Here is a 139,150-nt window from a genome sequence, read left to right as displayed (position 1 = left end):
ATAACTGACAGAAAGCAGAATAGAACTGTGCTCTGCACTGCATGTGATGACAATGACCGAGCTGTGCATGTGTGTGTGTGTGTGTGTGTGTGTGTGTGTGTGTGTGTGTGTGTGTGTGTGTGTGTGTGTGTGTGTGCACAGACTGCGCTGTGTGAGGGTGAAGACACAGATGGCTTTGTGTAGTGTTCTTTCTGTGACCAGACATGCACATTTATGTGTGTGTGTTTGGGCGGGTGTGGGGGCAGGGGGGGGCTTTTTCCCAGCCTAAGAGCATCTACCGAGTATAATGTGATTTCAGCATTCCGTCATGAAATATCATTTTAATTTGAGAGTGACTGCCTCTAATGTACATTCTTTTAGTGTTCAAGTATTTTTATTATTGTTGTTATTTGTTGTTGTTATTGACTGTTGCTGTACGGTGTCCTTGATAAAATAAAATGTATTATTATTATTATTATTATTATTATTATTGTTATTATTATTATTATTAATGTAACCACATTCGTGTGTGTCCAGGCACGGGTGACACAGTGGCCGTTATGATCGGACACCTCCGTGGGATGGAGATGGTGCGTCTGCTGAGTGAGGGCGTCCCGCTCACCTTGTCCATCGAGGTGGGCAAGCAGCACGGGCCCTGGATGAGCCACTACTCCGTCTTCTTCGTGTCCATCTCCTTCTTCGTGGTCACCGCGGCGACCGTGGGCTACTTCATCTTCTACTCGGCCCGGCGACTCAACACTGTCCGGCTGCAGAACCGCAAACAGGTATCCACCTCCAACTCGCCCCGAGTTACATCAGCCAAACCTAACACCCTTGTGCTTAACCACAATGGAGGGACAAGTGTTACCTTGGATATCGCAAAAAAAACCTCCCGACAGCTCTCTCTCTCCCTCTCAGGTGACCTAAAAGAACAGGTTGGACTGGTCTGACTGGCCGCATAGTTTCTGTGTTTGTTGATATTCGTGCGGGGCCCTGTATATGACAGAAACAATAGGAGCCATTAATCTGCCCGCAATTTTTTTTCCATGCTGTTGAGCACACCCACTTCTTGACATGGAAAAGTACACTCATACACACACACACACACACACACACACACTACACACATGCTCACAGCTATGCATAGAAAACGCCAACAGCAATTCAGTAGATGAGCCTGCCTCGCACTGCCAAGAGTCAGGGAAGAATGCTGGCATGCCTGGGCTGCTCTTTGAGCTAGTAATGTTTGCCGTAGGCTCAGGCTCACCAGGCTGCTGCAATGCTGACAGGGACCTTTGAACTGCCAGCAGATAGGTCTGTTCACCTCGCAAGGGTTGAAATAGTAAGGCTGAGGTGGCTATTCCATATGCTTGATAAACGTTTTTGGTTTTATGACGCCTTAGTGATGTGGGAGGGAACACACACACACACACACAAACACTCACTCGCAAACACACACACACACGCGTTCAGCTGTTTGAGTGTGTCACAGACAAACACTATTGTCAAACAGTCACCCACAGAGTGTGAAGTTCTGGGCAAAAGGGAGAGCATTGTCCTGCCCATGTGAGTGTATGCAAAACACCACGGATACTCTCAAAATGTCAGCTAGCCCTGAATACACATACAAACCTGCATGCTCAACAAACCCACACATGCTCGCTCATACACAAACATTCTCTCTCACTCTCTCTCACTCTCTCTCACTCTCTCTCTCTCTCTCTCTCTCTCTCTCTCTCTCTCACTCTTTCACTCTGACTGAGACACACACTAACAAGCATAGAGGCTTTGTAAAAAAACATCCTGCTAATTCTCTCCAGAGATGTTCCCAAGTGATTTGAGTAATCCCTGATGTGATTGGATGTCTATTACTCTTAGGTTCATAACAATTTGATGAGTGTCCTTATTGACCGTATCAATCATTTCATAATACATTGTCAAGTAAACATTATATATAGACAATATGTGTCCTCATATGAAGCGCATATGTGAGTGTTTTGGTGCGTCTGGCATTTACGTCGCTAAAATCTCCAATGACGTTTCCTCCGGGGAGTGCTTTAATGACTCGACTGAAAAACATCCTAGGGTGAGGGTGTCTTGATTCTTCCTGAATGACATCATCTCCTTCCTCTGGATCCTACTGTAGATGAGGATGGAGATTACCTTGTCTTTGATGCTAGCTTGCGTAACAGGTTTCTGTTCAAACAGAGTGTTCGAAAAGCACTGTAAATATCAACACGTGAATCAGCAAAGAGTTCACTGACTTGCATAACAACCCGTATATGGTCACATTCATATTTTGAAACCTGGCACATGTATAATGAGTTCAGTGACTTGCATGACAACAGAGCACAGTTACATGTATACATTGTTATATATGTACATACAACTATACACTTAATAGGGTATAGAAATAAATCATGGATTAACCACTAGGGGAAATCTGATTCCATACATCATAAGACCTGGCCCCGGACAGTATTACTCTTAGGTTCATAACAGTGTCATAAGTTTATTAATTTGACTGTATCTGTCATTTCATCTTGCATGTGTTGTTAAATACACATTAGGTATAGACAATACATGCAAATATATAAGTTGGAAATAAATGTACATGTAACATGTAAATACAGACAGTAACTAAGCAACAAACATCACCGTTGTAAGACCGAGAGAGAGGGGGTGGGGGGCAGGACAAGAGAACAAGTGAATGAGAGATAAACAAGTGGGAGAAGGCGAGATTGTAAGTGGCTGAATAATGCAAAACCATGCAATGTGAAACGTGGGAAAGCCAGAGCAAACGTATGATAAGCAGAGCATTCTCATGGCCTCTTGTATACGGGCGCCCCGCTGTAATCCACACTCCTGGTCCATCTCACACACACACACACACACACACACACACACACACACACACACACACTGATGAATTCCCTCATCCGCGTCCTCTTGACACACTTTCCTCCTCTCCCCTTTGCAGAAGCAGCTGAAGGCCGAAGCAAAGAAGGCGATTGGTCAGCTGCAAGTCCGCACACTCAAACAGGGAGATGAGGTACTGACCATCTGCCCTCGCTCCTTTTTTTTTATAACTTTCTTCCCCTCCTCCCATCTCGGTCTCAGCCCTTCCTGTTTGCTTTTCCTCCCTTCCTGCTCCACTTTCCTCCCTTCCTCCCTCCCTCCATCCCTCCCTCCCTCTCTCCTTCCTTCTGCATGGAAATGAAGCATTTTGCATTTTGTAAGTCACTTTGGATGAAAATGTCTGCTCTCTGAATACATGTAAATGGGAAACGTGTGCTGTGTTCTTTGCAGGAGACGGGGCCAGACGCAGACACCTGTGCAGTTTGCATCGATGCGTACAAGGCCGGAGATGTGCTCTCCATTCTCACGTGCAAGTGGGTAAAGCATTAACTCGATCACAGAGAATTTGCTTACTACAGTGCTGAGATCAAGTTAAACTTAACTTAAATGTATTTGTAATGATACTTTATTTATTTTTTCAGATTACTGTGATACTTCAATCATTTAAAAATAATTGAAAATGTGTCTGAATAATAAAGTGTGTGTGTGTGTGTGTGTGTGTGTGTGTAGTCATTTGTTCCATAAGCAGTGCATTGAGCCTTGGTTACTGGAACACAGAACGTGTCCGATGTGCAAGTGCGACATCCTCAAGGCCCTGGGAGTGGAGGTAAGAATGTTCACATTGTGCACCTGCTTGACTACCGTCTCCACAGCCCAAAATAAACCCTATTCATTTTCCTTGAAAGCACAATGTTCCACAAAATCCAAATTCAGACCTTAATTTGGATGTGCCCTGAATGTGCCGAGACATATTAGCTAATTTAGCAAAAATTATTCTCTCTCTCTCCCTCTCACTCTTCCTCTCCTCCTCTCCCTCTCTCCCTCTCCGTCTCTCTCCTTATCTCCTTGTTTCTCTCTCTCTCTCTCTCTCTTTCTCTCTCTCAGCCTGACATAGAGGAGCCGCCCCAGGAGATCACCGTGCCTCCAGAGATGTTCTCATTTCCCAACGTGACCGAAGACACTCGCAGTGAGACGGCCTCGTCCGGCTACGCCTCCATCCAGGGCTTGGAGCACCACAGCCCAGTGGAGGACACTCCACACTCCAGCCCTGGTAATGCACCAGTCTCTCTCTCTCTCTCTCTCTCTCTCTCTCTCTCTCTCTCTCTCTCTCTCTCTCTCTCTCTCTCTCTCTCTCTCTCTCTGCACTCGTGCTGTTATGTCTCTTAAATTCTGCCCTGCATACCTCTCACCCTCCTGTTAAAGGGTGCCCGGGCCTTTCACGCCTCTGTGCTGATCATATGGCATGGGCTGGCCTGCAACCAAGACTTCTTTTCAACCTTTAGTATTCTGCCTATCATAAGACCTCAACAGCTGCCTTCAAAGCAGTAGTAGTTGATTTGAACATGACCCTTTTTGTATATGTTAGCCTTTATATGTTTTAAATATATAACTCCAAGTGCATCTTTCTGTAACTGTATGCACTTTTCCACATAGCAGGATCACTAACCTCCCAGATATATATACTGTACTGTATATATGCAGTCTGTGGTAAAACGGATAGTTCCGTTCCTTGATTATGATTGGCTGAATCGTGTTCGATGCATTTCGTTCTATAGTAATGCGCTACCACAACTAGCACAAAAGTTAGAGCAAAGATCCATAAGAAGGCTTTGCATCGTGCCTAACAACGCCCCTTAGCTGTTCTGAATAACAGTATAAACCACGGCCTCTCTGGGCATATTGCTTAAATATAGAACACTTTACACTATCAGCTGTAAATCTTTTTTATTATATTTTACACATTGACTTATAAGTGCAGATGTGTACAATGTATGGCCTGAGAGGGAGGTGTGATATTTCAGCTACGCATAACACAACGTCTTCCAACGTCAATGTCATGACAATGTCAAGCATGTTGTGTCTGAGGTGAGGCTGCGCTCGAGAAGCACTTTTTGGAATTGCGCTGGATGAAAAAAAAAAAAAAGAAACAGCGCAGAGGTGGTGAGACTTGAGAGGCTGCTCTCACATTTCCCTCATCATCCTCTTTTACCGTGGAGTAGGACATGTGTTTGGAGAACGGACGTCATTCTTGAACACTGAGCCGCTGGTCACGTCAGGAGCTCCACTCGATGTGACGGAAAAGTAATAGGCTAGGGCTGTTTCGTGAAGTTTGTTTTCCTCCTGGTTTGAGTTTTAAAAGGCTGCACTGCAGTGTTGCTTCCACGTTCAAGGCAGCCGATCAGCATAAAGCTCACTTCATTATTTATGTGGGTGCCAGCTAGGCGTGAGATATCTAGAAGCTACAAGGCCCATTTTCTTCCCCAGCCTAATTATTGGGTTGGACATGGGCTTGTAAAATAGCATCTGAGCCAGATTTTGACAGACCAAAGTTGCATACCTCCTTCTATGTTAACATCAGCGAACAAGTTCAAAACCACTATACTACGCATCCATTCTATGTCATCTTTAATCTTAGTTTAATTCTAGTTAATGAAATATATACAGTGGGTATAGTAAGTATTCACACCCATGCTAAAGTTGACTAAAAAGAGGAATATAAAATCATCTTTTGAGAATTGATTGTAATGCCTTAATTCAAAAAATGAGTAAAAATCAAACCGCTAAGGACACTAATTTTCTTTGTGATTGAAGAATGTATCGTAAATAGATAAATGTTCTTCCTTAAATACAGGTTGCATAAGTATTCAACCCCTATGTTAAATTCCCATAGGAGCAGGAGGATTTTTTATATGTTTTTATTTTTAAAGGCCAGCTATTTCATGGATCCAGGATATTATGCATCCTGATAAAGTTCCCTTGGCCTTTGGAATTAAAATAGCCCCACATCATCACATACCCTTCACCATAGCTAGAGATTGGCATGGTGCTTTTTACAGTTAGCCAATTAGCCTGTTTGATGCTCATTGAGCTCAATGCAAATCAAACAGGCTAATAGGCTAACTGGAAAAAGCACCATGCCAATCTCTATCTATGGTGAAGGGTATGTGATGATGTGGGGCTATTTTAATTCCAAAGGCCAAGGGAACTTTATCAGGATGCATATTATCCTGGATCCATGAAATAGCTGGCCTTTAAAAATAAAAACATATAAAAACTCCTCCTGCTCCTATGGGAATTTAACATAGGGGTTGAATACTTATGCAACCTGTATTTAAGGAAGAACATTTATCTATTTACGATACATTCTTCAATCACAAAGAAAATTAGTGTCCTTAGCGGTTTGATTTTTACTCATTTTTTGAATTAAGGCATTACAATCAATTCTCAAAAGATGATTTTATATTCCTATTTTTAGTCAACTTTAGCATGGGGTTGAATACTTACTATACCCACTGTAAGTGTTCCTTTCACATTCAACAATAACATTTCTCTATTGCCATGGTTTCTCATATGAAGAGAAGTTATAACCCAGCCACTTGCCCATGGTTCCTCATCCTGAAATTGGAGAATATTCTGTGGTTGCAGAACATTTGCATTTTTCCAACAGAGGGTGATTGTAATATGAGCAACATCAGTGAGACTGGGAGAGTAGTATCCTGCTAGCTTTTCTTTTAAGTATACCTTTGTGGGAGGTGTACTGTATGTGTTAAATTATTTCATTTTCTCCCCATCTTTTACATAGCTTAATGTTCTGGGTCAGAAACATATTCATCATAAGAAACATTTCACACATATTCAGCGTAAGAAGCGTGGGTGTCATTGACATCTAATCCTTTTGTAAACAGGGTTCATGACATGAGGTTAGGAAGGACGATTAAATGTTGCTACTGCAATTCTTTAGTGCAGGTCCAAATTCACTGATAATTGTGGATGGTTGGAATGGACTACTTGAATAAGAACATGGTTTAGTGACAACCCAGGGTAAGTAAGTGGTAAGCCACCTCAAAGAAGCACCTGGGGACTTTGTTGTGCTTGCACAATGAAGCCATAGGCATCTTCTATTAAACCCTCTAGGAGGTTTACCACAGAGTTAACTTGTGTAGGGTGATGTCACTAATGTCACTTAGCTTATGTCACTAAACCACACTGTTGTAACACGCAACAGGTCCTTGTATCTTGTTGTAATGTGAAGGTTTGTGTTGTTCTTGTGTTTCAGAGTCCATCCCTGACCTTGCATCAGTTCAAGTGGACGTCCAGCCACATTACGACAACCTTGCCTTTGAGAGCGATAGCCAGAGAGACCCCAGAACATGAGTGCCGAATATGCAACCACACACACACACACACACACACACACACACACACACACACACACACACAAATTCACACACAGTCACATCCAAGTCTCCTTTGATCTTTTGGACTTAGTTAAACTCAGGTTGGCCTAACTCTATCTATGCATATCATTGCAATCCCCACCCCACCCCTCTTCTCCACACATACACACACACACACACACAAACACACAAACAAAGGCTAATTTAGCAGGAGTGGTATCTATGCATATTAGTTTTCATTATTTTGATATCAAATCTCTGCAGAGTATCTCTGCTTCAGGCCAGGACAGGCTGGCCATCAGAACACTGTAATTGTATGTAATGTAAGTAATTTGAATCTGTAGGTTAGTTATTTGATTGTCTGTCATCAATCATTGTGTCTTAAGCTATGTGTTTTAATAGCTGAAATTCCTCTATGCCGATAGGACAGTTTTCTGTGTGTTTTAACAGTACCAGTGATGGATCATGAGATCTCAGACCACAAGCCAGACATTTTCTTTGTTGCTTTGCTATCTTCTCTTTTAAATGTACATTTTGTGTGAGTGTGTGTGTATATATTGAGTGTATGGGATTGTCCATGTATGTGTGTTTGTGTTTGAGAGAGAGAGAGAGAGAGGAGAGAGAGAGCAGAAGAGAGAGAGAGTGGATGCAGTAGTATGAATGAAGCTTTATTTTTTTAGCAGAAGGATGGCATTCAGAGAGGCTTTTGGACACAGTTTAGTACTTTTTTCTACGTTTGTACAGAGTGCATTCCAGAGCAGCGTGTGTGTAAACAAGGCCTTATCACTTTCTGCCTGAAAATACGGACATCAGTTCACATGTCCCTGTTTAAAAAATACCTGTAGTGCTCCATCTGCTGTCTGTGTGTAAAACTGTCAGCTGTACCTTCGCCAGTGGCAAACGCAAGTGCATGTGTGAGACCACAGTATGTTCCTTTTTTTTTTAAATGAAAATGGGTGTTATGTAACATCTCAAAGAAAATTGTTGTGCTTTTTTCATTTTATTGGTTATCATGTTCTTGAATAGTTTGTTGATTCCTCTTTCATGTAGGTGAACCTGTGTGAAAAAAAATAATCATGTCATTGAGTGATTACCATTGTAAATGTTGTGAAACCCCTACTTTTATACAGGGATAGATGCTAGTCCTCCAAATGACATTTTGTATGTAATGCTATCTTTTTTTCCAGAGATATCCCTGAAAAAAAAAAGAAATTGTTTTGTTTTTCAGTACTCACCTGGTCTTACACCGTGAAGTCATGTGCTCTGGTATAAACTGGCTGTGCAGATAGTGTGCCTTAAAATGTGATCATCTACAGTAGAAATGAATTATTTCCTAATATTTCATACAAAAGATGTGTTCTCACTTCATGAAATTAATAGTTTCTGCATGCACTTTACAAGAATGATTTGATCTCAGTTGCAGTTTTTTCTTTGCTTGAAGGTTCCAGTTCTTCGTAATGAAGAGCTTTTAAGTGTTTTTGATTAATGTTAAGGGACAAAAGGAATTCTTACCTTTTCATTGTTAACTTGGGTTGTGTTGGGTCTTTGATAACAGCTATATATTGCAAAAAGAAATTAATAAATTCTTGTTTTATGAAAACTGTGTGCTTTTGTCTAATGTCTATGTGTCTAACTGTGTGCTTTTGTCTAATGTCTGTATGGTTTCGTAGATAACTTTGTGTAGGCCTACTAATGTGACCGATAGGACACAATGTAAATGATGGCCAGAGGAGTGGATTGGAAAGGTAGGCCTACAGGAAAATTAGCATCTTTACTCTAGAAAATCTCTTTTTAGGCTATGTGTTTCTGTGTTCTGTGTCTTTCCCCACATTGTTGTCAAGAAAAGTTCAGTGTACCCTGAAACCTTTAGAATGCACCCATGTAATTGTTAAATGAATGATTCTCTTTGATTGGTGTTTGGTCTTTTAAAACTTGAGGAAAACAGGAGTGTTGGTAGGTAGGCTATCCTATAAGTGTAGGCCTTGCAGTGTAGTGTGCACAATCACTACCGCTCCCTATGGACTTCACTCCTGTATCGTTTAATGTATTATGAGCTACTGGGCTCACAGATACACACACACACCTAACCTGCACACCACACTCGCACAGGAATCGGCAGCAGTACACAAGTTGGGCTGAAAGCACAATAACTACTTTATTATTTCATTATATAGGCAGGATTTACAGGGGCCCTGTGCTATTTGACTAAATGGCTCATTTCAGATATCAGGAGTGAATGACATGAATAACAGCCCATGTTACATGGTTAATGACACTGTAAGTGTTGCAAAAAAATTCTACTTTGTTTTTGTAGATGAAATAAGGTAATAGGAGAATGTGCTCACAGTTGTTGTTAACAAAATACTACGCCTCAATTTTTAAAAAATATATATTATATTGTTTTCCATTGCTTGCAAGTCTTCTTCCTTGCGCGCTCCCTAGCCATGAACTGCCGAATTACCTGATCCTGGAACAGTTTAGGAGTGTCCTCTGTCGTGAGCATAGAACACATTATGGAAGCGTGGTGGATTATGGGTAATGCTGTTTGAAATAACATAGAGGCCGTGTTTCGCAGCCATTGGTTACCTCTCAAAACTACAATCCCAGAAGCTCTTGGAACGTTGACATTGGCAAAATATCTGTCGACGTGGGGAATGGTTCCACGCGCAAACAAATGTCTACGGATACAGCTGCAGGAATGCACATAGTGATATTCATGTTGCTGACAGGGTATACATTTAGATTTCAGCATGTGGCTTAAACCTGAAGAAGTGCTTTTGAAGAATGCGCTGAAGTTATGGGCGACCGTGAAATCCAATGATTATTTCATACTGCAGAGACGACGGGGATACGGTGAAGGAAGTGGCGGTTTGGCAGGTATATGCTAACATCAGCGGCAAGCTAGTCAACAGCTGGATAGACCATAGACACCCATGGAAGTTGAGCAATTTGAACATAATGAAGCCGCACCACTTTGTGGATGATACAAAGTTAAATGTGACTGTTAACGTTATCACTTTTAGGTTTTATTCATGGTGTGTAACCTCCTGGTTTTGGATCTATCATAGCTTGATGGAAAAAACAGGGACGTTCACGTTAAGTACCACATCTGCACAGACTGCATTTGACCAGTAGCTTCTAAACACGGGCGTTTACTCTGACAGGTTAAGAGCTGCGTTACAGATGATCTAGATCTGCTGTTGGTCAAATGGAGCAATGTGTTGGCTAACCTTAGTAACGTTACGTCCAGAAAATCGTTTCATGTTAGTTGTCATCGAGGCCAATCTTGGCAGTGTTAACAAGTGACACGATCTGTCAACAAGTAAATTACATGTTATGCCACCTTTGACCTCACTTGATTTCTGAGAACGTATGTCCTCTCTCTTCTTGAAAAAAAAATGAAGGGGTTGATGAAGTCACAACATTGTAGGCTACTTCATCATGGGTTACAAATAGGTATTGATTATTGCTCATCATTATCAAGTGTCATTTAAGCTTAGTGTTTTGTCAGTGGCCGTTTTCATTTCATCAGCGCAATGAACTTTGACAGGCCAGCAAGAATGCTCCCATGTTCAGATACATTATTGGATTGGTAGCATGCCTCCAGAGACATTTATTTTTCATTTGGGTTAATATTTCTGTGTCTATTATCTGTCAACGTGTGTGTTCAGGTTTTTGCCATGGCGTGGTGATTATTTTGGACACTGGCTGTACTCTGTTTGATACAAAGCTCGACTGAATTCCTCTAGCTCCAACTGTGAGGCAGGGGTGCGTTTCCCGAAAGCATCGTAAGCCTACGATGATCGTAAATCCCTCTTACGACCGTCTTAAGATTTGCCGACTGTTTCCCGAAACCATCGTAGCTTAAGAGCATCGTGAAAACACTCGTAGATCTACGAGTGATCCAGAGTGCTCGTTACTGACTAAGAGCGTCGTAACGCTATGCCTCAGTGGAGTCACCAGCAGGATATGCAGGGGGATTACAACTAAGATTATAATGATCCAATTTACGTTACCATTCTTTATTGTATTTACTTGTGATGATTCAGATTTTAGCATGCAAAATAGCATTCATTCAATGGACATAATGTTATCAAAACCGGACAAAAATAGCCTACAAACAAGTTAGGAAACGAGACGTCGCCAGAAAAGTTTGCCATTATCTTTTTTGTGTAGCCTTTTATTTTTTATGTTTTATTAGGCTTATGAGGTAAAAACAGAGAAAGGAATATGTGGCTATAGTCTGTGCTGCGTCAAAATCTAAGCCTAGGCTATGTTATTTAAGCCTATACATTTCCTCATTTTCTTATCAACCTCTTTATTCAAACGTGACACCTCGAAACATTATTGCACAGGCAGCACACCGTGCTCTCACAAGTAGGTTAGCAAAGAACTGGCATGAACGATGTAGGAATAGGCTAGCCAAAGCCTAATATGTTACATATCCTATCTAACAAACATAAAAACGGGGCAACAATCTAATGTTAAATAATAAAAAGTATGTATGCCTGTGTGTGGTATATGGCCTAGGCTACTTGGAATGCTTACATGCAGATGTCAAAGGTTTTCTATTCTCGTATTGATGTGAATTAATGTATAGATCCGAAGTTCAGACGGTAGGCTTAGCTGTGACGTGCAGTCACCTGACATCACCATCACTCAAATTAGGGGATATTTCAGAACTTTTCTCGTGGACAGCTCCCTTAATAGCGTCGTAAGATCAATGCACGCGCGTTCACGCTACGAGCATGTTCGGGAAACAGTCGGCAAATCCTAACGATCGATCTTAAGATGAATCGTAGAAAACCCTCGTAAGAGTGTCTATCCATCGTTATCGGGAAACGCACCCCAGAGCTATAATTGTTGTTAATGAGGGTCTTTGAAGGGAATGTGGCCCTTAATTGCTCTTCAAGCTGACAAAGTCAATGGCATCACCCGCTTGCCCTTTCTGCTTGGTGTAGGCTATCCACTTATTGTGTAGCAGCCTACATTTGGCTCTCTATCTCAAGCCTTAGATTTCTTGGAATACTGTCGTTTTTAATTCTTGTAAATCTGAAATGTTTCCATGTGGATTATTGCGTGTCATATGATCTGACATTTTGATATCAATCAGTGAGCTGCATGGAATGGTCTTGGTCAAAACACGGAGAAAATGAGCTTCCGTTTGAAATTTAATTCTGACAGTTTGACTCCTGTCAGTGAAGTCAGGAATGTGGCTCTGTATTTGATCAGTTTATGCATTACATAGAATCTGAGTAAAGAGTCACCGGGGCTTTTATAAAGTGAAAGGATGTTATGGCTGATCTCCTCTGGTTCGTACCGTAATTTAATTGACTTGGCTGATCATCTCTGTGGGCCTTCTGTTGAGTTTGTGACGAGCTGATTCAATCACTTTTCACTATCATTTAGATCAGCACTTATTAGCCACGACCTCATCCCCATTAGAATCCAATAGAATGTTTTCAGACCAGTCACGGCAGTTAGCTGTGTACTCCCTGTGCCGCCAGACAGAGCCATGTGGGGAAACTAATGCATGACATAAACAGCCTACAACCCCTTGTGCCCCACTGACCTCTGCCTTGTACATTCTTGTCTGTGCTGGTTCGGAGATATGACATTACAGTGTTTTTGAAGCGTGGAATAATTCATGAAGGGCACCTCTGGGCCTCGGTAATGTGACACACTTGGCTATGGCATCGCTGAGGCTGGAGGCTCAAATTGTTCGCATAAGCAGAATGGGCCTGGTATGCTTCCCCATCCCTTGTGTATGCAGCCCACCCTCTCATAACACTCACAAAGGCAACACATTCAGCACCATAGACTGTTCTATATATACAGTCTATGTTCAGCACAGTATATATGACCAGTGTGCCATTGCTGAATAAACAAAAGCGTTTGTGCGTTATGCTAAATGCTATAACCATAACCATAAAGCTTCACTTCTGATAAAAGTGACCATTTGAAAGACACATTTGTGTATTTTATTCAACATGTAAAACTTGCGGGATGGGACTTTGTTACCTTCTATTGATGTTCATTTGATTGATGGGACATAAGCTAGCACAAAATTGCAACCTTCACAATGATGAATTACTGATTAAAAATAGTGCTCGCTTTGTGCCTGAGTGTGTTTCCACTGTCATGTGTATAGCCTAGCCCTCTCATTTTCTCACACTCTCTCCTGGACTTCCTCTCATTCTCATTTCCGACACTTCCCCTCAGCCTCTCTCTCTCCAGGACCAACCCCAGACAGATGGGCTCTGTGGTTTCAGCTGGATTAGTCAGAGGGTTTTTTTTTTCCTTTTTTGAAGAAGGGAGTGGTTCCTTGCCAGCTCTATTAAGAGAGGAGGTTAACACAGATGTTGGTAGTCAGTGACGACAAGATTCAGTCAGGAAATAACAGGAGAAAGTAACTCCCGCTCAGAGTAGATCCCCCTTGCCACCCTCAGCCGTGTGCTTGAGTATCTGGACGTTGAGGTCTGTGGAGTACCTCGGGTTTTCTTTAAGCCATTCTGGATAATGTGACGTTTCTTGATATTTGAACAAAGTACCAAACAAACCCCCGGCCCCCTTTCGGTGACTGGCTGGAAGAATTTGGTCATGGTTTTGAGGACAGGCTTGCTCCACTTGAAATTCATGGATCACAGAACCAAGGCTGTCTATGAAAACTGCTCAAAATGGACAGCTGAATTTGTTACAGTACCTCTAATTACAGATAAACCTTTAATTACTGAAATAACGACTATAATGGGTGAACAGACAGAACAGGGTTTGGGGCTTTGTAACTCTCTTGTGAAATGTTGAGCTTGATGAAATCTGGTTGTGGTTGTGTTGCCATGCAGGGCTCCTCGTCGGAACTCTGGATGCTGTGCTCGACTCCACGTCCAAGGTCGCGCCCTTCCGCATCCTGCACCAGACCCCCGACTCGCAGGTCTACTGGATCATAGCATGTGGTGAGCAGGAGCCAGGGCCTGTATTAACTCTGCTCTGCTGCCGTCGTGGTGTCTCACAGATGGCCTCACAGTTTAGCAAACAAGCAAGCCATAAAGCATGGGCCAGGGTTACAGTGATGCCATCATTCTCTCTTCAATGGCAATGTGTTCTGCACTTTATAGGCAATATTTACTTTACAGTATGAAAAGGAGACTTGCAAAACCTGCATATCCAGAAATATGCTACCTGAAGAGAAGCTTTATTTGCAACCTACTTTCCATTATTCAGTGTACTGCTCAAGGTGTCATCCATTTAAAATGTGGTTGTTGCTTGACGCTGTCTCCTTAATGCTTGCTCTAGAGCAGTCTTTCTCAAACTGGGGGAGTGAACACATTGGGGTTCGAGGTCATGGACATCTCACTCGCAAAATGCAACATTTGATTTATGACCGTAATAATAGTTCCTATTACATATCTGTCAAACAACCCAGCTATGGTGGGGGCGGTGTTGTCACGAGGGGGTATTCATGAGTTTCATCAGGTCCCTTTCCACAGGTGTATGAAATCAAGCACCTTGATTATCAATGCAGACTGCATGGTGCTTGATTAATACACCTGTGGAAAGGGACCTGATGAAACCCATGAATACTGTAGAAAGGTTTAAGGGGGCCCAGCTTAGAAAAGTTTTAGAACCATTGCTCTAGTATGTGGCCTGTGGGCTCTGAAGCACCTTGAGAGCATTTCAATAGTTATTGGCACTATAAATAGATGTGGTGTGGCTGTCCACAGGCGCTTCTGAGGAGGAGATCACTCAGCACTGGGAGTGGCTGCAGCAGAACATCATGAGAACGCTCTCTGTGTTTGACTCCAGCGACGACATCACCAGCTTCGTGCAGGGCAAGATCAGAGTAAGCCTTCTCACTCCATCAAAATAATGGCATTTGTATCTGCACTGAGAGAAAACATAGATGCACATAATTTCACAGTGGATTAAGGTGAATGTTTGGAAAGTCGATGTAAAGGTTGTTCTGTGTGAAGTATGGATAAGCCATCATGTCTGGGCAGCACTGTATTGTTGTGGGTGCCGGTCAGTCGGTAATTGCTTTTATGTTTTGTGTGCGTAGGGTCTGATCGCCGAAGAGGGAAAGGTAAGCCTGGTCCAGGAGGAGGACCCGGAGAAGTTCCGCGAGGCGCTGCTCCGCTTTGAGTCCTGGTTTTCGCTGCCCGCCAAGGAGAAGCTGGTGACCTACTACTCGTGCAGCTACTGGAGGGGCCGCGTCCCATGCCAGGGCTGGCTCTACCTCAGCACCAACTTCCTCTGCTTCTACTCCTACCTGCTGGGCAATGAAGGTGAGAAGCAGGAGGAGACAGAGGACATAGCTGGGGCATCATGGGAGTCTGGGTTCTGCAGAGCAGGAAGGAAACAAGGAAAAATTCAGATTTATTTTTTATTTTTATTTTTTTTTATTTTAAACTTGTACGTAGTGCAAATGTGAGTTCAAAACGCACAGAAGTGCAAAAAGTGCAGTTCAAACATTTCAGCTCGCATTGGACCTTCCTCAAAAAGCATGGTTGTAGGCATACTGTAACTCAAGCCCTGTGTTACTAATCTGTGTTGGTGCCAAGAGAATGGAGGTTCTGACCGTGTCTGTCTGTGTGGTCGGCTTCTTCCCCCTTCAGTGAAGCTGGTGATCTCGTGGGTGGAGATCAGCCGGTTGGAGAAGACGACCAGCGTGCTGCTGACGGAGAGCATCCGCGTGTGCTCGGGTGGAGAGGACCACTGCTTCTCCATGTTCCTCCACCTGCAGCAGACCTTCCTCCTGATGGAGCAGCTGGCCGACTTCGCTGTCAGGCGGCTCATCGACAAGGAGATCTTTCCGAGCGACCACATTCTTACTGACCCGCTGCAAATTACCAAAAGGTGCAAAGCCAACGTGCACATACAGGACATAGTGTGCATGTTGATCGTGAGGGTGTCGTCGGGTGCTTTATTAACACAGCTCATAGTAGCTTCATATTTTGTTTTTTATTGAGTTTTTGCAACAAAAAAAAATCCATAACTACCTGTCCCATATACTGTATATTTGTGGGTCTACCCTAGTCATTGAGCATCTGGAGAAAAAAAAAACTAACCATATTGATTGAACTTGATTGAACCATATTGATAACTTCCAATCCTATTTCCATCATTAGAACATTGAATTTAATTTGACTCCTTAGTTTAACCTCGACTCCTCCTTTAGTTTAGCAAGACAACCTCAGACAGCAGTCTCAGTTCCTCTGAAGAACCCTGGTTCCATCTTTCTTCATTTGCTTCCAGGGGACTGGAGACTCACGCCAGGAACGAGGCCTTCCGGGCGTTCTTCCGCCTCCCGCGCGAGGAGAACCTCCTGGAGGTGTACGAGAGCTTCTTGTGGGTCCCCTTCAGTCACTTCAACACGCTGGGCAAGATCTGCGTGTCGGAGAACTACCTCTGCTTTGCCAGCCAGGACGGCAGCAAGTGCCACCTCATCATTCCAATGAGAGAGGTGAGCCACACATTACCACAGCGGTGGGGATTTTTCAGCCTAGGTGTTTGTGCCAGACAGTGTCCCATCTGGAGGAATATGAAACGTTTTCTGTGTGGGTGGATGTTTTCAGGTTCAGTCATGAGTGTGTGAGGGAGTAAATGTCACAGCCGTAGCATGCTGTCAGTTGAGTGCAAAATGTCTGTGTGTATTTCTGTGTGTTTGTGACAATTGTAGGCTTTTGCTATATTTTGTCTGTAATTAGTGTCACATGGATCGTGTGTGCATGTGTGTGTGTGTGTGTGTGTGTGTGCGTGTGTGTGTGTGTGTTTCAGATTCTGAGTGTGGAGAAGCCTGACCGCAATAGCCGGGCCCTGACGGTGTGTATGCGGGGGAAGCGAGCGCTGCGGTTTTCCGAGGTCCGTGACTTTGAGCGTCTGGCCGGCACCATCCGCCGGCAGTGTGGGAACACGGCTAGTCCCCAGCACTCCGCCTCCAGCCAGGTCACTGCTCTCTCCACACACACACACACACACACACACACACGCATGCTCCTGTGACTCAGCTCTGTGTCATACAGTCCTGCCATATTACAGTCTCTAGGAAATGGTGGTCATGGAGTAAAACTTAGCATAAAATGAAGGCTATGCTAAATGTTTGTTATTTACATTTGAAAGACAGAGAAAACTTAAATGATCTGATTGTGATAGAAACATGTTTTATTTTTGTAAAGGCTTACGGGAAGTACGGGAAAAAGTGCAACATACAGTATATATATAACACTGCTGCTTTAGAATCACCACTTTTATTTGACTAATGTGCTGACGTTTCGGCACTAGGCCTTCATCAGAATAGCCATTTTTTTTGTAAAGAAACTTATAGTGCAAACAGCATGTACCAGTTGCAAAAAAGCAAACTACAGTAATGGTTTGGAAATCCAATATGTATGAGCTCTAATTGAGTTTTCCTGTTGCTGAAAACTCAGAAATTTGGGCTCACATGTTTAAAACTTACAGTAAGTGAGTCTTAAGGATATTTTGTGTGTGTCTGTGTGTGTGTGTGTGTGTGTGTGTGTGTGTGCAGATGCTGCTGGAGTGTGGTGAGGATGAAGAAGGGCTGATGGTTGGCCAGAAGGACAGCAGTAAGACGGTCAGCACAGAGGCCCTAATGAATGTCTTCCATCCCCAGGATGCTGAAAACCTCGACCCAAAAATGGTATTTTGATTTTTGCATATCTATATATAATTTATGTGTGTGTAAATCTATGTATTGTATGTGTGTGTGTGTGTGTAAATGTGCTTGAGTGTTTTTCTTTATCCTCCTTGGAGTGTGTCAGAAGGTCACATCGTCTCTGACGCTTATTTGGAACGAACTTGAATGTGTCTTGCTGCATTTAGTTTCCCATCTGTCTGTACGTATTCATTGCGTCTGTCAGCTGTGAGATGTCTCTGTTTGAAGGGCATGAGATAATTTGGGCTCTAATGGCTGTGATTGACAGCTGAAAGAGAAGATGAAGGAGCAGTCTTGGCAGATCCACTTTGCGGAGTACGGACGTGGGACCAGCATGTTTTGCACAAAGAAAACCAGAGACCTTATTGTGCGGGGAGTACCAGAGTCGCTACGGGGAGAGCTGTGGATGCTGTTCTCAGGTACATGTGTGCACAGCATGTGTATGGAGAGAGATTGTGTCTCTACTCGCTATATGATATCATTAGGTTTTCAATGTGGGATTACATGTGTGTTTCTCTGTGTGTGTGTGTGTGTGTGTGTGTGTGTGTGTGTATGTGTGGGGTTGTGTGTTTGTGTGTGTGTTTTTGTGTGTGTGTGTGTGTTTTTGTGTGTGTGTGTGTGTGTGTGTGTGTGTGTGTGTGTGTGTGTGTGTGTGTGTGTGTGTGTGTGTGTGTGTGTGTGTGTGTGTGTGTGTGTGTGTGTGTGTGTGTGTGTGTGTGTGTGTGTGTGTGTGTGTGTGTGTGTGTGTGTGTGTGTGTGTGTGTGTGTGTGTGTGTGTGTGTGTGTGTGTGTGTGTGTGTCACAGGAGCAGTAAATGACATGGCGACGCACGCTGGCCACTACTCTGAGCTGGTGGAGGCGTCGCTGGGCACCAGCTCTCTGGCCACGGATGAGATTGAGCGCGACCTTCACCGCTCTCTGCCTGACCACCCGGCGTTCCAGAGCGACACCGGCATATCGGCCCTGCGGAGGGTCCTCACCGCGTACGCCTACCGGAACCCCAAGATAGGCTACTGCCAGGTACTGTGCACACATATGTGCAGATGGACAGTCATTAACTAAAGTTTATCTTGAACTCATGTGTCTGGAAGGAGACTCACAACTCCCCAACAACTCTCTCTCTCCTCTCTCTCTCTTTCTCTCTCTCTCTCTCTCTCTCTCCTTCTCTCTTTCTCTCTGCTCCTATGTGTAGGCTATGAATATCCTAGCATCTGTGTTACTGTTGTATGCCAAGGAGGAAGAAGCCTTCTGGTTGCTGGTTGCAGTATGTGAACGGATGCTTCCAGACTATTTCAACCGCAGGATCATTGGTAAGACATACAAAATCTTTAACATACACACATTCCCTACATGCAGTTATTCAAGTTCATTTGATTATTTTGGTTAGCAAGGCTGACAGATTAATCAATTTTTAAACAAAATCGTAATTTGAACTAATGCAGTTAGCAAATTGCAAAGGCCACAATTGATCGTGCTGCTCGCGACTGGGAGTGTTTCACCACTTCCTGTGGCAGCATGATGAACATGTACCACCACGTTCAAAAAGCCCATAGGCAGCAGTAGGATTAATGCACAGCAGAAAAGGCAAGCAGAAATAGTGCTGACTTTGCCCAAAAAGTCATATATCAGAGTGATTTTTACATGGTGTTGAATATGGTGAATACTGAACAGAAGCGCGACTTTCCGAAATTACATCACAAATTAAATCACAACGAAATGAGATATTCTCCCCAGATTGATCAGCCTTATTTTGAAGAGTTGTTGTCATTGTTTTTCCTTCTTGCAGGCGCACTGGTCGACCAGGCCGTCTTTGAGGACCTGATCCGAGAGCACCTGTCCCAGCTGACGGAGCATATGACGGACCTGACGTTCCTGTCGTCGGTTTCGCTGTCCTGGTTCCTGACGCTCTTCATCAGTGTGCTGCCCATCGAGAGTGCGGTCAACGTGGTCGACTGCTTCTTCTTCGACGGCATCAAGGCCATCCTGCAGCTGGGACTGGCCACCCTCGACTACAACATGGACGCTCTGCTCTGCTGCAGCGACGACACAGAGGCCGTCACCATCCTCAGCAGGTAAGCTTCAGTAGACTGCACGAACCCCCCCCCCCCCCCCCCCTCCCACACACACACACACCAATGTTCTGAGAGGAGCTGTTGACTTTCTTTTATCCTTGGTTGATGTCATCTTGTTATCTTATCCTCGGCTGATGTATTCTGATAACTATTTTATGTCTTAAAGTTACGGGGGGGGTTTTGTGTGTCCTTGGCGGAGGCAGGTTTTTTGACAGTGTGGCTAATAAAGACAGTCCCCTGCCTGCCACTGTCCAGCAGGCCCCAGTGGGCAGCAACAACAGAGCGACTCGGAGAGTGGACATCAGTGACCTCATCAGGGAAGCATATGAGGTAAACGCCCAACTGCTCTCTCAGTCTACCACAGAAAATAGAAAAGGCGCTCATTAAAGTCAAACCTATACGCACACACACGTCACACCGTACATTTTGCCGACTAATATTTTTCAGAAATATGGAGATATCAAATCTGAGGATGTCGAGAGTATGAGGAGGAGGAACAAGCTGTACGTTATCCAAACTCTGGAGGACACAACCAGACAGAATGTGGTATGTTCAGCTTACGCACCATTTTTTTTTAGGCCACAGTTAAATGCTATAACTTAAAATCAAATGTGTTAGGTGGACTTGTGGTGAAATGCAAAGCCTTGCTATGTATTCAAAGTACCGTTGTAGGTTTTAATGGCCATTGAAGTGCGTAAGATCACATTGAATTAGACTCTTCTACTGTTGAAGTATGCTATGTATGTTAAATGTCATATTATCAAATGTGTCTATTTGACTGCTTTGGCTTTCCTTTCAAGCATAATTGTTTGTTTTGATATTCTCTGTGTACTTTTTGTTGGTTCATACATTTGTTTACCAATACTCCTTATTGATTCCATCCTGGATTTATTGACCTGAAAAGTGCATGCTTATCATTTTCTTTTTGTCAGTTTGTGTTTGAAAAAGATATGGTAAACGACCGATCTGCTCTTTGTTTGTTTGTTTGTTTGTTTGTTTGTTTGTTTGTTTGTTTGCTTGCAGGTCAGGGTGGTGGCCCAGGACGTCAAGTTCAGCGCCTCACACATGGACGAGCTCTATGTGCTGTTCAAGGTCGGTCAGTGGCCACAGTGTCCGCTTTCAGCTCCCTCCGTCCCTCTCCAGGGAACACGCTTCCCCATTAGCTGAAACCGCTCTGCCTTATCTGGGGCACGGACACAACGGAAGAGGAGGCAGCTCCTCTCACAGACCATTAGGGTTATTCAGTGAAATTAATTTTCAAAAAGGGTGCAGTGCAGTGACTTCAGGGTGACTCTCAGCCCAATACACTCCATAAACAAAGAGCTCTGAAACAATGATGTATAAAAAAAAATATATGAAAGTCTAAAGGCCGTTGGAGCTGTGCAATGACCCAGTGATTTGAGTTAGCTCTCCACTCAAAATGGAGGTTGTTCTTTTTAGAGTGGGTGCTTCAAGCAGGGCGAGTCGAGATGGACCAGACAGAAGCAGCACAAGCACACAAAGAAAGGCTGTTTTCACGTAGCACACTTCAAATAATTGATCAATGGAACGAGGATACGGTTTTACAGTGAAACTACCTCAGCCCTAACTCTGACTTAGAATAATGGCTGAAATGCAATAGCGTTATACACATCACAAGCAGTTTCTCCTTAACTTGTTGTCTGGCACAGTGTGCAAGGGTGATGTACTGTTCTAAAATGCTGCACACAATTTTGAGCAGAAAGGGCTTGTGTTTTCTCTGATAATGCTGACCCCTCACAGTTCTTTCTGTTTGCGTTTGTATTTATTTATTCGTTTTGATTTATTTATTTATTTATTGTTCGTCTATTCATTTCCACAGAGGCAGCACTTCCTGAGCTGCTACTGGACGGTGAGCAGCCCGGCGCTGCAGCACCACGACCCGAGCCTGCCCTACCTGGAGCAGTACCAGCTGGGCCGCGCCCAGTTCACCAGCCTGCTCCTGCTGCTGCAGCCCTGGAGCCCCGGCGCCTACTCGCACACGCTCGCCCGCTGGACCTTCCGCCTGCTCGACGACAACCACGACGGCCTCGTCAACTTCCGCGAGTTCTGCCGAGCCCTGGGTAAGGTCGGGCGAACGCGCCCCTTATCTTTCATTCTTTTTTTCCCCTTCTTTACACACTGATGGGAAAGGAAAGACAAATCAGGCCTAGCTATGAGCCTACCATACTCTCGTACATTCATAATGTACAGAGAGTCTGGCCACTTTCCATTGCCAAGCCTGAACTTCCTTGAATGTGGATAACTCTGTTTGTTGATGTTTAAAACTATTGGATCTGCCCAGAGCCACTCAGATCTGCCATAACCAATCGCTAACGTTTGGTTGTGACTAGCGCACAACCTCAACTTCATCGTTCTCAGCTACTCCCTCTGTTCGCTGATTGGACCTGCACATTTTTGTCTTGAGAAAACCTGCGACTATACCGCAGACCCAGACTACGTATGAAGTGAAATGAAAACTGAACAGAAGTACGTAGGAAGGCGGAGTCACAACTGTCATGTTCAATTAGGATTCAACCCACAAATGAGTGTGTTTCTTTCCCTGTGCAGATATACTCTACAGTGGTTCCTTCACAGAGAAGCTGAAATTCCTCTTCAAGCTGCATCTGCCACCAGGTATGTCTGAGCTTGCGAGGGCTGCCGGGGGATGCTGTGTAAATGTCACAGTCGTGTTATCTCTCTGAACTGGCGCTCTCTGATGCACGTCTCACTAATTAAGCTTGTAGAGAGTTTCTTCTGACATGCTCTACCAGCAACTCTACTCCTACTCCTCTGGGCCTCTCTGTCTCTCTCTTTCTTTCTCTTTTAATCTCTCTTTCTCTCTCTCCCTCTTTCTCTCTCGCTCTCTCTCTCTTTCTTTCTTTCTCTTTCTCTCTTTCTCTCTCACTGCCTAACTTGTCTGTGGGGTTTATTGACACCTTTCCTTGTCTCTCACGTGCGGTGGGTGGCTCTGTGTGTCTCAGTAGCTGCTCTTCTCTTAGCCTTCACAGACAGCGCTGTCTCTAAAGCCTGCCAGCCTTCTCAGTCTGTCCCACTGGACGAAGAGCTCCCTAACTTCAGCCGCCTGACTGGTCAGCTCGCCCTCTTTTCTTCTCTTCTCTTCTCATCTCTGTTCTGTTCTTATCGCTTGTGTTCTTTTCTGTTCTCTTCACCCCACTTAGTTTAAGTCAGCCTTGTAACCCTTTCAAGCTTTTTCTAGATGCATCTATTATTAGCATGAGATGGACGCTTTTGTGTGTGTGTGTGTGTGTGTGTGTGTGTGTGTGAATGCAGTGGAGTGTACTCTCACATTCATGTATGCTTCTGTGGTTTTCATACATGTGTGCATTTGTGTTTTTCACACATGGTGTGTGTGTGGGGGGGTTGGTTTGTGGGTGTTTGTGGGTGTGTGGGGTGGGGGTGTTTTGCTGTGTGTGTGTGTGTGTGTGCGTTGTGTAAACGAGGGCGACGGAGTGTGCATGCTGCCTGTTTATAACTGGATCATTGCACAACACAGTGCTGTGTCCCTTGGTTACATCAGAATGAGTGTACACACAGCTCCATCAGAATGAGGCCGCTCAGGTCCTTATCGCTGTCCTCTCCTGATCATTACAGTGTGCTCCCCGGACAGCCCCGACGATGGAGTGATAAGGAAGAGCCCAGAGAAGGGTAAACCATCTCACCCTGCCTCACTTCAGACCCTGTTGCATAATGTGTTTTCCTCTCAAACTGTAATTTACGCCTGGTGTGTGTATCGATAGTTGTAAACTTGGTGTGACCCGCTGAAAAATCTCCTCTATGATGTGGAATTGAGTCAGCATTTGAATTGAGCTACGTTACGCATCTGTTTATGTGCTTTGTTGAAACGTTTGCTTGTATCCACCTGTTTATGTGCTTACGTTTGCTTGTATGTTACTTTGCAGGTTGCTTCATGTTTGCACCAGCAAACCTTTTGTACGACTAGGCCTTAGTGTCTTAACGCTGTCTTGTCCTGTTCAGGCCGTGGGAAGGTGGACCTGCAGGCGTATCTGAAGCAGTGGCAAGATGAGATCCAGAGGAAGGAGGAGAGCATTAAAGACCTGCCCAGAATTGATCAGGTACAGACTGGTATCAGTGGCCAAAGGCCTTATGTCGGGGTGTGTTCAAACTTGCAGATCAAGACAAATGTTTGAACACACTTGCAAACAGTATGCAACCCCCCCGTTAGGATTAGCCATATTTCCCCCTCTGCTGGAGAAAGTGTGCGTGCTATTTCTTATTAACTGTTTAAAATAGTAACAATAAAGCACATGGGTTTGTTTACAAGCTAGTCAAACGGTTAGCTTAAGTTCAGCAGAACAATGTGGATGTTAAAAGGTAAGAAACATGATTAAAATGAGTTTCATGTTGCAAGGTTGGTTTTTGGCCTGGGTACGCTAAGGGGAGTGGGGGAAAGTCACCATTTTCATTGGAACAGATCATTTAATCATCCAAATGATTTCTAAACAGGTTTATTAAGTTGAAATAGTTGCCAAGTTCCCCTTTAACTGTGTCTGGCTGGAGCGTTGGCCTCTGTTCAAATGATGAGAATGCCCCTGTGGTGTCTCCGTGTTTGCCGTGCTCGCTCAGGCCCAGTTCATCCAGCTGTCTAAGACGCTGTACAGCCTGTTCCACGGAGACCCGGAGGAGGAGGCGCTGTTCCGCGCCGTGGCCCGAGTCACCAGTCTGCTGCTCCGCATGGAGGAGGTGGGCCGCCGGCTGCAGGAGGACTCGGCTCCCTCTCAGACCTCCTCCACCAGCCCACAATCCCCCAGCCCCAGCAAGACCCCCATCAGTCCGCCGCCGCAAACCGCCAGCCCTGTAGAGGGCGCTGTGGAGCAGCTACAGACCCTCCACGTGGACCAGGATCCGTCCAGCCCCGGGCAAGCCACCTCGGACGGGGGTGCCCCCTCCTCCTCTCCCGACGGAACCTCGGACCCCCCGTCGTCCAGCACCATGGAAACGGAGCCGGCCAACACGCCTTCTGAGCAGCACACAGCGCCGCCCAGCCCGCAGGCCGCGGAGTGGTCCTTCTCCTTCGAGCAGGTCCTAGCGTCGCTCCTCAACGAGCCGGTCCTGGTGCGCTTCTTCGAGAAGCCCGTGGACGTCCAGGGCCATCTGGACCGGGCCAAGAGAGACCAGCTGAAAGCACAGATCAAGAAGTAAGGATCCGGCACAGACGAAGCTTCTAACTGCCCCACCTTAAAGCCATACACATGACACTCCAGCCTCAGCATTTTTTGGTTCCTTTTGTTCCCATCAGCCTGGGAACGGCTTTATTCTCTGGTATGGAGGCATTGACATGATATGTTTTTTTCCCCCCAGTGGCTGTAAAAAAAAAAAAAAAAAAAGGGAGAAAGAATTGAACAGTCATTGGTTTTTCATTACGACCGCGTCTTGTCGAGTACTCGTAGAATGACACCAGCCAGACTCATAACTCTGCCTCTGTATCAATTAGCCTTAATACACACTGCAAAGCACATGGACACTAAAATACACACATTCACACACATATGCACAAACATTAAAACATTATCATGCTTTACATACTTTGTAAATACATACATACTTTGCCTCAACATCAACCTTGAACTGACCTAAGTCTACTGTAAGCCTGTGTAAAGAGGGCTTGTTGTAGATGTGTCGTATTTAGGTGATCACATTGACTCTTTAGGATCTATGGAAAGTTCCTAGTCACAGGATCCCTCGGTTTCAGTCATTCTTTGGTCACTAGTGACATTTCTTCAGGATTAAATCTAGTATCGCCTATCAGGTATGTATTGTTTAGTACAATAAGGGATTATTATGTGCTGTGTGTGTGTGTGTGTAATCTACAGTAAGTTTAGATGTAAATACCTGTTAAGGTGCTGAGTTTCTGGTTTGTTTGTTTGTTTTGTTTTGTTTTGTTTTTATGCTGTTTTGTTTACTTGTTGGCTCTGTGGCATGGGATGGTGCATGAGCATGCAAAAGGGAAGGGTCTGATTGGCCTGCTGTCATTGGACCAATCCTCTGAGTTGCCATCAGGGGCAGCGTAAACACCTTAACGGAACTCTATTATGAAAACCTGAATGACGCCATGTAGTGCATTTACGTACATTCTTGTTAATATATTTTACTGTGTTTCGTTGCGTATCGACATCGCATTCAGACGAGTGTACCTTATTTCTGTTACGTTTTCATTAGTCAGGCCATAGCTTTATCGTTGATGAAAAGCATTTATTTAGTTGCTAAGTATGACCGTGCTCGTATGGGGCTGCTAAAGAGTCTGCATTCGTTTCAAAGGGAGTTTTGGTTCTGAGTCATTATCAAAAATTATATTTCACAGTGCTTCCAATGGAGCTTAGCTCCCCAGAGGACCAACTGCAAAATGCACTCGATGCATTAAGCCATAGATAGAGTCCAGATAAAAAGAGACTCTCAATCAATTATTAAAGTTATTCGATGTTATAGATATGTCTATAATATGAAGATAGATCTAATGTGGATAAATATGTAGAATGTGTAAGTGTAATTTATTTATATGAAAATATATAGCCACTGAAGTTGGATCAAAGAATGCTGTTATGCACAATTGCGATTGTTTTTTTCTCTTCTTTTTTTTAAATTAGGAAATAGACTACATGTTTTTCTAATTGAAAGGAGAACTTGAAATATGCATTATTGCAAACACATACAGTTTGTATGGGGAGACCACTTACACATGTTTAGTTTTATGAACAAGTCGATTCCTAGTGGACTTAAAGGGACATTTGATCAGATGTTCCTTTAAAATCACAACAACAAAGTATTGTGGTAAAAACCTGATGAACCTGTCACTTGAAAATGAAGCATTTAATTTTTGAAAGACTGCAAGACGTCTGTGGTCTACATGATGGCTATACGGACAGCACCCCACAGACTTTTGACTTAATTCAGACATACAGCACATATGTATGAATATGTATGTCTTGACAAAATAATCTGAAACATTCTTGTGTTTTTTTTCACATCAATCTGCTGTCAACATGTTTTGATTTACAGGTGCCATTTCGCAATTTCAGTCAACGTATCTGTGCAATGATTGTAAAATATCTACAGACTTTGTTAAATATGTCTTAAAGTTGTTGAAATGTATCTGTTTGTGCCTATCACAAAAGTCACTTTATGTAGATGTCCCTTGTCTCTTATAAGGAAATAAATAAATACCGTCCTAAAATCATTTATTACATTATTTCTCTTGACACATACTTACATAGAGGACACATGAATAGAACATGGGCATTTGCTCATTTCTAAGTGTGTTATCTCCACATACCACACTGGGGGTGCCTCTCAACATCCCTCCTCGATCCTCGATGCTCGGTCCTTCAGGCTCGTTCCCACTGATCTATAACTAACACTGATAGACTATCCCATTGTTGCCGCCCCATCATTCTTTATGTAGATCAGTGAGGACGAGGATCGAGGAGTAGCTGGAGCCACAGAGTAGCGTTAGGATGGGAGGTCACCAGTAGAGGGCGGTGTCCTCCCATATCCCCCATAGATGTCACTCTAGACCGGCTCTGCATCCTTTTAACATAAACTGTCTGACCGTCTGATGTACTCAGATGCTCTCAAGTCATGATGGGTGGAGCCAGTGACAAACTATAAACACTGTCCACTGCAGTGTCTTAGCAGTAGCCAGTGATGGACGCTGAAATCCCCGGTGAAAAGAAGGCATGTGGGTATCGGAATGCGGTGAATAAAATGAATGTTTACCCTGAGCCTGCTGGCACTGGCATCGTCCACTACTTTAGTTCTGAGCTTCATACATCTGTTAGTCATTTGTAAATCAGTCCAATAAAATGTATTAGAAATAAGTAAGCACTTTTTAATAGCAGTCAGCACCGCAGAACACACTGCTGTAATTATGCTATACATTCTTCAACTTTGCCTTCAGGGTCCAAGTATATAGACACACACACTCACACACACACACACACAGATACTTACAACCAAGCGGGTTTATGTGTGATGTTCTGCAAACAAAAATTTGTTTACTGCTTTTGGAAGTTTCAGTTTGTTGCCTTACTCGGAGATCACTTTGTTTTCTACTTAGTGAAGTCTGAGTGATTTTGGTAGACATCTATGCGTAGAACATGTCAGAATTTACTATTTGCTGAATCATGTATTGGAAATTCTTGTAGTTGTGTACTGACACTCATGTAGAAAATCAAGTTAAGTTATGTGATTTAGTCCTTTTGATATTTATCGGCATCTTGAAATAAGTAACCCAAATATCTGTGCTCTAAAATGTTTACCCATGTTTGTTGTTTTTCAAAAGGTTTTTTTTTGTCAGTGTGTGTGCGTGAGGATTGTTTTAAGTGATAAAACAAGCCATTAATATTTGTAACATGCTGTTTGGGCTCCTGTTGGCAGAATAACTGCAGAACCTTAGTAGGGCCTCCAGTTCATTTTCCCCTTCCCTCCCCTCCCCTCCCCTCCACCTCCTGAAAAACACACTCTCTTCCATCCTCTGCTAGTGTTTGATCTTACAGTTATGTCTGTTGAGCACATGATAACACAAGCAATAAATTCCTCTAACTGTCCAAAAATTCAGAGAACTGTATTTCACAGTATCAGCAAGACCGATGAACATAACAGCATGGACTATGCCTCTTTAAAACTGACATTTCTCGTAGAAATAGTCAGGACAGCCCCTTGTCATTTACTAGCAACTATACGTTTTGAAATGAGATGTAAATGATTCCATGTTAAAAGTACTTCCTCATGGGTATTCTCCTTCTTTGTCCATGGTTTCCTCTTGAGGCTGTTAAGATCTCCACATGTTGCCACAACCTCTCAACCTTCATCAGACTCAGATGCTTTAAGAGCTATGAAATCAAGGCTGACATGCAGACTGCAAACAGTAGTCCGTATCACGTTCAGAAAGCATGACCTTGAATACTGTTTTGAATCTGGTAAGATACATATCATGGCGTGTCAAGGTCAGATTATTTTATCCGTTTATGAAATATTCCTCTCTCATATATGTCAAATTCATAAAATTTCATACTGTACATATACTGCATACAATACAGTGTATGTGATTCATTGATATTGTTGGTTACCTTTTTACCATTGTTTACAATCATTATGATAATTTCTATAAATCAAACCTTCCTCAGACGAGCCACATTCTCCAGATGAATACTACAGTTCATGGCTCTTGATTCTGGTCTCTGAGCTTTGAGCTGCATGGTGTCTTTAAGGCTCTCTGACTTGTCAAACTGTTCTGCCTTTCTTTTTTATTTGGAAGGCTAATTCAGCCCAGAATTTGGCCATATAGAGCCAGTATCCTCTATATATGAACTAAGCTTCTGAATAAATACACTCTCTCTCTCTTTCTCTCTCTCACTCTCTCTTACACACACATACACACACACACATAAGCATAAGCATGAACATATGCTTGGTTCAGGCTGTATAATAGGCTGTTAAAATTCTATATGTTTACAGCTTTGTCGGGTCAGTTCCCCCCCGCTGATTCCAGTGAAAATAGCGACCAGGTAAGCTTTTCTCTTGTTGTACACCACGGATAGAAACACACTGACATACCGGGCCTTTGATTAGGCTCCATTTACTGTAAGGCAAAAGCTATGAAATGCTTTCAGAACCGGGGGAAGCTGGAAGTCAACCAGGAAGCAATTCCAAGGACTGACTTGCGCTGGCTCTATGCATGTGTTTATTATGTGTGTCACCGAATTCCCGCATGTAATGAGTACGTAGCTGTAAAGAGTTTGTGAGATAAGATAAGTATATACTGTCTGTATGTCATAGGGCAAGTACACAATGATCAATGCGATGGGATGTGATGAAATGTGCATTTGGTATGTAGAATGGATGTATTTGGATGTGGATGTGAGGAAAGGTGCACCTAAAGTGCATATGTATACTGCATGTAATTAACATGTAGCATATGCATATTGGTATATACTTACAGTATGTATAAGCACACATGGTATAGTGCACTATAAGAGATAGTTCTCGCCGTGTCCAGAGAGACAGGTGCGGGTGGAGACAGCTTGCTTGACCCTTTTGGCTGCACAGTTGGGGGAGGGGTGAAAGGTCGAACACCACCTCACTAGTCTGCTGCCACAATCAGATTTAGGTGACCTGATACATGCGTCTCTGTAGTGAGACCAAAATACAGTATAACTCACTCCAAATGACTGACCACACAAGACAGGGGGTTAGTGATTACACGTTTAGTGATACTGGACACTATTTTTTCCGTTCAATTACTGTATCAAAAGTCCTCCTTCTGTAATCTTTCGAAAACAGCCTCGTCTTTGCCGTACTGACTGAGTTCAGGAAGTAGTTGAGGCAGTCGTCACATAATAATTGCCTCCACTGGTCCTCCGGTCCATCCTGAAATAGGTTGACCCCAAAAAAAACATTGCCGGGGTCATGACCTCAATGGGGTGGGATAAGGTTCACCTGTTTGGAGACATACAGCCTTTCAACAGGGAGGGAGGGGAGAGGGAGGCCTTTCCACCCAAATTAACTCTACACAACTCAACCTGCGATGACAGAGAGGAAAAACTGTCTCAGCTCAAGACTGTCTCCACTCAACTCTTTACCGCACGGCGCACGGAGACGTGGGAGAGTGAAAAACAGCCGTGTAAATCTTCAATTGGCCGGCCACATTGTGATATCACACAGTTACGCAAATAAAAGGCGCACTTTGATTGATTTGAACACGGTTGAATGGGGTCATGATAGTTAAACATAGATACAAGCAACAGAAAGAATAGAGCTACGGTGAGTGGCAGGCAGGATGCTGAGTGCATGGCACCTTTCCACATAGTGCAGTAGCGCTAGAGAAGGTGAAGGCCTCTGTGGTGTTTATTTGGGCTTTAAATTGTCTGCAGGAATGTGACAGTTGGGCAGAGCTCGCCGCACTCCTGCAACACGTGAGATTCCCGGCACCAGGAGACAGTCAGGTCTCCTGTTTATTTAAGCCTTGTACACGGATGTACCCGGGGAATGTGTTCACGTCTGCCACTGTCGTCTGCTTGATACGGAAGGGTGTATTTATGTGTGTGTGTGCGTGTGTGTGTGTGTATCAATGTCTGTGTCTGTGCGTATCTCTGTGCGTTACCTACATGCTTGAAATTTGTTTCTGACATGAGACCAAAGAGGGCACCATGACATTGTCCCTTGTGTGACAGTAGGGTCACACGAGCGGACGGAAATCATCCTGTTCCAGGCAGCTTTATTCATAGACAATGTATGGCACTTGGTGAATTATGAGAGAAGTGACTTCCAAACATATTTGTCCAAGCCTGAAAGGGACTCTATTTATAAGTTATTATATCAAATATTCTATATTTTATACAATAAAAAAGGTCATTTCACTATTGAGATTGGTGAAGTGTTGAGTTAAAACGCATAACCCATCCGGCTATACAATGGATGCTTATTGGGTATGGGGAAGCCATTGAAGTAAACCATCTGTTTTCACCACTGACTTGGCCCAAAGTGTCATTGGAAGTAGATTGGTAACATGGAGATGACAACGTCGCCATCTACTTCTATAGCCCAAGTGTACAGAACCTTTAGAAAATGATTGTTACTGTAAAGTCAATGCCTGACCTCTATCTTCTCCCAGGTCTCTACTAAGTCCCTACTTGTCAATTCAGTGTCTGTTGTCCAGTAGGCCTGCAGTAATTTCCCGCATATAAGCCGCATTGTGTATAAGCCAACATGCAAGTTAAAAGAAACAAAACCACGTTAACACCCTATTACAGTTTTTTTCAATCGCTAACAAGCGTTTGTCCATTCATTTGACACATTTTCAAAACTCTAAACACAGACTCTCACCTACAAAACACAATTGGCCAAATTGATAATTTTCCTCTCAAAAGCACATCTCATGTTCTTACACCACATTTTGTTACATATACACTACCTCGTCATTTCTCTGCACACACTAACTTTACCAAAACACTGGAAACCTGACTCAAAATGAAGTTATTTTGTCAAAGAATGAAACTTATTTTCACTTCACAAGATACATGCAGTCAATCAGAGTACACTAGGTTTCAAAATACTGGCTACTGTTCACATTACAAAAACTGCATAGACTTTTATGTTTCAGTTTTACAGGTATTTGCACGCAAAACATGCAATCCAGCATTTTTACACTACATTTCTTGGTTGGGAACTGTATGTCTAGATGTAATGTTCACATTCAAATGCATTCCAGTAAAAAGCAAATCTTTTTTTTTTTTTTTTACTGTTCACTAGGCCTACAGGAGGTGCAGTATAAATACTGTTTTACAGCATTGCAGTGAACAAAATATCCATGAAACACAAGAGCATTCTGAGCAAAGAAACAACAGCAAAAAGCCCAGATAAAAAGGGGGTGGAAAAAAAGCACAATATTACTGTAATGTGTCTAATCTCTGCACCTGCTCCTCTCAGTTCTCCTGCACCTCTCACTGCATCTCTCACTGGGCCTGCTCTTCTCCCTGGGCCCCTTACTCTTACTCTTCCCCGTCCAGACATTACAGTATTTGTCTTTTTCTGTTTCTGCTTCCAAAAACATCACCTCCTCTTTTTACTGTGTAAGTTTCAATGTAATAGAGAGAAATAACCTCTGCCACTGAGTCTAAGATAGACTGGAATTAGCTGTGGCTGGCCCAATTTACCCAACATAAATCATCTGTGTGTCAATTATTCGATTGTTTGTTTATTATCAGCTGAGATATATTGCTTTTGAATTGATAACATTGCAGAAGCAGAGGTTTTTATACTGTATCTAAGGTTTGGAATATTGTTTTAACTATTGTGGGATGTTGTGTGTTAACATTCGAAAATAATACAAAAACGATCCATTGTTTTGTTGGGAGGTATAGTTTGTCTGTTAAGAAAATGTATGCATTGTGAAAATGTATTCACTGACTGCATACTGTGTGAAAACAACATGAAATGTGTGAATGGTATGGCCACAAAAGACCGATGCTGTGCTAACTGTGTTTAGAGTTTTGAAAATGTGTCAACTGAATGGACAAACGCTTGTTAGCGATTGAAAAAAACTGTAATTGCCCCCCTGTAGTAACCTCATAGCAGAAGAAATTCAATGTTCAAAATCAATGTATAAGCCGCGACTAATAGTCGGGAAATTACGGTAATGAGAATGCAGCTCCCATGCAACAAAGTAGCCTACTAGTAGCCTAGGGACCGGAGATTCTAGAGCGGAGCGCTCTATGATCTTTGGTAGGGACTGACTGGGTAGAAACACTGGAGGAAGACAAATGTAAGTCACTGACTACAAACACATGATTTAAACAGTTCCTTTACATTTACTGAAGTAAACAAACAAAGGGGTATATCAGGAGAGATCTTGGTCATGTTGGCCGACACTTGAAAGTGACATGTTGAACCTAGTCAGTCGTGAAAAAAAAGAGTTTCACTCTGATGTGACTACATACATAATAGGATGGTATTGAGTAGCTGCTTAGCCACTGTAATATTAGCAAGCTAACTCCATACTGGATTGTTTTTGTCTCTACTAGCCTGGGTGAACCCAGATGAATCTATGAGTGCATCTGAATTTGTTCTGCAGATCCTTTTAAAGTTGTCCATATAGACAAATGTGAGCTGTTGATATTTCTCTTTCCAATGGTCTTTTCACACTCACATATTGAAATGTTGATGTCTCTCCTTTCCCATTGCTCGCTAATTTTGTCTCACAAACGACTTGTAACCAAATGTCTGACCTTTTGACTTTGTGCATCTCATCACTCCTGGGAACAGGAATTGAGAGGAAGAACCAAACAGCAGCAGGATGAACCACAGCCCTGTGTTATGACTCTTCATGAGTCATAACACAGGTGTGTGTGTGTGTGTGTGTGTGTGTGTGTGTGTGTGTGTGTGTGTGTGTGTGTGTGTGTGTGTATGTGCGTGCGTGCGTGCGTGCGTGCATGCATGTGTGTGTTTATGTGTGAAGTGTGAAGGGTGCATGTATTAGACAAGATGTCCTGATAAGTGATTAAATATGACAAATCCAACATTTCTCAGTCTGGAGAATGTTAACATGATTTTATATGTATATGTAAGATTTGATCAGGTAAATATCAGGTAAATATCAGAACTTGAGGCCATTGACATTATGCTCCTTCATTCACAGTAAACTCATTTTATTTCTCTGACAACCATCAATCAGCTGCCATTTTAAGTCACATCCACAATGTCTCATTTCAATTGGACCGGTGTAAAAAGAAAGAACATGAACGCCCTCATCCTAATAATAAAGACAGTGTCTGCACAGCGTGTTTAAAAACATGCTCAAGGCATTCAGTCAACCTCTCAAATTCATATACTAAATCTATCTACTGACAAACCTCCCACAATGTGTTATTGCATGGCACAGTAATCTGATCCGCTGCAGGAAACTTGATGTCCGTCCTGGCATGCCATGTGCCCAAATGTATTGGGCCTCGGTGTGCACCCTATGCACATATTTATGCAACGCAACATGCCCATACATGCACATCTGTGTGTGTGTGTGTGTGTGTGTGTGTGTGTTTGTGTCTGTGTGTGTGTGGGGGGGGGTGGGTGTCTGTGTGTGTGTGTGTGTGTGTGTCTGTGTGTGTGTGTGTGTGTCTGTGTGTGTGTGTGTGTGTGTGTGTGTGTGTGTGTGTGTGTGTGTGTGTGTGTGTGTGTGTGTGTGTGTGTGTCTGTGTGTTTATGTGTGTGTCTGTGTGTGTCTGTGTGTGTGTGTATGTGTGTGTGTGTGTGTCTGTGTGTGTCTGTGTGTCTGTGTGTGTGTGTGTGTGTGTTTGTGTGTGTGTGTGTACCCATACCCATACCCACTTAGGCAAGACTGGCATGGAAAAATAGCGCAAAGCATTCAATATTAGTATCTGTCCAAACGTTCAATATACTTTTTCTAATGTTAGGATCTCTCATTCTTCTTCTTGGTTAAGATCCACCTAAAAGTATCAAAATGTAGCAAACCCCTAGACAGCACAGCTTTACTCACATTCCCATAACAAATACCCAAATAAGAAAACAAATGTAAAATCTGTACATGAACACATCAGAAGTGAAACAGAACAAGAGCCTGTCCTCTCACTGCCAGACCACTTCTTCTGACAAAGATTTCTTTGTTCATACTCAGTTTTCAAGTAAATCTTTAATGTTCGGGATAAAATATCCACACGCTGTAGCACTCCTTTGCTGTTATTTTCTCATTAAGGTAAAGGCTCTCTGTGTGTGCCAAGCCCACCATCAAGGCAGTTGCCCACAATCCCCCCCGCCCCCCCCCGGTATCAGATCTTGAGGTCGTCCAGCCGCGTTTTGTTGTTGCTGTGGCGACTGGAGCGGCTGTGCCGACGCTGGTTCTGCATGGGCGAGCCGGGGGCCGAGCTGGAGCTCCTCTTGGGCTTCAGGTCGGCGGCGGTGCCGAGGTCGGGCTTGGTGCCGCCGCTGCGCTCCACCGCCAGGTTGTCCCTGTTCTGCTTGTAGGCCACCTTGCTGCTGTAGGGCTGGAAGGCCGAGTCGGGCTCCGTCATGGCGTAGTGGGACTCCGAGGCGTAGGGCTCGGGCGCCGTGGCCGGCTGCGGGTAGTAGCTGTAGCTGGGCACGGCGAAGGGCACCACCGCGTCCGTCGTCTCGCTGGGCGGCTTGGACCCTCCTCCTCCTCCGACGCCGCCGCCGTTGGCCAGGAGCGACTGCGAGCGCCGGTACTTCAGGCCCTGGCGGCACTTGGTGAAGCCCAGGTGGTACATCTCCACCAGGTTGAGCAGCAGCGAGATGCACGCCACCACCAGCATGAACAGGATGAAGATGGTCTTCTCGGTGGGGCGCGAGATGTAGCAGTTGACCACGTTGGGGCACGGCGGCCGGTTGCACGTGTACAGCGGCTTGAGCTCGAAGCCGTAGAGGAAGTACTGCGCCACGATGAAGCCCACCTCGAACAGCGTCTTGAAGATGATGTTGAAGACGTAGGTGCGCAGCAGCACCCCCTGCAGGCGGATGCGGCCCTGCTCGTCGCGCACCGGCGCCTTGCGGCCCTTGGCCAGGGCCACGGCGGCGTCGGGCGCCAGCAGCAGCAGCTGCTGCTTGTCGCCGTTGGCGTGGGCGGCGGCGGCGGCGGTCAGCTGCGCCTCCTCCAGCTGCTCGGCCAGCTCCTTGTCCCGCTGCTTGTGCTTCTCCTCCATGCGCACCAGGTGCAGGATGTGGCCCAGGTAGATGAGCGTGGGCGTGGACACGAAGATGATCTGCAGCACCCAGAAGCGGATGTGCGAGATGGGGAAGGTCTTGTCGTAGCAGACGTTCTGGCAACCGGGCTGCTTGGTGTCGCAGGTGAAGCCCGACTGCTCGTCGCCCCACACCTTCTCGGCGGCCGCGCCCAGCACCAGGATGCGGAAGATGAAGAGGACGGTGAGCCAGACCTTGCCCACCACCGTGCTGTGCTCCTGGGCACTCTCCAGCAGCTTCCCCAGCGAATTCCAGTCCCCCATGGCTCTGCCGCACTAAACACACTCCCCAAAACCTGCAACACACCAGGACACACAACAGGAGCGTTTATATGGTATAAAGGAATACTAGAGTAGAATGAAAAGTACAGACGAAGCTTGCAGCAAAATAAGTATTATGGCGTCTGGCTGTTCATGTAAATGGGAAACATGGACTGTGATGATTTTTACAACATATAACCTGGAGGTAACCCCTGCATTCTGAGCCAGTGCTTTTATGGGAAGAAACAAAGCTCATTTTGCAGCCAAAGCTTGTTTTTATTTCGGGCTTCTATAAGGGTTTTTCTGCTTCTCATGCATCATCACTCTAAACTGCAGATACTGTAAATCTGCTCTGGAATGCTCTCAACTCCATGTTTGGAATGGAATATCACTGTATGTGTGCTATTATCATCATTAGATTTTACGTGCTAAAGTAGGTTACAGAAACCCTATGCATTACACACACACACATCCACACACACAAAAAACACTCACAACACACACATGCAAAAACACACACACACACACATAATTCAGTATTGACATAGCAACAGCAAATCACTTACTGAATTCTTTGATATAATATATGAGAAACATCTGCGTGTACTTCTGCGTGTGTAAGCATGCTATGTACTTCAGCATCCTAGCTACTAGTCAGGTCCTATTTGTATTGTTTTATTATCTCAACAAGGCTGGTGTGACTTTGTGATGTCCTGTATTTTACTGTAAGTGCTATCGGAACTGTGTTGTTTTTGCATTCCTGCATTCCGTGACTGTCCACAGTGCACAGGTGTATACTCACAGTACATTACAACATTCCTCAGGAAATAGTCTGTCTCAAGTATTAAAACAACTCCTCTGTCTGGACACTAGGTCCAGGGGTAAGTGTTCTCTCTGATGTAGGACTAATATTGCAGTAGCCCAAACGAACAATAATCTCTGATGTTATTGCAGCCAGGAAGCCATATATCTTCAGAAATGAAACTTATTATGTTGACCGAAGTGTACAAATGTCAAAATAGCCAAGTGATATAGCGATTAGATTAACTTGCAATTGGTCTGTGGGCTGAGAACCGATGTAAAGATTCAGACCATTATTAATGAAAGTAAGTATTATGGCTGTGCAAACCAGTACATGGGAAATTAGGCTACTAGTTGAACTTAATCAATGTAAATTTCAATGACCACTGGTATGATCGTTTAGTATTAACTTTGAGAAGGGTAATAGGACGATGATAACAGTGATAAGACAGTAATAAACTGCCTTTAACAATGTAGGCCTATAATAACAATTTTAAGTATAATATCCATATTATCTTTGCAGATAACTATCTCGTTACTTCCCTTTAAATAGCCTCAGTGACTCAGGGTTTGCGTAAACTGTCAGATGATTGAGACCCACCTTTTCTAAGTCCTCATCTCCTGTGTGCTGTCTTCTTTGGCAAGCATGGGCAGTCTTCATACACTCTACACCCTGTATGTCCTAGAGGCACAGGATTTACGAACAACCATGACAGTCCGCTGTTCCTCCGTCCATAAAAGTGAGTATGTCCTGTGAGGAGAATCCTCTGAAGAACAATGCAACTCACAGCTCACAACTCTCCTAAGAGTGTGGAACAGACAGAGAAAAGGAGAGAGAGAGTGAGAGAGAGAAAAGGAGAGAGAGAGAAAAAGAGAGAAAGAAACAGAAAGAGAGAGAGGATAGATTCTTTTGGTGTTGGCACCTCACTTCTTTTTCTAGAGCCCCTTCTGACGGTGTGTATTTGAGGGGGTTAATTTTGGCAGGGTGCGCACACGCGCTCCCTGTGAAGAAGTTTAAAGCCAAACACTTGGCCCAGACTTGTTCCTACTTGCTGAGGGACAGCTAGACTGACCAATGGGATTGAGCAAAGAGTTCTGTGGCAGCAGGCTAAATATAATTTACTCTTTACCGTGTGGCACTTATCTCTCTTTTTCACACACACACACACACACACACACACACACACACACACACACACACACATGTACACAAACAAACAAACAAACAAACACACACCACACAGTAAACAATACAGCATCATTATGCTTACTCTACATGAAATATATACAAATGTATTTGATGGCTATTGTAGTCACTGTAGTGTAGCCTACTGTATAGGCTAAGTAGACTTGTATACTACTATTTCAGATTACATCACTCTCTCTGACAACTTATCAATTCATAGAGACATTCTGTGACTTGTGCACTGTTAAAAAAAAGGAAAGAAAAAGAGAAGGACAGAGAGAAATCATGATGAAGATGACTGTTCAACATCAAAAGTTTCCCATATATCCAGACATGGTATGAATGGTCCTGAACTAACCCTAACCTTAACCCTGCTGACCTTCTCCTGAAAAAGAGGCTCATCTCTTTGAAGCGCCAGCTCTCCTCTCAGACCTCTCCATTGGCTACAGCTGTTCTTGGGAGGGATCTTTGTGTTGCGCAAATGAGTCCTCCAGGACTTCTTCAATGATGACACCTAAGAGGCCGCTGAATATGTGCCTACGAATGTAATGGCAGTAGTGTGGGTGGAAGTGGTGGAGGAGGGGGTGTTTCAAGCATGGACGTTTTGCATTCATTTGTGTCTTGTACACAAGTGCATGATGTGCTTGTGGGCAACCCATGCTTTTGTGTGTCAAATGTACATGTGCTAATGCTACCTCCTTGTGGACACTGTCAGTACTGCAGTGAGGTGTGAACAATTGGACACATCCGGTTATTGAACTGTACTGTCAATATCTGTCAAGATAACTCTTCAGTAAGTAACACAGATGAGGAAGTACTACTTTTGTCTGAAATAATTCATATTATTTGAAGAAGTCCACACAACACTGCAGTATAATGTAGCTTCTACACATGCCTGTCTTCTGCTCGCATTTTAATGAAGCTTTGGCCAAGCCTTTCTTTTCTCCGAAGCGACTACAAGTGATGCATGATAGTTAACACAGGGTAAAGGTAGACATTCAATTTCACTGAACTGACACACCAGATTAATCAATATGTACTGTAGGCCTATAGCTTGTGTAGACATGAATGAGTAGCCTATACATAAAGCCTTAGTTAGATGTAAATAAATATGATTGCTATGGATAAAGCACCAATTTCATTTTATTTTAAATTATCAAATAAAACTGGAGGTATATTTGCATAAATTGACAAAAATCTAAAATTGACAGTACAATCTCAGTGCTGGATGACTTTTAATCAACAAAGCATGTAGCATTACAGACTGCCTCTATTTGTATGACAATATGCAGTGCATTACTTCACAAATATTATAAATCAGTTATCGTTATCGTTTAATACTATAGCAGTGAACAGTTATAGCAGCTTAATACTATAGCAGTAAACTATAAATTATTTACACAGTATGTAGAATGGTACGTGAAGACATACATCATTATCTGACTTATTTTTCCATTAATTTGACATTAAAACATTTACAATGATGGATGAGTGGATGGACGGGTGGATCAATGGTCCCTTTTCACCTGCCACACCCACACCAGTTCAAGAGGGCGTCCATTTTACAGATGTAGTCCTATACAGATGCACTTGCGCGAGTGCTGGTACGATGGTAAGCACCGTGGAGGAGATAACACCGGCTCGGAGCTAAATGGTTGTCGATAGACCCGGATTACAACTGTCACAAAGTGATCCTATCAACCCTAATGCACTTGATCCACTTTAGTGCCTAAAGCAAATCTTAACCAGCCATGTTAAAAGGAACACAGTTTCTGCGTGATCCAGGCTCCAATAGGTGAGTCTTTAGCATTAATGTGGCGGTTGCTGGCCCGTGCCACCAGGTACCCCGCTTCAGCGATGTTGAGTAGGATGCAGATGCCAGAGACGGCCAGCATGAAGACCGTGAAGACCGTCTTCTCGGTCGGCCGAGACACAAAGCAGTCCACAGTGTTGGGACAGGGGTAGGAATCGCACTTGACCAAGCGAAACATCTTGTAACCAGGATAGATCATATAGAACAGATACATGAAGACCGACTCGAACAGCACACGGAAGATGAGGCTGATGATGTAGGTCCACCACAGGGCGCCCGTGATCTTCATCTTCCTGTTCTTGATCTGCTCGAGGTCCTTGGGGCTGGACCGGCCCGACTGGCGGTACAGACGCTTGTCGACGTGGCGGCGGTGCGCGATGTGCATGGCCACCAGCAGGGCAGGAGTGGACACCAGGATGAGCTGCAGTGCCCACAGGCGGATGTGGGAGATGGGGAAGAAGTGGTCGTAGCAGACGCTGTTGCAGCCGGGCTGCTGCGTGTTGCAGGTGAAGTGGGCCTTCTCGTCGCCCCAGACGCTCTCGGCGGCCACCACCAGCACCAGCAGGCGGAAGATGAAGAGGACGGAGAGCCAGATGCGGCCGATGCCCGTGGAATGCCTGTTTACGCCGCTGATCACGGCATAAAAGGACGCCCAGTTCATTTTTGGTTCCAGCTCTAGAAGGGGAGAAATTCAAATGCATGAATTATTCAAAAAGTCAGGATGTTACAATAATCAAACTGTGCTTTGAAGATCTATCTGGTATTTCTACTTAAAATACATGTCCTATTTTAAGATGTGTATCAATTGATATATTATCCTTATATTTCCTACCTCATGCTCCATGGTGAGAGAAGGTTAAGCCTATGATGTAATCATGAATTCATTTTGATAAAATCCCAGAAGTCCTCTCCGACACAGATCCTTAATTATATACTGAACTTAATTACTTCCACTATCACACTTTTTAAACTTTGAAACTTTTTTTTCTCAAATTAATATTTCAGAAGTAAGAAAAAAAACAAAGAAAAAAGAAAAAGGCAAGGAATCTTTTTTTTAGCAGGGAGTGAGGACAGAGGAGAGTGGAATAAAAAGGTTACCAGGCTCAGCAGGTGGTGTTAGAGGCATGGGCGGGCGCCCGGGTGGAGGGTGACGTGGACCCGCCGCTGAAGGATGGGCATTGGGCAAGACTCGGCATAGAGACGACCCCTCTGTGCCTGCCTGACTGGTGCGCGGCAGCTTAAAAGCAGAGCACCAGCGCCTGGCACTGGAAGTCATGTGACCCTCCAGTAGCCAATGGGACGCTGAGAAATCTGGACATCCTTGGCATGGATGCGAGAGTTGGCATGTGACCTGAGGGGTTAGGCAGCGACTAGCAACAGAGTGGGCTCAGTCCAGGGGCTTAGTCTGGGCACAGCACAGCGAGAGGTGTGGGCTCAATCTGATTTTAGTGACACTTAAGCTTTCATGTGCATGGATGGGTGGCTGTGGACATTCTGCCAAGAAAATTCCTCAATTACCACAATCACCCATTCCATAGACATATTGCATAATACATAAAGGGTCTGAGGAATTTTTGTGCCAACACAATTTCTCTCATTTTCCCCATGCAGCCATTTTGTCCAGTTTCACTTTGTCCTTTTTAGACTAGTCCTTTGTGCACCTCTCACACACTGCACAAGAAAACAGTGAATATTTGCATCCACTACAGCTATCAGTTTTCACAATTCCATTTTGCTTCTTCATTAGACCATGAGTTCTATTTGTAATAGCACTGCAATATGGCTTTATCTTTAAGCTTAGCCAGTGCATTTATTTTTAGTATGACTGAGGGATACAAAAGATTAGGTGTCAAAAAGAGGGAAGGGAACAAGGGTACGAGAGAATGGGCCTAAGGATCTATGCCAATAAATGCATAATGCATGTGTGCTAAACATGCTATGAATGTATGAGTGTTCAGGTGTTCTGTATTTTAAGAGTGAGGTGTGACATGTAGTTAAACAGTATGATTTGTGTGCTAAGGGCTCAACAGACAAATACTGCACCACAAGGGCTTTTAATGTACACTGTAAGAATGCAAGGTGCAGTCTTTCATATGGACAGATGTCAACATCTCAACATGTTTGTATGCAGGCGAGTTTCACAACATACAGCACACATACAACAAATACAAATACATGGATTTTGACAACTGTAGCTCTAAAGAGCATGACCCAAGTAGCACATAATTGATAAAATTACATTATCTAAATTAGATTTCAATGGAGAGAAATGATTAAATTCAGTGAAGCAGGGTGCTCTTACTCCAAGATGTTCAAGAGGTTATGTAATGAATCTCCAAACTGAAACAATTTATATCACTCGGACACAAGAAACAGTTTAGAGAAACAATTACAGTACTTTGAAGATGCTTGCCTCTAGCATGTCCATGAAAGAGGTATTTACCTTTAGATGTAGTGATCCAAAACCCAATCGGCTACAATGGAGTTAACATCAGAAGAGAAGGGGTACTTTTCACCAGGACGTCTGTGAACCAGAGCACCATGACTTTGCATTGCTAATGATTTCCCTCACACTAGCCTCTGTCCAGCACTGGTGCAGTCATATGCCCTTATGATGATCATTTACATACAATAGCAGCCTTTACTGGGCTCCAACAAGCCTCTTTAGAATTCCCACCCAGTTCGACCTAGAGTTCCGCCTACCCATAGTTCAGACTCGATTGCTCTGACGCACCAGAGCTCGTCCACCCGCACAGGCTTTGACGCAACATAACATTGTTTAAATACAAAATAAAGCTGTTTGATAGAGATTGAGACAGAGACTGTTGCATGACTGCATGTCACTGTGTATGCACGCGTGTGTGTGTGTGTGTGTATGTGTGTGTTGTGTGTGTGTGTGTGTGTGTGTGTGTGTGTGTGTGTGTGTGTGTGTGTGTGTGTGTGTATGTGTGCGCGTGCGTGTCACTGTCTATGTGTGTGTGTGTGTGTGTGTGTGTGAGAGAGAGAGAGGGGGGGGGGGGTAATATAGTTATTAATATTGTGATTATTACTGGCAGCAATTGTGTTTGTCATCTGTATACATCTGTGTACATTCTGTGAGTTTTGGGTCTTTCAAGAAGGGTCTAAAAACATATCCATTCAACATGCTCTTATCTTATGCATTATGGTTTATATTATAGGCCTAGGCTATTTAGCTATTTTCAAGCTATTGATTGAATTGACATTGTTGTTTATTATTATTCTCCTTAACGTAGAATTACCAACTTTTAAATTGTTTACTGTTAAAGTTGAACTATGTTTTGGACAAAAGTGTCTGCTAAATAATATAATATTGTTTATTATTTTGTTCTCTGGATGTTTTGTTTAACATGCAGTCTAGCATATACACATGTAATATATGGGATTTGTATTGTTTCAAATAGGGCCTATGAAAGAAATTATATAAGCATTTCATTCAAGGTGAATAATTTATGGAATTAGTTTGTCTGTCAAAACTTAGGCTACCATTACTGTGCTGCACTGAAGGCTGTTCAAGTTCAAGATGAAAGTGCGACGGTATAAAGCATAGGCTATTAGTTAAAAGATCCCACATCAAGTTATTATCAATTGGGCTTATTTAGGGACTATGCTTTGGTGTGGTGCGCTTAGGCTTTGATGAACAAGCAGGCCACTGTGTGAGGTTTGTGAACACCCCTCTCTGTTCACGGATCTGTCAGCGGAAAACAAACCACACCCCTGGATTAGGGAACTGTGGGAAAAGATGGCAGCTTCCTGTCCCTTCAGCAGGCTCATTTTCCTCTGAGGACAAAGTATAAACTCTATATATGAAAATCAGATAGCCTATTTTTTACCTTAACTTGGCGAAACTTGAAGTAAGAGCTTGAAAATGGAAAAGAGTGGTAGCGTCGACAGTTTGGGTTCCAAACAATCATCTTCCCGGCAGCCGAGTGTTGATTCTCTATCCAGGTGGGGCTTAACAAAATTAGTTGGCAGCTAGCTAGGCTAGCATAAGTTGTATGGAAATGTTTATCCCAGTTATTGTTTGAGGTACACTAGCGTGAATACCACGTGAAGTTGTCAACCAACATTGGTGTTACTGTTAGCCTGACGTTAACAATCACTGCCACAACCAGCTTTGTTTCCTCCATATCCTTATAACGCTGTCACTATTATTAACACTGCCTTCCTGTATTCTGGTATAATTGGAATAGTTAGCCCCAGAGTTAGCAAGCATTTATTTACGTCGAAATGTATGCAATTCATTTCTGCAAAGAGGCCAGTCTAAAACTTCCTGACGTTTGTTAAAAGTTAACTGACTGACCAGTAGCCTACTTTACGCTTATTCACAGTTCTTCAACGTCACGGTCTGACCGTTCCTCTCAGGCAAAGCCTCCATCAGCTATATCCTCGGATTCAGTTTCGGCGTCAGACTCGCCTCTGTCCGCCGAGCAGCTTCGGGTAATGAGCAATTTTTCCTTTTGATCAGAGATGACTCATTGTAGATCTTGATTAAATTAATTGTTAATGTTTTGTCTTTTCCTTCACCACTGAGTAGTCAAACTTAAGGAACAAACCAGTCGCCAAGGTGTTCAGAGACGCACATAAAGATGAACCACAGTTGTTGAACAAGGAGACTGTTCAAGATATGGGTACGCACATTGATATTGCATTGATATTAGTAAATTACACAACTTGCTGATGCCTTGCATGAGACAGGAGGAGTATTGGAATTGTATAGTAGACTCAGATTGTGATGATAAAAATGCACAATAAGCCTAGTGCATATTATAAATTGTTATATTTTTATGTCCTTAAACTATGCTCCTTCTCTAAAATTTTCAGCCAAAGACGTCACTTACATTTGCCCATTCATTGGAGCACTCAGAGGGACCTTGACTGTTACAAACTACCGACTATTTTTCAAATGCATGGACAGGGTATGGACTCAGGGATATTCACTAACACACTCTGTATGTCCTATGGACATGGTTAAATATTGACATGGGTCCATATTCAACAGGACGCAGGCTCCGTTTTGGATATACCTCTTGGCGTTTTGAGTCGTGTGGAGAAGATTGGGTCTGCTACATCTCGTGGAGAGGTGTCTTATGGGATCATATGTAAAGTAAGGAGACAAACTGTGTGTTTTGCAACGAGTCTGTATGAATAATGGACTGCGATTGCCCTAACCCAGATTGTTTTTGTTTTCCAAGGATATCCGAAATTTGCGTTTTGTACATAAACAACCAGAAGATACTCTGAAGAAGTCCATCTTTGAGAACCTCATGAAATACGCCTTCCCTGTTTCTAATGCACTGGTAAAAAAAACTTTTGTGAACATTTAAATTCCTGTATGTTTGTAAGGAAACCTATTTTGTTATGTGATACCCTGTGGCTAGAGTTGTTTGTGTGCATGTTGTGTGTGACTCCTCAGCTGTAAATCTCTTCACTGAACCGTCTGCTTCGTCTCCTTTCCTGTCTTTCAGCCTCTCTTTGCCTGTGAGTATGACCAGGTTTTCCCTGAGAATGGATGGAAAGTATATGATGCCCTGGCTGAATATAAACGACAGGTGAGCGATTCCTGTATTAAAAGATAAAAGGCAAACATTGACTGGTATTAGCAGACTTTTTTTAATCCATAGTTTTTTACTGCTTTTTACTAGGGACTGCCCAACGAAAGCTGGAGGATATCTAAGGTTAATGACCATTATGAGCTGTGTGACACATACCCCTCCACCCTAGTTGTTCCGGTAACCATTCCCGATGAGGAGCTGAAGAGGGTATCAGCCTTTAGGGCCAAAGGCCGCATTCCAGTAAGTGACAATAATACCCATTTGGCCCTCAATCCAGTTCTTAAAGTTGAAGTTGAAGTTAAAGTTTATCATAAAGATGAACATGTTCACCATACAAATGGGTGTTTGCTTTTTCCTGAAGGTGTTGTCATGGATCCACCCAGAGAGCCAGGCAACAATAACACGCTGTAGCCAGCCCATGGTGGGAGTGAATGGGAAGCGTAGCAAAGAGGACGAGAAACTACTGCAAGCCGTCATGGATGCCAACGCACAGTCCCACAAGCTCTTCATATTTGATGTCAGGCCAAGTGTGAATGCAGCAGCCAATAAGGCAAGTCGAACAGATTATACAATACCAGACCAGGACTAGGTGGACATGTAACTTTTCAAATAAACAGAGCAGAAGATGGCTTCTGACATTTTGTACTTCTGTATTCTTCAGATGAAAGGTGGCGGTTACGAGAGCGAAGATGCCTATCAGAATGCGGAGCTGGTGTTTCTAGATATCCACAATCTCCATGTTATGCGGGAGTCACTACGAAAACTGAAAGAGGTGGTGTATCCCAACATTGACGAGGCTCACTGGCTCTCAAACTTAGAGTCCACCCACTGGCTTGAGCACATCAAGGTGAGAGTCAATCCAAAGGCAGAAAGGGGGGAATAAACCATTACTGGGAAAATGTATTACGAGATTAAGTAAATATGTACCAATATAACATCCATAAATCAAACTTGACATGATGATTCCTTCTCTCTGTCCCTCATTCTGGTGGCCAGTCTATCCTGGCGGGAGCACTGCGGATTGCAGATAAAGTGGAGTCTGGCAAGACCTCGGTGGTGGTGCACTGCAGTGATGGCTGGGACCGCACTGCCCAGCTGACCTCCTTAGCCATGCTGATGCTGGATGCTCACTACAGAACCATCAAAGGCTTCCAAGTGCTGCTGGAGAAAGAGTGGCTGAGCTTTGGTCACCGCTTCCAACTGGTATGACAACCAATGCTTGGTGCATAGCTATGTATTATCAGCCATAACACTAGACATGTCCTCTCAAGCCTTAGATATGCTTTGCATATAAATACTGAACATATTATCCTATTCCTCAATGACATAGGCTGACATAGATTGTTTGTGTACAGTCACTGATCCATCATTTAGAGTGGTTTTCAGTATATTCCTTTCTATTACCTTTTTTCCTCGTGCAGAGGGTTGGTCATGGAGACAAGAACCACACAGACGCTGATCGCTCTCCAGTCTTCCTGCAGTTCATCGACTGTGTTTGGCAGATGACTCGACAGGTGAGCTAAAAGCTATGCATCTGGTCTCAGATGTCAGCCTAAATAGTAACTAATTGTAGGATGGTTAGTATTAACAGTAGATTTAGAGAAAGGGACGTATTTGCGGTTAAGAAGTAGTAGTTTAATCATTTTTTTACTTTTTCAGATTTCACCAGTGTAAACAACCAACTTAGTGATTAGCATCGAAATATTTACACCACTTATTTATAAGTTTGAATCTTATAAATGTAATCTTAAAATGTATAATTGATGAAAGCCTTATATGTGATATCTGTTTTTGTGTAGTTTCCTGCTGCATTTGAATTTAATGAGTACTTCCTCATCACCATCCTGGACCATCTATACAGTTGCTTGTTTGGGACCTTCATGTGTAATAGTGAGCAGCAACGACTCAAAGAGGTGTGTAAGGAGTTTGTGTATTACATTGTGTGTTTATTATGATGTAAATAGATGGAAACTTTCATATGGCATTCATATATTTATTAATGAGATAATTATTATATATTTATTAGTACATTTGTTAATTATTTTTGTTTTTCTTTTCCAGGAATTACCAAAGAAGACGGTGTCACTGTGGTCTTTAATTAATAGTCAGCTTGAAGAGTTTTCTAACCCCTTATATGTGAACTACTCCTCTCATGTACTGTTTCCTGTAGTCAGCATGCGCCATCTAGAGCTGTGGGTGGGGTATTACATCCGCTGGAATCCTCGCATGAGACCACAGGTCAGTTTCAGTAAAGCAGGTTTTGTAAATACACCTCTCAGCGTGCTCACTTGCACATAGTTTGGTATTCCTATTAACTTCCTGAACAACCTCCATCCTCTATTACACTTGGAATTCATGCTGATTTATCAAGAGAAATAATTTGACAGATATTACATTTCTCATTTAAAGGTGTATCAAATTCAGAAGGCCTCACAGGCATCTAGCTGCCTGTTCTGCATGCATGCAAAAAGCTCAGGTGTTCTCACAGTCCTGGCTCAATTAATTGGAAACAAATATAATGGCTCAGTCCGAATCATAAACAATTTCAGCCAATCTATATGTTCTCTCAGAAGTATGGGAAAGAGGGCTATAATCTGTCTGTTATTTTTCTTGCATTTTAAATGTTCTTTCTGACTCTTCTGTTTGTGTTTGTGTGTGCTCAGGAGCCTTTGCACCAGCGCTACAAAGAGCTTCTAGCCAAGCGTGCCGAGCTTCAGAAGAGAGTAGAGGAGCTGCAAAGAGAGGTGGCCAATCGGGCAGCCTCGTCCTCCTCCGAGAGAGCCGGGTCTCCCACTCGCTCCATCACACCCGTGCAGACTTTCGTGTGATTGTACAGGTGCTTTAGGAGAGGGGGGAGAGAGAGAGAGAGAGTGTAAGGGTTGATCTGCTGGCTCCTAGGTCTCAAACTTGGCCGCTTCTTCAACAGCAGTAGGGTGGGTCAGTGACCCATGGCTGACTAAACGCCATAGACTGCCTTTCCGATCCCTCCATAATTTGCTGTCATTGCAGCAACAGACTTAACAAATGGAGAAAAATCCTAGCATCAGGGTTTCATTTTAAATTAACCAGTTACTAGAGGCAACGTAGTTCATTCTAGATCAAGGCTACTAATGGAACTAGGTGTAGATTACATTTACATTAAAGTACTTATGCACTTGTACAGTTTTATTTTATGTTTGACATAGTTTAAGTCATCATTAAAGGCTGCGTGAGAATGTTACCATGCCAGAACAAAATGTCAAAACCTGTACTTCACACTTGATTTATCAGTGGCTTTGGTTTCATTCAAATGTAACTGTGTGGAATTTCTGCTAATATTAACAGTCACTTGAAAGAGCCTTTTGACAGTTTAAGTAGTGGGCTGCAGAATGTGTCCGTCTTTAGGGACACATGGATGCCGAGGGAGGGTCATCTGATCTCATCCAGACATACAATAGAGGAGAGTTTTCATGGAATTCACATATTAGTCAGTGGTTGCGTGTATGCATGGCTGAGATTTACTGACAGGAAAATGAATCAGCTTTACTTGGTTTATCAGCTTTAACGCTACATTAACTTGGAAAATGGATGTGTGTGTGTGTGTGTGTGTGCGCAACACCTCTGTAAATACAGTGAGATAGTATGTGCTTTAGAATTCTTCTCTTTTGAAGCCTATAGCCAATAGAAGCTGTAACATTAGTCTTTAAGCCAGTGATACATTCCTAGTAACCAACAATTATCTGCACAAGGCAGGCTAATGTGTCTAATGCTGCTCTAACCCTTGATCCTTACTACTATATTTCTGAGCTTAACTTTAAGGGGCAAATGTTCATATCTTTAATGCTGGACTTATGAACCTCCTAAACAACGTGAAAGTTGTTGCTATAGCATATGAAGGATAGGACAGTTTCCGTTGGTTTTCTCTGTGACTGCTTGCCTTATTCCCAGGGAAGGGAACTCTGTGAAAGTATCAGGAAGGATATTATCCTTGTGTCTCGTCAGTGCTTAAGTGTGCTTGCTTTTTCAAGTGCATCTTATTAACAAATCAAATGCTGCATTTTTTCCATGTTATAAATATCTGGTTGACATGCAGGCATTCTTGTCAATACGGTAGCATTCCTTATACTGCATACATCAACCACACCAAGACTTATTCCAACGTACTCCACTCTGTTGTAAATAAAACTCATGCATATCACACACAAAGCTTGTCAATTACTTTTTATAAGAAGTTGTTGACATCAAACCATCCAAATTCTAACAAATACACGCTAGTCAGCCAATGTTATTAACTCTTCTGGGTATCAAACGTTAGGTATAAGATCTTCCAACACTGAAAATAGTAATGTATTTGAAAGACCACTATATAGTCAGACCACTAATATAGAAACTAACCCATGGAATTTGTACAGTTCTGTGTATGTCTGCAGAGGTTAATACAATGATAATGTAAACTGGTCCAGTCATCAGCTGGCACTACTTAATTGTGTTTACTGCAAAGCCATATAAAATAAAGTTCTGTTAAATGGAATTCAGATTGTTTTGTAATGTCTGACTTCTTCAACATTATTGAATCCATAAATCTGTGACCACTGTGAGGGGGCTATGGATTACTGTAAGTCACAGGATGGGCAAGCTCAGCAGAATAAGATGGCAAAGATGTTGTGGCCACAGTTAGACCTACTAACTATGTCCGATACTGTTACTGGCCACCTGCCCGACTGTCTATATCGCCTCTGTTGCTAAAAGACCGTCATTCATACGGTGTACAGGTGACTTACTGTAGGTGAACTACCAATTGGTTCCCTGCTTGCTACATGAGATGACCATTGACCATCACATCAATGGCCTCAGGAGCCTGCATGTTTTACACCAGAAACTTTTCCAAATAGGAGTGTCTTCTTCACTCCAAGTTATATATTAAGTACTCAGTTCAACATGATGGTGAAACTGAAATTCGTGCATACACTTGAATGGTTTAGTGTTTTTACATTTGGGGAAGAGGGGTATATCAAAGGGAAATTGTGCATCATTATTATTATTATTATTATTTTGTCCCAAGGGGACTGTAGGTTTGATGGGGACCCCACTCCTCTCATGGGTGGATTATGAGCTACTGGGCCCCTGGGCACAGACATGAAAAGGGACCGCCTGCAGATTTAGATGTATTCATTTAGCAGACACTTTTCATCCAAAGTGACTCACATGTCAATTTTAGTACAAGTCTGACACTACATTGAATCCAGGGTTAAGTGCTGTGGTCAAGGGCACAATAGCGGAAAGTGAATCGATACATTTTCAGGCTATTGCATGCTAGCCCAGCTCCTTAAATGGACAAATTGAGATTGACAAATATGGTGTTACCATGAACAGATTTAAGGCATCTAGCTGTGAAAAAAGATGGCAATTCCAAAGTTTGATTATCACACATAGTGTGACCTGTGGGTGACCTCATACAAGCAATGTAAAACTCCTTGCATGAGTTGAAAGCTACCCATTTGTCTAGGCAGTCCCTATTAAAAATGGATAGTATATAAAATTGAACACAATTTTCTTCATAATTCCATTGAAAAAAAACACTTGAAACATTTTACTGAACAATTATCAGTTTAATAATGTCTAAAATGTAAAACTATCTTGATGGACGGAGATGAAAGCTTAGCAGCCTTTGGATCTCTGCACCCCTCTCCTTTTTCTCCTAGTGGTGGCTGTGTGAGGACCAGCTCTGTTCTGGGTCACAGAGATGGGGCAGGTGCCAGGTAGAATCGACCCTTTCTGTCCCTCAGACGTGGACTCCTGGTGCATTTGTGTTCTATGAGTGGAGGGAGGAACACATCATGAAAACATCAGCAACAATTTATCTCACACATTTGGTTTTCCAAGCCTTAACAAAAGTAAAAACCCAGGACTCCTGGTTAAACCTAATCACCCTTGTTTTCCTATTACTCCTCCTCTGCCTTGAGTTTTTACCTGCAGAAGTATCTGGATGGTGATCCTGGCCAAGAGGCCTATGGTGGCCAGCAGACAGATGCGGTGAAAGGAGATCACCCATAGCCTACAATGGTACCATGTCTCCTAGTCTCTGTCTCCACTCTGTGGACAGCTTCTCTCACTGGTGTCCCTCGAAGAGACACCTCCCCTGCTCTCTTCACCTCAGGACTCTGGCTGGTCTGGCTGACTCTGCTCCTTATTGCCTGAGAATTGCAGGATGTTTTCTCTGTGTCCTTTCTCTGACAGCAGGTCGTCCACCACCGTGCATGTTCCTCCTCTCTAGGAGTTTGTGCTCCTTGGAGCAGGGCTCAACGTCCGTGGGCCTAACCTTGATTCTCAGCCTGATCCTGTTTGACCATAGCCTAGAAATCTAGATGCCCCTAGCGGCAGCAAATGTAATTTGGCTGGCGGGGCAGTCTAGCAACGCTCCGTAGAGCTAGGAGCTGAGAACTGGAAAATACAAGCGGGCCAATCACAGCGTGTATAGAGTCGGTGGGTGGGCTTAACATAATAGTGACTGACATGCGACCAGAAGTTGCGACGGTAACGCATCCTGTTATTTGAAAACAAGAAGATGATTCGTTTAGCGTTATCCTATTGCGTGGAGAGGGAAGGTTACGCATCCTGCTACTTGAAAACAAGAAAATGATTCGTTTAGCGTTATCCTATAGCGGGGAGGGAATTTGAAAGACAACTGTTTATCCCACCCCTCCGATTGAGCCCTGTCTACGGTGAGTGTCCAGTCCAGACCCTACATCTTGATGTGGGTCTGGCTCGTCAGGCTAGTTTGACCATCAGCTGCAGAGCCAATTCAGTCAGAGCACTGAAGGGATTCTGTGAAATGCCACACCAACACAATGATGGCAAGGCGTTTCGAAGCCATTTGGAGCAATAAAACACAACAAATTAACACACTCTACAAAGTGAAGTGAAATCTGAAGTGTCGTGTTTTCTGTTCTAATTAGATCTCGTTTCCAAGGTGCTCTGCCACAAAGAATTTGATGACAGGGCAGAGATAACCCATGCAATTAGACTTCTGAAGAGTTTTGTGGAAAGAAACGGACAGATTGAGACTTGCAAATATTATGTAACCATCATCAGATTTAAGGCATCTTGATCTTGCTGTGAAAAAAAGAAGCATTACAAAGTATGTTTATCACACATACTTGTGGGGCCCAATTCAGATATCATGGGTGGAGAACATAGTGTCAGTGACCTCAAAACAGAGACTTGACTTGACCCTCAGGGCCCCCTGAGTCCTTGGGCCCCTGCCTGGTAGGCCCGTTCAGTAATCTATCCCTGACTCCTCTGAATATAATACATGTAAGAATTTGGATTGAGTATAGTAACGATATGAACATCTGTTTATCAAAATACCTCCCTTGTCCTCTCTTCGGTCACGTGGCGTAACAAGTGCTAACATACCTAATTTCTGCTCGTAAAGTTTGTGAACCGAGTTCGTGGCTCTGGTTCATCGTCAGTGTTTCAGAAATTGGGCTGGACAGATTTCAAAGAAGTGTTCCTTTTCATACCATTGGCTTAAACAATTCAAATGCCGATTCCCGCCCACCTTGGGTGAATGGTGATTGGCTTTCTTGCCTATCCTTTGTCGTTGCTGAGCGTTTTCCGGTCAGCGTGACGACGACACGGATGCGCTGAAGACGGAGAAAGGGAAAATAACAGAGGCTTTTAACTCCAGATATTGCTATTTAAACAGATAGATAGCGAATATGATATTTGAGTGGCACGGTGTGTGCCGATCCGGTTAGATATTTGCAGGGAAACAAGCTAGTTATTCATCAAATCAACAATCTGTTACTTAGCGTTAGATGTTTTGGGAGCTAGCATTGCTAGCTAAAAGTAGCTGTCTACATAGCGAAGTTAGCCCCAGTTATAATCTCAAATCAGTTTTGGCTCGTTTGTTTATTTTCAAATTGGATTTGTCTGTCATACCATCCAGTTGACAGACTGTCTTGTATCGGTCGTGTGGCTTTCTGACAATCTTGGAGTTCGACTTGGCGTGTCTTGTGTTTTTGTGAGAATGGCAACATCGGCCCTTTACGCGTGTACAAAATGTAACCAGCGATATCCGTTCGAGGAGCTATCCCAGGGACAACAACTGTGCAAGGTTTGGATCTGTGTACATACTCAATTAACGTTAACTTATATCTTCCTTTGGAAATGTTCAAATATGTGGCGATCTTAAAACAGGCTTTTATGATAAAGGTTGTTTGAGTCATACAGTCCTTTAATCACCCCTGTGAAAAAGACAGGGTTTTATCATATTATGTAATGCCAGTTTTCCCAGCTAGAAATAGCAACTAAGCTACCCCAGGGTTAGCATGCATAGAAGGACAAATGGCTGTCTGTTCACTGGCTAGCAGGGATGCTAACGTTACCGGATAATGGCTAGCCTTGTAAAGGTAGCCAGCGACTTGGTGCTGGTAACGTTAGTTTTTGTTAACACTGACACAACAGTATGTGATGTTTATCTTAAACAGTCCCGGTAGAACGCAGTACCAAAATGTCTTGTGTTATTTTGTGTCCATAGTCTTGTAATAACCCAAATCAAACTTGTGTTATCTCACCAGCGGCAGCTAACATTAGAACTTTGACAGCTAACATTAGCTACGTTGGCTAACCAACTTAAGTAATTTGTTTTAAATGCACTAGTATGAGCTTCTGGTTCCCGTGGCCACATTGTCATCATGTAGCATGTCAAATTACTGTTTCTGCATTTACGTTACAATTGTTTCGAGACTAAACACGTGAATGTGATGAAAGCCTCAAGTAATGCTTCACAGCCGACTTGTTTCCGACTGTTGTTGTCTGAATAACGTTGACGATAGATACTAAATGTACGTCAACGTCAGTAGGCAATGCTAAGCAATATCCGTGGTCTCCGCATATTTTTGATAATGCACCAAACTTCAATAACTTATAGTATTTGTTTATAAAATACTTTAAGACAGAATGCCATATCTTGTGCAAGCTGTCAAGTGTGTATTAGGGCCCCTTTAAGTTGCTACACGTGAGGTTCACAGTAGGCTGCATGGCGTCATTTGTAGCTAAGCCTCAATCTCAAAACAGTTTAATCGTTACACTGGTTCTCCCCAACGTTACACATAGCTATTATGTCCATCATACGTTGTAGCATCCAGTGTGGAACCAGTGGTAGAATGTCGGTCGATATGGTACCTGCTCTTTCAAAACAGGGGGACTGATTATTGTTGCCTATACGAAAGTTTAACATGTTTTCTTGATCCTCTGCTTCTTACGTCTTAAATTGATGACTTGTGCAATACAAAGTATGCGGAATTGAGATGCGATGTTGTTGCGTAAACACAGTAGTGCAAGGCGTAGGCCCACTCAATTTTCCAATGAACACCTTCTAGTAACTGGTAGCTGTGGTTAACAGTGAACGTGTTTGCATTTACATCTTGTCATGAGTCACAAATAGACATTTAGAGTTGTGTTTATTATCTGTTTAATAAGCAGTATTAAGATGCTTCAATAATCAATTTAAGATGTCAAGGCATGTATGCCAAGCTGGTAATGTATGAAATAGCCTACAGCTGTAGTGAATTACCTTTCATATTCACACAAGAACTGGCAGTGGCAGTCAGCATCCAAATGGTTAACACAGGCTTATCTTCTATAAATACAGACTTATGTTCTAGTGTAGCCTAATGCTTTAGTCTTAACCCACTGAAGACTGATACAGCACTGAGAAGTAGAAATACTTTCAATCTCATAGACAGAAGTTAGTAAATTAGTAAATTAATTTGAATATTTGAATTTGTGTGTTGTTGACTCAGCCTTAGATTGGTGTGGTTAAATGTCCAAACACTGTTGTGTCTGTTATGCATTTAACGTTTTTTTTCTTGTTTTATATACAGGAGTGTCGAATCGCACACCCTATTGTTAAATGTACATACTGCAGGTCTGAATTTCAGCAGGAGAGGTAAGTCTTTGTTTTGTTTTTATTATTATTTGTACAACTTTTTAGACCAATATTTTCGCACACATTTCAGCACTCACAAAGTATGTTGTCTCTCTGTCTCACAGCAAAACAAACACAATCTGCAAGAAATGTGCCCAGAATGTGAAACAGTTTGGGACGGTAAGTTATCCTCTTGGGTTGCATCTGCTCAAATATCATATATTTGTAAATTGTTGGTTCCACCAAAACATTTCTTTACTTGAGGCTGAGCAAATAGTTTAATTGGTCAGGGGTAGGGGCAGGCAGGGTCACAGGATTCTCATCAAAGTGCAGAGATTAAACATATTTATGCAAATGATCATATGATGATCACAATTTGAACAGGGTACTTTTGGGTCACACTTTACTTGGATGGTCTGCTGTAGACCACAGATGTTCAGATTATAAAGGAAATGTTGACACCCCATGAACAACAATGTGTGGTTAAGGAGACCGGTTGGGTTTGGTTAAGGTGATTCAACAATGATTTTGTAGACTGAACTTTAATTTCCACAAACCACCTGTAAAGTCAGGTTTAAGTGATTCCTAGTACTTTTGTACTTGAATAATAGTCACTGGTACAATAAAGTGTAATGCAATGTCTGTTAATCAAGTTGTATGTCTTCCATTTTCCTTGAGGATTGGATTGAGTTACCGTTCTGCGGTGTAACCGAGTGAATTTACCCTTACGCTTTGTGTTCTATGTGTGTTCCTCCAGCCAAAGCCGTGTCAGTATTGCAACATTATTGCTGCATTCATCGGAACAAAGTGTCAACGCTGCACAAATTCTGAAAAGAAGTATGGCCCTCCACAGACCTGCGAGCAGTGCAAGCAGCAGTGTGCCTTCGACAGGAAAGAGGAAGGGCGGCGAAAGGTAACATTACCGTTGCCTCGAATTTCCCCGGAGCACTGCCAAAATGTTTACAGTTTATTCGTAATTTGATGCTCTCCAAACGACATTTGCTTTCTAAACCAAAACATTATTTATTATTTAATTTGTTTTGAGTGGCATTGTTTTACAATTTGGCAGAAGGGTCTGAAAGGCTTGTACAGTGATGTTTGTTTATAGTTTTCCCTTGGTCTCGTGTCATCATCTCTGTGCAGGTGGATGGGAAGCTCCTGTGCTGGCTGTGTACTCTGTCGTATCGCCGCGTGCTCCAGAAGACCAAGGAGCAGCGGAAAGGCCTGGGCTCGTCTCACTCCAACTCGTCATCGCTCAGCGAAAAGGAGCACCAGAGACAGCACCATCACCACCACCACCAACACCGCCACAGCAGCTCGCACCACAAGTAAGCCGGTTAACCTGCTTTGCCATCCACCCGCTCTCTAGCAGAACAGATTCGTGACAGGACATGCAGACATTATGTGTGCTTCCATTGTTTTGTGGTGGATATTAGATGGATGGGAGTGTTTGAAATTAACTAGAGAAAAAGAGGGACTAGTCTATATACACTCACCGGCCACTTTATTATAGACACCAGCTGTCTTAACATGGCAGCAACTCAATGGATTTAGGCGTGTAGACATGGCCAAGATGATCTGCTGAAGTTCAAACCAAGCACCAGAATGGGGAAGAAAGGTGAATTAAGTGACACTGAATGTGGCATGGCTGGTGCCAAAGGAGCTGGTTTGAACATTTCAGAAACTGCTGCATGGATTAAAGTTTTCCGTCATATGACGGATTTCCGTCAACCGGAGGCGCTAGAGGTCAATCATGAGATTGATGCAGATCCGGGGAGAAAATATTTAGGGGGGGGGGGGGGGGGGGGATGCGGCGCGATCTCCCTTGCAAGCTGCAGTGATGGTTACACCTCTTGTTGAACCCTGTTTTGTGATAGGCCTGTGTTTTAGCCTATGTTAAAATCTTCGTTGTGCGCAAAATAAATAAATAAATAAATAAACGCGTTCGTGCAACTGCGTTGATGAACATTAGGCTACTACCACTATTAGGCTGCTACTACTAATAATCATCATCATCATCATAATGATACAATAATAAACGAGAGAAAGGCCAATTGAAACAGATGAAAGAATAGTCATGATTTATAGCCTAGGCTACTTTGGAGCCGCATGCTTAACAGCCTATTATTAGGCTTTTGTAGGTTAAACAAGCTTTGCAGAAGTTCAGGAAAGCTGTAGTTTTTTTGGTTTAATTAGTCTATGATTTGGGCTAATTATTCTTCATAAAAGTAAAATGAAAATAAACAGTAGTTTCGCCAGTTGTAATAGTAAGCTATAGAATAGCTTCAGGAGGACAGACATCCACGCACTAGCAGCGCAAAGTTCTGCGTTGTTTGCGATGACTTCTTGTCCGCACTTGCTAGTTCCCCGATCTCATCAAATTAGACTGCTTAGAGGTCGGCAGTGTTGGGGAGCTTAAAGATGAATAGTCAAAAAGAACATGGATATAGCCTACTTTCGGTCATTATTAATAGAGTCGGGTGCGCCCGAAACGCAGAGACAGACAACGGAAAAGTGTGTGTCTGCGCCACGCCACTATTAGGCTATCCTACTGTTTAGTTTAACTGCTAATTTCTCTAAAAATAATTATAATAAGCCAACAAGGTTAATTTATACAATTCAAAAGGATCCAGTTGCTTAGGCTATGTCTATGCAGTTTGTCTTCTTCAAAGAGAAAGTCGTAGGTCCAATAAACAAATCTTATATAATAGGAGTCCTATGACTGACGCGTGTTCTTATAAAAACGTCTAGTCTTCCAGTTAATATTCTTGAATGTTTATTGTAACAAACAGCACAGTTCTCATACGACCAACACGGTCAGAAATATCGTGGAACTCCTAACATTTCTGCCTTGCATCACGTTCTTACCCAACAACTAAAACGTCTTAAAGTCACATGCACCTTTAATTGAACAACATGTCACTTAATCACACTAAGTAAAGTTACACCAAATTATATCCTGACATCAGAAAACATCAGAATTCTTTAGCATATTACATTTCAAATCAATTATTCCAAATCTTCAATAACAGAGGCCTAGGCCTATCTGACGTTAACCTATGGATGTGAGTTTTAATTGTTTTCATGCATGTCTGATAACAGGTGAGGAATGTTTTGGAGACATACATGCATTTTAGGCATAATGCTGGCCCTAATCTCTGACTGAAAGTGCACAGAATTTATGCATTTACATAACAGTATTTAATAAATGTTCCCGGGGGTGACAGTGACACCCCCCAACCCCCTATTTTTTTTTTGGGGGGGGGGGGGGGGGCAACGGGCTATGGCCGGCCCTCGGAGCACTCTTAATAAGCAACAGTGTGCAGTATTGAATAGCTTTTTTTTTGGACAAAAAATGTTCAGTCAGATGAGTTTTTTTCACTTTAATCCATGCTGCTGATCTACTGGGATTTTCACGTACAGCCATCTCTAGGCTATACAGAGAATGGTCCGATAAAGAGAACATTTCCAGTGAGCAGCAGTTCTCTGGGAGAAAATGCCTTGTTGATGCCAGGGGTCAGAGGATTGCTGCCAGACTGGTTTGAGATGATAAAAATGCATAAAAACAGTCACTGAAATAACCACTCGTTACAACAGTGGTATGCAGAACAGAAGATCATATCTGAACGCACAAAACGGTGAATCACGAAGCAGAAAAATTACAGCAGCAAGACCACACCAGATGCTACTCTTGTCAGAACAGAACTGAGGCTAACCAATTTGGCTAAATGAGGCTCACCAAAATTGGACAGTAGATGTTTGGAAAAATTTTACCAGGTCTGATGAGTCTTGATTTCTGCTATGACACTTGTATGGTAGGGTCAGAGTTTTGTGTCAACAACATGAAAGCATATTCTATTCTATTATATATCAACCATTCAGGCTGCTGGTGGTGATGGTATGGGGTGGGGGATATTGTCTTGGCACACTTTGGGCCCCCTCATACCAATTGAGCGTTGCCACAGGCTACCTGACTATTGTTGTTGACCATGTCCATCCCTTAATGACCACAGTGTAGGCGACCCATCTTCTGATGGCTAATTCCAGCAGGATAATGTGTCATGTCACAAAGCTTGAATCATCTCAAACTGGTTTCTTGAACATGGCAATGAGTTCACTTTACTCAAATGGCCTCCACAGTCACCAGATCTCAATCCAAAAGAGCACCTTTGGGAGATGTGGCAGAACAGGAGATTCGCATCATGGATGTGCAGCCAACAAATCTGCGGCAACTGTGTGATGCTCTCTTGTCATTATGGACCAAAATCTCTGGTGGAATGTTTCTAGCACCTTGTTCAATCTATGCCACGAAGAATTAAGGCTACCCGAAGGGGAACATGCACCTGAAGGGGACACAGGAGCTCGGTGTACCTAATAAAGTGGCCGGTGAGTGTAGACTTGTGTCACTATCAACTGGCGTATAGCTCACTACTTGACTTATTGTGTTGTATTGATCTCAAAAGTGTTTTTTCCATATTCTGTTATATATGGGTATATAGTGAAATTGTAGTCAACTTCAGGGCAGGGTGTGTCCCAACACTGTGTCATCTAAGCCTGCAAATCTTCACTCTAGTGTTGTTTACTTCATAGCTGTTCAGTATCTCTTTGGTATTCTGCTCAGTAGCTTTTGTTTTCATGTTGACGCATTAGCCTGCAGATTAGTCTTGTTGCCTAAGGCTTTAAGTGTAGTTGAACTTGGCCAGCAAAGTTATGTAAGCTGCAGAACTCTCTAGCCGTTTACTGTAATTAACTCTTTATTTTGATGGGAAAACTCTGAACAACAGTGAGATTGAGCCCCTCTGAGCTCTTGGATGTGCTCTGTAAGATGGTGTGGGATAGGAGGATAAATTTCATGGAAATGTAAGGGTGACTAATGGCAGATAGAGTTGTCTGGGCTTTTCAGTGTGTTGCTGGTAATCAATGAAGTCTTTTTTGTGTCTTTTGTCACTGATACAGCCATCATCAGTTAAAGTAGACCACCTGCGTTCTTCAACGTTGACACTATACAAGCTTTATCTTTCACGTCACTGTTCGACTGTTGTTGTTGATGTGTGTCACGCTTCTACTGAATCACAGTTTGGGCACACTTGAGTGTCGGAACATCTGTCGATGCTTGACGAGCTGGTGCCTGTGTTCATGTTGGTTCATGTTGGTCCATGTTGGTCCATTGTTGGTCCATCCTGGTTGTATACGGTTTTAATCTCCCTGCTAAACAAGCATTTAAATGTTCACAACACATTGGTGCATGATTTGGAATACACAGACATAAAATTGCTCTCATTCTGGTGTCCAACAACAAGAGTTTTCCTGGCTGAATTGCATATGGTCTGTGAACGCCCTTTTTCATATATACAACAGTAGAACTGTTTGCAATTTGCATGCACTGCTTCTATTGGTGTCAACAATGCTGTCTGATAGCATGCATTTCTTGATGTCCACAGTGCAATTCCAGTCTAGCAGTGTTAGCCTAGACGTTGTTTAGTCCAAATGGGCATCGAGGAGCCCTTGATGGAAAACAGTGGGCATGAACTGGCATCTGACGCCTCTGACATACAGCAGCATCCATCATAACTCCTGTGTATCTGGGGCGAGATGCCATGCCAGTGAATGACCGGGCGGTCGTGTATTGAATGACTCGCTGAGAGAATCCACAGTGGAATTGAGTTGTTTACTCTCTTCTCTCTCTGTCTCTCTGTCTCTCTCTCTCTCCTCCCCTCCGCTCTGTCTGTGGAACATCTTCTAGGCTCAGTGGTAGCCTGAGTCCAGAGCAAGAGCAGGGATTATGGAAGCAGAGGTGAGGACCGGATGCAAATACTCACGAATGCGCACATGCACACACACTCACACACACACAGTCAAAGTCACACACGGTGCGTATTAAAAAAGGAAGAGATGCATATAATGAGATGTTAAGCCAAAACATTGATTATGCAGTTGAAAGGGTGATTAAACCAACTTGCAGTCCAAAGGCATTTCCTGTGGCACATTCACGGAAACCCTCAAAGAACAGATTGAAATGGTCTATTAGTCTATGAACAGTGTACGCCTATTTTCTTTTGTTTTTGTTTCAATGGGCCTCATACAAGGACCACTCTTGCAAACAGGTTTGTTGTGAAAAATGTAGTGCTCTGGAGAATATCTTGCAGCTGTAAACAGATGTCTTCTGTTTCAAATTGTTTTTGAACAATGATTGGTTGTTGACTGATTGGTTGTTGACTAGTCCATTACATCTTATGTGAATATTTGACTAATGTTGCTGTATGATTATCCTTCTTAAGCTTTTCTTGATTTGCTAGATTTATTTCCAGTCATAATTTCTTATTTACATAGGAGACAAAGACAAAGATAGACAAAGGCAAAGTTTGTGATGAGTTGCTGTTGACACATGACGATACCATGAAATGACTACTCCCCTTTTCAAAAGGAAGACCTGTTTGAACAAAGTTACTGTACTACTGAATAACACATGCTCTCTGCCAAATCAGACAGCAAATATCACTCATTGATGATTGTGCAGGATGTTCAATAAAATGTGCACGTCAGATATGCTTCAGACAACATAAGAAAATACCTTTAATGCAGCACTGCCACTTACATTTACATTTTAGGAGCTAACCGTTTCATTTTGTAATATATATTTTACAACAAACTGAGAGGTTGTTGACAGAAGGGGGCCGGTGTTGATTGAAGTATAATACTTGACGTATTAGCATATGCAGTCTTACTGGCATAATCGTCAAGAGTCTCTGGCAGAATGATTGTTGTGAACCTTCCCATTGACCTATTACAGTTTTCAGTTGGACAATGATGCTTTGTTCTTGCATGAGGCCCACTGACTTGAGAACTGGTACTACCTCTAGTGTCTGGTTGGTGGCAGTATTGAGAAGCAATGTTTGATATTGTTCCGTCATGGTATGAGGGATGTGTTAATGAAATAACAAATATGTAGTAAAGGTTTTTGATTGTGATTGTCTTCCCATTGTAAACAAATGTGTTAATTATGTATCGTCACAGCCACAAATCATCCTCCATTCAGAAGGAGACTCCAAAGAAGAAACCAAAGCTAGAGATGAAGCCATCAAATGGAGACAGGTACTGAAGCAGAGAAAGCCATGCAGTAGTGAGCCTCCCCTGTAACAACTCTAGACCTCTCAGAAGTTTTATCAATACATTGCTGACATTGCTGTTGGTGCCCTTCTCTCCTTTAAATCATATGATCTGATTGTTTCCTTTCTGTCCTTGCATCCATTTTTAAATCCTGCAGCAGCTCAATTGCCCAGTCTGTGGATTCAGGAGGAACTGACAACTTCATCCTCATCAGCCAGCTGAAGGAGGAGGTGATGGGTCTTAAGAGACTTCTGCAGCAGCGAGATCAAACCATCTTGGACAAGGACCGGAAGGTATTGATTCCTCCCTTTGCGTTCCTGAGTGGAGCCCTCATTGTTGTCTTACAACTCTTGAGAATTAGTCTGAATGAGTGACCAAGTTCCGGAAGTTTGAGTAACAGAAACAAAATCAGCTCAGAAGGGATGATGGAGACGATGATTTGTTGCTGCTCTGTGCAAGTACACTGTCTAGAATCAATATGATGTGCATATTTTTTCCTTCATGTTTTTAAAAAATGTTTCACTTCTGTTCACAGCTCACTGAGCTGAAGGCAGATTTTCAGTACCAGGAGTCAAATATGAGGGTGAAGATGAACAACATGGAGAAAGCCCATAAGGAGGCCATGGAGCAGCAACAGGTATGTCTCCTCAGCACCGGGCTAAACAGACTGGATAGAAGAACACCAAAATAATGGCCACGAATATTGTAAACATTTGTGAACACGTGTAACTTACAATTTTTTTGTCTCCTGTGATATTTTACCAGGCCAAAAATCGCGAGTTGATGAAACAAGTGGCTGCACTTTCCAAAGGGAAGAAGTTTGATCGCTCTGGAAGTTCTCTCCTGTTGCCATAACACAAATCAATGGCATGAGGACGGGCTTCACCGTATTGTCACTTTGAGATAAGAGTGTGTGCGCTCTCGAAGCTTGATCGATTTCTTTTCCTCGTTCAAATAAACAGAAGCTGTCACAGATTTTAGATTCTTTTAAAATATTTTTGACAGGATTTTCATGGAATTGCTGACGTTTTTTTGGACCGGTAGGACATGTCGAAGACCTCCACAAATAGTTGGGTAGACTGTAAACAGCCGAGGCAGGTCAGGTTCACCCACCATATTTTTTTTAGGTTCTGTCTGTATTTATTCATTTATGTTTTAATGTCTTTACTGTCAATACTTCATATGCAAAAAAGAGATGTTATTGGGTTTTTTTGTCATTTGTTCTCTGTTCTCTCATTTTCTTTTGGTCCTCCGTTTTAATCATGTATACATCTTCACTCGTATTCCTGAATCATGGAGATGTGCAAGTGGATATTTTTTTTCCCCCACTTCTTTTGTCCAGCCCAGGACCTTGTATGCAAAGACAGCTCATCGGTGAGAGACTGGTCATGTCTGTTGAGCATATTTTTATCCTTCACTCCCAGACCCCGCTCCCCTACCCCCAATGTCTCGTACACTCTTTCTGTCGTGGAACGATTGTATAGATGCATGACTCCTGAACGGTATTGTACTTTTAAGCCTGTTATTACCATATTATTCTGTTGTCTTTGATTTGTAAGAAATATCCACACAATTTTATTTGGTTTACTGTGGGACAGCCTTATGTATTTATAATGATGGGTTTAGTGTGTCTATACTGCCAGGCTGACTAAATGGTAGTCCAATAGGTAACACTTTATAAAAGCTCCCTCTTTGTCTCATTCTTTCACTTTTAAATACGTATTATTTCCTGCACTGTACAAAACACAATTATGTATTCTCTCCTCACTCTTTTCTACAACTGTCTTTCTCTCCTCCTTTCTCATTCTCTTTCCATGTGTGTGGACTGAGGGATGAACTTCTTGCTGTGGTGTCTAGGATCACCTTTTTTTACTACTTCCAAACCCAGGGATATTACATCAGATAACTCTACTGCGTTTCTCTGTGTGTGTGATTGGCACAAATAGGCACATCCACAGTACTCTGGAATTGGATCTGTACAATAGTATTTTAAAAGTACATTTTATTTGTGAAGTTTTTTATGGTTTTAAGAAGCAGACATGTAAACAGACTTGAGTCAAATTTCCCTTTTATTTGAGCATTTGTATGTGATACTGCGATATACAAAGTATTTGACCATTTCAAAATAAAATCCAGAAAATTATGTATCCTATTTCATTTGGATACTCAAATACAAAAGCATTCATATTGTCATGTGCGTCTCCAGAAAAATGCTTTCTTATGCATTCCAGTATGAGAGTGTAAAATATTAACCACAATTTTGGAAGCCTAGTTTATGAAAAGACCAGGACAAAGACCCCTTCAAACACTTCACATGCAAATACACATTCTCTAACTTAAAAGTTTAAGGAGAATTGAGCAACAGTTCAATATCCATTTAACATTCAACATGTATTTTTTCTGCATCAAATATTTAATAAATCCAGTTACAAATTTGACACATTTCCTTGATTTGGCATAAAAACACTGTTCACCGTGAGTGAAGAAAGGTTAGTGTGTGTAAAGAGCTGTGTCAAATCAGCACAGCAAGAGCCATAAAGTTACATAAGTTCTTTCTCAGTGCTTCTGGTTTTAATGAGGACAAAGAAAGGTGACAGGCTGAAGTCTAGGGAAATAAATAAAAAAAACCCAGGCACATTTCCAGAACTCATACAGCTTCACTTCTCCAATTCTCGTACAGCTCCCTGACCTATTTTATTTTTATTATTTTTAAGTATAACATGCTATCCAGTCAGTATGGGCATGAGTGTTTCTATGGATGCTAGCGAATGTGTCTTGGATTGGATTGGATGGTCTTTAGCAACAATCTTCAAAGCTGCCAGGCAGTATATTGAAGGACAGAGAGGATCGGATGGTGATGTTCCAAAGTCTAAATAGCAGCCTTTAGCGCTGACTTTGTTTATTTGCTAACCTTGTAAACAAGTTTCCATAATCTTTGCATTTTTTTAAAAAAATATGCCATTACCTTTAGGAATATTTCGTAACCCAACAAAGAATTTGTTTGTGTGAATTTAATCTAGCAATATTATCTTGGAACACAATTCATCTGGTATCGGCCTACTAGTCAGCATTTCCTCCATGTAGTCATTCTTCTATACCCCTTTGATGATCATCAGTAACAGTCTATCCTCTGATCTAATCAGTGTTTTTCTACAATTTTCGAAAGCTATAACTAACATGCTAACGACCCTAACCTAACCCGTTTATCTCTAAGTCAACATTAAATGAGGGAAGTAGTCTTGTCAAAAGAAGTATGCATTGTGTGAAGTGGAGAGGAGGTTTTGTATTGAAGATCCAATACACAATGTGGCTTATGGTTTATATCTGATGCAATGCTAGGCTACTTATCAAAGCCATTGAAGGTTAGATTAACATTAGTTGTGTTGGCCAAATGGGTTTGCTGATAAGCATTTATCTTCTCTTGGCTACTTCTACCTAAGATTCAGGGAATAAAAGTGGACTTAAAAGATTTTTAATAGCCTATATGTTTTGCACTTTTGGTTGATGTCTTAACCAAATGAATCATTGATCAACTTGCAGGGAGACCATCATCAAGTGTCACAAATACCATTCATTCCATTACAGCCCTAATGGTCCCTTAAAGTTTAGGATAATCTTGCTTGATGGGCACTTTGATCAGACTGAATGGATTTAAATCCAATCACCCACAACAGGCGAGGAGGGAGGGGGGCGTGGATCTTGGTGCCCAGGCCAGGGGGCGTGGTGTTCATAGACGCCGCACAGAGTTGGTGCGCCAGCGTAGGTTACCTGCAGAGAGCAGAGGCCACGCGGAGGGGAGGCCGGTTGTCCGAATCACCTCAAGTTAACAACTGCCTCCCTAACATCTCAACGGCTTTCTCTCTCTCCCTGTCTCTCTCCTGTTTATGCCAGCAAAGGTACAGGAGACTTTACACCGACTTGCCTTGTAGGCTAATCGTCGGGAGACAGCTTCAGAATGAATGTGAACGCGGACGCTCACGCCTCCCAAAGCACCTATCCCATCTGCTCCGTCTGTCAGAAAATGATCTTCGACAAGGTAAGTGATCACCTTTTACATACTGTAATCTGTATGAGTTACAGAAGTTTTAGACAGTTGTGTAAAATCTAACAGTTATGATAACTCCCAAATACCCCGTAAAGAACGCGGAGTGTATGACACTGGCTCGCGAGACTTCAACCAGCCAGGCGCTAGGGCTAACATAGTTCAGGATGCAGTGGTCAGTGAGTTTTCACTGGTGGATTCACAGGTGGTTTCTTTTGATCTTGTCAGCACTTTGTGAGATTATCACCTAATGATTAACAAACTAGCCGTGCTATATGTCCACAATGCTTGTGAAGAGAGTGAGCTGAATGAGCCATCCTGGTTTTGTGCGGAAAATCTAGTGGTAGTAGTAGTCTCGACAATAGGCTAATATCTGTTTCTTAAAACGTTACAAACGCCAGAGTATTCTATCATTTCTTATGTTTAATGATACTACTTCATGGGCCAGTTTTAATAGGGAAGCGGTTACAGTTGTTTTGTTGTGCATCAAGTCAAAAGAGGTGACTGCAGAATAGTGAGAAAATGAAGGGGGGTGGGTGGGGGTGGAATTCTCAGCCTGGCCTCCTTTCTGAGGTGCTATTCTTAGAGGTCATTCATCACTCTGAAGGTAGTGCACATGACCCAGTTTTACATGGTTAGTAACACCCGCAGATTATGCTTGGCAGAATATGGCAGTTGTCTTGGTGGGTGTAATAACTCACCAAAGGCTGTGCGATATATTGATTTTGTCTTCACATGTACTTCACAAAGTATCTTTCAGGAATAACATCAAGGTCTAAGTGCATACTTAACTAGAGTTAAGATTGAATATTCATCACAATGAATTGAATGATTACTGTTGAATGGTCTTTGTGGTCCGTTTGTGTAAACTTCACAATGATACTTCACAATATAACTAGTTCCTGGAGGTGATGACACTGCTTTAGCTTTAGTCAACCACATTAGTCATCTCTTTCCCTCATTAGTTTTCCAAGTAGTGTACAACAGGCTGAGGCTCCATGGTTTTTGTAGGCATTTGCATGATACACCTGTAAAACTTGTACGAAGTCAGAACTGTTGTTATTTTACATGGACTTTCCAAACCAAACATTTCCATTGCCCTCCTACTTGCTTTCATACAGCAGCTCTTCCATTTGTTTCACTGACATGGGCGCTCATGTAACATACAACCTCCTACTAACCCCATCAACCCTCATAGGACACAAATGTGTGAATAGGGACTCGAGTGAAGCCCTTAAGACTCAGGCCAGATGTCCTATCAAACATGCTTTGCCATTGTCATCCTTGCATAGATCTGGTTAACTGCAGAAGTGTGGACAAATAAACACTGTGTGTCTGATAACAACTTTCAGGAGATTACATTTCTAGAAGGGAAAAAAAAAAAACACTTGCAATATGTTGCACCAGCACGGAGCAGTGACACATTAAAAGTTCCCCTGTAGAGTTTCTTGGAATAGATTGTTCTTGATTACACTGATCTTGCACCCATGCATCACAAGACAACGTGAATAAGATTAGGATTTTTTCCTATGTAGCACTGATGATACTGTACTGTGGGACAATATATTTTTCACTTCTCAGGGATATGTTGGCACAGTGTAATTTCTGCACAAAATTATGTAGGTCAAATTGAATCGAGCACCTTTAGTTTTTTTCAGCCTATTCTTCCAGCTGTGCAGGAGTTGATGCATGAGACCCTGACCCTGATACTTCAGGTCAGCAGACGCACAGATACGGTAGTCCCGTTTCATGGGACTTGCATTTGCTGTGTGGTACAGTGCAGAACTCGGGGGAACTCCTCGATCTGTGAAACAAGGAAATCTGTCAGCAGGAAAATCTCAGTACAAGAGAGTGACCTCAGAGGATAAGCCTTGCGGACTTAGAAGTCAGAACCTGAACGTCCTGTAATAATGTGCTCACACTAGGCATCATTTTATCATGAAAACATTTAGTACAAAGCCAAGACAGATCAATACATTCCACAGCGGTGGGGGAGCACCAAACACTGTGACACCACACGATCACATGATGTTGTTTAAGTTAGATCTCAGTGAGGACAGAGAGTCACATTCCAGCGCATTAACACAGACAGAATACTGTGATTGGCCTCAGTCCAACTCCAGCAACATCAAAAGTGCCAAGCTCAGCCCTTCAGCAACCTTACTCTGGCATATCACATAGGCTACAGCCTGGGATCTAAGTCATGGAATAGGGCTGAATGAAAAGCATCAACAGGATTACAAGCTGATAATTAATGTTGAAAAGTATTCACCAATGTCTGATATATAATTCACTTATTACACTAAAATGTAGTAAACTTCATTGTCGTTTTATTTGAAATAATGCATAAAAAGTACTCTCAGTAGTACTTTCAAGACATGAAACACAAAATGTAGCCTAAAGGAAGGCTGAGGGGCACATATTGCACAAAGTTGTGGATCACTGACTGTACCTTAATTCTGAATTTTATTTAACTGTCCACGTCGCTTACATAAAACGCAAAACAGATATGAATGTTATCTCAAAAAAAGCCAGCATAATTTAATTTGTGTTTAGTCAACCCCCTGTGTCCCGGTGAAGGTGCACAGGCTGTGTGTGAACTAGATTGGTGTGATGATGAGTGTGTTTGATGAGAGGAGTTACCTAACCGGGCGTATTTGCCGCTCGCACTGCTCACACACACAGACAGACACACGCTGACACACTTCTACACATGGTGCGAATATGCTGATACGCGTGTGTGAATGCGCTCACACCACGTAAAAGCTAGCGAGGGCCTTACAGGCCCTTTTGTTTGCAGTGTCTGGGCACTGGGACTGATGTTCTACTGGCTTAATGTCTGTTTGCCTTTCAGAAAAGTCCATTGAGAGAAGGGACCAGAGTAAACTGTACATATGAGTGTGTGTGTGTGTGTGAGAGAGAGTGAGAGTGTGTGTGTGTGTCAGGGGGGAGTTCTGTGTAAACATTTCTGACGCAGGATCACGTCCCTGTTACACATCAGACCTGCTAACTGCTTTCATGGACCATGCCATACATATTCTAGCCTACTTTCAGAGGGCTATCAGAAAAAGTTCAACAATCTAGTTAGATGTCATTTATTTGTTGGATGTATGTAAAAAACAATAATTGTAAACATATATTAATACGTTAATAATACACGTAGTATATTCATTTCTATCTTTATTTGCACTGTCTATAGAATTCAGGATGTGTACTAATAGGAATATTCGGGTAGGGTAGGTCTTTCTCTCCACATTTTAGGCCATTTGGCATATTTCTACTGGTAACAAGGTCTCTTTACTGTCAAAAGTGCTGGTACAGTGCAATGTCCAGTTTCCAGTGGACTTACAGCTGGTTTTTATGGCAGTCTGCAGTGCGTCAGCTTTTATGATCTGAGGTAACTGAGGGGCAGCCAGTGGTCAGATGCTGAAAAATCATCCCAGCTGATATTGCGTTTATCTTATCTTTTCTTTTACTGGGCCTACTAGAGGGCAATTCTCTAGAGGCTCATACAGTAGGCCTGGATCCCCATTTGAACTGACACTGACTGACGTATGAAAAAGCCTGCTTTCGCAAAATCACTGACTAATTCTTAGGAGCAATGCAAGCATTTAGTTTGTTGTTGAAATAGGCATAGGCTAGTTATTGTTAGAGGTGACATGATGAGCAATATAATGAGGACTACTACTGCTTATTACTGGTGCTGGCTGATTTTCACTGTTGTGCTGAATGTAAGGATTTTCCACCTATGACTAGGGCTGAAAGATGAATTGAAATTATGGAAGAGACATTGCAATTTCAACTAATGCAATTCGCCAGTCTCAAAGACTGCAATTATTTGTCCAGCTCGCGACTCTGATCCATTGTTCAATAATGTGACATATGTATGTTTTTTTAAAATTCATATCCCCTTATGTGACCATCAGTCATCCTCAACTGTCAGAGGCATCGTGCATCGTGCATGCTTACCACTCAGACGTGGCCCGTCTTATTTTCATTTCCATCTTTGGATTAGTAGATAGCTGTTCATATTTCATTGTGGTCCTAATTGGCAGGCAATCTTGAACTGAAGATTTGTGTTCATATTCAAAGGAGAGGCTGCAGTGTTTAGCCTGAATAGACATGTTTTTTTTATATTATTTATCTTGGCAAGGATATTCTCCTATGCCTTTTATATTACCTAACCTTTGTGTAAAACTTGGGTAGTGATCGTAGATTCATACAAGATGGTCTTGTTTTTTTGATGTGGGTTAGGGGAGTTGATAACAAGACCTTATTATCAGGACAGATTTAATCTTTTGGAGATTGTGAGACTTAAAATGTTGGCCAACATGCATAAGGCCAGTTAGTGAGTCAGACTAACACTACTTCCTGAACTAAGTAAAGCACATAATTTCCCTTACGAACGCTTGCACATCTCTATGCACAGGTTTCCCCATTTTAACTGCGTCACTTCTGATGGACTTCCCATTTGTAGCTGGGAAGCTTCAAATGTTGAAGTCTGTGACTAACAGAGTAAACCCACACAATCTGCCATGTTTTTTGCTGCGTCATTAACTAAGGCATTTTATAGACTGTCAGTTAATATCGGGACACCACCCCTGTGTCTTCCCAGGTGACGAGCAGAAGTATCCATCGACTGTATTCCTCTGGCCCCAGCTCCTTTATACCAGAAGAGGAGGTAAGACACAGACACAGACACAGACACAGACACAGACACAGACACAGACACAGACACAGACACAGACACAGACACAGACACAGACACAGACACAGACACAGACACAGACACAGACTGACCCGTGTTACCTGTGACCTACAATCTTACGTAAAACGTGAAGCACTTTGGCTCAGCTCCTCTTGTTTCTAAATGTGGCTTGACTCATACAAGACTGATAGATGTATAGATAGAAACACCACACACACACACACACACACACACACACACACACACACACACACACACACACACACACACACACACACAAGAGACACAAACTCACTCCCCTTCTGTCTCTGCATACAGATAGTGGAGGCCTGGTCCCTGGATACGTGGCTAGTGGAGCCTCACACTGAACTGCTGTTAGCCGAGCTCTGCTCTCCCATTGGCCGGGTGGATCACCTGACCCAAGTGATGGGCCTGCATCCACACTACCTGCAGGCTTTCCTGCGCTGCCAGTTCTACCTGCTGAGGAGAGACGGGCCCTTACCCCTCCACTACAGACACTATATTGCCATTATGGTGAGAGCAGAGAGATACGGGGCAGTTGATTTACAGATTTATACAGCGTGTGCTGTTAACGATTGACAATAAGACAGATTACCACACCGATTCTTGACTTGTTATTGTTTTTGAGGCACATTGATTTTATTGACGGCAAGGGTATCTTCCACTGTTATCTGCTTTGTAGCGTTTCACTTTGGATCTTTCCTGTGGGGTATACTGTTAGTATCACTGGCAGTTTATTTCTAGTTTGTTTGTAGTTCATACTCATATTAAGTGTGTGTGTGTGTGTGTGTGTGTGTGTGTGTGTGTGTGTGTGTGTGTGTGTGTGTGTATGTGTGTGTTTTTATTGAATTCAGGCAGCAGCACGGCATCAGTGCTGGTTCCTGGTTCTACTGCATGTGCAGGAGTTTTACCGGATAGGAGTTTGTTTGGAGTGGCTGAAAGGACTGCAATATGCCAACGAGAAATTAAGAAATCTCAACAGCCTCAACAAAATACTTGCACACAGACCATGGCTCATTACCAAGGAACATATAGAGGTAATGTAATTCACTGAGCTATCTACTGTCCAATCATGGCAGAGGACGAAAATGTAATGGATATTATATGCAGAACATAGTCATGCACATTTTAATACATTTATCACACATACTCAGTCAGTAATACATTAAAAGCTGTACGCACTACCATTTAGACCATTGAATGAAAGATTGCAGATTGAAAGATGGCAGACAATATCCTTACGCTAGTGTTTCATCGTCTTTGTTTTTCAGGGCCTGTTGAAAACGGGAGAGAACAGCTGGTCTCTGGCTGAGCTGGTCCATGCGGTTGTTTTGTTGGCGCACTTTCACGCTCTGGCCAGCTTCATCTTTGGCAGTGGCATCAACCCTGACACGCTAGCTCCGGTCAGTTCCTGCTGCACTTGTGAGCTCACCGGATTTGGCCAATCAGAGCAGGACATCCTTCTCAGCAAAAGTCCGGAGGTGAGTGACCAACCGTTGACGAGCAATAAAGTCTAACTGTAATGGTGGGATAGCTGAAACACATAGTCTATGGGTCAATTCAATAGAATACAATTGCGTGCGTGCGTGCGTGCGTGCGTGCACACATTATAACAGGATGGGGCACCACTGTGTTTGTTTCAGAGCGAGTTGGAGTCTCTTCTGGAGAGGATGAGGAGGCTGCGGGAGGAGAGGGAGGAAGAGGAGGCCTCCGAGGAGGAGATGGTCATCCGCTTTGAGAAGGAGAAGAAGGAGAGTCTCTTCGTGGGGTCTACAGGTACCATGACAGACACTGACACTAGGATACCGTGGAGAGAATTGAACTCGTTTGGAAGTTACAAGAAGCTTTATGTGACAAAATGAGATGCATATCAACAAAATGACAAAACAATCGTGCTTTTTTTTTAACCTTTTTGTCTGAGTTGTAATTGGTGCCTGCTTGTTACTTTACACAGACTTTGATGACCAAATGATTTCACCGTCCAGAGTTTCACGTTTTGTCGAAGATGCTGCCTTTGGTTATCAAGACTTTGCCCGACGAGGAGAGGACAACCCACCAACATTTCGCGCACAGGTATTTTAATTGCGTACTGTGTCCAGCATATGTACATCTGTGTGTTTTCACAGGCACATTATTATAAAAAAATATGATGATAATCTAATTGTTAAAGATGCATGCCTCTTTTTTTTCCCGTAGGACTATTCATGGGAAGATCATGGATTCTCGTTGGTGAACAGATTGTATTCAGACATTGGCCTGCTCCTGGATGAAAAATTCAGGACCGCTTGTGATCTAACCTACTACAACATGGCAAGCAGAGAGTGTGTGGACACCAGCATGCTGAGGAGAGCCCTTTTTAACTATGTCCATTGCATGTATGGTATCAGGTAAGAAACACCAGCATGTTCAACTGGATCAGATGAGCAGCTCTGTTGCCTTTTGATTATGTGGGATTAATTCATGGGTCCTCTGTGCGCAGGTATGATGATTACGATTACGGAGAGGTGAATCAGCTTCTGGAACGCAACCTGAAGGTTTATATAAAGACGGTCACTTGTTATCCGGAGAGGACCACGCGCCGCATGTATGACAGCTACTGGCATCAGTTTCGCCACTCTGAGAAGGTGCGTTTCGGTGTGTGTGTCTGTGTTCCCGTGTGTGTTTGTGTGTGTATGTTGATTGTGTGTTTTTGATTAGATTTGTGACAAATACAGTGATTTCCTGTGTATTAGCTGCATTGTGTATAAGCCTCAGGACAGTGTTTTATGCCATAGACTGTATATACTTCTATTTATACAGCCCAAAAAATAAATAGATAATAATACCATGTTAACTAGTCCTGTGTATTAACCTCATAGCTGAAGAAATGTTGCAATACTGCGACTAATAGTTTGGACATTACGGGTAAATTATATGTCTCTATAGGTAGCTTCATAGCGTGAAGCATAAATTATCTTTAAAAAAGTCAAATTAAAAAGGAACCCATTAACATCACATATTGGCCACTAGTGATGCTGTCTGAATGATTAAATGACCTTCATTTTGCTGTTTGTTCCTCTCCCCAAGGTTCATGTGAATCTTCTTCTGATGGAGGCTCGAATGCAGGCGGAACTGCTTTATGCTCTTCGTGCAATCACACAGTACATGACCTGACAGGGCGAGGTGGTATCTCTGAGCTACTCCCTCTGTCACTACTAACCTAGGTGCCTGTTTTTACCGCCCCACACTATCTTTTTTTTTCCTTTTCTTTTTTTTTGTGTGTATTTTAAATTGTTTTTATTTTTACTGGAGCACTGGTGTTTTGAAACATTATAAGAAGGAAAAGCCCTCCCATTTTATTTGAACCCCAGCAGTCTTATGCCTAACACTAAAAGTATGACATGAGGGTACATTAAAGTGCTGGTATCAGTATTATTTGTGTACTGAAAGAAGTGCAAAGTGCAATATTCCTCCTTAGAACTTTTTTTTATTATTATTTATATGGTAAATAACTATCACAAATGTGCAGATATTAATGTTGCCTGAAGAGTAATACTATTTAGTTAAGGAGTTTCTTAAAGCAGACTGAAAATAAAGATAAATGACCGCAACGATAATAACGAAGATAATGGTCCTAATCATTCACAGTATTTGTGGTGGACTGGCCTTCTCATTCACCATGTCTACCACACATTGTCCAGTTCCTCTGGAATTTAACAGATGCAATTTTTCTCTTACTATTGTAATATCACTGCAAAAAAATGCAGTCATGGGATTTCTGCATTATTTGCAGTTGCTTGTATTTAACTCAAAATCACAACAAACTGACATTTTTAAGAATCCCCAAAGGAGACTTAGGTGTCTTTTAGGTGTCACTCAGTCTCTTTTTTCCTCAATATTCACAACAAACCCCCTCAAGATACTAGAGGGACTGCCTATCAAATTGTCTGTGATTTTAGCAGTGTTCATTCAAATGGCAGTTGAACTGATGAGTATGTCTAGTCTGAAAAAGGTTGAACATGTGTAATCTTCACTGGAAAAAAAAAATCATCTCACAGAATTTGCTCCAGTTTTTCATTCAGAAGTCTCAACAGTTGCTATCCACTTTGTTTGCATGATTGATGTAGTTTTTAAATACCCACTGAGCAAATGATCAACAATGACCTGCAACAATGATGTATCCCTTCTTCTGGCCACAATTAACTTCTAATTGAAGTTGAAATTTCAAGCTGTTAACCGCTGAACTTTGTGGTCACTGAAACATGATATTGACCTTCAGATCCTTCTCATCCCAAAGGCGAACTAATAAGATCTGGGGTCTATGGTTGCCAAGGTAGCTAATAGCAGTCATTGTCATGTTCATGGCACTAGAATGAGATCCTGTGTGCTTTGTTACATAATCTTGGGGATGACCACTTGAACAGGGTAGACTAGTTGTGAAGGGATGTGCATGGTCGGATTGTGCTCGGTTAATCCTAATAGGGGCTGGTGTGTACCAAGAAAACATTCCTCACACCAGCATCAGTCTGTACATATTGTACGCGGCAGGGTAAATGGATTCATGTTGTTTACAGTAAGCCAAAGTAAAATTTGTTATCTGTATGTTGCCACAGACATCAGAGCAGAATTTCCTTAGTGGTTTAATTTCTTTTCTTTTTTTTCTGCCCCAAATGCCCAAATGTAGCTTTATTTCCTTAATAAGCATGAGTGGAATACGTTGTTAGCCACAGCCTGTTGCTGCTTCAGTCCTACATGTTGGCCTATCAGAGAGGCCTCTTTGCACCTGTTTTGAACATTGGTGGGCTAGATTGCCTTATGAGGGACATTTATGGGATTTTTTTTCTCTCGCTCTCTCATACATCCATCTCTTCTTTGTTGCACAGTTCACTGTAAATATCAAAATAATGTAATGTTTGAAAACCCTGAGAGTGCAGCTAGACATCCCCTTGACCTCTTCGACTCCGTTCATCTGTTTATGTGCCTTACAGCCATATGGTTCGGAGTTCACACAGAGTTGTTTTGTTTAAATAAGCAGGTGTACCTTGCTGGGCGATGTCAGTGGACTTTGTGTGTATTGTATGGTATAACTGATGGATAAAGATGCTGTGAACTCAAATTTGCACCAAAGGTTACGCCATTTGTAACATGCTGTGGTGACACTCCACACAGTGATCATATAATGCTGCTGTTGACCAATTATTTGCTTTTCATGTGCAATGTAACCAAACCAAAAAATGACTTCTATTATTTTTCTTCTGTCTTATGTGTTTGTCCATGTTCAGTATTTGAATGTTTGGTTGATTGTAAATTATTACTAAGTTGTATTTATCACTACAAAACAAAGCATAACACAGTCTAAGGAGCTCTTATGTTGAAAGTTGGGAGTGACGTGTACAGCCAACACCATCACGGTTGCACATTTGATGCACGTTTCATTCATTTCATTGTATATTGTTAAAATGTGATATCCAGATATAATTTCATGTATATGTTGTACATATTTCTTCTGTGGTGTATGGTTAATGTGTACCTGTCTGCCACTACCAACAGTGCCACTGGCCATAGATTTTTTTTTTTTTCTGTATAGAGTGTATGTGTCTACCAGCGGCATTTTTTTCTGCCTGATTATTTTACCAACACCAAATTGAAGACCTGGAATAAAAGATTTCGCTTAACTTTTGCAGTACATCATTGAGTAATTAACATAAAATATTGTTGTCCTTTTTTAGAAATAATATCTGCATAGATTAATTGTGTATTACATTTTGTATTCAGCATTTGAAAGACATGACCACATGGCATTCACCCACTCAAAGATACTATCATCTCTGGTATAACTGTTTAGTAAAGGATGCTGCAGCCTACTGACAGAACTTTACACAGACAACAAATAATTGATAGCAATGACTATAAGCATAATCCTATATAGCCTACATACAGTCTTATTAATAGACAGTCCCATTGCCATGGCCACTCCAGTCCTGGCGGTGGCAGTAAATGTTAATTTACACAGTGGCTAATCTAGCTACAAGACACCGACAAAGCCGTAGTCAGAGTAGTTTTTGAATTTGCTCAGACTCGCCTGAATTTGACTCCGACAAATGGATTGTTGTACGACATAATGTAAGTTGCCAGTTTGAACACAACTGTTTTAAATGCTCATTTCTAATTTGTTTATGTGTTGATGAAAGGAGGATGGCTTTACTGGTTATCAATATTGTCACTGCCTCACTTCATTTACTGAAATAAAATGTCACTACCAGTCGCTGCTAACGTTAGCTGGCTAGGTCGTCAGACGGAATTAGAAGATATAACCAGCTTCATAACGTTTCTGGGTTGTGTAGTAAAGCAGAAGGGATGCAACACGCAATTCATTGATATCTCAAACACAGTCTTAGCTGCTAGATAGTTTGTTTGAATATCTTACGTATCGTAACTTATAGAAGCTAGATTCTAGGCAGCGTAGTTTCTGAATTTGCTAGAGACTCTGATAAATGGATTGACAATGTAAATTGGCAGATTAAACACAATTGGTTTAAATGGCTATTTCTCATTTATTCAGGTGTTAATGAAAGGACGATGCCTTTGATTGTTATTAATATTGTTACTATCTCACTTAATTTACTGAAATAAAATGTCACTACCAGTCGCTGCTAACGTTAGCTGGTTAGGTCGTCAGATGGAATTAGAATTCATAACGTTGCTTGGCTGTGTAATCAACGGTAAGCTCGAGAAGGGATGCAACATTCAGGATTGATATCTCAGACATAGGGTCAGATAGTTTGTTTGAATTACTTGCGTATAACAACTTAAAAGCTATACCTTTTGTTGCCGATTCGAGGTTGTCTAGGGTTCGCTAGGTAGCTTCTAGCTGTAACGCTAGCTAATGCAGCCTACCTTAACCTCGAAAACTTTGGATTTAGCGGTAACGTTACCTAATGGTAGTTGTATGTCTTGATTAACAATATAATCATATGAAGACCCATGAGTTAATGGTCCACTATTACGTTGACAATATGGTTCGTTGATGGATAGCTTTAATAACAGATAGCTTTAATGTTAGCGTTAGGGAAAACAAAACTGAAAGACAAAGGTAGCCAACGTTAGCTAGCTGCTATGTTGATTAACATTAACGTAACGACTGATCTTGATGACAAGTTAGCGGGCCACATTATACTTGAAAGATAGGGTTACCCTTGCGCTCCAACACATCTTGAAATGCTGTCATGGAGGTGTCTGTCAAATATGTTAAACTAATAGTAAGCCACCTTAGCCAGCCACAATGCTATGAGTGAATGTTACCCAAACTGATATTCATCAGCCTTTGCTGGTTTTGGGCTCCCTGTTTGACTGTGTTGACACAGCGTATTTTATCTGATCTGTATGCTTATGCTATGTAGTTGTTTTTCCCCTGTTAAAATAGTTAAAGTGCGCACGGAGGTTTCCTGGATATAAACAATCCAACAGAAGCTACATGACACTGACATGAGTGGCACAGTAAGTATTAGCTGCTAATGCAAACAGAAAGAAAAGCAGAACGTTCATCTTTGAGACACCGCATTTTCACTGAGTCATTGCATTATGTATCAATACACTTTTTCAATACGTCATTCAGGTTTCTGCACAGAAAGGCATAGGTGTATCGACGTAATGAACTGTAACTTTTCAGGGTACTGAACACTGAACATCAGCTTGACTTCAAAACAAAATGTTGAAGAGTATTATGCAGGGCTCCAGGTGACCCAAAAGTCTGTCTAGTGGCCTATAAATGGCACCTGTTACATTAGCCTACTGTTACCTAAGTAGGTATGGCAACAGCTTAATTTGTTTCTGCAAATAACTAGATGGTCAATTCTAATACAATAGCAATAACTTAATAATGCAAGGTACACCACTATCATTCGATATTGATAACCTGTTGGAATGTGTTATTCAGTTTGAGTACACAGCTTTAACACAACCTAGGGAGTAACCAATGATGTGGAGTAAGTCTTCATAAAGATCATAGTGAGCACATCAAAAAACATAATTTGCTTTCCATTTCTTAATGCAACTCAATAACCATCTTCTTACAGTATATGTATGTCTATATGTAAGCCAATAATGGTAGGATCACTTGATCCAAATATTACAGTGACTTGCCCTCCAAAAGGTATTTTTTACAATAGGCTGTATAACGTTATTCACATACTGTACATACTTTACTCATGATCTATACACTCAAATTTGAAAAGTTAGTCTTGAGCCCTGCTATGGAATTAGACATATAATTGGAATGAACTGGTGGATAATGTGCTTCAGGGAACATGAAGTTGACACATTTTTTCTAGTGTAACCTTTCACTACCTTTCCTGATAAAATGTTGCATGCATTTGTTCATCATGACAGACTCAGAGGAAAAAACGGGTTGGTGATGCTTGCTCAAGACCTGGGTCCAAGAGGAGTAGACGCAACACCGACAGCATGACATCTGAAGAACCTTCAGAGACAATTGATGTTGAGAATGACCGACTTCGTGGTAAATTCCTTAAAAAAAAAAATAGGGATTTTCCTTTCAATGGCCAATGTTTTCAAACAACTAAAGCAGAGTCCTTGGTTCAAATCCATTATCCATTTTTGTCATATTTAGCAAATTTCTCAATGTGGTCCTCTAGTTTATTTGAGTCCTTTTTGTGTATCAGCTAAAAAATGTATGTTACATAGTCTTGGCTCTGTTGATGGAAGACAACGTAATGGTTCAGTCTCAGCCATAGACGATTTCAGAGCACAGTGGGGACAGGTGTCATTTCTTTCATGTTTTAGTGTGATTTGTCAACAACCTCTCACCAAAATTATTGACCCTGCCATTAAGTTTTGATGTCAGGATAAACAAATATTTGTTTTATGTGAAGCTTTTGGAGGTTTTGTCAGTTGTGTAATTGTATTCATGTGCAGGTGAAGAGGTCGTGGACCTAACCAGCGAAACCCCTGAAACATCGGTGGTTGACCTCACAAATGCTGACTGTGTGGTGGTGGGTTTCGGAATAAACATTATAAACGTACATAATCAATCTTTACACATCTGTGAAATGGAGTTAATGAAGATTTGTCTAATAATATATTTTGTCTCTTTCATGGCTTGTTATCACTGCTGTGGCAGCTGGTGGATGAAGGTAATGAATAAATATGAATTTTTAAAAAAAATTTAAATAGCTTTTAATATATCTGTGTTCTTGCCTGACAGCTTGCTTATGAAAAATAAAACAAAATGTCTGGCATTAAGCCATATTAATAAATAGAACAATAATTTATACTGTTGTATAAAACTGATAAACGCACCATGCCAAGGCATGGGATTTTGGAGTGGAATAGGGGAGAATATTGATGATATTGATAATTGTAAACATTCCTCAGGTCCACGGAGCCATCACAGCATAGCCACTGAAGGCTATGTTTTAATCAGTGATGAAGAAGAGACCCCAGTCACCACTACATCTCTCCGAGCGAACTCTAGATTAAGGTAGCATCCTAATACATGTTTTCTGCATATTTCAATGTTTGTCATTAGAGTAATTATACAAAACAGCAGCAAGGTTCGGTCAAACTATTTATTATATTTCTGATTGGATGAGGGACTTTCTGGAGTGGGAATTTCTTAGGACATCCTTGCTTGGACTTTTCACCGCTAGAAATCACTCTGACTATATTGTTCTATTGATTCAAAACGGGAGAACTCATGGCTGTGGTTACTTGCGGCCAAACCACAGAAATGGGTATATCCTTATCAACCCACTCTCACTTATGGTCTAATTAAGCAATATGCCTTGTCTTTTATAATCCATTTTTGTGCATGGACTGTTATTTCTTTTGCACATGGAGTGCTATACTGACCTGCTGTGTATCATATACAATTGGAAGCTGGATGGATCAGATGGATATAGAGTTTCATATTTTTGGACCTTTAATATTTTAGTGTGACCAAGAGTATTCATATGCTCATGCAACTATGGATTTGATTACTTATAATCATATGAGGTTGATATTTATCTTTGGTTAATGGATAAAATGTAGGCCCTAATCGTTCACGTCATCAAAATCCTGGATAATAAAATCAGATTGTGTTTCATAGGTCTACAACAGGTGAAGTGAGTTGTCAGGTATGCTTCAGTACATATGCTGAGGTAAGTAACATGGTGCTGTCTGCTATCTTTAGAAAGGTCTTGTCTTAATCCACCCTGTTGAAACGGATATACCCGCCTTAACTATGCAAACAGAAACAGTGTTGTTGCTGGAATATGTTTAGTAATGATTGATTTCAATGATCAACAAAAACCTCAGTTATTTGCTTTGTTTAAAATACAATACATAAACAAACCAGATCATATGTTAAATGGAAAATGTATATATATATAAAAAAAAACAAAAAAACAATGAATCCAAATGCTAGTAGTTGCACTCAGATGCCTGTAGGTCACTGGCTTGAGCATGATAATGTTCCTGTTATATTTGTATATGTCATTAATGGAGCAATATGTAGGATTCAAGTCGTCATGAATGCACCATTTTGCTTATGACTGCACTTTTCCATTGACTTGCATTGAATTTGATATGGTGCCTCACATGGTACAAAGTGGTAACTAACTTTAGTGGATCTCTGGACAACATAGAGCTGAAGTGTTTATGACATCATATTGTTTTCAATCTGTTGTTGTTTCTAGGTCTTCTAATGTTTTAGCTAAAAACTGCACTTGGTTCCTTTAATCTCACTCTGAAAGGTTTTTCCTTTTCCCCTTCCAGATTGTGCAGAGGGGCAGAGGAATGGTGTCTACTCTGTGTGGTCACATGTTCTGTAAGGAATGCCTGTGTGAATCCCTTGACCGGACCCACGCCTGCCCAAAGTGCCAAACCAAGCTGACACGCAAACAGTACCATCCCATCTATTTCTGACTTGTGTAAGAGGAGGAGGAGGATGTGCATATATCTGTAAATATGTTTTACCCCACACTTGCCACCACAACACACACACACACACATGCACAAAACCAGGAAGCAATACCTTGTCTGGAGGAAAGAAAGTCACTATAATTGGTCATCTTGTCTTTTCCTTTAGTAGGCAAGTTTGAAAACCCAGCTGGTGTGCGTGGCTTGTGCATTTGCTTTTTCAGAACACACCATGTGTTGTTCTGTGTGTTGTTAATTGTTTTGCATTTCTGTGATTATTTTTGTGTTTATTTATATTTGATGATTTCTATTAAAAAATTAAATATAGTTGTATTAATGAAAAACATACATGAGAATTAAACATTCTTAAAATTCAGTTCAGTGTTTCCTTAGAGTCAGTGTTTCCCCCCACACATACACTTACACACACCACTGATTGTTTGCTTATGGCTCAGTTTGAGCTGCTCTGTTGCCAGTTTAGTCAGAACTGTTTTGTTTTTTTGACAGCCAGGGCACTTGAACCAGCTAATTGAGTTGGAATTTGAATGGGTTGTATTATAATTACAGTACAAATCTATCTTTAAGGTTGTGTGTTAAGATGAAGTGTGACGCATTAAAACACATGCATGTGATGTTGCACTCTACATACAACTCTTATTTGATGTCCGCTATATTGTTATGTCTCGCTGAAGAGGATCTGGTAAAGTCTGAGAGCAGTATGACTGATGTATAGTGATCCTCAACACTAACGCAATTAGCAATGCTGTTAGTAGTTATTGTACAGCGGTAACAGCCATTCCAACATAACAGTTCCTTACAGATCTTTATTATCCTATTATACAGTATATATTGTAACAAGGTCATGTTTAAAACTAATCCCCAAGTATTCTATAATACAAGGAATTTTAGGGGTGAGTCCTTTAACACCATAGGAATTGGGAAGCGGTGTTGATGCAATTGCAACCCAACCTGTAAAACCAGATTGTCATGGAAACCTGAAAACCATGCGAGTCACTGGAACTCGATTTAAGAGTTTTGGAGCTACTTCATTCATAGCCATGTCACGTGATGGAGACATGTGCACATGCTGTTTGTCAGCCTCCCTTTTTAAGAAACAATAGGAGTGCCTTCAATGGACGGTTTAAACCAAAGATTATACAGCGCTACGCTCTTAGAATCTTTGGTTTAAACTCTTACAGTGGTGATCGCTTTCTTCAAGGCAGTGATATTAGAGTGAGATGGCATCACGCACAAATGCTGCTAAATACTAAATTATAAATGAGCTAGTAAATCCCTCTCAACCCCCCACACTTTATATAAGACGCTAAGGTCTCTGCCACTGATCTGTAGTGGCTAAAAAATAGGAAAACAGGAAAAGGTGTATTATTTTATTTATTCCTAGGAAGGCCCTTCAATAGAGAAACAATACACAGCCACTCCATGCTTAGGTTTTAATGTCTTTCATAAATAGAATGTCTTTCAAATAGAATTCACATTTTAGCTAAACACATGCAATGTGTATGTATAACATTACAAAATGTTTAGTGGAGCTGCAAGTTGCCATATTTTGGCACTGCTGGTCATGCTTTGGCTAAGTAGATGTACGATGGCAGATTTAAAAAAATATTACATATGAAAAAATAATATGTATAATTGAATGTTTCAATATAAACTAAACAACGGTTTTGCCAGTGGTCTTCCACAGACATCCACAAATGCTAACTGGAGAATAGGTTCAAGCTGGTTGGCTTCAGCCTCTAGGCCATTCAGCCAATGCTGGACTTCAGTTATGATGGCAACAATGAAGTTTCCCATAAGAATCCCAGAAGGATATTAAGAATTAAATTTCGATTTATATAAAGAAGATAAGCTGTATGTGTCTCCCACCAAGTTTTTGTACCGAACAGATGGCTCATATGGGAGGCTCTAGGTTCAGTTACCCAGGGCTCACTACTCCAGCAGTAAAGATTGCCATGCTCTGTTTGTGTACTACTAGGACTGAGAGCACGTACTCCACAACTTGGTAAAGACACTAATTCATTACACCGTTCAGGTCAACATGACACCCCAGTAATGAACACACAGCACAGTGGCATCACAACATCATCACTGCAAGTAGCTAGCACTTGAAGGTTTTGTTTTCCTTTTTTTTTTCACATTCACAACAATCACCAGAAAAAAATACCCATACATAAACACTCAACGACTCTCTCTGCTGAGAATAACCACTCCCCATTTATAAACACAGCGCTATTGTACTGGCTGCAGCCATGTCCTTTTCATCCTAGTTGTGTCAGCACTCTGTACTGAGGCCTACAGAAGGCCTATGTCTTTGGGTCAAAGTCCTCCTGCCCAGCAGTGCTTGACTGTAGCATGGGTACTGTGACGTCAGAGTCATTCTCCTCAACCACAACCACAGCATCAGCCTCGCTGGAGCTAATGGGGTGGACGGAGACCGTAATGTCCATGCTGTTCACCACTGAGGTGTCCTCCTGATCCTCCTCGTGCCTCTCCACGTCTGGTCCATCTGCTGGAGGGACACTGCAGGCTACCTCCCCACTTTCACCAGCGCAGGGAGGAGCTTCTATGGCCTTCTGGGCCATGGGCCCCGCCCTTGGTGTTGCTGGATCCAAATGGACAGTCTCCAGAATGTCATCCACAAAGGCCTTGCAGTTCAGAATGAGCGGAGGTAGTGGGACACTGCGCGCCAGCTCTTCAATGTGCCGGGCAAACTCCATCGTCTTGAACTGCGTGACCTTAGCCAGTTCAAGGGTCTTGGCAGAGGTGATGATGGGTATGCGTTTGGCGATCTCAAAGGCCTTCTGCAGTTTCTCAGCCCCCTCTGTGCGGAAGAACTCGTTGATGGCACTCTCGGTCTTCTTCAGGTGTGTGCTGACCATGCAGAGGCGTGTGACATTCAGGATCATGGTGACCGTGAACGTGACAAGGCAGACGATCATGTAATACAGTCCCAGGCCACTGTGTGTGTAAGCCACACGCAATGTGATGGTGTAGTTTGACGTTCCATTCGAACTTAAGGCGATACATGTATATCTGCCTCGGTCCTCAAAGGTCACTGTGGTAATGTTTAAGATTCCATTGTCCAGTATCAGCCATTTGCCATCTGAAATAAACACATGTAAATATAGTGATCCATATCAATTGATTTGCCTAAATAAAATGAAGCCATAATGTAAAGGGGTAGGCTAAGACCTACAGACCTACCTCCTTCTTCATCCAATATGTGCCCTTTTGAATTGTACCACATAATATCGTTGTGGCTTCCAGTAACATTGCATTCAATGAGTGTGCTGCTTCCCTCTTTCACTACTATGTCCCGTGAGGTTGGTAAATCAGACAGTGTCTTCACGGACACCAGTGATTTGTTCCGACTGGGATCGATGAAGGCATCCCCCGTGTCCACTATGACAAGAAGGACTAGGACACAGGTGAAAGTGCAGCAGCTGTACGTGTCACCGTTCAGTTTAGCCATGCTGCTCTGGTTGATCTGATTCTGTTTCGGGGTGTAACAATCATGACGGGACAATTCAGTCACTGAAACATCACGAACAAAGCAGGATAGGCAATCACATCAATTCATCTGTTAAAAGTTTTCATTTGCACTCACCTGAAGACGCGCTGAACGTTGAGGCCGTGCCGAAGATTAGATGCAACAGGTAGGCCTTGCCTGTTAATCGTTTTAATCGTGGATCGCAATTAATAGTTCGCATCAATGTTTATAAACGTTTAGAAGGATTCGAGGTCGATTCGTACAGTGGTGAAATGGTAATTTATCGTATTTTGTTTACCTCGCCACCATCGGGAACAGCTTCCTTGTTCAACAGATACTAGGGGCGGGATCGACTTTACGCGTTATCACGCTCATCCACTCTGACTGCGAGTCAGCGCTCAGCAGAGCCCGTCTGGTGTCAGGTGCCAAGAGCCACGAGTCTTACGCATAGCCTATCAAAACAGATATTAGGGTGAAAATAACTATATTAATTCTCTACCCTCTTATGACTTAATTTCCCCATATTTACATTACGCGCAATGCTCATGGAAAAGTCCAACCAAAATGAGATAGGTTGGTATTGTATTGGTAAAGGCATGCCATTTGGCCCAGCAACAACATTAAAAGCATGTATTGTCCTTTAACGTGCATGATATTATCATATAACTGATATAGCCCACAAACTGAAATAAAATAGCTGAAGAGACAGCTCTTGTTTGTCAAAAAATACAGAGACTATATTTCAAATGGGCAGGAGATGGCGCCAATTTGTCATTGTGTTAGTATAGGCCTATATTCTAAAAAAGAACATGTTGACTCAAAGTCCAAAGATGTGTAAATCTGAAATGTGTTGAGAATATTATAATGAGGACCCTTATCAACAAAAGATTCCGCAAGGAAATCTTGTTAAACACAGTACTGAAACTCCTTTAGGCTGTTACCAAGTCAGAAGTTAAGAGAAGCTGAAAATCAGGCTTTGAGTCTGAACCCAGTCCTCCTGTTGTTTGATGATCAGTACAAAGATTAGCCTGAGAGGATTTCAGGGGCCCCTTTGACTTGTGGTCCTGGACACATAGATGTATGCAAATACCACTACTGCTGCTTTTTAATTGAAATAGTTTTGAAATGCAGAAAACCACAGGGAAACAGTATTAAACACACAAGGGAATAAAATAAATAAAGAATTTCAGTAATGCATACATTCTTTTGGCAGCACACAATACGCTATGTGTAATTTTTAACACCAAATGCCCGGCCCCTAGGAACTATAAAGACACGCCTCCACAGAATGCTTCAATCCCCAAGTCATTTTTGGAGAATATGTGAGGCTCAGACCTGGTGCGCACGGTGGCACGTCATACCCACCTGACAGAAATAATTCTGAAATCCAGAGACGGGACACTCAGCTGTGTTGCTGCAAGAGTGACAAAATGGCAGAGGCAACGGCTCCCTTTGCTCAAAACACATCATCAGGGCTAAATTCAATCGCGTCTCTCAGAGATTCGTTAACAGGTGAGTTTTAAAGTCACTATTCTCGAAATTAATGCAGACTTGATATTGACTTGACTGGGTAATGTTCTCTGTTTTACACTTAATGCACTTAATGCACTTAATGGTAACAGTTCAGTTGTAATTGTGCCAGCTGGTCAAGTCTGAAGTAACTCTTTACTAAATAATAGAAAAGACTAATCCTCTATCCAAACTCAACAGTCATGGAAAACAGCAGTATCTCTGAAGCCAATGACATATCTGCCTTTCTGATATTCTGTTTACAAAAATATATCATTTACTTTTACATTAGTTTACATAGCTCCCTAGGGTTCCAATTGACACCATAACACGATATACCTCCATGAAAGCTTGTCATTAATAATTTGCATTATTAACTGGAACACTTATGAAATGCTATGACTACGATACTTAATTGTTATGATAATACTTTAATCTAGTAAAACTAACAGCTCGTGAAGATAAGTGCATATGCTTTTGTTTCTTGTGTAATTCAAAGATATTACTGCAGAGCTGGCTGGTAAAGGAGCTCTCTAGATGATTGGGAGAGCTTAACGTTGGAGAGTTCTTTGTTGCAAACTGACCCAGTTTCTCCATCATTTTAAGGCCTAGCACATGACTTCCATTCCAATGTCTTTGTTGTGTTAGTTGCGTGTATAAATCTTTGACCTGTATTTTGTAACAAGGATTATCCTCACATAGGCTGGCTCTCACATGCAAGACTCTGAGCTTGCCACAAAAAATGGCCCTTTTTTACCATGGGCTCTGCTGAGTGGCAACAGCCAGATTGGCACAGACTGCTCGTACACTAGTGCTTCAGTTGGATACATTATTGCAGAGACCCTCTTATAGTTTAAAGGGCCTGTCTCAACAATGTAAGGGCCACAAACTGTAGGCTCAGAGTCTAAGAGCAGCACACTGGTTACGCACTGTTCTGAACCAGCATGTCCTGTGAAGTACAATAAGAATGTTTGTATTCACAAAATATATGAAAAACACTTGGATTTGTACAATAATCTTATAGAGATCTTATAGCTCCATTGGAGCCACACTTACTCAGGAAATCTATATCTCCACCCCCCTCCCACCATGAGTTAAGGTCTCTTCTTGTAGCAAGGAAGCTTTGCCTTCTCCCTGTTACTCTTGGATGTTCAGGCTCTGTAATGCACCTTGAAATGATTATACATTGTTTTGTCACTATATATATATATATAAATTTAACATGTAAGCCTATTGAAATAACACATGACCTAATCTTGTCTCCGCAGATGGACTGGACCCTGTGGAGGAGCTAGCGTCCCTCTCCTTTCCCATTCAACCCCCATCTCTCTCTGCAGTGCAGGAGCTGGTGTACTGGCGCGAGCCCAAGAAGTCGGCCTCGGTGTTCGGCGGCTCTCTGTTCGTGCTCTTCGCCCTGGCCACGTGCAGCGCCATCACCGTCGTGTCCTATGTGCTCCTGGCCGTGCTCTGCGTCACCATCACGTTCCGCGTGTACAAGTCGGTCATACAGGCCATACAGAAGTCTGATGAAGGACACCCATTCAAGTAAGTGAGGAGGCGGAGGAGGATCATCAGAGTTCCCAAAGAGGAGAGACATACTGATGCGTGACTTGAGAGCCCTGCACTATTTTAGGCGATAGCAGTGGTCTTATTGACACACACACACAAAAATCTAAATCAGATTGGGATAACATTGAAGGCTGATGATAATCAACTTGAGATCCGTAATATACTTGTGTGGTCCACAACGTATGTGGTTGCCATAGTTGTTTAGTGTAATTCCTATTCTTGATATGTAGCTCTGTATTCTATTCACAGAAATCTGATGGCAAGGGACATCACTATTTCACCACAGAAGTTCCGGAGGCATGTGGACTATGCCTTGGCCCATATTAACCGGGGCATTTTAGAGGCCAGGAGATTGCTCCTGGTGGAGGATGTGGTGGATTCGCTAAAAGTGAGTTTTTCTTCAGTATACTGTTGTGTTCTGTCTAAAATCCTTTGAGGGAATGAAAAGAGATGCTTCACATTTGAATAGTCAACAAAGTCAACACACAATAAGCCTAATAAGGGCTCATCACTCTACACACACACACACACACACACACACACACACACACACACACCACCACCACCAACACCAACACCGCTATAGTAATCAGAGCGGCTGTCTTGTGATTAAGACTTGTTGGGGGGCGCAGATGCCTGATGATCAGACGGATTAAAAGAATGAGATTCAGGGAGCTATGGATCTTGCACAAGTTCGGTGATTAGTTTCTTATGTGGGTTATGCCATTGTGAATTCATTCACCATCTATGTGTAGGTTTGGCAGCATGTCCAAGGTACATATGTTATATGCTCAGGAAAGCTGATCATGCCTCAGAAAGAATAATGTGAGGGTGGCTTGCAACCAACTCACTGGATTAATTTAAGGAGGCATTAGCAGCCCACAGAACAAACACATATATACCTCTAAAAAAACATTTAAAATCTGACAAAACATTTAATGTAATTTTACCGCTGCACTTTCAGTTGGCTGGTGTGATGTGGCTGTTGACATTTGTGGGAGCTGTCTTCAATGGTATCACTATCTTAATTCTAGGTAAGATGGGAATGATATAAGCAACGCTAATATCTTGACATTTACATGTTAATGTTCATACAATTTAAAGTAATTTTCTATTGTTCCAACAGCGGACATCATTTTCTTTAGTACACCTCTAGTGTACGAGAAAAATAAAGTAAGTGTCTTTGTAAATATTACTGGAATGTTGAGTCATCATAGCATTTGTAACTCACTGTATGGTTATTTCAGTTATTTCATTACATACTTACAGTATACTTATGCATATCAAATACTCAATGTGCTGAGCTATAACATGTATTTAGAACATAATTATTGGTTGTCTCATTTCTGTTTCTTTTTCTAGACACAAATTGATCGTTACATTGAACTTGTTCGTTCTCAAATTGAAAGCAAGCTGGCAAAGTAAGTCTACTTTTCCTTTCACTTTTCACCAATCTAATTGCTCTTATCATCATCAGTTGAATATTTGAATATGTGAGGATAAGTAAGAATATGAATATTTGTACGAATATTTTATCCATATGGCATAAATGATAAGGCTTCTATAGGAAAATACAGTGGCTTATCAGTATGAACTGAGATATTCACACTGCTGCTTCCCCCTGGTGTCTAGGCTGCAAGATAAACTCCCTGGAGCTGTGAAACGCAGCAAAGCAGAATGATCCCCTAATTGCACCCCAAAGACCAGTGTTCTCTGCCAGACCCAAACGCCATCTTTAGTCTGACTCTGATAGGACCAAAATGTTTTTTTTGTGTGTGTGTGTAAATTCCTCCTCTGCTATTGTTTGCAAGTGTTGCCAAGGCTGTTGTAATGTTTTATTTAAACCACATCTTTGATAAACCTTGTGAATCATCTACTCTTTGGGTTAAATAAATGTGTCACTTTAAGTCTATGCATTGTAAAGACACAATTTCATTTTACAAGGTATTTCGTGTTTATCGAACAGGCTGGAAAAGCATGAATGTTTTTTTCTTTTCCTCGTGCTTTGTATTCTCTTACTGCCATGTTGCCCATGTGGAACCTACAGTACATGTAAGGTTCAATATACAACTACAAGGGGAGATTGTATACATTTGACTGTAAGAATTATCAACCATTTTTAGTTAAGGAACCATAGCGCAAAATAGAGGCAGTCATACATGACGTCACAAAATGGAAGCAGTGCACCACTTCTAAATTCAAGCAATAATCCCTGAGAGGCTGTATAGGTTCCAGTGATTTTAGAACAGCTAAGGGGCTTGTCAGCGAAATCTTGAGAAACACTATTGGAAACCTGAGGAATTAAAAGTACAGGAAACATTTGTCATCGCAAGTTAGGTAAGAAGAAAGAAATCACCACATCTAGTAGAGCAGCAACAAATGAATGACCTGAGTGAAAAAATAAGTTGATTTAATGTAATATTTCAGAAAAGCACAGAGGCCACCACTTCTGGCACTCTCACTTTCGCTTTCACTGGAAAGTGGCTTCTTATAATCTCAATGTCCAGATTTCATTGCATGATTATGGTTATTTGAAAGACACGTTTGTCCAAAGTGACATATTTCTTAGTTAGAACTGTTTTCATTAATGCTAATCCTGGAAGATGAGCAAATCCATGATTCATGAGAACAGTTGTTCCTTTCCATCCCCTGTTTGCTCAACTGATATGCCATTAAAGCTAAGTTCCGGTGTCATTGTTCCAGGAACATTGGCACTGTATTGTTAATGTCCAACAACAGCTAAACATTCATTAAATCACTTTTTAAAAATCAAGTTTCAAAGAGAGTTAATGGAGTTATAATGATGAATTTACAAATCTGACCGTAAAATTATGTGCCTCAGGTTAATAGGTTAATGCCTATCAAAAGCTGTATTCTATCAGCACTGTTACTTATGGACAGACACAGTTTACAAGGAAGATAAGTTTGTGAGGAGAATTGCCATTAAATTACTCAAAGTGCCTATTTTGAACTCTCCAGGAAAAGGTTAGAGTTCATTGTTTCAGTGGTTCCATTTTCAAAACAGTAAAGTTGACCCATAAATCTCCCACTAACAGTAGGCTATTAAAATGAATAAAATTCACATAACAGCAAGGCCTGATAGAGGACAAAACATGTCTTATAAGTGCATACAAATAAAAAAAAAACCACACACACACAATAATAAAAACATGATAGTGGCCCATCTTATGTAGATATATATTTAAAGACTTTAAAGTCAAGATTTTGTTTTTGTTTCAGCAGGCTAGATGTAGCCGTCTGTTTCTCTGTTGGGAGCGGAATACTGTCAAATGCAAGATTCTCAGTTTCGATGGGAGTAGCCTTGATATGAGAAACAATGATTATCTTTCGGGGTTACAGAGGTCCACTGAGCAAACGTGCACAATAGAGCCTGAAACGAATGGCCCAAAAATAGAATCATTTTCAAAGAAATGGGTTAGGGACTCCATTTCCTTACAAATGCCACACAAACAGGAAAAAAACTTCAAGAACTAATATGAAGTCAAAGGTCCACTGGACACTGACCTTTGACTGTACCAGTCCCTTCACAAGAGACAGAGGTCTTATTCCCAAATGCTGTAGAGTTTTGACACTGTACATTGGCACTGTCAGTTCAAAACTGTCATCAGTTTCCATATGCATCTTGCTGTTGTTAATATCTAACACCCAGATACATTTTTGTTTTGTGCATCTGGATTTGGCCTAATACAGTGGCAAGCATGCTATATCCCTATTGTCCTTATTGTCTTTTGTCAATATACAGCATGTTTATGTTATCATAAATCTCTTGGAACTCAGATGTAAATTGATTTTAAAGGTGAAACGGCCTATTCTTGTGAATTGAAAAAAAAATTGAACACACTGCACACAATAATGTGTTGTTTTTATCTTACTAAAATGTATTATGTCCATTGCACTTATCTTAAATCAGTGCAATGCACATAATACATCATAATATAAGAATTATGTTGCATGAACAGCAGCACCAATTTGCCATGTCACTATTACAAGCCTTTTGTGTTGCGTTGTAGCAATGTTGAACATTTCCACCAGAGAGGGTTGAAGTTAGTAATCAAGGATCTTTGTTCTAACCTTTAACATCAGTGTAGCTGGACTTCGTCATTGTTTAAACCAGTATTTCATAAAACTTTTTAACCAGAGCATGCAAAAGTTCCACTAATGTTTTATGTAATGATGACTTTTTGCATTAAGTGTGTTTGCTTCACTACTCCATGTGCCTTTCAGACACGTCTCTTTTGTGTTTAACATTCTGTCTGCTTGTCTTGAATTTTTGCAGTGCACAAAATGCTCATATGCTTTGTGACTGCCTTAAGTCACAACACATTTTAGGCCAAGAATATTCTTTTAAAAACACACTCTGGATTACGCTTTAGCCAAGATGACTAATTTGGAAACTAACTTGACCTTCACCCTTTCACCCTAACCCATCTCTCACCTTTTATGGATTCCTTGAAAGGGTTTTTGGCTCTGTGTACACTTCTAAAGATAACATGATCTGTTGTCTTTGTCTAAACACGCTAATTTTGCCTATGAAAATGAACGTTTGAAAGGACTCCACTAGCACAGTCCTCTCTCTTGCTCAGGGGGTCAGTGCTTTGACCAGAAGATGGCAGCAAAAGTCTGTCACTGAGGGTAATCAACAAGCATTCAAAAAGAATAGTTTGGAGTCGGGCATTCAGGAGTCAGCCAGTTCTTTTACATGTAGGGCATTGGGGACATGTAATAGGTTAAGAGTCACACTTAACTAATGAAGATGTTAAACATGTGAAGTTAGAGTCTGCAGATTTTCCTGTCACTGCTTTCTGAGGGAAGTGTATCATGAATGATTCCTCACCCAGTTATTTGTTAACTGAGGGTCCCTGTTATTCAACTTCAGTAGGTCAAAAATGTGCACAAAATCCTCAGTATATAACACCAAGGGAAATTAGGAAATACAAACTGATGGACGGACATACACACACACACACACACACACACAAATTCTCTCTCTCTCTCTCTCTCTCTCTCTCTCTCTCTCTCTCACACACACACACACACACACACACACACACACACATGCATTCACCAAGCAAAGCAGGTCAGATATATGCCTAAAAAAGTTTAAATCTTATCCCACCACAAATCAATCAACTACAACATTTCCAGAAAAATAATGAATACTGAATATTGCATTGGCTGTGCTCATTAGTAATCTACAGTCAATTCTCTGAAGTCGGTTTGTTGGTGGATTATTATGTCTGAGTTGAGTTCTGAGTGCTTATTTGTCCGGCACAAGCGCTTTAAAGAAATTCCATCGAGGGATTTAATTTTTTTGACCACAACAATAACACGATTACCGAATTTTAATTACATTGAAAGTGCAGAGGAAAGCGTTGCCTGGTGTCACCAAAAATGTAGCTACTGGAACGAATCAACAATTCAGAATTTAAGTAATTTAGAAATGAAGGCATCTGCCACTGCTAAACGTACACGTCGATCAATTTTCTGCATAATTTTTCAGTAAGGGATATTGGTTCTAATGGGTTTCGGCCGGGAAAGGTAGGCATCTTCAAAACGGACCATGACCCCACACTGCTGCGCTTCAAACAACCATTAACCCTTTAACAGATCATTTGCAGTGTTTCAGTCACTGTACAGCCTCGAGGTGTGACAGCCCCATTATAAAACCTGGAGGCTATCTAAATTAAACAACCCCCCCAAAAAAGCAAAGGATTTGAAGGGAATGAAGTTCTGCAGAAGCCTACAGGACAATTGGAATATTTTCACTAAGAACATAGCATAATACCAAATGTACAGTTTGAATGGTGCATCTAAGTCAGGTTGATCAAAATCGTTTTCAACTGCTGAGGAGACCTTCAAAATGGGATTTTCGGATCTTTTGGAAGAAATTGGCGGGTTTGGACGGTTCCAGTGGATTCATGTCACTTTACTGTCTCTTCCCGGTTTACTTATGGCTAGCCAAAATCTGCTCAACAACTTCACAGCTGGGATTCCAGCACATCACTGCACAATACCAAACATCACCCACACAAATGACCAGAATATCACCGTGGAACTCCTCGGTAAGGATGAACTTCTTCGCGCATTTATTCCAGTCGACAAGAGCTCGTCCAAGTTTACAAAATGCACAAGATATGTGGAGCCGCAGTGGCATCTTTCAAGTGTGAACTTCACTGGGACCAACATAACAGAACCTGAGGTAGAGACATGCCAAGATGGTTGGACTTATCAAAGAACTGAATTTATCTCAACAATAGTATCAGAGGTAAGTAATTGCCACTTGTTGGAAATAGCAAAGAGTCTGTTAGCGCATTTTATTGCATTTAATTAATTGCCCAATTTAGCTTGTTAAAATATAGTGTGATTTTACTATTGAAAGAACGCATATTAAGGTTGGTTGTTGTGTATAAAAGTATTAAACTTTTTGCCGTCTTCAGTGGGATCTGGTGTGCAAGTTGCGCCCTCTGAAACAGATGAGCCAGACCATTTATATGGGGGGTGTGCTGGCAGGTGCTATCATATTTGGGGGCCTATCAGACAAGTAAGTGTGCAGAATTTCTGAAAAGCTCTAATCACATTTTCTTACTAAGAATATTTCATGTATCAAACCCTCTCCTTATAAGAGGATACAACGGATACTGAAGAGGGTCAAGAAGCCAAGGGCCCCAAAAGTGTCCAAAAGTGTTCATTGATTTTTTTTACAAATCTGACACTCCCCATTTCTGTTCCCATTTAGCATCACTGTTTTAATCACTTTTCGCTGTGTATTTGCTGACACATAATGGAAACCAAAGGCTGAACTGTAACTGATTTAGCCTACTACAGTCACACAGGAATCGAAATACTGTAAACCATTACAGCAAAGTATTAAGTGGCTAGAATGACCTAATTAGCCTCCAAATTAGTGCTGAGTTCTGTCAAAACGAAATACCCGACAAAATCCAAACAGAAGAAGCCAAATGGAGGGTCAAACAGTTCACACTAACATTACACTTTCAACAGTAGCTTTAATGAAATAGTAGATGTACATCAGGCTTGGAGCTTTATTTTCTTCGAGTCCAAATGTTGTCTCCTCTGTCCCTCTCAGGTACGGTCGAAGGATCGTGTTGGTTTGGTCCTATTTCCAGCTGGCATGTCTGGGGACATTCACAGCGCTGGCCCCCTCTTACCTGGCCTACTGTGTGTTCCGTTTCCTATCAGGCATGGCCGTGTCTGGGATCATCCTAAACTCTGTCTCCCTCAGTGAGTGTCCCCAGCCAGCACTCATTGGTCAGCCTGCACATTACCACCACGAGTAGCATTAAACATGGACAGAAATGCTGCGTGTAACATAAAGCCGACATTCAGGTTGTTGGACTCGTGAACTCAGCTTTTAAGCAAGCCAGTGCACTTACTGCTCTTGTACTTAAAAACGACTTAACTTTGTACTTTGCATGTGTGTGAAACTAAAAACTCTGAACTCAGTGTGAACTTATCCCACCCCCAGAGGTGGAGTGGATTCCGACCAAGACACGCACTGTGGTGGGGACGCTGTCCTCCTTCTTCTTCACCTTTGGCCAGATGGTCCTGGCTGGAGTGGCGTACAGTCTGAAGGACTGGCGAAAACTGCATGTGGCTGTGTGCGCTCCCTACTTTGTTTTTGCCCTCTACAGCTGGTGAGGCCACAAGTTATTTGGGGTTACTAATCTCTCACTGTTAGCATTCCACAGCAAAGATTCAAAAGTGTTCAATCGCAAATGACTGCAGTATTAGCCTATTAGTGTTATATCAGTATTATTGTATAGAGAATTATTTATTTACAACCCCAAAAAAGAAAATGATGGGACGTGGTGTAAAATGTGAATATAATAATCTGCAAATCTCGTAAACTTCTATTTGGTAGCCAAAAGGACACAGAAAACATATCAAATGTTGAATATTACACATTTGACTTTCATGGCATGAAAAAGTTGGGATGGGGGTAACAAAATGCTAGAAAAGTTGTGTGATGATAAAGAAAACAAAAGGAGGAATATTTCAGAACTACAGTAACTGACAATATGATTGTATGGAAAAGAGTATCCCAGAGACGCAGAGTCTCTTGGAAAACATAAAATTGTGAAGTATTTGGGGAGTTCGTCATCTACAGTACATCATATCGTTATAAATATTCCGATAATCCAGAGAAATCTTTGCAAACTAGGGATAGAGCTGAAAAACAATATTGGATGGCCGTGGTCTTTTGGACTAGGCTGGGTGAACCCTGCTTGACCTGCCGGCGAATTTGGATTTCGCCTGGCTGATCAGGCTGGAAACCTGCACATCTATCTCCTCTGTTCCCTGCCAGAACCTTTGGCTCCAATCACAAACTATCTTATCCAAAAGATGCACCGGATCGTTGGTCTGATTGGTTGAAGGATTATCCAAGCGTACAGAGTCATGATTTGAACGATGCCAATAGAGCTTGACAGTTCCGCCCTTCCTTCGAGAGAGCACGCCTCTTGTGCAGTAGAAATAAAGCGCAGACTCCCCATACTAATGTTACATTTTAAAAGATTGAGCTTAGTATGGTGGTAGCCAGACTAATTTTGGACCTAAGATGCCACTGCATTTAAACCAGACCTTTAAAGAAAATCATTGTATAGGCTCAGGAAAACCTCTGATAACCATTGCCTATGAGCACAGTTTGACACTCAATTCAGAAATGCTAGTGTAAACTTTACTATACAATAGCAAAATTGAATTTAGACATGATACAGAAATACCATTGTCTTATCTGAGCCTGAACTTGTTTAAAGTAGACCGAGGTAACGTGGAAAAAGGTCTTGTGGTTAGACCAGTCAAAATGTGCAATTTTTTGCTTAGTACTGAGTTTGAAACCAAACATACATGGTGAGGAGATGCATTGGCGCCTACATGATTGGCATCTTGCATCTGGCAAGGTGCAATCAAATCTGAATGATCTATACAGGGTTTGAGCAGCATACTGCCATCCAGGTCATGCTTTTTCCATGGAAGACATGGCTAAATGAATTCTGCACATATTTAAACAGAATATAGGAAGAATTCAGGTGCTAAAACAGCCTGTCTACACTCCAGACCTAATTAAATTAAAAAAATAAATGTAAATTAAATTTAAAATTGCACCATGGAATGAAAAACATGATTAAGAATACCTGAGCAATACTGTTAAGCAACTGAAATCCTATATAGGGCAAGAATTGGACAACCTTTAATTTAACATTTAAAGACTCTAGCAACTGTTCCTCTCAGTTTCTAAACATTTACATAATTTTGTTAAATTAAGAGGTGAAGCAGCACAGTGGTAAACAGGCCTGTCCCAACTTTTTTTGAAACATGTTACTGGCATGAAATTCAACGTCATTTTCATGTTGTTGAAGTCCTTTTTGTTGCTATGAGTTTAGAAGACAAGACTTTTTGCATTTTACACAACACTCCAACTTTTTCTGATTTGGAGTTGTATATTAATAAAAGATTGATTGATTGACCTGCAGAATGACAGTGTTGCCCTATGTGTGTCTGTTGTGTTGGTGGTACTCCGAGTCTGCACGCTGGTTGGTGCTAAATGGCCAATCACAAGAGGCCCTGAAACAAATCCACAGAGTGGCCAGAATTAACGGCAAGCCAGAAATGGTGGATAAGATCACTCTAGAGGTTAGTGACTTCAATTTTTGAGAGGTGGTATGTATGTATGTATGTATGTATGTATGTATGTATGTATGTATGTATGTATGCATGCATGTATTTTTGTCTACATACAACTACTGTATGTATGTGTGCTTGTACAGTACTGTCTAAATGTATGTTTAACAACATACATCCTACCATGTGTATACCTATACAGTATGGTAGGATTATGTTGTTAAACATACATTTAGACAGTCATATTATTCAATACTGTTTGTGTACAGTATGTGTGTTTGTGTGTGTCTTTAGGTTTTGGAATCTCACATGCAAAAGGAAGTGCAGTCGAGTAAGTCAACCTTCACTGCGTATGACTTGCTGCGAACCCCTGTGATGAGAAGAATATCAATATGTCTTGTGGCTGTTTGGTGAGGATTGGGACCATCTTTGCACAAATATAAATGACATGTCATAAGGACATAATAAGTCACAGACTTTTCTGATCCCTCTCTGACAGGTTTTCTACAAGCTTTGCCTATTATGGGTTGGCCATGGATTTGCAAAAGTTTGGCGTAGACATCTACGTGATGCAGTGTATATTTGGAATAGTGGACTTCCCTGCCAAACTGATTGCGCTGCTGAGTCTGAGCTTCCTTGGACGGCGCATCACCCAGGCCATGTGTCTCTTCATGTCTGCTGTAGTCATCTTTGCCAACATTTTCATCGCAAAAGGTTAATCCTGCATGACATATCGTATGTCTGTAAAGACTTTCATTTTCAAGTTGCAAAACAATGTGTTTTGTCAAGATGTTAATATGCAGTAAAAATGACTGAGATATTGCAGGCAAACTATTTTTTTAGTTATACCCTTGTTGACATTAGTTTATTTTTTAGTCATGAGAAGATACTAAATAAAGATGCAGGAATAATTAAATGGTTCTCTTTCAGTCGAGTTCACTCAATGTTAACCAAGGAGAAGTGATTTACGGATGATGCCATTGATCTGCACCAATCTCCAATTCACCTTGCTCTGCAAGTCGGGCCAGGTTAGGTACTCCACCCTGCCCCCCATAGAGCCCCCCCCAACACTTCCACCCTCAGATGCCCGGTCGCACATCAGCCACCAAGGTGGACTGCGCGCTCTCCACAGCTCTCTCACTTGGCAAGGAGACTGCTGATGTAGGCAGGCACACATCTATCTGGTATACGTATTGGTTAATGTTGAGTGAACTCAACTGAAAGAGAGCATACGGTTATGAATATAACCTCAGTTCTTTAAAGAAGAACACAACGTGAACCATTTCTAGTCTTATTGGCTCTCTGGACTTGGACCACTGGATTGCTTCAGAATACCTACAGAGGTTCTTTCTCCATAAATAGGCAGAAGCTCACAAAAAAATCCCTGAGATTAATTTGAAGATCAGATCGATAACGTCATCTGACAATGACTTCCCATTGGTTAACGTAGAGGTTATATTCATAACCATACGTCTTTTTGTTATGACGTTCATGTAGATTCAATTTATTGACTGGGTACACCCTAACAACCTTATCTGAAATCTTTGGTCCACCACAGAATACCACACTATTCGGACAGCGTTGGCGGTTCTTGGGAAAGGTTTCACCTCTTCCTCATTCACGTGTGTCTACCTGTTCACTGGGGAGCTGTACCCAACTGTCCTCAGGTACTGTGGCTAAGTCAATCTAATATGACTGTTGTAACCAGAGACACAGTAATCGGCCTTAGGTGTATGCCTTGCCTTAAATATTATAGGACACTGTTGCTTTATAATATTAACTTGAAGTTGATGTCAGGTCATAGTTTTGTATCAGTCCATTTTGTGTTAAAAGTGTACACCGTAACATTTATAAACGGGTAATAAACAAAGTAGCTCGGACTAAGCCATAGCCTACTCTGTTTCAGCCAATCAACACATTGCTTTAGGAGCTTGTAAGAGAGGGGTGTCACTGGCTGTTGAACTCAAATTTGAATAACCCTTTGCCAGAATCATGGCTTGCTCCTTTAACACAAACATATCTATTATGGTCTTGCCTTGGTCTATACCAGCTTTATCTCTGCCTGTTATAGATAGACAGGTACTGTCTACACCGGTGTTGTCTGTGCCTTTAGACAGACACGTATGGGGTTCATCAGCGCTATCTGTGCCTCTTATAGACAGAAAGCTTTGGTTTACACCAGTGTTCTCTCTGCCTCTTGTAGGCAGACAGGTATGGGGTTCACATCCACCATGTCCAGGATAGGCTCGATGGCGGCCCCTGCTGTTCTAATCCTGGACGAAGTGTTGCCTGCCCTGCCCAGCATTGTCTATGGGGGTGCTGCTGTGATTGCTGGAGTGTTTGCTCTCTTCCTACCTGAAACACTCAATATTCCTCTACCTGAGACTGTAGATGATGTTGAAGAAAAATGGTAATGTAAAATTGCTGTATTTCTATACCTTAGAAATGAACCTAATAGATGTAGAATATCATATTTCATACACATATTTCATTATAATATTATTTATATTATAACTACTTGACTACTGACTTTTAACGAGATAATTTATTTCTGTGCATTGTAAAAATGGATAGTCTTGACAGACCATAAATGTCCATAAAAACAGGCATAATGAATTCACTTTGTCTGCATCTTGATGTAGGTCAAAGGAGCCTCATGTGCAGAAACAGGTTGAAAAGGAGAGTGTGGCCCTTAAGGACATGAAAGAAGGAGGTGAAGAATGCGAGGATGGGAAAACATCTGGACTTAATGCTTTATGAGCTCTGGCATAGTGTGCATACTAACAGATTAACTGATGTGAGTGAATTGGCATAGTATGCATACTAACAGATTAACTGATGTAAGTGAATTGGAATGGAATTAGTGTTAGCAAGTGTGTGCAGGTGTCCTTCACCCAAGGGGTGATGTATAAATGCACAGTTCCCTCTGAGGAAAGGATAGAAAGCAGTTGTTCTTGGATTAAAATGTCGCGTGGGGTTTACTGATAATCCACTCTGCCTTGGTTGTTTTCTGAATATTCCATGCATAAACTGCCAAGAAGTCATTTAATGGGACTAAACTCACCATTCCTTTTTTTAAACACTGACTTAGATTAAATTAATATGTTAGAGACATGTTGCATAGATCACTACTGACATTTCCCATCTACCTTTTGTAAACATTGATTTTCAGATTTTTAATCTAATGAAAGACTATTTGTATCTTTGTTATTTGCATGCTTTAGTAACTGGATTCAAGCTGATGTATTAGCCGTATAGGCAAGTTGGCCTGTATTCTGTTGCTAGAATAAAACTGTCTGTCCAGTTTACAGGCTACTTTTTTATTGCTTCTAAAAATAGTTATTGTTCTTATGAATGACAACATATTGTAGATTTATATCTCTTGTGGTTTTATGCCACTTCCTGAATGACATATTTCTCCACATGTTTGGGAAGTGGAATGGTATTTAGTTGGCTGCAATTTAGCAATCTCACCACTATGCTACACACTGTGGCTGTGAATGAATGATTTGATTAACCCTCCTCTGTGGACACCCCTGCTGAAAAAAACATATAATAATTATTCTAGTTGGTTTTGCTGGACACCAACATGAATGATCAGCTTGATAAATTGACCACACCAGAATAACCATCAAACCATTGACGACCATTTTAGACCATCTTAGACCTGCCCACAGCATAAGATGGTTTTTTTTTGTGTGTGTGTGTGTGTGTGTGTGTGTGTGTGTGTGTGTGTGTGTGTGTGTGTGTGTGTGTGTGTGTGTGTGTGTGTGTGTGTGTGTGTGTGTGTGTGTGTGTGTGTGCGTGCGTGTGTGTGTGTCTTTCATTCTGCTTTAATTATAGCCAGCAGGTGTCCCACTTTTGATAAGCACAGTTACCAAAAATTGAGGATGACAAATTCACAATATTTCACAATATTCCATAACATTCAACATTAAAATAGGTCCATCATTGATACTGAGGGATTACACTTGGTTGTCATATTTTGTCCCCCAGTCTCTTGTCGAAGTGGTCATCAGCAGCGCCTGTTGGGACAAATGGTCGCAGAGGGCGCTGCCATCTCATTTCTCCAGTCGCTATTGTATTGCATATAGTAGGCCTATAAGACTAAAATAGATTGGTAGGCTATTAGTAAAGGATATATTATGCAATCCCTGAAAAAAGAGATTGTCGGCCAAACCTTGAAGTAGGCTAGCCTAACGTCATTGTCGCTCTGACATATTCTTTTGAAGACTAAAGTCCACTTTCAATTTAAAACAGTGTGACTCATTCTGCAGATCCAATCTCTTTACAAGCCGAATAGGCTACTGTATGGGAAATAACATACAACATCCCCTTATTTGTTATCTGGAAAACACAGCCTATGTTGTAACAATTATCAGTTTCCATTCCATCAGTAAATTACGAACTCTAGCCCAACCCTTACGGGAAGCCGCTGAACAGGTAAGACAGGTGAAACTTTTTTTTGCCTCAAAACATCGCTCCAGAAGGAAGCTCAGAAGGAAACTGAAGTTGCTGTGCACCTCGTATCATCCAGAATTTTCAAACCATCAATCCACTATCTAAACGGTAAGTTGTCTAAATAAATATTTAATCCGCATGCAATATATTTAGTTTGCAACGACGTCAATGACAGCAGTCTGTAGCCCATGTGACCACCAACTCCTTGACAACTTCAAAGTTCAAAGGTGTAAGCTAACCACTGTGATAATCATATTGTTTTGGAATAATATCTGTAATTTCCAGAATAGCCTGACACACATCTTGTTAAAACATTTTTTTTTATTTGACGTAGCCTAAATGTTTGCCTTTCTGGCTGATTTTAATGTTTGATAAGGAGCTTTTCTCACCTTTGAACACAACCCGGTATGTCTTTTGTTCAGTACTTTGTGTCCGACTTCGTGTTTGACTTTTCAAATTAGGCCGTGGTCTACATGTTATTTCAGGGATTGGTTTATCAGTGTGTGCCTAGTACCACATAGCCTATATTCAGTATGTCACGATTTTGTAGCACGTTCTACTAGGTAAATGTAGCCTATTTAATTCTTCACTTTCTTACTGTAACGAACACATAAACACATAGTAATGTTGCTTACCTCAATGGCCTCACATTAAGAGGTTTTATTCTGAGGACGTTATTATCAGGAAACAGAATATGGCAAACTTAACTGAAGAGTGACAGAGAATTTTCTATCTTCAACAGATGTCTTCAAACATCAGTGAAGCCACTTTCCCACCTGTTCCCAAACCTCGTGCACGATATAAATTAAAAAAGGGACTACGAAGCCATTCGGCCTCCTTTGACAGGTGAGGGAATAGGCTAACATAGGTTAATGTCTTAAAGAGTTATTTTTCATACTAACAAATTTGACGTGAATTCTTCTCCTATTTTAATAGTGATTCTGTGTGGTATGATTCAGAAACACCATCAACACAAGTTGTGACCAATGAGGGTAAATAATTCTTATTGTACATCAGAGAACATATGGCATAAGCAAAAATCATTTATAGGCAACGTCATATAGGCCTAAGTGTTGTGACAGTCAATGCCAAAATGTCTGTTTTGTTTGTTTCACTGTTTTGCTTCACTGCCAAAGATAAGGGAAAACTGGTTTGCTTTCTTTTGGTAATTGACAATACCTTACTAAGGCATGATAACAATTCTTGGAATTTAAAATCCAAGATCCTATTGAATGACCTTGATCATTTCAGAACATCACTGTAAACTTTAAACTGTTATACAGAGAATGCTGTGCCGCTCACTGTTCCCTCCACGGATGTGCCTGAAGAACTGCATATCAGTCCAAGCCAGCAGCAGCTCCTACAGAACTCGGACCAGAACTCTGTGATAAACCCGACCTCACCAACATGTCCGACTTCCACGGATGTACCAGGTGAACTGCCTATTGATCAAGGTCAGCAACAGCTTCCAGAGAGCTTGAACCAGAGCTCTGTGGCAACTCCGACCACACCGACCTACCCGACCTTACCAACATGTCCGCCTTCACCTCCACTCAACCCTGTTGGGGTTGCAGAGACTGAACCTACGGCAGCAGTGTCTGACTCCTCCAACGATGAGGAGGCAGAGGTACCGATGACCCCGGACTCACTGAAATCAGATGAGGAGCTTATCAGTGGGGATGCAGGAGAGATTGACGCCTCCCGAGAACCCACGTGAGTGTATACAGATGTGTTACAAATACAGGGCAAATCTGAAAGAGGAATTGCTATTCTTTTCCTGTTACACACAGGAAACAATGACAAATGTCTGTTTTGTGTCATTGGCAGTGGATTTTACTCAGAGCCCTTTACTCTCATCATCATTAATATTATAACGGATTGGAGTCTTATGATACGTCAGGGTGCACTACCACCACCATATCACAACCACTCAACAACTACAAAGTCTGGCTCAACTGAATATTTAGTTAATCTGTTAATGCTATGGGTGGATGAGTAGCAATTGGTCTGGTCATGCTACCATTGATGGTAACAAAGAGAAACTATTATACTCATAATTTTGGTCCCCCAGTTACGTATCCGTCGTTCCTGATGGCCGGGCCAGCATATTTAACTTTGGGATGATCGCACAGGCCTCCTTGAAGGGATCAGAAAAACAAATAGAAGCCCAGCTTACGAAGCAGAAAACACCACGGTGAGTTTTGAATAGGTGTACTGCCATAATGCACAATGAATTAAGAAGCACCTCTTTATGTGCAGGTTTTACTTATCAACACAGGGCACACACCTTACATATTATAATGATTCTTTGGGATTGTTTCACACTCCCTTGTCTCTGTCTTGTCTCTTTCCATCTGCTAGGGTGGCCACTATTCGCGTGAGCAGAAAAAAGCAAGGGCGTGCTGGGTTAGCAAAAGACACCCAGCCGGCAGAGGTTCGACACAAAGGGACCGTTGTGTCTCGGTCCAGCTGGCTGGACGTATGGAAGGGGCGAAAGTAACTATCCCGGCATGACAAGCAAACAAATGAAAATAAAACAAACAAGCAATATAAATAACACATTTCACAAGTCATTTGCAAGCTGAAAGCTCAAGCTCAGCTGAAAATGCCACATACTGAAATGAGTAAAGAAAAGACCACTGGCCTGTTTAATTCACTTGGCCTACTTTATGAGCAAGCGTATATTTGTAATGGAACAATGTTATATCATGGAAGACATTACTTGTAGTATCCAGCCACACCTGTGCTACTGCACCACTACAGTATGTGGGAGATCTTGTTTTCTTATCTGTAGTGATGTGTGTTTCTTAAAGGCATAACGTGTTATGGGCAACTCTGGATGGACAGCTGATGTCATTGTGGAAAAAGCGCACAGTGAGTACAGGAATCGCTCCAGAGCTGTGCCTTTGGAGATGCCCTCATGTGCCGTGGAGGCCGTATGCTTTGTTCTTGTGAGGGCCTGAGGGTGTTTTGACTCATGACTGTTCGTATCATCACAGGACAAGTTCACGGAGTATGTGTTTCACGTGTCGAGCATCAGCGCTGTCACCAAGCAAGGCAAGGGTCGCTTCTCGATCCACTTTGGCAAGAAGCACTTTGAATTCATGGCACACGACGAAGGTGGGCAGATCAGGTTTTCTCTTGTCTTAGGCTTTTTACTCATCATTGGCGACGCTGATAGTCTGTCTGGGGTTCAGTCTGTCAGTCATATCTGGGATTTGATTTTTTTTTGTCAGTGATTTCAGCATGTTCTCTGACCTCCTTTGACTCTCCCCATCGCTGTCCTCCTCTGTCCACAGCTGTGCAGGAGGGCTGGGTCTCCTCTCTCCATGCCACGCGGGGAACACAGCCTCTGCCCCCACCTGACCATCACAGCTCTCTGACCATGAAGGACCCACGCACCAAGGTGTATGCTGCCATCTGTGGCCACAACTTGTGGATCTACAGCAAAAAAGAGGTCTGACTGGAGATAGCCTATTATCATTTTGTGTTTAATGGTGGCTTTAAAAGATTAGGCTGGAGCACTAGTCTGGAGAGTCCGCTCTGTATTTTCTACTGCACAAGAGGCGGGATCGACGGGCATCGTTCAAATGTCTCAGTACGCATTTGGATAGTCCTCCAACCAATCACACCAACGATCCGGGTGCGCCAGGTGGATAAGCCAGTTTGTGATTAGTTCCCGCAGATTTGTAACGGAAGCAGAATAGAAAAATGTTGAGGTTTCAGGCTGGGTTTACCCCACATGCATGTTAATGAGACGGGCAGGAATTTTGTGACAAATCACTGAAGAGCAATGTGATAGGAAATGGAAACACTGCCTAGAAACGCTGTACTTCAGAGCCATGGAATGTTTGATTGACTCTTCCTACCAACCTTGTGTTTGCAATGCAGTGTTTTGAAGTCAGTTTTGCAAGTCAGTTGCATACACTTGTGCCAAGACCAATTCAATTTTATGATTCAACTCTAGAATGCATGCTGACAATAATTTAGTCTCTGCACCTGTATGGTTATATAAAGTTGAACCCAGTATGAAAAATGTCATATGTTCATCATGTTTCGAAAATTAGTTTCATGTGTGGCATGTGATTCGTAGGACTTCAACTTGGGGATAGGCATGACCTGTGTATCCATGAATGTGGCCTCAGTCAAGCAGACAGGCAGACATGGTTTCAGCCTCATCAGCCCATACAAGACATTCAAGTGAGAACCTTTAATCTTTATTTCACAACAACATCAGCAAGTTTCACCAAAGGAGATTGCTTTGAAATTTGAAGTTGAAATTTGAGCAATTTAAGCATTCGTTGTTTTGTTTCCTCAGCTTCTCCGCAGATTCATCTAAGGAGTTGACAACGTGGCTCAACTGCCTGAACCAGGGCATCATCAATGCCCTGTCCTGCAGTGAGGTAGCCCAGCGCCTGTGGGCCAGCCCCTGGAACAAAGTGTGCGGAGACTGTGGCAGTGCCAACCCCGAGTGGGCCTCCATCAACCTGCTGCTGGTCATCTGTGAAGACTGCGCTGGTGAGGAGGGCAAAGCCAGACTGACTGGCACACTGCTCTGATTACGGGTGTTTGGTTTCAAAAGTGCAATGTGGAGGTTTTCTTTTATTTAAAACTTGACCTAGAAGAAAAACATACTTAGATATATCAACTAAATGCAAAGAAACAACCGTGTTGACATAATTGTAAGAACGCCTATGTACTGTACCACAAGTGGTGTTATTTTGAAGTTATTGGGAGAGTGCCATACGGCTGCATTCAAGACAGCTCTGAGCCTACAGATAGTACACTTTAACTGGACAGGTTTTTTTTCAGTCCCAGTCATTTGACATTTGGTATTTGGTATGATTCATCAATTCATTTGGTATAATTTCTGTTTTTGGGTGAAGGCCAGCACAGAGCCTTGGGAGCAAGCAAGTCCAAAGTGCGAAGCCTGAAGCTTGACAGTAAGGTGTGGACAGAATCCCTAATAGAGGTAAGAGTTTTCTTGGTTATTGTTTATAACATGTGCAGTGATAGGTGGTAAAAAAATTGATGAAAGCCTTACAGGCCGAAACGTAGTTGAGTAAAGACTTGCCATATGAAGCCAAAATGTGCACACTTTTTTACCATCTGAACGTAACTGATATATAACTGATAACCTGCTCTCTTGAGATATGAGACTTTATAGCCAGATTTCATAAACAGATTGATTGTTTGAAAACACCCTCTCCTCTCCTGTCAGCTCTTTGTAGCACATGGAAACAAAGCAGCCAATGATGTTTGGGGTTACAACATACCTGCTGCTGAGCAGATTCTGCCAGACACAACTCCCAGTGAAAGAGAAGCTTTCATCAAAGCCAAATACATCAGAGGCCTTTACCGGAGATCCCACCCACTGGCCTCCAACAGAGATCTCCTCGAACAGGTGACTCACGAGCACATTATGACTGGTGCCTAAAGTTGACGACAAAGAAAAAAACAACACAATACAGAAATGACGATGGGGTCAAGTGCGCTTGCCAATTGTGATTGCCAATTTGTGACCACAGAGGCTGTGCGAGGTGGTGTGTGGGCCAGATGTGTCAGAGACGCTGTCGCTTATCTGCTCCGGGGCACGGGTGCTCTGCAAGACTGTCGACGGGCCTATCGCGCTGGCAGAGCAGGCCGGGCAAGCCTTACAGGTGGAGCTCCTGAGGCATAATGAATTTTTGGGTAAGTGAATTCTTGGCACCTCTACAGTTAGTGTGGTAACTTCCCTCTGATGGAGAGATATCGCTTCAATGAAACACAAAGCAAATACATTTCTGAGGTGTCTTATCACGGAGTTGTAATTCTGAAGTATTACTATGTCTTTACAGAGGCTCCCAACTATGACCAGATAGTGCCTTCCAAGGATAATCCAGGCAAGTTTGACCTTATAAACATTATTGGCCAGTTTCCCATATATGTACACCAAGATCTTTTTTTTGTGAAGATTTTCATCAATGTTTTCATTTAGCCCAGGACTAGGCTAAAAAGAATTACAGGAAACTGGTCCTACCGTAAATGTGCTAGTTCTGTGTGAAATGATTCAGTGCCATTAGACAGTTGTCACTGAAACGATATCAGGGCAATTACTGTGCATGTGTATATGTACAGTAATTTCCTGTGTATTAGCCACATTCTGTATAAGCCACAGGACAAGTTAAAAGAGACAAAACCATATTAGTACCATATTTACTGCTCCCGTGTATTAATCTCATAGCTGAAGACATTTTGCAAAATTAATGTATAAGCCGCGGCTCATAGTTGGGAAAGGACGGTATACAGTATTATGATGATGTAAAAATGGGCTGTTGAGTCGATGAAAGGTGACGTTTGTGTGACTCCGCTGTGTGAAGCGTCTGGAGCAGGCCTGGAGGAGCTGCACGGGAAGCTTCAGGACGAACGGCTCCTCTTCTCCCAGGAGAACGACTCAGCAGCCTGTGACGTCTTGGACCTGAGGGAGGTCATCGCCGTCTACGACCGATCCGAGGGGTGAGTGATAAATTACGAGTGGGGCTCTCTGTCTCACTGCGCAGCCCCTCAGGGGACATTGAGTTCACTTCAGTTCAGTTCAGTTCAGTTCAGCACAAATGGTTGTAGGAGAAGGGGATGTAGAAGAGTCAGTTCAATGCAGTTCAGTTTAGTTCACTTCAGGTCAATTCCTTGGTAGAACAAGCCCTATCTGTGTACAACTGAGTATACTCTGTATGCCTTTTTACTACCGTGTCAACTGTCAACTGTGCACTGTGTACTCACTTAAGAGAGGTAGAATGTTTGTGGTCAGGGGATTGTGAACTAATCTGAGTCACTGAGAGGTTGATAACCAGAAGTGAATAACCTACTGTATCAAGTCTCACCATGTATTTACCTGTGCAAAAGCCGGGTAACCCACTTCTGCATTTAGCTAGCTGACACAACGTTCAGCAGTGTCTAAGAGTGATGCATGTTTCTCCACAGGTCAAAGTATGAGTTTGACATGTTGACACTGACAGATAAGCTTGTCTGTAATGCAAACACGCTGGACATTCTGCTCAATCACCTTCTTCACATCCTAAAGGTAGAGTCCACACTGCGTCCACCTGTGTTTATACAATATCGTGCCGCTGTCGATTTTTACGAGGGCATAATCTACGCCATCGTGTCGTTCTCAGGTGGTGCTCCCGTGCCCGGTGGAGGACGCGGAGGTGAGCGGGATCTTCGCGGCGTCCAGGGTGTCGGTGCGCGAGGGGGGCGGCCTGCAGCACACGGAGGCCTGGGTCGCCATCAGAGACGGCGAGGTGCTCTTCTTTCCCACGGATCCTCAGAAACCCAAAGAGAGGCTCGCGCTGTCCACAGTCCAGCGCCATGGTATGTTTCTTTTATCCAACTTTTTATCCAACAAAAGTTTTAGGACACCCAGAGCTGGATATAAGAGACAGCAGCACTGATACAAATCTCTTACGGAGACAGGAGCGGCCGTTGTGCTGTAGTGTCACAGAGAGAGTAAACATGAGCGACACGTCTTTTGTGTATTCTTCTGTCGGCTGAGTGCGGCTCTGTGCGGTTAATGTCCTGTCCCTTTCTCCACAGACCATAACTCCACCGAGCACACAATCGAGATGGCTCTCGGGGAGAGGTGAGTTCTGTGGCCACAGATGGTTGCACAGTTATCACAGCTATTAAGCTCCTAATAAAAACAAATCAGGACTTTTCCTGCGGTGAGCTTCCAAAGGGCCGCGATGGCGGGGTGTCTCTAACGGCCCTTTCCCCCATTTACCAGGACGGTGTCACTGCGCTTTGAGAAACAGAGTAGCTGCACCAGCTGGTACGCTCTCTTGCAGAGGGCCATCCTGTCCCCTTCCAGAGAGAGCCAGAGCCAACCCTCGCTCGCTCAGCTCCACACTGTCTGTGACACAGTGCCCCCAGCCGTCGAGAGGTGCATCTCCCACATCAATACACACGGTGCGTACCAGGATCAAATGTATTATAGTAACCCCAAAGCCCACTCGAACACTTGGGAACACCCTGAATAGCACCATGGAAATCTTATATTCACATGGTTATATGGTTATATGGTTATTGCTATTTGGCCACCTTTGTCCATTCACATGGTCCCATTCTTTCATATCCATTTATCTGTTCCATGAATGATTTGCTGAGTGTTTTCTGGGGACATGTAGGCATGCAGGCTGGGAACGCTCCACCTACAAGTGAAATGGTTACAGACAAATGTACAATGCTAAGTTTGAGTGTGCTCTGACACTTTTCTCATTTTCTGGAGTTCATCTCCAGTCAGCATGTAAATAAATCAGGTGTGCATTTTTTTTTTTGTTGGTGGGGGGGGGGGGGGTTATGCATATAATGACAGACAGTGGAGAGTGACAGGAAGTGAATGGAAGAGAGAGTAGAGGTGGGATCCTGAAAGGATCACGGGGCGGGAATCGAACCCAGGTCACCGCCGTATGCTGCAGGTGCCCCAGCCAGTTGCGCCACACAGGTGTGCATTTATTTACGCCTTCACTCGATATTAAGTTGGATGACTTCATGTCCCTTTCCCAGGTCTGAAGGTGGAGGGCCTGTACAGGCGCTGTGGCGTTGCCACTAAGACCACTCAGCTGGTGGAGGCTCTGAGCAGCTCTCCCAGCACCGCTGTACTGGGCACGGACGAGCAGGGCGTTCTGGACGCGTGCAGCGCGCTCAAACAGCTGCTCCGCCAGCAGCCCGATCTCATCGCCCAGGACAAGAAACCGCAGTGGGTCAAAGCAGCAGGTAACACAGGGAGGGAACCTCTGGGTGTGGGACGCCAGCATACTAATGCAATGCAATGTAATGTGTGTCCAGCTTTGTGAGTATGTGGGTGTGTTTAGTTAAATATTTCTTTGTTAAAGAAAGTAGAACACTACGTCATCATAATAAACACCTGGATTTAGCATTGAGTGTGTGACTGTCTCCTCACATGTAGTTGCTGATGCTGGGTGCTGATGCTGTTAGTGTGTCTCCGTGTGTGTGTGTGTGTGTGTGTGTAGCTGGGCCTCATGAGGCTCTCAGGCTGCAGGGCTACTGTCGGCTGATGAGGCAGCTTCCCTCGGAGAGCAGGGCCATGCTGGAGGCTCTGTGTGGACACCTCTACCTGTACGTACCTCTATCAGGCCTTGGTCACACTTTTTAGGGCTAAGGGTTGATTTGAACATCAAACCAACTAGTTTATTTGCGACCTCGAGTTTCAGAAAGGCGTTATATGAGTAAAACATGTTATTATTATCAAGTCGAGTATCGAGTAAAGCTTCTCCCTGCATTGGCTAAACATTAAAAACATTTGTGAATATCATGGTGACTGGTGAATGAGCCGACCACATACAGTAATTTCCCGCATATAAGCCGCATTGTGTATAAGCTGCAGGAAACAAAACCATATTAACTGCCCCCCTGTATTAATCTCATTGCTGAAGAAATTTAGCAAAATCAGTGTATAAGCCGCAGCTAATAATCGGGGAATTAACGTGAAGCGCATGGCTCTGATGTGTGTGACAGGGTTCAGATGCACAGCCAGGAGAACCGGATGACGGCCCAGAACCTGGCCCTGGTGTTCGTTCCCACGCTCTTCCAGGAGCTGGCCATGAGCACAGATATGGTGCGACTCACCAGAGAACTCATCATCCACCACACCCTCATCTTCCAGGTGAGCCCGCATGTGTGTAAACAGTGCACATTACTGGGCAATTATGGTGTGCCTTGAACATTGCCCGACAACAATTCCTCCTCTGTAACAACATTGCTCAACAGCTTGACTCGTCTTCACCATGATATTGAGCAATGAATCAATCTCCAAGAGCAAGAATTGGCACTACAAATGTATCACCTCTGGATTACGGTATAAAATAGAACCTGGTCTAATAGCCTGTTGCTTCTTCCGTCTGCAGAAGAGCATGGAGATGTCTGAAGAGGATGCCGGGACAGACAAAGTAGACGGAGAACAGGAGGAAATCATCACCGTCTTCTGAAATGTGACGAGCACCTGTCTACCCAGGAGTCACCACAGACGCACTTTGTCTACAACAGTAGGTCAAGAGGACTGCTGAGACTAATATTCTCATTGCATTTAGGGTTCAAAGCCATGAAGATGCTTTAACTCGCACAAGTTCTTTTCGTGCCTGTTATTGTTTATTGTTACAGAGATTCACAGATACCTCACATGTATAAGTCTGAGCCTTATCTGTATATGTATTTGTCTGTTTGTTGGGTTTGGTTGACATATTCCATATTGCACTGCTCTTTAATAAAAAAGACAATGCTGTCTTACAATGCTATTGTGGAAAGAAAACTACAACTGAATGTGGCTATAATTTGAGGGTTTTTTTAAAGAAAAAAAAGAAACATTCCATGTTCAAAAACACCTTTCACAACACAAAGTGAAATGTATTTCACTAAAAAGAAATAATTACGTAAAGCAAATTAACAGCACACAATATGCTAAACAAAACAGTATTTGTACTATACACATTTTTTTTAAAGATTAAAATATCTTATTTGCCAACACTGTAAAACATTATTCGTTGGACTCATCTTAACATGGTAAAGACATCTTGTTGCTTTAATTGAGTTAAGTTACAATCAATGTGAAGTGTCCAGTTTATGTGTAAACTTGCAGCTGCATGTTGGCAGAACTTAACTCAGTCAAAGCAACAAGATGACTTGACCTGCATTAGGATCATTCGTTTTGTTTGAGTGTGAGATGACGTATAGCAGGAGTCTTCAGTACTTTGGCCTTTTCACTGACACCCTGTGGAGAGAAAAGACGCATGAACAAAGCATGTAAATAACAAAACCTTTTCCAAACAAATCAAAGCCAGTGGAAAAACAAAATGATGTCTGACTTCAAAAGGTTATAAAAATTGAGTCATTGTTCCAATGACATTGACATTACAGGAGGAACCTGTTCAGTAATGGGCCAGCCTGGGTATGCGGCAACAACAGTACTTAAGCACAATGTGACTTCATTTGCCTGTTACCCTACTGACTGATGAACTAAAAAGAAACCAAACCAAAGTGGATCTACTGGTTGGTTCAGTGTCCTGTCTAAATCTCTGTGTGACTGATAATCCAGTGGGGTTCAAGTGTAGCATGGAACAAAACAAAAAACAAAACAAGACAAAGAAACAATAATGTCTAAGCTTACCCGTCAGCCTCCATTTTCTTTCTCTTCTCAATGATCTGCAAAATTAAACAATGACAAGGCAAGAAGAGTGAATCAAGATGCACTTGGCTATGGCCACATTGCAAGCCTAATACAAGTCAGATGATCAGATGAGACCATACTTACAGCACTGATCTTCTTCCACTGGCGGTCGAGCTCGGCCTTCTCGTTGGTCTCTTTGAAGCGACGAGTCTTTCTGCCCTCAGACATCTTGATGCCATACTGAAAGGCAGCCCTGGACGAGATAAAAAAAAAAAAAAAAAGACACATGTTGAATACAGATTTTCAAGAACATTTCTTGAATTATCTAAAACAAAAAGACAAGAAATATTATTTGCGCGCGTGTGTGTGTGTGTGTGTGTGTGTGTGTGTGGTGTTCCTGCTTATTGTGTGAAACACATACTTGGGGAGGGCTTCTTTGTTGTTCATGTAATCACTGTACTCTTCTTGTGTGTCAAAGTCCCAGCGACCCAGAGGACCCTTCTTGTTACCCTTTGTAGAGAAAAAAATTAAACTTTATCAGCACACAACAGTAGGGATAAAAAAACAACAACACATTAACCAGTTCATTTAGAAAAGTAAAATGGAGCATGATTATTTCAGTCTTCCAAGTATAGTAAAGATATGGTGTGATGATTTCTACACAATAGACAATGGACCATATGCCATTCAAACAAACCTGGTCCATTTTGCTGTAGTCCACTTCCTCATCACTGTCCACAGCCAAGTCATCCATACTAAAGGGACATACCAAATTCAGAATTTAACACTGATTAAATGTTTATGTGAGGTACAGGTCATATTAAAAGGTTAAGGGCTTCTTTCTGAATTTGTTTTTTTGTTTGTTTGTTTTGTTCTGCTCTATATTGCTTTTTCAGAGAATTGAGTGTCTGATGGTGAATTTGCAACAGGACAGCTCGTAGGAACTCACGTGGCTGGGTAGCACTCTGCGTAGCTGTTCGATGTTCCGAAGAAATCGCCGAGACTTTTCTTTTCATCGCGCCTTATTCCAGCAGTACAATGTAGTTAAGGACCTTATCGAAATATCTCCAGGCCAAAGAAAACATGTACAGCGAGAGAGACAGGCCAGAAATAACACAGATCAGGTGCAAAACAACACACCCTGCTAGAATGCGCGGTCACCGATGACAAGCTGATTGCAGTAGCTATGTTCACCCTTTGACATGCAGACACTAGTTAGGCAGGTTGGGCTGGCGTGAGTCGGTGTGTGTGTGTGTGTGTCTCTCAGGTGAGGTGATAAAGGATATGTCTCTTGGCCTGGCCATGGATCTCCAGCGGCGCCGGCAAACTTCTCATTAATCAACTTGAGCTGGTCCTTCACTGACCCTGGACCTGTGGGAATCAGGACACAGAGATGGAGACTGAGTGGACACAATGACACAACAAACAAATACTATAACTGAGTGGGAGACACACACACACACACAGACACACAGACACACATCAGAAGGAGGAAGGAAAAAAGGGTATTTACCTTTCTCAATATCAATTGCCTGAGGAGAAGAAATTGAAGGAAATAGTCCGTTAGGTCAGTGTGATATTCCATTAGGTGTGTATGAATGTATGCGTAATGAATTCATACATGCGCCTCCATTTTTTCCCCACTCAACGCTCACCTCATCATCCGCTCGAGGTTTCTCAAAGTAACTGTGCCGTCTCTTCTCCTCCTCTCGGTCCCTCTCGCGCTCCCTCTCCCGGTCTCTCTCCCTCTCTCTCTCCCTCTCCTTCTCTCGGTAGCGCTCCTTCTCTTTGTCGCGGCTGACCTTTGTGGAGGTGGACGGAGCGTAGTCTCCGATGTCCTCAAATATGCTGCGGGACAATTGGATTAAAGTGTGAGCGTTCACTCCTGAAGCCTTCTTGGAATTGGTGAAAATAAGCAAACAGTTTTTTTTTTTTCGTTTTTGTTTACAGCATATGCCACACTGTTTTGATAAACCTTCAATTACAAACCCTATGTCTGCTTCGGGTGCCTTCTTCTCATCAAGCTTCACTGAAAAGGAGAGAGAAATTTCAGAAATATTAAATCCATGCTATATCTGTCAATCGAACCTTGCATTCCTTTAACAACACGTGCTGCAGTGCCAACGCTACACAGACTCACCCTTGTCTTTCTTCTTGAGTTTCTTGTTACGAGTGCCCTGCCTCAGGTAGGACAGGATCTGGGTCAGCTTACTGATGACGATGTCATTGGTGGTGAGGGTGGTCTGGGCCTGTGGGGAGAGAAGGCCTCAGAATTACACAAGGACACTCCGGTGACTGCACACACAGACCCCTCACCCTGTTTCACAACGTTAACCAAAGTGACACCCAAATTGGGGCCGCATACAGATGAGCATGTAGGAGGGATATGAGAGATAACAGACCAGTACTAGTGAAATAAGTTATGTGAATAGACACAGACACACAGACACACAGACACACACACACAGACACACACACACACGCACACTTTGTTTTATGTATGGGGAGGGGTTTGCTATGTTTGTTACTGGCATGTCGCTAGGGTAGTTGTTGTGGAGGTTACTATGGTGTTGACCAGGCCTTCACTCACCTCCATGGTGGGGCAGTCAGCTTTGCTGCGGATGAGGGTGGTGGGGATGTCTGTGTCTGCGTACTCATCCTCCAGATCCACCACGTAGGCCATGCGGCCTGGCAGGAAAAGCTCGTTCCTCTCCATCTGTCGCCCTTTGAACACGATGCGGTAGATGTTTCTTCCTGTAAAATGGACGTGAAATAGTAGGATATAAGTAACGCTCTGTTCTTGATGTTCCAGATAAGATGCTGTGTTACATGACACTATGCGGTAATGTATCTTCATTCTTCAGAAGTGAATGACAGCACCGGAATTCATTTGACATAATCTACAGACAGACACTTACCAAGGCGAGTCTTAAACTCAATTTTCTGCTCAGGGTCTTCATCTTTTCTGTGGACAAGAGACATTTTCTTTAAACACTTAAAAGAAAAGCTGATTACTTGTGTGTCAATTGCCCAGAAAACCAAATTAACCCCTGTAGGATATGGTCATTCTTACTTGACTTCCTTCTGTACTTTTTCTATCATGTCCTCTTCTTCTCTCTCCTTGCTAGTGATCTCAGCTCGCACCTGAGAGTGGCCAAAAAAAAAGGTTTTCACTATAAAACAGTTGAGAAGATGAAGATAGAAGCACATACAAGAAAAAGTTCTGCTGCATAAACTGACAATTACTTCAAACCATAGATTTCAGAAACTGACCTTTTGCAACAGGGCAAAATCCAACCCTTTCACCAAGTGAGTATGCTCCATGTCACCACCCAAGAACTTGGACTCCTGAATCAACTGACGCCTCTTCTCTGCAGCCGATTTATCCCTGGTAATCAATTGTGACAGAGCGGAGACAGATCAACATTACTGTACAAACAACGCAACAGCTTGATTGAACATCCCACAAGCATATTGAGCCCCTCACAAATCAAACAGTATAATGGGTATTCACTGAATACCACATCCACCTTCAGTCTTTTATGCTTTCTTGTTAATTATTCTTTATTGTTAAATGACTGTATCTTGATTTATGCTTTCTTTTTGTGTTTTATTATCTTTTTTATTATCATTTTACTCTTTGCCCATCTATGCTTTTATCTGCTATTGTTGTTTGGCTTTTGTTTATGTACAGCACATTGAATGACCTCTGTGTATAAAATGCGCTATATAAATAAACTTGACTTAACAATCATATTAGCATTTCGGATATTAAAAAGTGAAAGTGCCAGAGTGACGGCAGGAGACACTCACGCCTCTGCCGTGGGGCCCACAGCTCTGTAGTTGGCCGTGGTGCTGATGAGCTCCGTCTCCTCGTAGTCCTTGTTGACACCGTCGCGTCTCTCGCGGGCTCGGTCACGGTACTTCTCCGCGAGCTCACGCTCCCTCTCCATCTCTTGCTGACGCAACTTGGCATAGTAACTGAGAAGGAGGGCATAGAAAATGTCAATTCAAAAACCACCAACTAAAACTCTAATGTTAGAGAAATTATTATCTTATTACTTCTATAAAACAGGGTTACTAGATTGACAGAACCATCTTAAATCCAAACCTTTTCTTCTTCCGCCTACGTGCAGCAGGGTCCTCATCTTCATTATACTCCCGTGGCATTCTGGGTGAAGAAATCATATTAAGTGGCAAAGAGGGGAATGCAATCTGATCTCAAATTTACATTACAGTTCACAAATACTACACTCAAACCCTGCAGGGGTCACACTTCTGCTCCCCTGACATGCTTGACTGATCAAGATCGAGCATGTGTGTGTGTGTGTGTGTGTGTGTGTGTGTGTGTGTGTGTTTGTGTGTTTGTGTGTTTGTGTGTTTGTGTGTGTGTGTGTGTGTGTGTGTGTGTGTCACTGTCACATATCACATATGCGTGCATCCACAAAGACACTCACTCATGATGTCTGGACTTTGATGATGGTGGAGCTGAGGAAGGTGTAGCTCGAGGGGTCATCAAAAGCTTTCTGAAGTCTTCATTGGTCAGCTTGGACCTATGGGTTTGAGAAGGATGACTGGTTATTTTCAAGAGTACGGATAATGCAACATCAGATATTCTGTATTACTGTATACAATTCTACAACTATTTGGTTACTTATTTTCATAATGCAAATGCAACCAAGTAGAGAATCACAATATTTAAGAAACTGTGAAGAAAAGCCTTTGAGGCCATAACAGTGTGCTGTACATCTTATGGCTGCCTCAGCACAACCGCATGAACAATAAATCAAAAGTACCATTGTATGGCATTACAAACAACAATCACACTCACTGATTTGCTGACCGATGATCCTCCACCTCATGGCCGTCAGGTGCCAAGGGATTTGAGTAGAGCTCAGCTGTAGAAAGAATAGTGCTCATGGTTATACAGTTCTTCTATGATCAGGTTGTTTACTTCAAGTGAGCATTGACAGGCATAACAGGCGCCTCCACTAGTTTAGTGACGGTATTAAACTATCTTACAATACGCCTTATTATGACTTTCAACAATCAGTAACACGGGCGCATGCCAAGCAATTTACAGTTTACTTCCAAAGACGTATAACGGTGTGTGAAGCAAGCTAGTTAGCAACCATTACATGAATACGAGCTTTAAGATCAACATTATACCAACAGAACGTCTATAGGCCACAATAACACGTGGTGAAATATGACGTGTAGATTAATATAATGGGAAAAAACTTGTACAAATATGCCTATGTGTGTGTGTATTCCCAGTTATCGAGCAACCTAGCTAGATAGCTAATATTCACATGCTAGCAGGTTTCTGCAACAACTGCGACACAACATTACTTACTCTCTGGCATTTTGAGGCTTTAGGACGCCAAATGTATGATTAATTGAAGTATTCAGACAGTCCTCTGTGGTGTGTATTCTGTTTTCAGACAGAAAATAGGGGAAATATGCGCACAGTAGCCGGGCTAGCTACTCTGAGTCTGTAGCAAACAAAGTAGTAAAATACGGAAGTACCCTATTTCAGGTGATATTTCATGGCTTGAGAGAAAAAGGCTAATGGTACAATTGCTGCCGCCTACCGGACTGGAGAAGAATCGTTGAGGTTGGCCAAGCTGCAGAGATCACTTTTGACTCAGAGCCTAAGCAAGCATTATAGCCTACATTTTTGAAGGTATCATCAACAATTGTGTTGGAGAAAATGTGAGAGTGAAATGAATGGCAGAAGAACATTCTCACAATGTCTTGCTGCAGTAAATTGTATTACACAGCCTAGATTATCTAAATTCCTTATGCCGAAATGTGTGGCATTAGTTGAAGCACATTATACCTCAATTGTTCTAGGGAATTATCCAACAGATGAATCCATAAGATTAATAATTTGATATGATTGAATCTTTTCTCCCATATTGCATTTTAGCACAAGTTGGTCAGTGGTTTCTTGCAATGGTCAATAATATGCACATTTAGTCTGAGTGACCACCCAAAACTCCAAAACGGAGTGCCCTGTTCAGTAATACATGATTATGTGTCCTCTCATTCTTTATTAATACCATTGAGCTGGACACACATCTTTGTTCCTCATTCTCTCTCATTTACCAGTTAGGGCTTCGACATATTTATGGGCCTGTTTGTCCAGATGATCTAAACCACCCCTAGCAGCAGGTACTCATTGAAAAAACTAGGAAAATGTATATGAACAGGATGTTTTTGTTTGTTTGTTTGTTTACAGAACATGACAGACAAAGCAGAACTTTGCTGTGAAGACGTATATGAATGTACCTTATTACTGCTGTTTTTCAAGAGATGAGAATATTCTAGCCTGTAAATTTCCCCTTCTCCCCTTTGCTGAAATTACCTTGCTGTCAGTGGAAAGGGCTCTTGGAAGAGCCAACAGAATAACAGGCAGGCACAACAGTTGGATTAAATGTAATTTATCTGGCCTCTTCCAGCAGCTGGAGACAGACTGGATGCATAAGCATCCAGAACCAACAATTTAGGTGAAGCATCCGTTTATTTGGTTTATTTTGAATAACAAACTAGTCATTCCCAGCTGTTATTCCAAAACGTTTTCAAACACAAGGACAGGGGTCAAACAGAAAATTCAAGTGTTATGAGCGAGATGGGCAGGAAATGGTCAGAGCCAGTAAGTGACATCTGTGATTTGTAATAAGACTTCAAAACCTGCAACCATGAACGCTTGGAAACTGAGCATAATACTTTTTTTTATTAGAACATACTGGGCTTTGGCGACAGGCCAAAGTAGTTTTTTAGCAGAGCTTTGGTGACATTTCTTCACAGTACGTCACACCACTAGATGGCAGTAATCTGCCTAAAACCAGTTAGCTAATCGCTACGAGGGAAAGAAAAGAAGTGAAAACAGCCAATCAGACAGGGGCGCGCGGAAATAAACAGGAAAACTCGACCAATGCAGTTTGATCGCCTGATTTGTACTAGCCTTTTGAATCTTTATTCGAGATAATTTAGCCCTTTCTGCAGCTTTGCAGCAAGACATTAAACTATGACAAGCTAACTCGATATTATCAAAGGTGTCTTGTACTTTGTTAACGCCTTTTACCCACAATTAAACCACCTAACGCTGGTACAATATGGCATCGTCGTCTTCACACCTACAGAAAACTGAAAAAGAGAATAGCCTTCATGAGAAAGGTGAGCCTATGATTATTTAATTCTATGGTTTCAAATAAATAACGCGACAGCTAGAATAACGCTTCAATATATTTCTCGCTCAAACAAATGCTATTTTTCTTCTCAAGCTCTGAAAGCATTCCCTTCTTCTGATTTGACGGAGGACGACCTCATCCAAAATCCTCAGTTTTGCAAGCTTCTGGCCAAACTGTCAACACATGTGGACAACTCTGGCCTCACTGAGACTATTCGGAAAGAACTGGAAAAGGCATAGTGCTGTGTTTTCTAAGCAGTCCATAACTCAGTTATATGTAAAGTCTTTATTTATGTAGCCTACTCAATAAATACGTTTAACTTATTTAATGTACTGATAAGTAGCATACTGTTATCCTTCACGTATGATAGTACATTTGATTTCCATTCCAATTACATAAGTGTTCTTAGGATAAAGTAAGTGTTTTAACATCACTGCTATTTACACATTTAAGGCGGAAGAGGAGCTTCAGGCTGAGACAAGAAAGTGGATGAGGCCTATGATTATTCATCAGTTACTGGAGGAGATGGTTCAGGAGTACATAGTCGGAAAGCATCGATCCACAGCTACGCCAGGGAATGACAAGGTACACAGGGATTCAAGGGGTTGAATGTGATTGTTGACGCTTATGACAAAGCAGCAGAGCAACTGATACAGCTGAGTTATTGTCCAGTGTTTGATATCAACCTCCTGGTTATTTGAGTCAGTGGTGGTCCTGCATGGCAAATCTTCAAATCACAGATCGATGTCTGATTATTCCCTCAATCATATGCCTGCATGCTGTTGCTGATTCAATGTGCATGCTTTATTGTTGTTCATATGAATGGTCTATTTGCAGTTTTACACAACACTAGAGCAGTGCTTACTGGCTGCCAAATGTGACGTGCAGTTGGGTCTGAGTGAGGGCCCGTCCTCTGTCCTGGAGATCTCTGCCGACCACTTAGAAAGAGTCATGCCTTCGGAGCAGGTTGGTCTGTGCCATTACTTCGATGCTTGTGGTGGATTTGATTTGTGGATTTGCTTTTTGAATGGTGTGTAGCCATTATGCATGAATTTGATTTATTTCGTCTTCCTTTATCTGGTCCTCACGGAGGAATAAGAGTGTATCTAAATGATTAGTGAAGTAAACTCTGTCCTCTGTCTACTGCCTTTGTTTTCCATAGGGGAAATGCCTTCACTTCCTCACAATTATAATGTTCCCTCAATTCGTCATTGTGAATTTGGACATTGAATTTGGGCTGCGACTATGTTGCCTACTTACTTTAATAGCAGGAAATTTCAAGTTGTTTTTTTTTCCTTCCATAAGGATATACAAGATATGAAAGAAAGACTGCCAAAGGAGCTTGAGAAACATCTTAAAAGGAAGGCTTTTAGCATCCTAACCTATATCCAGCCTGAATCAGGTACTTGATTTTATTCTCTGTAGCACTTATTGAAATTGATGTGGGATCTCATTCACTTCCCTCTAAAGTATTTCCCTATTTGATTTCAATGTATGTTTTTTATGTTTATTTCCCCTGGTGACTAGTTTGTTTCACATGCTTGTACTACACATGCATCATATTCAGTGTAAACCTGGTAAACTGCCCTAACCTAGTTTCGAGATGTACACCTTCGTTTCACTTTGTGAAAAGAGTCTGATATCTCACAATGGGGAAACATTTAAACTCTAACATCGTAATAGGCATAGACTTTGTAACCTTTACAAGCTGACAATATACTGCATTGGTAGCCAGGAAAGAATTTATTAAGGCCTGCCTTCGCCGTACGTACATAAATTTACAAATTCTTCTGACAGCAATTCTTTTATATTGGCAAACATTGCTATTACCGTGTGCCACAGACTATTTTGATTTCGAAACTAGCATCAACTCTCGTTGCTGATTGACCTGACACCCTGGACGTCCGAGGGAAACATTAGTGTATTGTCAGATGCCAGAAATGAGATACTAGGCAGTGAAATGAAAATGAACGGAGATACTAGGCAGGTGGGCCAAGCTAATACTGCTCCTCAGATTTCCTTAAAAAATATCTGTTTAAAAAATAAAATAAAAAACAATACAAGAAAAATCCATAAAGTCATGCAGGCCTAAAGAAAACCAATAAGACGATACAGTAATGTGAATAAAATCAATACAATTACCAAACTTACACAAAACTAAGAGAGACTTACAATTGGACACTAGCTTGGCTGACATGATTTCCTCTCGTACTGTAGATCTTTGCAAAGCCTCGGGGGCCTGAAACTAGCTGTTCTATCCCCTTCAATCTTGAGACAGGCTTGAACAGCTAAAAAAAACACCACTAGATGACTTCAATGTACGTGTAGATGTATAACGCACTAAGTAAGAGAGAGACCATGTAGAGTTTTATAGGTAATTAGATGAATAATTACATGCATTTTAAAACGTACTGGGGGCCAGTGAACCTTCAGCCGTGCTGTTAATAATTAATAACATTATTGACGTATGTTGAAAATAATAAATATGAATTTGTGTGTGTGTGTGTGTGTGTGTGTGTGTGTGTGTGTGTGTGTGTGTGTGTGTGTGTGTGTGTGTGTGTGTGTGTGTGTGTGTGTGTGTGTGTGTGTGTGTGTGTGTGTGTGTGTGTGTGTGTGTGTGTGTGTGTGTGTGTGTGTGTGTGTGTGTGTGTGTGTGTGTGTGTGTGTGTGTGTGTGTGTGTGTGTGTGTGTGTGTGTGTGTGTCTATAGAAAAGGACAGTGATGGTCTAAAGTTGGAAAAGTTCAACCATCTCCCTGAACTGCTGAAGGAAGAGATTGACAGAACTGAGCATTTACGAGACGAAAATGCAGAGATGGCCTTCAAATTGACGCGGGAAACTCACAGCTATCTCAATGTATGTCAGCGTTTCAATACAATCAGTTACAGTACTGTTCTGCGGTATTACACTCTATCAACATAAAATAACCATATGGAGTTGTTTAAGTAAATGCGCTCAATATACTTCATATTAAACCTTGAAGGAGAATGTAAAATATATGAGAGAATGAATCTGCTGGTAAGTCACAGCACTACAGAACTCTGTCCCTAATACAGCTTATTGATTACATGCAGTGCCACAGTAGAATGTAGCCATTAAACTATTCGACAGCGAGCTGCCAGAACAGCTCTGGGGGATGGCCATGTTTACTTGAATTTCTGGCTTTGCCAAGATATTTCCTCTTGCATCTATTAAGGAAGCTGAACAGTTCCATTAATCATCTGTGAACTGTGTTTGTGAATTTCTCAAAGTGTATTGTTCCACACACACACAAAACATTTTCAATGTTATTTAAAAATGATTTTGATACACGCTATGGGTAGTGATATGTAGGGGACCACACATCACTGTCAGTGTTTTGCCAGTCATTGTCACTGTTTTGCTGATATTCGTGCAAATCTAGAAGAAAATGTCTTAGGGGAAGGTTGCGCCGATTTGAATCCCTCTCTTAATCAGAATCAGATTAAAATGTCATGATGCATTAGTGTGTCTCAGTTTTGGTATTGAGGATCACTGATGTTTTGGCCACCATCCCAGGACTTATTGGAGCACATGAAGCTTCTACAGACTTTGCTTCTGGAGAACCGATTAAAAGTTCAGACAAAGTTGGACAGGAAGAAGTTGGAATACCTTGAAGCCAAATGTCAACTTGGTGTGCAGAAGATAAGGTTGGTGTACACTTTTGGATTCGCATTGACTGATGAAATATGATGAACATGTCATCTTTACTAAATGTACTATTGTCTCTTCTTCAGGGTTGAGATGTTGGATATACAGCTGGACACGTACACAGCAAGCAAAATATCTACACATAAAAAAATCAGGTGAGTTCTGCAGCACTTAACTGAGCTTTTAAAAACAGTATTACAAAGGCCTACATACATTTTTCAGTGGATCCAGTATATGATAGTTATACAACAAAGATGTAGAATGCAAGCTTTATTTTCATTCCTTTGATTAATTTGGTCCTCTGTCATCCTGTCCTCAACTTGATAGACCATGAAACACTTGGAAAAAACAGTATAGAATCTCAGCTCCTCCACATGTGGCTTAGACACTCTGCCTACAAATTTTCTTCAAAACTGTTTTTCACCTTATAGCCTCAGATGTCCTTCACATTGTAAATACATCACTGCTGTCTGGCACTTTTCCTAAGTCACTAAAAACAGCTGTTGTAAAGCCACTGCTCAAGAAGAATAACCTGGATGCCTCCATGTTAAACAATTACAGGCCCATATCCAATCTACCTTTTATTGGCCAAATTATTGAAAAAGTAGTCTTTAATCAACTAACCACCTTCCTAACATCAAATGGGTATTTTGATTACTTTCAGTCTGGTTTTCGGGCAAATCACAGCACTGAAACAGCTCTCATTAAGGTTTTCAATGACATACGTCTCAACACAGATTCTGGTAAAACATCAGTCCTAGTGCTACTGGACCTTAGCGCAGCATTTGACACTGTTGATCACAATATTTTACTACACAGACTAGAACACTGGGTTGGATTTACAGGCATAGTTATCAACTGGCTCAAATCATACAAGAGAGGAGCTTCTTTGTTGCCATCGGCAACTGTAACTCAACACCAACATCCTTGACTTGTGGTGTTCCCCAAGGGTCGATCTTGGGGCCACTATTATTGAACCTCTATATGCTCCCACTTGGACAAATCATCCAAAATAATTTGATTCATATCATAGCTATGCAGATGACACACAAATCTACTTAGCTCTGTCGCCGAACGACTATGGTCCCCTTGATTCTCTATGTCGGTGTATAGAACAAATCAACACTTGGATGGCTCAAAATTTTCTTCAACTGAACAAAGAAAAAACTGAATAATTGTATTTGGTAAAAAGGAGGAAAGAATTAAGGTTGCCACTCTCCTTGTCACAAAAGGATTGAAAGCAAAGGATGCTGTTAAATTATTGTATTAATGTGTGTATTAATCGAAAGTGATCTAAATTTCAACAGCCACAACTAAATCAGCTTTTTATCACCTCAAAAATATTGCCAAACTGAGAGGGCTAATGTCAAAACATGACTCAGAAAAACTCATGCATTTATCTCTAGCTGGGTTGATTATTGCAATGGATTTTCCACAGGCCTTCCTAAAGAGACTGTCAAACAGCTTCAGATGATTCAGAATGCAGCAGCTAGGGTTCTCACAAAAACAAAAAGATCTGAGCACATTACTCCAACTCTTAAATCTCTGCACTGGCTTCCAGTAAGTCACATAATTGACTTTAAAGCACTACTACTTGTTTATAAATCAGCAAATGGAGCAGTACCTAAATACCTATCAGACATGTTTCAGCAGTACACACCTTCTCGTCCTCTCAGGTCTCAGGAGAAAACCCTCTTAGTAAAACGTGCTGTTAGAACTAAACATGGCAAAGCAACTTTTAGCTGCTATGCGGCTCAGCTCTGAAACCAACTTTCTGATGACATTAAGAAGGCCCCAACTGCAGCCTGTTTTAAATCTAGACTTAAGACCAAATTGTTCTCAGGTGCTTTCTGCTAACTGTCTTTTAATTATTCCACCTTTTATGTAAATTATTCTTTATTGGTTTTATCTTGATTTATTCTTTTTTTTTTATTTTCTATTATGATATTTTTAGTATCATTATTATTATTACTATTACTCTTTGCCCATCTATGCTTTTATCTGCTATTACTGTTTGGTTTTTGTTTTTATTTTATTTATGTAAAGCACAATGAATGACCTCTGTGTATGAAATGTGCAATATAAATAAACTTGACTTGACTTGCACAGAGAGCATCTGGAAACGGAGTTGACAGCCACTCAGAAGGAGAAGCAGGCTGCTGAGAGCAAACTGGCTTCATATGAGATGTTTGGTCAAGAGTTCAAAGACCTGGCGGAGGAATATGCTCGACTTCAGGTTGAAATTGAAGCCAAAAGGTTGGCTATCGATTCCTTGAACAAAATAGAAGTTAAATGATTTTAGTCCAAATACAGCACTTTTGACAATTTTTGTTGGTTTCATATAAAAAGATATAACACCTGGTGAAATATGTGTTCAATTGCATACATGTTATTGGTTTAATTTGTACAAATGTTTGTGATTACTGACACACAATAGTATTAAATAATAAAACTGTGTTTTATGATCACAATTGTGGACTCGGGCAGTCTTTACTAAGGTAAGCCTTCAGAGGCTGCTGATGGAAGATGGATTTCCAATGTCAGGTCAAGGTAAGGCAATCCCAGTTCTAGACATAACTGTGCCAGCAGAGACAAGTCTACATCCTGTGAATTTCTCACACAGCCTGCTGGCTGAGAGACCGGTAAAAATGTCTACACATCAAAGACAATAGGTTTCTATATAGATTTCTATATCTTTTGAGTAAAAGAACATCTGGGACTTGACTTTTCCAACAATTTCTCATCTCGTTTTTTGATTGGTCTATTTGTTTGTCATTCAAACGCGATATCATTGGCTACTGATCACATACGTCATTGGGGGCTGTCTGTTTAGAAAAGTCGACATCATGGCGGCCGCTGTTGTGAGAGGAATTGGCTCTAACCTTGCAAGAAACCTTCGTGAAATTCGCGTACATTTGTGTCAGACGTCCGTAGCTAGTCAAGGAGCCAGGTACCGTACTCAATTTGTTACTGTTATGTGCCAATTCTATGCTCCAAATCCTATGTTAAGCCAGCCGGACAGGGTTATCTTGCTAGATAGCTAACGTTAATGTTAGCTGGCTGAAGCACGTCCTCAAGGTTTCCAGTCAGTCAATCATTTGCTGTTGATTGGAGTATGTCAGCAGTGAGACATTTGTGCAGGAATGGTTGTGGTTATTGCAACCAGAAGTGACTTCTTTTGACGCTTGATTGTGTGAACCCCAAGTAAAAGGAAACGCTTGCTTGGTACACGTTAACGTTAGCTGCATTCAACATAGCCAGCTCGTTATACTTACTATACATTGTATACAATCTATGGGTTACACTGTTCATCTGGCTGCAAAAAAAGTAACGTATCTGTCGCCTACCACATGCATAATTCATTTGACATTTGTTGGTCCTTGTGGGTTGCAGAGATTTTGTGGAGCAACACTATGTGACCCTCAAGAAGGCCAATCCTGACTTCCCCATCCTGGTCAGAGAGTGTTCGGGTGTCCAGCCCAGGCTGTGGGCACGCTACGGTGAGACATTCGTCTTTCCTGAAGTCTGTGTTTAGAATGCATCATATAGGGAGGGATACGAACATAGTGCATTTTTAGGAATTAAATTAGTCCGTTAAGTTGTCTTACACAGTTCATTTAAATATTAAAAAGGGCAATTAACACATGCTGATAAAATGGCTATCTTCAAATTTAAAGTGACCAAGCCTCAATTAGTAGGTGGTATATTGGTGACGTGGGACACTCGTTTTTGTTGCTAAACAAACCAGTTAGGGAAGAGGATGACATTACCCAATGTAAATGATTGTTAAAGACCTCATACTACATATACTGATTACTGATCATCTGATCACATTTGATTGTCTACATCAAGTAATACGATTGATCCCAACGTAAGATGTCAAAAGAAAAAATGTCAAAAGATCCTAAGTGTATCTGCTAGAAAAGATGTAAGCTGATTATAACCACAAAAGTATGGATAAATGAGTCTGCAGTAATTAAATGTATGTAACTTTATTTACACAATGTGTGGTCATAGTGACATTTTTGCCCCTTGATTTGATGTCCCACTTGAACAATAATTAGCTGTCCCACTTTACCAATTCTCATACTGCTCATACTTATTATTTTAATTCTATTTTATTGACCTGTGACACATTGTTTTGTCCTGTCTTGCAGATTTTGGCAAAGAAAGTAGTGTTGCTCTTGACAACATGAGCGCCGATCAAGTGGCAAAAGCAATCGAAACAGTTGCCAATGCAAAACCGTAATGGCCACCAATTTGAATCATTGGAAGAAGCCTGGGTCTGTCTTATTGTAAAATGTGTATTGTAAGCTCTCAAATATGATTAAAGATAAAACAAGTTTATTTAAATATACAACTGTCACTACGCCTCTTCTGATACTTTTCCTCTTATCATCATCATGGAATTCAATTTGAGATTAATTTATTTTGAGGTTTTGATTAGCTTCTGAATATTTGCAACTGGTTGATTAACGTTTAAATCCGATTTGGACAGTCAGAAATGGTTATGTCATGTAGTTGATGTGTAATTTCAATTAAATAGAATTTAGAAGTTGCATAAGCCCAATATATTGCTTTTATGGACTGTTGGTAGACCTATGTAGTTTTAGTGTTTAAACGTTTTTTAAGACCTTTTGCGACATGTACTGATAAAGTAAAATAACTCAGAAATTTGAACTATTGGTTATGAAGGAATATCTCACTAAAAATGTGTTTTAATTTTTTATGCATGATGAATTATTTTGTCCTGAAGTTTGGTGGACATAGAATAAGATGGGAGATGTCTCAACTCATCTTTCATCACATCTCGAGGGTATATGTTGTGTAATATATTGTGTAATTGGTTAAATTAATTTTTCTTTCACGGAATGCCAAAAGATCAGTCATACACAAAATGTTACCCTCACCTCATGTATTATGCATAAGCAACTAAGTAAAGAGGAGGATGAAACTTGTCTCAAGACATGTTTTATCACATCTTGAGGGAATATGCTTTCAGAAAATATGGTTTCGGTGGTTTAATTAGTTTTCCCTTCATAGTACAAAATATATCAGCCATACACTTGATTTACTAATACCTGACGTGTTATGCATGGACAGCAAAGTAAAGAGGAAGGTGGCACATGTTAAAACCTGTGTTATGCCCAGTGGAAAGACGCTATTAGATCACATCCTGACGGTACATGCTTTCAGACAATATGTAGTTTAGGTGATTGAATCAGTTTTCCCTAAATTGTACAGCCCAAAAGTTATCAGCCATATACTTTATTTACCAATACCTAATGTAGGCCTATTATGCATTCTAATGAGGAGGGTGGGACAGGGCTTATGATTTATAAGAGTTTTCCCTTCATGGTACATACCACATTTTTTTATTATTATTATTTTGTGTACATTTTTTTACCTAAATCCATAAAATCCCATTAATTTCAATGGGAAATCTACTAAAGAGGCCGTAAACTCTTCAGCTGTGATTTTGGAAAGTCATCACACGTTTTTGCCATATGGGGCCTCTCGTGGTTCTGACTTCTCCGTTGGCTCATGGACTATCTGCATAGGATTTATTTTTATTTTTGAGTTTGGGATATGTTTTCTTTTCTCTGTAAAAGGTGACTTTATCACATCAACAGATCATTTAAATCACACAGTCCCATTTGTGCACTCATTGTTTTGCATCAGTGTTCCTCCATTGGGGATGCATCTAGATAATACATATCTGCAATATCCACACCCCAGTAGCAATGACCACACTGATTTATCAGTTTAAGTTGGAAATAAGATGCTATAATGAAGAATAAGGTGATGTACCTTTTGTATATAGTGTAATTCAAGGACCAAAGTCATGAAAACATATTTGGCTACTGAAACATTTTCACTGAAGGTGCCATCCGAAATATACTGCTAATATACCCAAATATGACTCCTCACTTGATAAGTAGGTCTATTGGTCGTCCTAGCTGTAATAAGATAGATAGATACTTTATTGATCCCCAAGGGGAAATTCGAGAATAATAACATGAAGCCTGGCAGGGAATCCTAGTTTGATATTCCTGGTGTATTTGCTATACTATATATCCAGAGGCGGGCAACCACTTCAAAGATGAAAACTGATGAGATAAATATGATCATTTATTAAATTGTATAATATTTATAAGTATTCAATACATTTAACAACAGTTGTTTGAGACTGAGTGCAAGAGGACATGACGTGAAAAGCTGTGTGCATGTGAGAGACACCTTGGCAGACATTGAATACCTTCTTTCCAGGACCGGAGAGGAGACAGGAAAACTGAGCTTCAGAGAGTGCCAGTAACTTGCATCAAGGCTCAGTAGCTCTGGCAGGTGTAGGCTTCAAGTGCCTTGGAATCTGTGTCTCCAGATGGGCATTTTTTCCAGCCTGGTTTCACCAGACTCACTGGCTTTCTTTCACTTAGTATCTCAGTGAGACGAAAATGAGAAGCGATATTAGGCGGGCGGGGCGTGTCAGCCTTTGTCTGCACACTAAACATGCAGCCAACATCTTGTTTATCTTCACTTTTCCTTTTCCACTGGCAGGGCTAGATGACAGATGCTATGGTTATGTGGTGTTCAAGCCACCAGTGCCTTCCTAGTGATACAGGTAGATGTGCCAATGTGCTTTATGGAATGCAGAGAGTAATTGCATAGGGATGCTCTGCTAGACAAAAAGCCTTGGCCATCTCAGACAGATAATATGCTTCAGTATCCAGAATCCTTGAAAGTATTAAGTACACGCTGGCAACAAGACTGGAAATTTCTCTCACATGTTCTCCGCCAGGTCAGATGAGGGGGCCAAACTTCCAGTTACTGCTGTAGTTACATCTAATCCGCCTGCAATGCTCTGGCGCCCTGTCTGGTCCAACATTGCGGTGTGTGGTAGCTGGCATCTTGCCCCCATTGTTGCAGTTATGCCTTGTGGCCTGTGGCCTTGTGGAGAGGTACATCATTACCTGATTCTGGGCTCATTGTATTATATTACAGCTGCAACAGATTATCTGTAAATACAACAAAATGGACAGGTATTTACAAATTATTAAAATGCACACAAGATATGAAATGAGATAATTGCAATATTTAGCAATAATTTACCTTAATACTTTATTTTACTAAATACCATCTGACAAATCATAGTGAACAGGTTAAAATGCAGGGTGCTATTCGGGTAAACCTGAAGTATTCTAGCCTCTTTCTTGCTGTAACTGAAATGTTCCACCATACAAGACTCATGCTATGACTGAAGGTGATGAAATACTGGAGTGGATAAGTGGAAATGTTACACAAATCAAGGACGAATGATTAGAACCTATTAGCACTGGAAGTTCACAGTAAAGCCAACATCTGCAGACAAGATCTGCCGATTAATGTACAATGACTCACACTGCTTCGGGTTTTATATGGCATTTCTGTCTGGTAAAATGAGGAGGAGTTAGATGGATGCCGTTAATGGAGCTCATAGAGAAATCCCCTTATGGGCTGTATTCATGAATCAGTGCATATAACATTAGCCTTTCCTCTCGAAGAACTCCACAGATTCACCATGGGGCCCTGTCAGAACCCACATTTTTACAGGATGATGTCACATTCAGCTCCCGGTTCACTAGAGGACGTGAGAAGTAAGGCAAAGACTTTATTCTTCTCACTCTTAACACAAAACAGATTCTTGATGTTAAAGCACTCCCCAAGCCATCTGCCAACGTAACACAAACATTCATGAATAGCCCTGGCCATAATGTTTCAGATATCCGTCCTCTTTGCTCTAGATCAGCAGCAGAGCTACGCTGGCCTATACTCTTATCAACTGTTGCCGCTGAAAGTATTTGTGGTTTATGGTGAGCACTTTGTCGAGAACGAATGACAAATCAAGCCTCTTTTCCTTTTTCCCACACAAAATTTCCACGTCATTCAACAAGTTATCTACAAGTTTCACCTTTTGGACTACTGCCCATTTAAATGTTAAACAAAGGTGTGGCCTACAAATACCCCTCAATTGCTATTGCATGCTATTGAGTATTATTATAATATTTACTATTAAGCGCTATTAACTAAGGCCTGTTTTGTAGATACCCAGTATTGAGGGTTAACGTGCTCTCCTTAGCCCATAATACATTCAGGGGTTGGTTCATGTGTTCAGCTTTGTCAAACCTCTCTTTTGTAACAAGACAATACTACCATTTATTCAGAGAAAAATATTTTTAGAAGTATATGCACCACAAGGACTCCGCATTCATATTAATTCAGTCTTGTGTGTACCCTTATGCGTTGGAGTGGTGGCATAGAGCACAATGTTGACCTCTTTTAAACCATCCCTGGGAAAGTCATTACATTTATGCAGCACACAGCATCAAGTGAATGTTCAAGGAAAGCATATAAACGCCAAAATAAACGCTGGGGCATGCAGCTTAAACTGTTTTGGCTGGACATAAAGATCATACTTTTTGTTCTTGGAGAGGATATCACTACAGGTCACATCGCATTTGTGGCAGTCTTGCTTCTTTATTAAATCCTGGGCTAATATAAAAAAGAGGCCCTCAAGATTTTGAATGCCATGCTGGCAGCATATGTGGAGTGAAGGAAGTCAGAGGTTTTGGCCTATGAGTTATGGACGCTTCTCTCATCGCTTCATGGAGCTGGACTAGGACTATCTGTTCCATACATTGTAATCATTTGTTAAATGTAAAGGATTGTTGTAGCACGTCATACAAAGTCCACCACAACTAAAAGAAATTACACGTTTTGTTGTGGATTTTGCTTTAAGACATCACAGAAAGTTGGAGGAGGTCTGACACATATGCATATTAGTTGCATATTACACTTACAACTAGTATAGTAGGCCTAAGTAAGAACTATTCCACGTGTCCACAACCAAATAATCTTCTGTCAAGGTAACAAATTGTTGCCTTCCACTTCCTAAATGGTCTCTTGTGCATGAACGTGGCACTGGACTAATGTAAAAAAAAAAAAGGTAGGGTTCGATATCCATGGAACGTGACCCCTCTTGCATTATTAGGCTATACATCAGCGGCGCAAAAGTTGAATTACGCTTCAGTTTAGTGGATACTCTGAAGCAGATGTGCAGTTCGCATGCAAAGGCAAAGAGTACTTGTTTAAAAGGAGGGGTGGTTCCTACAAGCGTCTTATTTCAGGTCGATGGGATGCGTCCAAACGGGCGGAGTTTACGCGACCGTCTTGGAAAATGTGCAATACGAGTAATCTGTGTGTAGCATTCAGCAGTCATCTAATTTTCAGCTGTAGTCAGAGTGTGCTGTGCCCCCAATTACTAAATGGGTTTAAAATGACCAAACCAAAATCATAGAACCATAGGGCATTTGAAATAACCAGGTGTTCGTTGGACGGCTACATCAGCCTGTGGCTTCTCTTTTCCCCGCGGTGCGTGTAGTACTGAATGCTCCATAAGCGCGTGCAAGCGAGTCATGTTGGTTGGTGTTGCCAGTTTTTGATCAATGACGACTCTCGAGATGAATGAATATTAATCTTGAAGTCGTCATGCCAGCTCAGGATCACCCGTAGCCTACACAGTGAACAGGTTTAGTAGCCTACGTGGATGAGACATGGCTATGCTGGCACTGACTGGTATTTTTTTGCTACATTTATTACGCTTTAGCTACGCGTCCTGGGACTGGGTAAAGCCAAACCAGGTGGAGAGCGAATCTATCCACTTCCAGGGTTCTGCCGCATATAAAGCGAAGCAACCTCCGCACATCATTTTCATTCTAACGGATGACCAGGGATTTCACGACATAGGCTACCATGATTCGGACATCCGCACTCCAACACTGGACAAGCTTGCCAAGGAGGGAGTCAAACTAGAGAACTATTATGTGCAACCCCTTTGTACACCGTCACGCAGTCAGCTGATCACTGGCAGGTAAGTTATCAATTTGACAAAGAAGTGTGCAGTTGATGTTATTAAGATTACTTAGAGCTTCATGAAAGATAGCTTGAAATGAATACCCTATGTGCAAGGTAAAATACTAGAGTACATATGCTTAGTACATGTGTGTATGTATAGCCTAAAAATGTAATGTCATAACAGTTATATCATTACCCTGTTATAGCCCAGCTATGGCACGGTATAATACAGCACTAATCTCATATTAACTCTAACACGGAACTGAATGCATCTAAACCAGAAACTCTACAGATATGCACACACATAGTATGTGTTCTCTCTCTCTCTCTCTCTCTCTCTCTCTCTCTCTCTCTCTCTCTCTCTCTCTCTCTCTCTCTCTCTCTCTCTCACACACACACACACACACACACACACACACACACACAGACACACACACACACACACACACACACACAACCTAGTTTATATGTGTTTCTCAGAGAGAGGGAGCTAATTGCACAGACAGAAAATGCCACAGCATCTTTCAGAGGTGAGAAATGAGAACAGTATGCAGGAAAAGGTCAGCAGCACGGCGATTTCCATTGGCAACACAGGCCCCAATTACCCAATCTTACTTCCGAGAAATCTCCAAATACAATTGCACAGTCATTGTGCTTTACAGGAAATGGGCAGAAGGGACCAAAACAGTGGACAGAGTATCGGCGAAGTGGTCTTTCTTCCTCTTCAGTCTTAGCCAGGGGAAGAAGCCACAGAGCGTCTTTGAGAAGTGTTTGTATAGGTTGAAGTTGGCAAACAGGCGAAAACAAAGAGAACCAGAGAGCGGTGTAGTTTACTTTGACGCCACCGAGATGTGAAACACAAGTGGAGGATGTGTGATGACTTTTAAGTGTTGGGGGAAAGACTAAACATAAAACCAAAATGACAAAGGCTGAGGGAAGGTAATTCTAAAGTGGTTAAAGACGCAAGTGGTGGCTTTGGCGTAGACGCTTTTAAGGTTTGTTGGGGGAGTGCAAATCTGCAGAGTCGACTTTGTGCAGAGACCACACAGCTGCCGGTGACCGTCCTGGGAAACAGCTGTGCAGCTGTGTATCTTAACACAAGGACATTGTGCGCATATGTGTGCGGATGTGCACACACATCTGTATGTGTGTGTGGTGTTTGTGCATATATACAGTATCTATTTATCTAGCTTTTTAGGTCTCTCCTTCTCCATCTCTCCATCCCATGTAAATAGAAGAAGGCATACATAACCGAACTCCTGTAGACCCCAGCTATATAAATAATTCTCACGAAAACAGAAAACAGTGAAATGTGTCAGTGAAATGTTGATTCATTTCCTTAATTAGTATCATATGTAGCAGAGACATGATGTTTTAACTTTGATGTAATGAGTTTTTTCCAGTGTTAAAATGGCCTGTCTATGTTCTGTGATGCGTAATGAAGATGCTCTTAGGAAGAGACGTGTTTTACCGTAAAGCATGACATTACATGCATGATGATGTGTTTCATCTTACAAGGCTATTATGAGCATGATGGAACAGCTATAGACTCTATTAGTAGCTGTATTGGACCTGGTAGTGGTAGTGGCTTATTTTCTCTTCTCTCTGTGGCAATCCTTTAGAGCGTCTGGCGCCCAACATATTAATATTCTTCCTTTCTTTAAGTCCACTACTTCGCTGCAATTGCTACGTGACAACTGCTCAGCTTCGGGTGGAATCCCAATCCTGCCGATGAGAGTCTGTGTGACTTTGGATATAAGCGGTCGCCAAATACCACTCACTCTTCTCCGCTGTTTGTTCCCCCCCCCCCCCCGTCCATCCAGGTATCAGATCCACACTGGCCTCCAGCACTCCATCATCCGGCCCCGGCAGCCCAACTGCCTGCCCCAGCACATGGCCACGCTGCCCCAGCGGCTGCAGGAGGCCGGCTACGCCACCCACATGGTGGGCAAGTGGCACCTGGGCTTCTACAAGAAGGACTGCCTGCCCACGCGCCGCGGCTTCCACACCTACTTCGGCTCGCTGACCGGCAGCGTGGACTACTACACGTACAGCTCGTGCGACGGCAAGGCGCTGTGCGGCTACGACCTGCACGAGGGCGAGTCGGTGGCCTGGGGCCAGAAGGGCAAGTACTCCACGCACCTGTACACGCAGCGCGTGCGCAAGATCCTGGCGGCGCACGACCCGCACAGCCAGCCGCTCTTCCTCTTCGTGTCGCTGCAGGCCGTCCACACGCCCCTCAAGCCGCCCAAGGAGTACATCTACCCGTACCGCGGCATGGGCAACGTGGCGCGGCGCAAGTACGCGGCGGTGGTGTCCATCGTGGACGAGGCGGTGCACAACATCACCTACGCCCTGCGCAAGTACGGCTACTACAAGAACAGCGTGCTGGTCTTCTCCACGGACAACGGCGCGCAGCCCTTCACGGGCGGCAGCAACTGGCCGCTGCGCGGGAGGAAGGGCACCTACTGGGAGGGCGGCGTGAGGGGGCTGGGGTTCGTGCACAGCCCTTTGTTGAGGCACCGGCGGAGGGTGAGCAAGGCCCTGCTGCACATCACCGACTGGTTCCCCACGCTGGTCGGCCTGGCCAGGGGCAACGCGTCCCAGGACCCCGGGCTGGACGGCTACGACGTCTGGCCCGCCATCAGCGAGGGCAAGGAGTCGCCGCGCATGGAGATCCTGCACAACATCGACCCGCTGAACCGCAAGGGCCGCGGCTCCTGGAGGGACGGCGAGCAGGCGTGGGACACGGCCGTGCAGGCGGCCATCCGCGTGGGCGACTGGAAGCTGCTGACGGGCGACCCGGGCCACGGCGACTGGGTGCCGCCTCAGGTGCTGGCGCACTTCCCCGGCGGCTGGTGGAACCTGGAGCGCGGCGCCGGCCACCCGGCCAAGTCCGTCTGGCTCTACAACATCACCGGCGACCCGTGCGAGCGCCACGACATGGCCACCCAGCGGCCGGACGTGGTCAAGAAGCTCATGGCGCGGCTGGCGTACTACAACCGCACCGCCGTGCCCGTGCAGTACCCGCCGGACGACCCGCGCGCCAACCCCGACCGGAACGGCGGCGTGTGGGGGCCCTGGGTTGGCGACAACGAGGAAGTCGAACAGACCGTCTCCGGGGTCTACTATAAGCGGGGCAAGAATCGCAAGAAGAAGAAATGCAGGATCTGCCGGCTCAAGCCCTTCTTCAAGCGGCTGAACAAACGGGTCCTGTCCAACAGAATGTAGCACTGATGCTGTTGTCGTTGTTGCGCTTTTGCAAACCATAAACATTCTGCTCACTGCCCTCTGAGCCTTGGCATCCCACGTCTGAGAATCCCTGAGAGGTGGGATGCAAAAGCCTGAACTCTGTTTACATCTCACAGTACAACTCTGTAGTTTTTTCCCCAAGTGAATCCAGGGTGGAGTCTTACCTTTTACCTTCACAAGTCAGAAAAGGGCCGAAGCCTTTTGAAATCCACTGGTCTCAGAACTTTCCACTTACAAAGCCTTGTCTACCTGACCTGCGCGGCAATTTCACAAACATTTCATGCATTCCCCATGTGACCATCACACCACACGGAACATGCAGGAACAATGGAAAACTCTCAATGTGTTTATATATTCTTAAATCCTTAATTCCTTATTATAATTATTAGTGCATGTCTTGACATTTCTGAATGACATAATGCTGCACAGCATTGCAAAAACACACACACACTGGAACTTGCCTTGAGCATGTCAGATTCCCCTTTTTCATCATTCTGATAAAATAGAGTCCCAAACTATTAAACTGTTTCTCAACAGTGCCTTGTCACAAAATCTTGCTGGAATATTCTCTGTTGTGTTTCCATTTTGAATCAGCTTGTCACTCGCTTATCCAATGCTGTTGCATTCCAACTTTCCATTCCAAGGAATATGCTGGAATTGTTTCTGCGTTGGTAGCACATGTTTAGTATGCTGGCCAACAATTCGGTCATGTTTGAAAACAAATTGTG

At 42.1% G+C, this 139,150-nt stretch overlaps 16 protein-coding genes across 19 annotated transcripts in view; 12 read left to right on the top strand and 4 right to left on the bottom strand.

The window, feature by feature from the left end:
- Window positions 1-8,838, top strand: part of rnf128a (ring finger protein 128a) — a 16,815-nt gene extending 7,977 nt beyond the window's left edge. The window contains exons 2-7 of the mRNA XM_062536859.1: window positions 517-764; window positions 2,960-3,031; window positions 3,289-3,371; window positions 3,568-3,664; window positions 3,943-4,108; window positions 7,115-8,838. Coding sequence (XP_062392843.1) covers window positions 517-764; window positions 2,960-3,031; window positions 3,289-3,371; window positions 3,568-3,664; window positions 3,943-4,108; window positions 7,115-7,212 — 764 coding nt within the window. The 3' untranslated portion in view covers window positions 7,213-8,838. The remainder of the gene's footprint in view (window positions 1-516; window positions 765-2,959; window positions 3,032-3,288; window positions 3,372-3,567; window positions 3,665-3,942; window positions 4,109-7,114) is intronic.
- A 1,045-nt stretch (window positions 8,839-9,883) lies between these two features.
- tbc1d8b (TBC1 domain family member 8B) lies at window positions 9,884-27,189 on the top strand. The gene is made up of 20 exons (XM_062536837.1): window positions 9,884-10,112; window positions 14,078-14,188; window positions 14,957-15,075; window positions 15,292-15,517; window positions 15,848-16,088; window positions 16,488-16,695; window positions 17,010-17,177; window positions 17,758-17,889; window positions 18,173-18,323; window positions 18,710-18,924; window positions 19,097-19,214; window positions 19,691-19,976; window positions 20,180-20,306; window positions 20,424-20,522; window positions 21,000-21,068; window positions 21,817-22,057; window positions 22,545-22,610; window positions 23,589-23,642; window positions 23,973-24,070; window positions 24,582-27,189. Exons 1-20 carry the CDS (start codon window positions 9,986-9,988, stop codon window positions 25,155-25,157), a joined length of 3,432 nt encoding a protein of 1,143 aa, XP_062392821.1. The 5' UTR covers window positions 9,884-9,985; the 3' UTR covers window positions 25,158-27,189.
- An 8,101-nt stretch (window positions 27,190-35,290) lies between these two features.
- Window positions 35,291-38,069, bottom strand: gja2 (gap junction protein, alpha 2). Its single transcript, XM_062536857.1, has 2 exons — window positions 37,884-38,069; window positions 35,291-36,516 (listed from the first exon to the last, which is right to left on the bottom strand). The coding sequence occupies exon 2, from the start codon at window positions 36,482-36,484 to the stop codon at window positions 35,291-35,293; it is 1,194 nt and encodes a 397-aa protein (XP_062392841.1). The 5' UTR covers window positions 36,485-36,516; window positions 37,884-38,069.
- Window positions 38,070-39,891: 1,822 nt separating this feature from the next.
- On the bottom strand, window positions 39,892-42,897 carry gjb1a (gap junction protein beta 1a). 3 transcript variants are annotated; one of them, XM_062535660.1, is made up of 2 exons: window positions 42,725-42,897; window positions 39,892-40,956 (listed from the first exon to the last, which is right to left on the bottom strand). In XM_062535660.1, exon 2 carries the CDS (start codon window positions 40,940-40,942, stop codon window positions 40,223-40,225), a length of 720 nt encoding a protein of 239 aa, XP_062391644.1. In that variant the 5' UTR covers window positions 40,943-40,956; window positions 42,725-42,897; the 3' UTR covers window positions 39,892-40,222. The 3 variants fall into 3 exon arrangements, with proteins under 3 accessions (XP_062391644.1, XP_062391643.1, XP_062391645.1); XM_062535659.1 differs by lacking the exon at window positions 42,725-42,897 and adding an exon at window positions 41,380-41,553; XM_062535661.1 differs by lacking the exon at window positions 42,725-42,897 and adding an exon at window positions 41,114-41,313.
- A 1,132-nt stretch (window positions 42,898-44,029) lies between these two features.
- mtmr2 (myotubularin related protein 2) lies at window positions 44,030-50,364 on the top strand. The gene is made up of 15 exons (XM_062536825.1): window positions 44,030-44,247; window positions 44,631-44,739; window positions 44,837-44,930; window positions 45,124-45,218; window positions 45,302-45,406; window positions 45,495-45,599; window positions 45,768-45,851; window positions 45,945-46,094; window positions 46,216-46,404; window positions 46,516-46,701; window positions 46,851-47,057; window positions 47,276-47,368; window positions 47,654-47,767; window positions 47,916-48,092; window positions 48,518-50,364. The coding sequence occupies exons 1-15, from the start codon at window positions 44,168-44,170 to the stop codon at window positions 48,680-48,682; spliced, it is 1,953 nt and encodes a 650-aa protein (XP_062392809.1). The 5' UTR covers window positions 44,030-44,167; the 3' UTR covers window positions 48,683-50,364.
- Window positions 50,365-53,439: 3,075 nt separating this feature from the next.
- Window positions 53,440-65,017, top strand: fam76b (family with sequence similarity 76 member B). 2 transcript variants are annotated; one of them, XM_062536823.1, is made up of 10 exons: window positions 53,440-53,952; window positions 55,724-55,788; window positions 55,893-55,947; window positions 56,525-56,680; window positions 56,911-57,095; window positions 61,511-61,561; window positions 62,782-62,859; window positions 63,032-63,167; window positions 63,410-63,511; window positions 63,640-65,017. In XM_062536823.1, exons 1-10 carry the CDS (start codon window positions 53,866-53,868, stop codon window positions 63,727-63,729), a joined length of 1,005 nt encoding a protein of 334 aa, XP_062392807.1. In that variant the 5' UTR covers window positions 53,440-53,865; the 3' UTR covers window positions 63,730-65,017. The 2 variants fall into 2 exon arrangements, with proteins under 2 accessions (XP_062392807.1, XP_062392808.1); XM_062536824.1 differs by lacking the exon at window positions 61,511-61,561.
- Window positions 65,018-66,630: 1,613 nt separating this feature from the next.
- On the top strand, window positions 66,631-77,299 carry sesn3 (sestrin 3). The gene is made up of 10 exons (XM_062536822.1): window positions 66,631-66,910; window positions 71,532-71,597; window positions 71,943-72,158; window positions 72,500-72,682; window positions 72,917-73,126; window positions 73,289-73,421; window positions 73,600-73,718; window positions 73,842-74,032; window positions 74,125-74,269; window positions 74,712-77,299. Exons 1-10 carry the CDS (start codon window positions 66,830-66,832, stop codon window positions 74,796-74,798), a joined length of 1,431 nt encoding a protein of 476 aa, XP_062392806.1. The 5' UTR covers window positions 66,631-66,829; the 3' UTR covers window positions 74,799-77,299.
- Window positions 77,300-77,646: 347 nt separating this feature from the next.
- LOC134080402 (E3 ubiquitin-protein ligase RNF4-like) lies at window positions 77,647-82,920 on the top strand. The gene is made up of 8 exons (XM_062536821.1): window positions 77,647-77,747; window positions 79,048-79,121; window positions 80,013-80,142; window positions 80,559-80,635; window positions 80,764-80,776; window positions 81,018-81,123; window positions 81,733-81,784; window positions 82,401-82,920. Exons 2-8 carry the CDS (start codon window positions 79,110-79,112, stop codon window positions 82,548-82,550), a joined length of 540 nt encoding a protein of 179 aa, XP_062392805.1. The 5' UTR covers window positions 77,647-77,747; window positions 79,048-79,109; the 3' UTR covers window positions 82,551-82,920.
- A 1,000-nt stretch (window positions 82,921-83,920) lies between these two features.
- Window positions 83,921-86,421, bottom strand: LOC134080400 (microfibril-associated glycoprotein 3-like). Its single transcript, XM_062536819.1, has 3 exons — window positions 86,173-86,421; window positions 85,770-86,058; window positions 83,921-85,668 (listed from the first exon to the last, which is right to left on the bottom strand). The coding sequence occupies exons 2-3, from the start codon at window positions 86,035-86,037 to the stop codon at window positions 84,869-84,871; spliced, it is 1,068 nt and encodes a 355-aa protein (XP_062392803.1). The 5' UTR covers window positions 86,038-86,058; window positions 86,173-86,421; the 3' UTR covers window positions 83,921-84,868.
- LOC134080401 (reticulon-3-B-like) lies at window positions 86,008-91,045 on the top strand. Its single transcript, XM_062536820.1, has 8 exons — window positions 86,008-86,221; window positions 87,447-87,567; window positions 88,833-89,109; window positions 89,383-89,521; window positions 90,098-90,167; window positions 90,260-90,306; window positions 90,496-90,554; window positions 90,766-91,045. The coding sequence occupies exons 1-8, from the start codon at window positions 86,213-86,215 to the stop codon at window positions 90,812-90,814; spliced, it is 771 nt and encodes a 256-aa protein (XP_062392804.1). The 5' UTR covers window positions 86,008-86,212; the 3' UTR covers window positions 90,815-91,045.
- A 3,788-nt stretch (window positions 91,046-94,833) lies between these two features.
- On the top strand, window positions 94,834-102,104 carry oatx (organic anion transporter X). The gene is made up of 10 exons (XM_062536817.1): window positions 94,834-95,419; window positions 95,592-95,695; window positions 96,242-96,396; window positions 96,641-96,812; window positions 98,688-98,808; window positions 99,091-99,206; window positions 99,296-99,510; window positions 100,355-100,463; window positions 101,000-101,206; window positions 101,439-102,104. Exons 1-10 carry the CDS (start codon window positions 95,015-95,017, stop codon window positions 101,554-101,556), a joined length of 1,722 nt encoding a protein of 573 aa, XP_062392801.1. The 5' UTR covers window positions 94,834-95,014; the 3' UTR covers window positions 101,557-102,104.
- A 1,132-nt stretch (window positions 102,105-103,236) lies between these two features.
- On the top strand, window positions 103,237-113,546 carry LOC134080397 (arf-GAP with Rho-GAP domain, ANK repeat and PH domain-containing protein 1). Its single transcript, XM_062536815.1, has 24 exons — window positions 103,237-103,365; window positions 104,000-104,103; window positions 104,194-104,249; window positions 104,541-104,970; window positions 105,329-105,451; window positions 105,619-105,753; window positions 106,071-106,131; window positions 106,257-106,377; window positions 106,557-106,714; window positions 107,351-107,457; window positions 107,576-107,775; window positions 108,144-108,229; window positions 108,479-108,661; window positions 108,786-108,948; window positions 109,095-109,139; window positions 109,617-109,752; window positions 110,218-110,317; window positions 110,412-110,607; window positions 110,830-110,875; window positions 111,020-111,201; window positions 111,799-112,008; window positions 112,266-112,371; window positions 112,771-112,918; window positions 113,160-113,546. Exons 2-24 carry the CDS (start codon window positions 104,000-104,002, stop codon window positions 113,238-113,240), a joined length of 3,177 nt encoding a protein of 1,058 aa, XP_062392799.1. The 5' UTR covers window positions 103,237-103,365; the 3' UTR covers window positions 113,241-113,546.
- A 148-nt stretch (window positions 113,547-113,694) lies between these two features.
- ik (IK cytokine) lies at window positions 113,695-119,921 on the bottom strand. Its single transcript, XM_062536816.1, has 20 exons — window positions 119,772-119,921; window positions 119,247-119,313; window positions 118,873-118,968; window positions 118,527-118,586; window positions 118,229-118,396; window positions 117,689-117,803; window positions 117,489-117,559; window positions 117,334-117,380; window positions 117,006-117,169; window positions 116,556-116,664; window positions 116,405-116,444; window positions 116,071-116,263; window positions 115,929-115,947; window positions 115,704-115,786; window positions 115,365-115,450; window positions 115,113-115,170; window positions 114,837-114,925; window positions 114,560-114,668; window positions 114,416-114,450; window positions 113,695-114,019 (listed from the first exon to the last, which is right to left on the bottom strand). The coding sequence occupies exons 1-20, from the start codon at window positions 119,779-119,781 to the stop codon at window positions 113,992-113,994; spliced, it is 1,647 nt and encodes a 548-aa protein (XP_062392800.1). The 5' UTR covers window positions 119,782-119,921; the 3' UTR covers window positions 113,695-113,991.
- Window positions 119,922-121,336: 1,415 nt separating this feature from the next.
- Window positions 121,337-127,744, top strand: haus4 (HAUS augmin-like complex, subunit 4). Its single transcript, XM_062535658.1, has 9 exons — window positions 121,337-121,597; window positions 121,705-121,844; window positions 122,065-122,196; window positions 122,449-122,577; window positions 122,917-123,013; window positions 124,321-124,466; window positions 125,148-125,278; window positions 125,366-125,434; window positions 127,389-127,744. Exons 1-9 carry the CDS (start codon window positions 121,537-121,539, stop codon window positions 127,573-127,575), a joined length of 1,092 nt encoding a protein of 363 aa, XP_062391642.1. The 5' UTR covers window positions 121,337-121,536; the 3' UTR covers window positions 127,576-127,744.
- A 350-nt stretch (window positions 127,745-128,094) lies between these two features.
- Window positions 128,095-129,645, top strand: ndufa2 (NADH:ubiquinone oxidoreductase subunit A2). The gene is made up of 3 exons (XM_062535657.1): window positions 128,095-128,229; window positions 128,673-128,779; window positions 129,437-129,645. The coding sequence occupies exons 1-3, from the start codon at window positions 128,126-128,128 to the stop codon at window positions 129,526-129,528; spliced, it is 303 nt and encodes a 100-aa protein (XP_062391641.1). The 5' UTR covers window positions 128,095-128,125; the 3' UTR covers window positions 129,529-129,645.
- Window positions 129,646-134,778: 5,133 nt separating this feature from the next.
- Window positions 134,779-139,150, top strand: part of arsib (arylsulfatase family, member Ib) — a 4,629-nt gene continuing 257 nt past the window's right edge. Inside the window, exons 1-2 of the mRNA XM_062535656.1 lie at window positions 134,779-135,186; window positions 136,994-139,150. The exon at window positions 136,994-139,150 is cut by the window's right edge and continues 257 nt beyond it. Coding sequence (XP_062391640.1) covers window positions 134,870-135,186; window positions 136,994-138,401 — 1,725 coding nt within the window. The 5' untranslated portion in view covers window positions 134,779-134,869 and the 3' untranslated portion in view covers window positions 138,402-139,150. The remainder of the gene's footprint in view (window positions 135,187-136,993) is intronic.

This window comes from Sardina pilchardus, chromosome 5, assembly GCF_963854185.1.
Source record: "Sardina pilchardus chromosome 5, fSarPil1.1, whole genome shotgun sequence".
NCBI classification, from domain to species: Eukaryota; Metazoa; Chordata; class Actinopteri; order Clupeiformes; family Clupeidae; genus Sardina; species Sardina pilchardus.
The sequence above is the reverse complement of the archived record's forward strand: the minus strand, read 5'-3'. Positions and strand labels throughout refer to the sequence as shown.

Bases quoted from the DNA above. Each gene is read 5' to 3' on its own strand.
- oatx (XM_062536817.1), top strand. From the start codon at position 95,015: ATGGGATTTTCGGATCTTTTGGAAGAAATTGGCGGGTTTGGACGGTTC. The intron at 95,420-95,591 runs GTAAGTAATTGC...TGCCGTCTTCAG, and splicing joins TCTCAACAATAGTATCAGAG to TGGGATCTGGTGTGCAAGTT. The intron at 96,813-98,687 runs AGGCCACAAGTT...GTTGTGTTGGTG, and splicing joins TTTGCCCTCTACAGCTGGTG to GTACTCCGAGTCTGCACGCT.
- gja2 (XM_062536857.1), bottom strand. From the start codon at position 36,484: ATGGGGGACTGGAATTCGCTGGGGAAGCTGCTGGAGAGTGCCCAGGAG.
- ik (XM_062536816.1), bottom strand. The intron at 117,170-117,333 runs GTAAGTGTCTGT...TCCATTTTACAG, and splicing joins TGAGTTTAAGACTCGCCTTG to GAAGAAACATCTACCGCATC. The intron at 114,451-114,559 runs GTAAGTATGGTC...TTAATTTTGCAG, and splicing joins AGTGGAAGAAGATCAGTGCT to ATCATTGAGAAGAGAAAGAA.
- ndufa2 (XM_062535657.1), top strand. From the start codon at position 128,126: ATGGCGGCCGCTGTTGTGAGAGGAATTGGCTCTAACCTTGCAAGAAAC. The intron at 128,230-128,672 runs GTACCGTACTCA...TGTGGGTTGCAG, and splicing joins GTAGCTAGTCAAGGAGCCAG to AGATTTTGTGGAGCAACACT. The intron at 128,780-129,436 runs GTGAGACATTCG...CCTGTCTTGCAG, and splicing joins CAGGCTGTGGGCACGCTACG to ATTTTGGCAAAGAAAGTAGT.
- fam76b (XM_062536823.1), top strand. From the start codon at position 53,866: ATGGCAACATCGGCCCTTTACGCGTGTACAAAATGTAACCAGCGATAT. The intron at 57,096-61,510 runs GTAAGCCGGTTA...AACATCTTCTAG, and splicing joins CACAGCAGCTCGCACCACAA to GCTCAGTGGTAGCCTGAGTC. The intron at 61,562-62,781 runs GTGAGGACCGGA...GTATCGTCACAG, and splicing joins CAGGGATTATGGAAGCAGAG to CCACAAATCATCCTCCATTC.
- LOC134080400 (XM_062536819.1), bottom strand. From the start codon at position 86,037: ATGGCTAAACTGAACGGTGACACGTACAGCTGCTGCACTTTCACCTGT. The intron at 85,669-85,769 runs GTAGGTCTGTAG...TGTTTATTTCAG, and splicing joins CATATTGGATGAAGAAGGAG to ATGGCAAATGGCTGATACTG.
- LOC134080397 (XM_062536815.1), top strand. From the start codon at position 104,000: ATGTCTTCAAACATCAGTGAAGCCACTTTCCCACCTGTTCCCAAACCT. The intron at 107,458-107,575 runs GTGAGAACCTTT...TTGTTTCCTCAG, and splicing joins AGCCCATACAAGACATTCAA to CTTCTCCGCAGATTCATCTA. The intron at 108,230-108,478 runs GTAAGAGTTTTC...CTCTCCTGTCAG, and splicing joins GGACAGAATCCCTAATAGAG to CTCTTTGTAGCACATGGAAA.
- gjb1a (XM_062535659.1), bottom strand. From the start codon at position 41,407: ATGCCTCTAACACCACCTGCTGAGCCTG. The intron at 40,957-41,379 runs GTAACCTTTTTA...CTCCCCTTCTAG, and splicing joins AACACCACCTGCTGAGCCTG to AGCTGGAACCAAAAATGAAC.
- tbc1d8b (XM_062536837.1), top strand. From the start codon at position 9,986: ATGTGGCTTAAACCTGAAGAAGTGCTTTTGAAGAATGCGCTGAAGTTA. The intron at 15,076-15,291 runs GTAAGCCTTCTC...TTGTGTGCGTAG, and splicing joins TCGTGCAGGGCAAGATCAGA to GGTCTGATCGCCGAAGAGGG. The intron at 22,058-22,544 runs GTAAGGTCGGGC...TTCCCTGTGCAG, and splicing joins CGAGTTCTGCCGAGCCCTGG to ATATACTCTACAGTGGTTCC.
- haus4 (XM_062535658.1), top strand. From the start codon at position 121,537: ATGGCATCGTCGTCTTCACACCTACAGAAAACTGAAAAAGAGAATAGC. The intron at 121,845-122,064 runs GCATAGTGCTGT...TACACATTTAAG, and splicing joins TTCGGAAAGAACTGGAAAAG to GCGGAAGAGGAGCTTCAGGC. The intron at 124,467-125,147 runs GTATGTCAGCGT...CCACCATCCCAG, and splicing joins AAACTCACAGCTATCTCAAT to GACTTATTGGAGCACATGAA.
- sesn3 (XM_062536822.1), top strand. From the start codon at position 66,830: ATGAATGTGAACGCGGACGCTCACGCCTCCCAAAGCACCTATCCCATC. The intron at 72,683-72,916 runs GTAATGTAATTC...TTTGTTTTTCAG, and splicing joins TTACCAAGGAACATATAGAG to GGCCTGTTGAAAACGGGAGA. The intron at 73,719-73,841 runs GTATTTTAATTG...TTTTTCCCGTAG, and splicing joins CACCAACATTTCGCGCACAG to GACTATTCATGGGAAGATCA.
- LOC134080402 (XM_062536821.1), top strand. The intron at 80,143-80,558 runs GTAAATTCCTTA...ATTCATGTGCAG, and splicing joins TGAGAATGACCGACTTCGTG to GTGAAGAGGTCGTGGACCTA. The intron at 81,785-82,400 runs GTAAGTAACATG...TTCCCCTTCCAG, and splicing joins GCTTCAGTACATATGCTGAG to ATTGTGCAGAGGGGCAGAGG.
- LOC134080401 (XM_062536820.1), top strand. The intron at 89,522-90,097 runs GTGAGTTTTTCT...CTGCACTTTCAG, and splicing joins ATGTGGTGGATTCGCTAAAA to TTGGCTGGTGTGATGTGGCT. The intron at 90,307-90,495 runs GTAAGTGTCTTT...TTCTTTTTCTAG, and splicing joins TAGTGTACGAGAAAAATAAA to ACACAAATTGATCGTTACAT.
- mtmr2 (XM_062536825.1), top strand. From the start codon at position 44,168: ATGGAAAAGAGTGGTAGCGTCGACAGTTTGGGTTCCAAACAATCATCT. The intron at 45,219-45,301 runs GTATGGACTCAG...CATATTCAACAG, and splicing joins TTTTCAAATGCATGGACAGG to GACGCAGGCTCCGTTTTGGA. The intron at 47,369-47,653 runs GTGAGCTAAAAG...GTTTTTGTGTAG, and splicing joins TTTGGCAGATGACTCGACAG to TTTCCTGCTGCATTTGAATT.